The sequence below is a fragment of the Carettochelys insculpta genome, chromosome 7 (genome assembly GCF_033958435.1).
Source record: "Carettochelys insculpta isolate YL-2023 chromosome 7, ASM3395843v1, whole genome shotgun sequence".
In the NCBI taxonomy this organism is placed as follows: Eukaryota; Metazoa; Chordata; order Testudines; family Carettochelyidae; genus Carettochelys; species Carettochelys insculpta.
Window position 1 is genome coordinate 24262923 of NC_134143.1, and position 144179 is coordinate 24407101.

Sequence of the window (144179 nt, forward strand, 5' to 3'; positions counted from 1 at the left end):
TCCTATGGTGATGGTAGCTGGGGGGGTGGTGAAAGGTGGGGAGGAGGGTCCCAGGGATATGAGGTCATTGCTCCACAGGGAGCTATGGTGACTCGTGGTGACAGGGAGGTATGAAGTAGTGGGATCCTTAACCACATTCTCCACACCCCACTGCCTTGTGGGTCTCCTGGGAAGGAGAAAGGCTAAGGGAGTAAACCCTGACAGAAAATCCGGAGTGGAGTCCGAAGGTGGTTCGGTGTCAACTTCTGGCACTGTCCCGGCAACTCCTGCAGCTGAGCTGGTACCAGACGTGGAGGTGATCCTCTCCTTTGGACTATATCAGTAAAGCCAAGAGGGGGACACTGGTGTCTGGGCAGCCCAGAGTCTCCACAATAAGTGGCCAGGCTCACGCCTGGAGAGGTACTTCAGCATCGCTGAACAGCGTTGCGTCAACACTGGAGGCAACAGATACCGGTTATAAACTCTTGCTCGATTGGCATAGAGAACGAGTGCCAGGGGTTGCCTTCAACGGTGGGAGAGATCTTCGCATCTCACTGGACAGTCACCGCCCGCCTCCAGCTGGGCAGCCCCCAGCCAATAGGGTACTGTCCCGCCACAGTTCACCTGCCTCGCTGGGTGCGTGAGGCTTAAGGTTCCTGAACCTGACAAGTGACTGAAATTTGGGCACCAGGCAAACCAACAAGAAAATCAACAAGAAATGAGAAACATCAACAATTCAAGCTTGCTTGCTGGAATGTGCGGACCATGCTGACCGGCTTGACTGAAGATCTTCAGGCCATCAGTGACACCCAAAAGACCGCTGTCATCAACGAGGAACTGAAGAGGCTCTGAGCTGATATCGCTGCACTGAAAGAGACGCAGCTCGCAGATTCGAGATCTCTAAAGGAAAAGGACTACACCTTTTTCTGGCAGGGTAAAGCCCAAGAAGAACCCAGAGAGCATGGTGTTGGCTTTGCTGTCAGAAACACCCTTCTACAAATGGTGGAATTAGTCATGGGCGGATCAGAAAGACTTCTTCGGATCACGCTTCAAACTTGCGCCAGTCCTGTCCACCTGATCAGCGCTTATGCTCCAACCCTGTACGCCACACCAGAAGTAAAAGACAAGTTCTATAATGTGCTTAGTGCTGCTGTAGTGCAAATACCTGCTCGTGAACAACTGTACATCTTGGGTGACTTCAATGCAAGAGTTGGAGCTGATTGGGCCTCATGGCCTTCCTGCTTAGGACACTTTGGTGTGGGAAAAATGAATGACAATGGACAGTGTCTCCTTGAACTGTGCACATACCACAATCTGTGCATCACAAACACATTCTTCCAAATGAAGCCACAGCACAGAGTGTCGTGGAGACACCCACGCTCGAAGCACTGGCATCAACTAGACGTGGTCATCACTAGGCGTAATAACCTCAAAAACGTCCTTCTGACATGCAGCTATCACAGTGCTGACTGTGATACAGATCATTCGCTAGTTTGCTCCAAGCTCAAGCTGAGACCCAAGAAGCTGTACCGCTGTAAACCTGCTGGAGGACCCCGCATTGACGCCAGAAAGACGGCAAACTCGGAGAAAGCTGAAAAGTTCAGAGAGACCCTCCAGGAAAATCTGCACAGCAGCCCTGGGGGCGCCGATGTGACATCCAAATGGCAACATCTGAGGGATACAGTTTACAACATGGCCTTGTCGGTGTTTGGAAGAAGAGCTAGAAACACGAACGACTGACTCGAAGCTAACTCTGATGAGATGATTCCAGTCATTGAAAAGAAGCGCGCTGCACTCCTGGAGTACAAACGCTCACCGAGCCAGAGTACCCAGCAAGCACTTAGAGCGGCCAGAAGAACAGTACAGCAGACAGCCAGGCACTGTGCCAACAACCACTGGCTCCAGCTATGCAGCAGCATCCAGACCTGTGCTGACTTTGGTAATCTCAGAGGAATGTACGAGGGTATGAAGAAGGCATTAGGACCCACCCAGAACAAGATGGCACCTCTGAAATCCAAATCTGGTGAAGTCATCGCTGACAAAACCAAACGGATGGAGCGCAGGGTTGAGCACTACTCTGAGCTGTACTCACGCGAGAACGTTGTGGTTGATGCAGCCCTCGATGCGGTCGAGCTCCTACCAGTAATGGATGAACTGAATCAAGAACCGACTGTGGATGAACTGAAGAGAGCCATCGACAGCATTACAGCAGGAAAGGCCCCTGGCCAGGATGGTATACCACCAGAGGTAATCAAGTGTGCTGCAGACACACTCCTGGAACCCCTACATGAGCTACTGTGCCTGTGCTGGAAAGAGGGTGAGGTTCCACAGGATATGCACGACGCTAACATTGTATAAGAACAAAGGAGACAGAAGCGACTGCAACAACTACCGTGGAATCTCCCTCCTAAGCATCACTGGTAAACTGTTCACTCGCGTCATCCTTGGCAGACTCCAGAAGATTGCTGAGAGGGTGTACCCCGAATCGCAGTGCGGATTCCGCACAGAGAGGTCTACCGTTGACGTGGTCTTCTCTCTAAGGCAGCTGCAGGAGAAGTGCAGGGAGCAGAGGAAGCCATTCTACATAGCCTTCATCGACTTGACCAAGGCCTTTGACTCGGTCAGCAGGGATGGTCTGTTCAAACTGCTCCACAACTGCTCCTCCACGGTTACTCAAGATGATCCAGTCGTTCCACGAAGACATGAGAGAAACCATCCAATATGACGGCGCATTATCGGATGCTTTCAGAATCAGGAGCAGCGTCAAACAAGGTTGCGTGCTTGCTCCAACATTGTTCGGGATCTTCTTCACACTCCTCCTGAAGCATGCCTTTGGATCTTCAACAGAGGGCATCTCGCTGCACACAAGATCTGATGGGAACCTGTTTAACCTTGCAAGGCTGAAAGCTAAGTCTAAGGTGCGGGAAGTCCTCATCAGAGACATGCTGTTCGCAGACGATGCTGATGTAGTGTCTCACACAGGAGACCAGCTTCAAAAACTGCTGGATCAGTTCTCCAAAGCGTGCAAGGACTTTGGGCTTACCATCAGCCTAAAGAAGATGAACGTACTCGGTCAGGATGTTGCTGAATCCCCATCAATCAGCATTGACAACTATACGTTAGAGGTCGTCCATGAGTTCGTGTACCTCGGGTCCACCATCACTGACACCCTGTCTTTGGACACTGAGCTAAATAGGAGGATCGGAAAAGCGGCCACAACTCTGTGCAGACTCAGCAAGACAGTGTGGAATAACAAGAAGCTGTACACTCGCACCAAAATGCAAGTCTACAGAGCCTGCATCCTCAGCACCCTCCTTTATGGCAGTGAGACTTGGACCCTGTATGCCTGCCAGGAAAAGAGGCTGAATGCCTTCCACTTGCGCTGCCTCAGGTGCATCCTTGGAATATCATGGAAGGACAAAGTGACCAACACCGCCGTCCTCGAGCAAGCTGGAATCCCAACCATGCACACCCTCCTCAGGCAGCGTCGGCTCCGCTGGCTTGGCCACATCCACAGGATGAATGATGGAAGGATTCCAAAAGACATCATGTATGGTGAGCTAGCCTCTGGAAAAAGACCTCCCGGACGCCCCCAGTTGCGCTACAAAGATGTCTGCAAGAGAGACCTCAGAGAGGTAGACATCGAGCTGGACAACTGGGAAGAACTAGCAGATGACCACAGCAGATGGAGGCAGGGGTTACACAAGGGCCTTCAGAAGGGTGAGATGAGGATCAGACAGCTAGCAGAGGAGAAGCGAGCGCACAGAAAGCACACTAAGGACTTGCCCGCCACCCACCACATCTGCAAGAGATGCAGCAAGGACTGTCACTCTCGTGTGGGTCTTCATAGTCACAGTAGACACTGTAAATGAAGCCCTCAATTGAAACTATAAAGGGCGCGATCCATAGTCTAGGCAGACTGAAGGATGCCTACTACTACTACTACTGGCTGGGGTGCCCCTGCTTGTGGCATACTGGGGACCAGTGCTGCTCTGGTCCTGCTGGAGCATCCCTGCCTGCACCGCCACTGCGGGTGGAGGGTACACTAGCAAGGCCAGAGCAACCCCCATCCGCAGCAGCTTTGTCCAAAGTGACTACGGGTGTGCTGCAGGGAGGGTCAATCCAGCTGGGCCAGAGCAGTCCCCATCCTCGGAGGTTGCATGCACATTGTGAGCAGGGTATTCCAGCTGGACCAGAGCAGCCCTGGTTCCAGTGCACTCCACAGTAATTTGTAATTTCTGTGTTTGACTCCTGTATTTAATTTGGTCACTTTAGCTTTGTAAACGAAGGCTGCAACTATATTTAAATTCCAGATAGTATGTGTGTGTACATAGTATATAATACACACACGAATATGCGTGGGTGCATAACTGGTTGGATAACTGTTCACAGAGAGTAGTTATTAAGGGCTCAGAGTATGCTTATCAAGTTTGCAGATGCCACCAAGCTAGGAGGGGTTGAAAGTGTTTTGGAGTATCGGGTCAGAATTCAAAATGATCTGGACAAACTGAAAAATGGCATGAAATAAACGGGATGAAGTTTAAAAAGGACAAATGCAAAGTACTCTACTTTGAGGAACAAGCAGTTTCTCACATGAAAGGAGAAGTGACACACTAGGATGGAGTACTGCAGAAAGGGATCTAGGGGTCTAGAGTGGACCACGAGCTAAATGAGTCAATAGCATGACAGTGATGCAAACAAAAACCACAACAAAACACCAGATCTGATTCTGAGATGCATCAACAGGTGTGTTGTGAGCAAGACATGAGAGGTCATTCTTCTGCTCAACTCTGTGCTGATTAAGCCTCGGAGTACTGTGTTCAGTTCTGGGCATCACATTGTAGAAAAGATACGAAGAAACTGGAAAGTCCAGAGAAGAGTAACTCATTAAAAGTCTAGAAAATGACCTATGAGAGAAGATTAGAAGAATTGGTTTGCTTAGTTTGGAAAGAGAAGGCTGAGAGAGGACATGGTAGCAGCTTTCAAGTACTTAAAAGGGTATTACAAGGAGGAGGGGGAAAATATTCTCCTTAGCCTCTGCTGATAGCATAATAAGCTATGGGCTTAAATTGCAGCAAGGGAGATTTAGGCTGGACACTAGGAAACATTTCTTAAGCGTGAGGGTGATTTTAGTACTGCAATATATTGCTTAGGGTGGTTGTGGAATCTCCATCATTGGAGATATTTAAGATATGTATATCTACATGTTTCAAAAAGAACAGGTTAGATAACTAACAGGGACGATAGAGCTGGTGCTTGGTCCTGCCTTTAGGGCAAGGGATTAGACTTGATGACCTCTTGAGGTCCCTTTCAGTTCTAATATTTTATGATTCTATTATATACACATGCACAATTTTATATATGTGTACACCTGTGTGGATGGGTGGGTGTTTGAAAAATAACGGTTCTCTATGATAACTCACATGGTTAGCCAGAGTAGGAGGGCTACTTTCTACTTCTGGATATTTGAGTACAATCAACCCTTGTACTTTTACTGAAGTGGTTTTCCAGGCTATGTTGACTCTTACTTACATTCTTTTCCAAAGTAGCAGTACTTTTATTGAAGTAACATTTTTGGGTACTTTTTCCACCGACAGAATAGAAGAGGGGAGGAAGAAAGCAATTCCCTGTTTTTTCAGAAGTCTAGATTAGTGTTAGTTTTAACACTTTCACTGGAGATGCAAATTATTTAGGTTCTTTGTTATCTGTTGATGCTAGTCAAGATCCAATTCTCATTCCAAGTATAACTGAATTTTCATAATCCCATTAATGAAATACCATATGAATCTGATTAATTTTGTGTAGACTTCACTTAAGTGCTTATCGTTACTGTGATTGTTGTTTCTAAACATGCCTCTAAAATGTTCTTTAGAAAGAAAATAAGTATATTAGGAATACTGAGCTGGAGAACATGAGGATTTTACATTCTTTTTAAATCTTTTCCTTCCCCTCTAGCAATCTTGTGCTGTCAGACAACTATCTTCATTCTGCTCAAAATGGAACAGCTGAAGCTCTTCTGCCTCTACAGCTGACCATTGCCTCAAGAACACGCTTTTATTTGAAGTAGGCAGACCCAAGAGAAAAGGAGCAGGGGGATTTACGAGTGGCACATTGCTTGCAAGTGTCATTAACATGACCTCCTCTCCTGTCTGCCCTGATCCAAACTCTGATCCAGGTACTACCCAATTATGAAATTAGTTTTGTTTTTCCCCAAATGAGTAGTTTTTCTTTCAACTTCTTGCAATACTGCTTAGAATAGCAGTCTAATAGGAATTTGAAGAGTGACACACTTGTGGTTTTCATCTTGCCATGTATTTTAAAATGAACTATTATCTAAATGAATATCCTCCCCTCCCTCCAAGCCAGCCTCCCCTTTAAATGAATACCCTCCTCTCCCCCAGAGCTAGGCACCCTCAGCCTTCCACTTCTAATTCGACGACGACTCACCACTGGGGCTGCCATGTGCTCCTCCCACGAAGCAGTGGGGTGTATGTGCAGAGTGGGCAGATGGCACTCCACATGTACAGCTCTCAGCAAGAGCCACATTTAAAGGCTCCAAGAGCTTCAATGTGGCTCAAGAACTATATTCGCTGCAATGCAGTGGCGAACAAATTGGACGCTACGGGCTTAAACCTAAAAGCATTCGGCATTGTTGTTTCTTTCATGTACCCCAGCAATATTATTCACAAATAATTGGGCTCAATACAGGAGAAACTCGGTGGCATTCTATCACGTGTGACAGGAGTTCAGATGATCTACTGGTTACTTCCAGCTTTCATATCAAGAAAACAACAAAATAACCCAAGCAGAATCAGGGCATCAGAGATCCAAAGAAGTTATTTTAAAAGCCCAGCGTGCACACAAAGAATTTGTGTGTGTGTGGTTGGTAGGTAAAGTTGCCAGCTGATTATAGTTAGAGCTGCTTGGGAAATTTCAGTGGGCAATGCAGTTTTCACATAATCCCACAGAAACTTCACCATTTATAACAAAAGATTTTCCATTAGGAAAATCTAAATGAAATCTTTCATTTAGGGGTAGCTCAACTTGAATCAGAATGTTTTTTTGAACTGCCCAAAAGCCCTGTGATTTGAATCAGTTTTACAAAACAAACTGCATTTCCCTCTGCTTACATCTACACTACAATGATCATGAAATAAGGTTTTTGGGAAGATCTCTAACGAAAAAACTTCATTCAAAAGAGCGCGTCCACACACAAAAAGTGGATAGAAAAAAAAATCAATCCACTTTCGACAGAGAGCATTTACACAGCCTCCGCTCTTTCAAAAGAGCAGGACAGGGATCAAAAAGTCCAGTGCCATGAGGTCTGGTGTTTTGAAGAAACGGCCCCTAGGCATCTACACATTTTTTATTTGGGGGAGGCAGGGAGAATCTTTTGAAAAAAGGTGCTCCTCCTCCTCTGGGAGAGAAAGAGGGCTGCTGGAAAAAGTGCAGCACTCTTTCAATTTCAGATCGAAAGACCTCATTTTGCGTGCAGACACTGCAGGTTATTTTGGAAAATGCCTTTTTTTTTTTTTTTTTTTTTTTTTTTGAAAGACCTTGCTAGTGTAGACACAGCCTATCAGTACACTGTGTTATGGGAGTTGCATTTCAGGGCTGTATTCTCTCCCTTTGGCAAAGCTCCATGGAGGACTACATTTGCATGGTGCATATGGGGGATTCCATCCAGCTTCTTGGGAGGGCTGGCACATAAAGGAAAATAAGGACATCAGGCTTCTTAACTACGTTGTCCCCTAAGGCAATGCACCACTATTGGAAATTAATGTTGACATGATCAAAACGAAAAATTTTGGGTCCAATGAAACATCTCAACTTCAAGAATATCAAAATGTTTTGTTCTAACTTTATTTTTCAGGTTTGTTAATTTAAAAATATTAGTTTTTTATCCTGATTTGGAACAAACAAAAAGGCTGGTTTCCCATGGATTTGAAATGCTGAGCTTTTCTTCAGCTTTAAAGATTACACCTGACAATCCTACGTATCATTCTAAAGACATTTCTGTAACAGTACATTATTTTAAAATTGGTACTTGCCGTTTGCTTTTGTGTCCTGAACAAGAGACAGTTATTTATAAAAATTAGAGTCTCTGTGATAGGTTAATATAACAATAAAGGACAATATTTACAGCTGGAATGTGTATACAGGAGCAATGTGTATTTACACCAAACCATCCACAAATATCAGAGAAATGCAAGGCACAAGAACAAAGGCTGAATACTGTCAGACACAGGAAAAAATGTGGGTAATTTGCTCTCTAGGTCCCAGTTCAGGAACCCATTTAAGCATGTGCTGAAGTTCCACTGGAATTTTATGTATTTAGGTACTTCCCTGAACCGGAACAGAGTACTATTATTTTTAACATTATGGTCTTCGAGAAGCAAATTATAAACCCCTCCCCCGAGATAGCTTTCATCTGAAGTTTGAAATTTTCTTAATCTTTTGCAATCTCACTTTGAGCCAATCACTAGCACTCATGAGTTTGTTAATCTGTTTTTCTACTTTTTTGGGGAATTTATTTTCTTTGCAAGGCATTGCACACCTCTTTGCCACTTTATTTTTTATTGATATTTGCATTTCATCCATTGAAACTGGTGAGACGTTTAACCAACTGAACTAGATTTCTGGTCTCTCTGGCTATGTCTACACTGGTGAGATTTTTTGAAAAAAGTGTTTCTTTCGAAAAAATCTGCAGGGTGTCTACACACAACGTATTCCTTCAATACTAAATCAGAAGAGCACAACACTTTTTCCAGAAGCCCTCTTCCTCTCCCAGATGAGGAAAAGCATCAAAAGAGCAGTCCTCATTTTTTTTTTGATCCACGTTTTGTGTGTGTGAATGCGCTCTTTCAAAAGAAGATTTTTTGGAAGAGATCTTCATGAAGAACATCTTTTGAAGGACAGCGGTAGTGTAGACGTAGCCTCTGTTACCTCTCATTATCTCCTATAAAACTGTTTAGCCTAATGAGAAAGTGAAGAAACAAATGTATTATTAGGACACAAAAAAGTAGTCCCAAGTTTCAATTTATTAGGTACCCACTTTAAAAAGGCTTCTCAATGTCATGTATGCACAAATAAATGAATATGAACTGTATACAGAGAGACTTGTTGGCTTACACAACTTTGGTTAATCAGCATCAAGGACAATCTTGTCGATCATATCTTTTAATATTAAAAGTTAATTACATTGGACAATCCTTTATGCATTACCTGCCATCTCCCCTCTCACGAGTTGTCACCTCATCCAATCTATCCCATTCTTCTTCTCATCTACATTAATATCAGATTCTATCAGAGGGTTATTACAATTAAAATTTGAATGTTCCTTTTTTTTTTTCATATTGCTTTATTTTGAAAATCAGAGGAAAAAAATTCCAAATGTTTTAACTAGAAAAGGATGACTTGTTTCAGAGAGACACAAATCCATTAGTAACACAAAGCACTAGAAGAATAGTGGAGATTAAGCATCACTATAGCTTCCTTTCTTCCACACTAACTTTTCATATTGAAAACTTACAGTGGAATAAAGTAAAAAGGCAAAATGAATTTTGAGAGAACTGGATACTTGGAATTATTATTTTTATTTGTATTCACTAGCACAACACAAATGAGAATTTTTTACATACAGGTGTTTAACTCAATTTTACAAGCAAATTCCAATATACAGTATTTTATCTGAATTGGGTTTAACAAAATAAAGCAAAGAAAACAACAATGTAGACATTACGGAGTTTTTTTTTGTAACTAATATTGAATTTAAGACTTTAAATACCAACACTGGAGTTAACATTGTTATTATAGTGGTGCTTTAAATAGGCAGTGAGCAGCTTTACCACAATGGTGACTGAAGTACTCTTAAATTTCCTTGATGGCATGGTTGTAGATTATAAAAACTCATGCCTGCCAACATGATCATCTCTTAAAATCCTTAGAGCCAGCCATTAAGATGAGATGAAAAAGGATAACTGTAGAAGCCCAATTCATTAGTAGATTTCCACTGAATGGTATGAGAATGTTCATATTAAGAGTATTATATGCTGTGCAAAATAGGAAGCTTTCCCTCTCCCAGACATGCGATAAACCAATATATGGATGTCTTATGGTAGTGACATGAAAATAACAAAATAAACCATTCAAACGGTATTCATGTCTTCTAGCTTCTTTACAATAAATCAGCAGCTAAGACCAAAATTAACTGTTCTTTTTTTTTTTTTTTTTTTTTTTTTTTTTTATCTCTAATGCAGTCTAGTTGAACCTCCTTGCAGTCTGATTTTGAACTCTAGGATCATTTTGAAGTGAACTGTGTAAAAACATTTTCAGTGTATTTGGGGACTTTCAGTAGCTATGCTTAACAATTACTTGCACCAACCCCCGGGGTTGGTATTGCATATTTTTTTCCCATTAACAGATGCATAATATAGTCTAGGAACATTATCCTATAAGGGCTAAATATTAGTCCTATGAAAATTTTGCCATTGATTTCAAATGGGATAAATAAAGTACCAGCTTGGAGAGAGGTGAGGGGGTTCTTTTAAGTTGCATTGGTGTTAAATTTCCATAATTAAAAAATGTAATCAATGCACAATGAAAACCTGCTACAGTATATGTATGTTTTTACATGCTAGAGTATGCACTATTTCTGTTAAGTAATATAAAGATACCTTGGAAATAGGAACACTTGCACAGAAATTAGTTTCAAAACAAACACACAGAAAAGGAGACATTTAGATTATTTTAGGCACAGCTCCAAGCAATAAAGCTCATTTAAAGTGCAATTCAATTATTTCTCCTCCTTTTGTTTTCACTTGTTAGAATGTAATTTATTTTGTCTCTTCTGAATACACACATTCTGAGCAGTAGCTAAATACTTTTGTGAGTATTGCACAAAAGAAAATCCGAGACCTGAAATGAATGAAAATCAGTAATAACTAATTTCACAAATGTATTTTTTTTTTGCATATAACCCTCTATTTTGTTCATTCAGAATCACCTTTACCAGTACTGATAAAACATCTCCATCTTTAAATAAGCTTCCATTTCAGATGAAGAGTTCCATTTGGCACCATCATTTCCCCCTTTCACTGGATTAAGACCTCAGTTTCACTTCTCTTCCAGTTGCTCATCAACGAACAAACTTTACTTCATACTCTGGACTTTCTGTACATACATTGGAACAACCCTTGCTAAAGTCACGAGAGTAGCAGAAATATGTACTTGTGTTTAGATGAATGAATATTGACCATAGAGTTTCAGCTGAACACAACTACAATTTACACTGGCAAAATGGTGTCCTACATGTAACTGCTCTGCTACCCTTGCCTCCATTTCTTATTTACTAGTCTTAAGGTAATATAGGGTGTATGAGTGAGTGCGTATGTATGTCTGTGTATTTTCAGAGGAATATATCTTATTGAAGTTTCTATTAAAATACAAAGGACCAAAAATTATTTTTGCAAAAAACCTAAACAATTTTGTATTTCTCGAGAAACCTTTATGGACTCTTTGTACCTTAAAGTCAGTAAAAGTGCAGGATTTTTTACATCAAATAATTTTACCATCACTTTAAATGTAAATCAGACTAGTGAAAACTTTGGGAGGATAGGAGGAAGAAAGGGGAATAACAGAACCCATTCTGAAATCTCTCTCTGAAACCAACAGCATTTCTTTAATTGAAAGTCTCTCCTTAAACTGTATAAAATTAAAAATAAAATCACCTTCCCCTGAAGGAAAGTCAGCTTTCTGAACGTCCATAAAAATCTATACAGACCTGAAAATGAACCAAGAACCCGATTATTTCGTCAGCACTTTTCAAATTCTAGAGAAATGAGTCAACTGTCAGTTAATTATATGAACATATACAAAGTCAGTTTTATTTACTCCCCCCATATATAATGCCTGTTCTGCTTCAGGACAGCAAACAAGATAGTTGGTGTCTTTCTACAAGGAAAAAAATTGATAATTATAACAGTAATCTTGTGCTTAGACTTATTTTGATCAATTTATGTAATAGCTACTACTACATTAATGGTAAGATTTTATTTTTATTTTTTTACAAATTAACAGAAAAACATGGTTCTGTTTCATTTCAAAATTCTACAACCAGGTGTGAAAAATAAATTAAATCAAGCAAACTTCTGGAATTCGTTCACCTCACTGATGAAATATGAGCACTTTGCTTACATTGTTCATGTGCCATCTCTTCAAAAGTTTGTCACTCATTTTTTCTCTGGGATAGCCACTCATCTTAAGTGCCAGAGTTTATTACTACCAGTTATAATATATTCCCAGGAAAACTGTACTGTAATACATCTTCTTTCAGCAAAAGCTTAGAACACTGTCTTGTTTCTACGTTTCACTGCACACTGGAGAGTAAGTTTTTGAAAATACTATTCCTGACAGTGTTTGAGTCTTGAGTCTCAGCATTACACATAAGCTCAAGAAAACAAGATACTGTGTTTTGTGGGCTACACGGGTAAATTTTTGGAACACTTTGCTGCATATGTATTTACTCAACCCATAGTGTCTGCCTTCTCAAATTTTGTGACCCCATTTCTGCCACCTGACAAATATTTGAAGACCATTTTTCATCAGAATGCCTTCCCAGAGAAAGCAAAAATATATTCCTTGCTTTATTTCCCCAGAATTCTTTACTAGAAAAAAAAAATCCCCCAAAAAAACAGCAAGTACCCTTTGCTGAAATAGTCAGAGCACCACCTCTGATTATTACATCATAGAACTGCTCAAAGCAAAACTGTGGGTATTAGAAAAAGGAGGTTAAATTTAAAAAAAAAAAAACTTTTATTATGTAAAATAATTGCAAACCCTATATATACGTTCAAGTTTTGTGCAAACATTTCAAGTCAGCTATTTCAGTGTCTTCTAACAATAAACAGGAAGTCAATAAATACAAAAATAGTATAATAAAGTTAAAAGTTCTCAATTAAAATGTATGTTGTAAAAGCCTCAGCATAGCTGTCATAGACACTTTATCCCAAGAGGCTCATTATGCACCATCTCAAAAGTAACCGCATTAGCAGGTTTTTGCACAAGTATCCTTCGCACTCGGTTTCAAAAATTTACCCAGTAATACCTATTAAACAACACAAAAGAATGGTTGGATGATATTTCTGTGCAAATAAGAGACATTTCACTCTGAGATCTGTTTACCACCTGTGAAGGATGAAGATAAGTTCCGAAGCAAACAGAGCAACAATCGGATCCTATAGGGAAATAAGTCTACATTAAAATAACATTAATTACATGTCACTGAAGTCATGAGATTATTTTGAAAAGTATGACTATGTTGCATAGGCCTCTGGAATATAGAGTCAAGTTATGGCCAGGAAAAGATATGTTAATAGAGAATAACTCTATTTTCCACTGTTATAAACCGAACTGTTAATGAGAACAGAAAGATTAGATTGAATGGTGATTTTGATGTCCAACAGTTCACATTAATAAGGACAAGAAATGATTTCTGCAAGCAGCCTGTCATCCTCAAGTGCATGGTGAAACACCTTGGAAAAGTGTCTAGTAGTCATCAGGCTTCAGCATTTTTTTAAGTTATTAAGAGAGACAGAAGGGTAATGTAATAAAATTGCCAATGCAGGCCACAGGTATATTTAAGTATAAACCATTATGATAAGAGAAGATGCAGTTTGACTGGATCAACTTCCAGATTGCAATAGGCAAATCTGAATAACAGATTCTACTCTTAATACTCTGAGGATTTTGATAAAGCCATAACTAAAGCTGTCAGTATATGTTTAAGCAGCTGATGTAAGATTCATTCCAATGAGACACATAGACGGATGCCATGTTTTTAATGTGTCTTTGGTTTAGGGAGGCGGCAATGTCGATTAGAGGGCAAACTATCCCCAGAATGCAAACCAATGTAATCATTTTGCACATTTTCCTTTTTATGTGCCAGTGGCCTTGGGATGTTAGTCTTGGAATGGCAGACCAGAGGTTCTGCTGACACAAGTAAAGATTTTGGGATGCTTATTTGCTTAGATTTAAAGAAGGACACAGTTGGTGGGCGAAGTTTAGAAATTCTCTGACTTGGTTTACTCTTAAGATTTCTCTGACTGGGTGGTGGTTGTAACTGTGTTACACTACTTGATGGTGGTAGGTCAGGCTCCTTGGAAGCAGTGGAGCAGGTTGGAGATGGTGCAGTAATGGCTACTGTAGGAGGCACTAAAGCATTCTGGCTTGGGGGTTCTGAAGCTCTTAAAGTCTTTGGCTGAGAACCCTGTTTTGTGGATGAAGGCTGACTTTTCACAGCTAACTTAGCCTGCACATCTCTAGCATCCGCTCGAGCAGGTGTCTGAAAAGGAGAGAGAAGAGACTGTAGTGTACTATCTTCATTATGAGCCAGTTCTTCTGGTTCTTTTCCTCTCTTTTTAATCTTCAAATTTTCCTCAAAAGGTGCATTCTTATTTACAACCTTTAAATGGTTTCTCAGTGAAATGTTCACTTCATTCAGGCTATTTATGAGAGAGCCATTTGCAGCATTTTGATTGTGACAATCATTGTTTTCATGCAAGCCCTGTATAGGGTGCTCACTGTGGGCCTCGGTAAGTGGTGTTTTTATTAATTTTCCCTGGGTGAGGTCTTTGGAACTGGGAAGGCTGCTGGAAGGCTGTAGTACTTGAGGCTGTTAAAAAGAAAATATATTAACGTTAGATAAGGGAAGCCTATATAGTTAACATTTTAACTCCACATATGCCAATCAGGTACTTGACGCTTACATATGCAGTTTGTATGTTAAGAAGCTGACCGTCACAACAGGTGGATCTATGCGACATATACACAAGTGGGACTGGTAAATTGTGTACAAAAGAATTATGCCAGCACTAAAATATAAATCTCAAAACTAAAATGAAACACAAGAGAAACATATTGATTTAAAATAAAGAATGAAAAAGATTGTCAACTAACAATTTCATGTTTTGTTCTTTAATTGTATTGAAATGTAGTAAATGTAAGAAAGCCATGTCTGAACACTGGTATATTGAGATTCAAGTGCCTTTAATAATAGCTAAAGCTGTCATTTGTTAGATTGCATCTATCTTTTATCTTCTACCTGCTGCAGATTCCAATTAGCTATCCCAAGCCTTTCATCAATTTTAATGATTTTTTTAAGAGCTAGTTAAGGACTTCACTGGAGAAGTTTGTGTTTGAAGTGTGTTCTAAAGACATCACTTCTAAAGATTTAATTTTCTTGGTGAGCTAAGGACTTGATATAAAAACTTGTCCTAATTAGGTTATTGACTAGATTTATATAGCTGTTTTATCCTAGAAGTTATTCAAATGAATGGATGTAGATACATCATGTAATATCTTCTTGTTGCATATATTATATTCATCATCAGATAAACTGTAAAGTCTTTGTTAAACCACGCTTATCTGAAAGGAGTTTCTAGTATTAGAAAGAAAAAAGTTGTCAGTACCTCTTCTGGGTCACCTCCCTACTTTTCTTTTGCTCTTCCCTGTAAAAGGACTTCAAAGGTTAATATGACATTCTGCTTTTTAAACGGAACTCTTCTGTACGGAAATGAACAAAAACTTTGTCAACCTTGATTTTGTGCCCTGATTTGAAAAGAATTGCTCAGGATTCTATAATTCACAACCTTTTTTCCCCCCCACGAGAAAATCTACCATACTGCACTTCCATTATTAAAGTTCAACATTTGAATAATTTTCTATTTTTCCTTTTTAAAAGATGACTACTACCATTAAGTCTCATTTTGGAGCTGCCTAAATAGAGAAGCATGAAATTAAATTCTTCCAAGACATGTTGTTTATTTTTATCTGATTCTGCGCAAATAACATTGTGTAAGTTTCATTCACCATTACAATAAATCAATAAAGCAGGAGAAACATTTCTTAGTAGGCTCCTTTGATTTATGTTTTTCAGCATATTACACTGATACAGAGGATTATTTGAGTGAGCATGCCTTTATTTTTAATACCTTGCTCAACCAAGTAAACTAAGCTCAAAGAGCACTTTAGATTGTTACACAGATTAACAAGCACCTCAGCTTTCATCAGCTTTCTTACATAAGAACATAAGAATAGCCATACTGGGTCAGACCAAAGGTTCATCCAGCCCAATATCCCGTCTGCCGACAGTGGCCAATGCCAGGTGCCCCAGAGAAGGAGAACAGAAGACAATGATCAAGTGATTTATCTCCTGCCATCCACCTCCTGCCCTTGTACTGAAGGCTAGGGCACCATACTTTACCCCTAGCTAATAGCCATTTATGGACCTAACCTGCAAAAATTTATCAAGCTCTTTTTTCAACCCTAATAGAGTCCTGGCCTTCACAGCCTCCTCCGGCAAGGAGTTCCACAGGTTGACTGTGCGCTGTGTGAAGAAAAATTTCCTTTTATTAGTTTTGAACCTACTACCCATCAATTTCATTTGGTGTCCCCTAGTTCTTGTATTATGGGAAAAGGTAAATAATTTTTCTATGTTCACTTTCTCCACACCATTCATGATTTTATATACCTCTATCATATCGCCCCTCAATCGCCTCTTTTCCAGACTGAAAAGTCCCAGTTTTTCTAGCCTCTCCCCATATGGGACCCGTTCCAAACCCCTAATCATCTTAGTCGCCCTTTCCTGAACCTTTTCTAATGCCAATATATCTTTTTTGAGGTGAGGAGACCACATCTGCACACAGTACTCAAGATGTGGGCGTACCATAGTTTTATATAAGGGAAGTATGATATCTTTTGTCTTATTATCTATCCCTTTTTTAATAATTCCTAACATCCTATTTGCTTTACTAACTGCCGCTGCACACTGCGTGGATGTCTTCAGAGAACTATCCACTATAACTCCAAGATCCCTTTCCTGATCTGTCGTAGCTAAATTTGACCCCATCATGTTGTACATGTAATTTGGGTTATTTAGGTTATTTTTTTTCCAATTTTACATACATCAGCTAGCCTCATTCATCAGCAGGTATTGAGTACCTCCACTATAAGTCCTCAATAAAGAGTGAATTGAAGGAGATAAAATAGATCAGGATAATTTATTAATCTAATTTTGACTTACTGGAGGTTTCTCCTTTGGGTTCACCAACTCCATATTGGCAAGCTAGAGGCTGGGCCAGTGACATCAATGATTGAAAAAGAGAAGTGCAGATGCACTGAACACAGTGGAGACTGGTGCTTTCATAAAGAAGTGTGTGATAAATTGGAGGGAGATGAAGAGTATCAATTTCACAGTAAATTATTGTTTCTTTCAGTGATTATCACCACCAATCTTCAAAGGAGTATGATAAACTTGCGCATTTTCTTTCCTACCAAGCAATTATACCACAGCTACAAAGAATGTAGTAGTATAATGCCATTGGGGCAGGGGGCTGGGCTTGATGGCCTCTCGAGGTCCCTTCCATTCCTAGTGTTCTATGATTCTATGATATATCCCAAAGCTTAAAGAATAAATCCTGGCAAATTTGTCACAATATCTTAATGGAATGGACAGGGATAGTCTCTGTACCTGTTATTACCAAGAAGACTTGCATAGCAAAGAGGGGATAATGTTAGCCCAAGCAATTCACAATTTGGAGAACCCACTTATAAACTAAAACAACTGTTGAGAAAGCTCTTAAGCACAGAAACAAGTAAGTCAGACTAGAACTATTCACAATGCACGTGTGCTGAATAAAGAACCAAAATACTTCAAAGTTAAGATTTTATAATCTAATTTAGAGAAAAATATTTTTAAGAGGCAAAGTAGATGTCTCCCATGAAAAGAGCTGTTTAATTTTCCCTCCATTTTTTGTAATAAAAGAAAAAAAACAAATAGGTTATATAAGAACACTAAATTGCACACAAACTATGTGCCAGTTCACCCCCAGGCTGGGTCTGCACTTGCCCCCAACTTCAAAAGGGGACATATTAATCAGGGTGACAGGAGATTACTAATGAAGTGCTGTGGTGAACATGCAGCACTTCATTAGGCTAATTCTCCCCCACGGCATCTTCGAATTGTCAAACTTCGAAGTGCCGGAATGTGTGTAGCTGCAGGCACTTCGAAGTGCCTGTGCTACTTTGGAGTGCCTTTACTCCCCAAAAGTTTGACGCTTTTAAGTTGCCGCGGGGGACAATTAGCCTAATGAAGTGCTGCATATTAACATGTCCCCTTCAAAGCTGAGGGCAAGCGTAGACAAGCCCCCAGAGTAACAGTCAAATGCCACTCAAAGAAGTGTAAAGTCTATGAAATGTAAGTGCCAGGGACAACCTCCACCACCCACTTAAACTTCATATTCTTATAATATGTGTGTAAGTATATCTGAAATACTACTTATAAACTGACCTTTTATTAATGCTGTATCTGGGCTGCCATTTTAAAAACAGCAAAAAAAATAAAATACTGCTTAAACTGAAAGATGGAGTGGTAAGCAACTGCAGTCAGTATTACAGAAATTGCATGGAAGATGTTACCAAATGTATAAAGACGTACATACATAAAACATCTTTCATAATCAAAAGATGCGAACACTAGAGCCCGAAGTGGAAAGCAGCATTAGAGCTTAAACTATGAATGTTATGATATAGCTTTAGCACAGATGGGTTCAACATCTTCCAGTAAATTTCCCAATATTAAAAATGTGGCCATCTATTTAAAATGAATCACAAAGAGCCTAACACTGATGTCATAAATATGACTTCAGTGATTACTCTGGGTTTATACTACTGGAAGATTAGAATAAGACTCAAATCAGCAATAAAGATTTCATTACAGAAGGAGAGGTTACTTACTTGTAATTGGAGATGAGAGACATGTGGTCCCTAAATGTATATCACTGAGTGTTATGTGGCTGTACCATCTTGAAGAACTTCTAGTTACAGACCATTAAACTCCCATTCTTCTTTGGGTGATGGTGCCTATTATATTCCAAAGTATAACAGAGAACCACTGTGCCAAATGAGGTTCCTGTTGCAGAATTGTGCATTAGTGTATAATGGGGAAAAAGGTATATACTGAACTCTATGTGGCTGCCTTACATATGCCCACAATGAGCATATTGTGTTGAAGTAGCTGATGCTCTTCGCTGATCTCATAAATATGACTTCAGTGGTTACTCAGGGTGTATACTACTTGAAGATCTTATAGAATAGCTATGCTCTTGTGCAATAGCATGTATCCCATCTTGGGACAGTCCTGATAGTTAATAGAAGTGTAATGCATCATGAAACCCACTTCGATATTTTCAGGTGGAAATAGTCTCCTATGGCTCCGAATAGTCTAGGAGATTTCCAAAGTGACCTCATTCTCTGTAAGTACAAGGCAAAGGCCCTACATATTCCAAGGAAGTGACACCGCTCTTCCATATCTGAGGTAAGTGGTTTGAGAAAGAAGGTTGGCAAATGGATGGGTTGGTTGTGGTAGAAGCAGGAAACCACTTTTGGTAGAAAATAGCTTCTGGCTTGTTAACCCTCCATGCAGGTTAGGAAAGCAACCTTCATGGACAGCTGAGAAAGGGAGCAGGAAGCTAGGGGTTCAAAGGGAGAGGTCATTAATTATGTAAGGACTAGGCTGAGGTCTGTCAGTGGAGCGATATGCTGGATGGACAGGCCTTTACTTTCCAGAATGAGGAAGTCAAAGGTCAGTTAAAACTGAATGACCCTGCACTAGGAGGTTGGAAAACACTAATCATCACTTCATTCTCCCTCCTGGAATTAGGTGACTCCCAATGCCTTCAGATAGAGGAAATAGTACAAGAGCACAGGAATGCTAATGGCCTGGATGGCAAGATCTTTCTGCTGAGCAGGAAGTGATATGTGCCCACCTAGTTCAGCAGGATCTTCTAGTGGAGTCCTTCCTGTTATTGGAAAGGCCCTCTCAGATTGCCCAAGAAAACTCTTGCACTTAGACATGATGTGAGCTTTTCTCAAGCAGTACAGACAGCACTGATGCTTGTGGTTGAGTGAAAATGAGGATGTACAGGAAATGCAGACCCTAATTTCTCAAATTTTCAGCATAGTCTACTATCCAGATACTTGTGTGGGGTGATGGGGACGCTGGAAAATGACAAAGCAGTTTCCTGCCAAAGTTGTTAGTTTTACAAATATTACTATGAACTGAAAACTACTACAAAAATCAGTAAATTCTGAATAAAAACTTTTTTTCTGGAAAGTTTGGAAAGCAGCAGCTCTGACTCTGACCTTATGGTGGTGAAAAGCAGCTGAAGACACTGTTGATCCACCATGCCCTTTAGCAATTTACATAAACACACAAGACAATGCAGGGGTACATGAATGGACCAACAGACTCTACTACTCCAGGTGCATGTGCATAACCCTCAGAGTAATACAACAGGAACTATCACTCAAAAAAAAATGATGACCTCACTGAGAATTTTCAGGCAGAGAAAACAGATTAATACAAGTGTGAAATACATAACCAGAACCACAAATAGTAATGCTTAACTTTACTGCACAGATTAATTTATCTAGTTATTAAACGTGATTATCAGTTCTTCTAGGCGGTACTGGCAGTGTAATGATCATTTAGGCCAGAGGAAAGGAAAGAGGATAGACCTTGGCAGTGGGAAGAGGAAGTGGTTCTGTGTTGCTACTTCCTCTCACCCACAGCTAAGGGCATGGTGGTGCAGCAAAATGCTGGTCTGTAGGCTTTTCCATGGCTGCTCTCATAGTGGCAGGAGTTGATGCCTGGGAACAATGGGGGGGCACAGAGCCACATGGGCCCCTGGGAGCAGGGCACTAGGGAAAAACCCCATTGCCACCATGCTCAGGCACTACAACCAGTGTTCCTTGTAAGATGCAGGCATATGCAGCTGATCAGAGTTTTAAATGCTGTCCAGTTGATTAGCTATGCACCCACAGCTAGGTCGTGTGTTTCTGTTGCTGGTACACATTCATACATGCCTCAGTGCACAAACTGATTCCACACATGGATGGAAAAGGATTAGAGGTACATTGCTGACAGTGCCCTCCACATCCCAGAAAAGTCTGTAATCCAACATACCCTGTTTCCAGAGTGGCTGGACTAAAGCAGTGCAGGTGTACCTGACAGAATTGTAACTGGATATCACCTATTTACATGCAAGGATGTTGACATTCCAGCTAGTGTGTAAGAGAACAGTAATTTATATAAAAGCAAAAAGAAGGACTATTTGGAAAGGAGGCAAGTAATGTTCATAACATGTTTTTCAGTGCAAACTTGTATTTTCTAACTTTTGCATTTTGTTCCTTTATAGCATGCTCATTTCCACGCTATTTATGTGAAATTAATAATACATGGTGACCTATAATTAGCTAGAGAAGTCTAATATTAGTGTCCTTATGAAAAAAAAAAAATCTGATGTCCTATCCAGTAGCAATAACAGTGCTTTACTGCAATGAATGCATTGTGAATTTTGTCATTGCTCTGTATGATTGCAAATACTGGAGTCTATTTCAGGTAGTGATTTATCATGACCAAGTACAGAGAACTATACTAATAGTCTTTACATATCGTTGATGTACAGAATGACCAAGTGGATATATATTTAATTGTTAAGTTACGTTTAGGTTCCAATGAATGTACTAGAATTACGGTGTAACTAAAGAAAGTCCTCTTAAAACTGCCACTAAATACGTAATAGGATTTGTGTACACTTTCCACTTATAAAAATGAAAGCAAAAGACTTAATTCTTTAACAGCACATTTATCTAGAATTTTGTACCTATCAGGGATTTGTTATGTTCAATTACAAGTGATTAAATGCAATCCCCGCCACAGTGCCAGAATCATATCACAAATTACTCAACTCTTCCAGAAGAATCTATCTGGATAGTGTCGCAGCCAGAAAAATATTTAATTGACGAGAAGGATTTCCATTAAATCACTTGTATTAACTGAGTCACTATGATAGTTTCTGGCCTTGAGACAATTTGCAAATAAGCTTAAGTGTCATTTATGAATACAAAATATTTAAGACAATGTGCGCATGAAAAAGACAGTAATAAAGTAACATTACTTTAAGCTTCATTATATGCTAACAACCTTGTTATGTTTAAAGACATAGCTGTATCTCTGATCTCAGTTCTAGACAGAATGCTTTTATGGAACAAATAAGGCAGCATTTTCCTTAATATTTTGAAGTGGGAAAAATGGTGTAATAAATAACTTGGACTACATGCGTGGCTTTGACATGCATGCATCATGCTGGGAGCAAAAAATATTAGAGATGTGCGAGGAGGAGATGGGAAGAAATCTGAAGTTGTACCGTACCACGCTTTATCACAGAAGTAATGGACTAACTTCTCAACTCCTTGCCAATGGCATAATGGGAAAGCAGAGACAAGAAAAAAAGACAAGGACAATGATGTCAGAAGACCAAGACGCAACAACGAGCAATTGCCATGACCGACTTGTAAGTTCTTTCCCTTTATTTGCATGTCGCCTTTTACTGTAAGCCCAGCAACCATAAAAGATGATAATGTGCATTAAGAGACAGTTTTACATATACATAAGACACTTCCCAAAAAAGGTCTGTAATCCTTGAACTTTAGGGTTACCTCTTAGAGTGATCAAGTACTACCAACAATATTTAACATAAATTGTTATACTGACTGTGCATGCTCTTGACTTTTTTCATACACATGCACACCCAGAGATCAAATACATCTAGTAATACTGCAGACCCATATGATAAACTGTATTTATAATGTAATTTTAATGTTGTTACATTCACCACCTATTAATCTACCGTTTCTGGGACTCCCTAGTAACTTTCAACTCCTTTGTCCAGCAGATTCAGAATCTGTATTTGGTTTTGGTTTTTAAAATAAAATTGCCTCAATGTTGCTGTCCAAATGTGGAATTTCCTTAGTTCCTACCATCTCGGGCCAATTGGGAAACATATTCTCTTGGGAGTGCAAGTATCTAATATTTCACAATCTTTCTTCTGAGTTTCATACCATTGGAAAGTGATCATTTCCAGTTTCCCAGTAGGCCAACTTTTGTTTCTACTCTGGGAAAGAGCCACAATATGAGATCTTAGAATCAGGATATTTTTATGGCTGAAAAACTGTTAGAATCTTTTCATTTTTAATTTGCTATACTGTGTAGCATAGTATTCAAGACCACAAAGGAGCCTCAATTTACAGACTTATATAAAAGATGATCCCATTTCTTTAAATCTTACCAGAAAAAAATACATTAGAAATCTGTCAGATGCGTAGCACACGTAGAGCACTAAACAGTAAGGAATGACAATAATTGATAAGAACTCTTTTGGGATAGTTTCTGTATAATCCGTTGTTTTGTCAGCTGTGAGCAATGACGACACCCCAACACAAAAACAACAAAATGTTACCATATCAGAACATGCACTTTGTATATCTGGACAGATGTGAGAGTGCATATATAGAGAGTCTCAATTACATTTTTGTAAATATTTGACAAACTGCTATCTGCCACATTTTAAATGCTTCCAGATTTTTTGCTTTTCATGTTTAACACTTCTTTTAAAGACACCCACACCACTGCATCTTTCCATAAAATTAACCTTTAAAAAAGTTAACTTCACAAAATGGAAATCAACGTATAAACATCACACACACAAATGCACTGTAGTGCAACTGCTTCACGGAATATTTTCAACATTTAGATCTTTCCCTCACCATGTCTACCGGAGAGAACCCAGTTTTTCTGAAGCCTTTTTTTTTTTCCCCCACTTGTGTAGGTCTCTGAACTGCAAAGCATTCTAAATGGCCAATGAGGATTAATATTTTTACCTGGCAAAGAAATTTAATGTTTTTTGTGGAACATCTCATGAAATTAGATTTGTGTTCATTTTTAAAAAGTATTGTCACAGAGTCAGGCCAGAGAACTAAAGGAGAATAGTGGAAGGAAAATACATTAGTCCTAAATTAAATAGGTCCATATTTTCAGGGTAAACTCACAGAGGCTAATCTAGCATTTGCAGGAATTTGCCAGAATCAATCCGTGGGATCAAGCCAATTAAAACACCTGGAGCCAGTTAGGAGGTTTTGAGAGTTAAGTGAGTCAGACTAATCAGTACACTTGGGGACAATTAAGACTGGTTAAAAAGGGCTTCTCTTGTGTTAGCTCAGTGCACGCAAGGAGATGAAGAGAGAAGTTGCTGTGGAGAATCTGGGAGGAACAAGCCCAAGCAGGTACCACAGAGAAGAACCTGCAGGTAAGGAAGGGACTGGAGAAGGGGAGGGGAAAGCGGCCCAGGGAATCGAAGTGGTCATGCAACTGTTATTGGAAACATTGACAGGCAGCTGTTTTCACAAGGTCCTGGTATGGAACCTGGAGAAGGTGGGCTGGGAGTCTACCCACCATCCTCCCCCCATTTAAACACAGGAAAAGGACTGGGTTTGATAAATGGGTTTATTCTGCCCTGTAGCACTTGACTTGGAGGATCCACAGAGACTCTGGAATTTGGTTTCCCCGCTTTTCCCTATGTTAGCCAATGATGAGAGTAGCTCACCAAATATCAAACTGGTGCCCTAGGGAAATTCAAAACATGTACCCAACAATATGTTCACTAACACTGTGCAATATTAAGGAAGGTACATTTGGCAAATTTAGCACTGACGTCTGTTAGCACTAACCATATGGTTGGATGGTAAACATAATTGGATTGTAAGATTTTTGTAGCAGTTTTATTTGTTCTGCAAAGTAGCAACACACTGGAACTGTATAAATAAATAAATAATTGTATGCATCTGCATTCAGACTGCTGACATTAACAGAGGTTGTATAGTAAATTTCTGATAGTTTGTAAAATTTTGTAACATCCACAGCTGGCAGTAGGTTGCAGATGATACCTCTTAATTGGCGTCCAGAACAAACAGCTACAAAAAAGAAATTGACAAGGACTATGGGAATCAAGTATCTCTAAAGAGACATATGGCTGATTTAAACCAAGCATACATCATGTCAGGGCTAATCAGTGGGGTGAGATGCAGGCAGGCGACACTTGTTAATTTTTTGGCATTTGATATTCCTCAAAATAATATAGTCCACAAATTTGGAACTGGACTGCAGGCTAAAGGAATTGCTTCAAGAAATATTCAAACTTGGACTTTCTGTGGTGTTTCCTAATATTACAATTGCACTGCTTATCTGCCTGAGTCTGGACCCATCAGTGGCTTCAGTGAACACAAAGTGGGTAAAGAACTATCACCATTCAGCTATGGGAAGAACATTAGAATGGACTCCCCATGCTTAATATCAGCTGTGACACTGCACAAAAGCTAGATTTTTCCTTAATAATTGAAGTATTTGTTAAATTAAAAAAGTCAGATTATGTCTCACTCTTGTCATGCCTCATTTTGTTTTCATCTGTCATTTTTTTTTTTCTTTTTATTATGGCCAGGGACTTCAAAAGCTAAAAATGGCCTTAGCCTCTCCGGACCTTTGAAAGGGCCTGCATCATGCTCCTCCACAATTAATGCAGTACAACAGTTATGTTAACTGCAGTCAAGGCTCCCTCCATCTGCTGATGTACATCTACATGTTGCAAACCTACCTTCGCCTACTTTTGAAAGTATACCCTGACAGGCTATTTTCTGAAAATAATTGTGCTACAAATTCTGATTAGCTAGGGCTACCAATCTTATTCCTGGTAATGTTGTCTCCTGGAGGCCATACTTTAAAAAAAGATGCCACTGAGCGCTGGTTTGGCATGTGTGCTACTAAGACTGCTTATACTTTAAGATACACAAAGAAACATGATTATTTCACATTGCCACACTTCGAGCTCCAGTATGTACCTTCCTAATAAAACCTAACAGTAAAATTTGCAGCAAAGAAGCCAGGAACATCCAAATAATTACAAAAAATAAGTTTATCCTTCTGTAGGATACGCCTGTTTCACTTCCTCCTAACAGTCTTATAACTTCATATGTTTTTGCAGAAGGCAAACAGCAGCATAATCACATGTAATGATAGAGCACGTAAACTAAAAATACAAGCACGTACAAAATTGATTCATTTAGGGGCACTTCAAACAGCATTACTTGTTTTTAAACCTGTGAATATGTTAAAGGCGAAAAGATATAGGCCTCGAATGCTCAGACAACAGTTTAACCTTTATTAATGCTGAATCGTTTAAGCAATTTTCACAAAAAAAAGCCAAGATAGTATTTTACATTTCTTTAAAATGTATTAAATATCATGAGATTTTCCTCGTGAGCTTTTGCTAGCAATTATTTCAGTACAAGTTCAATTTAATAGTTTTCCAGGACGTAGCTTATCCTTACGTTGCACAGAATTTTAAACCTTCATTTGCTTCAATAACTAAATTCATTTTTGCTTACTTCTGATCAAAGCTAACTTGTGTATAGCTAAGCATCCGTAAAAATCACTGTACAGTACTGTATTTTGCAAATTACAGTAAATGTGGATGAATACTATGTAATCCTTATTAACTGGTTATATTTCTTTTGCCACATGCAGAAGTTCGTTCAAACTACTGAAGCTCGAAATAAGACTTACCATTCTTCTATCATCTATACATACATACCTATCTCATAGAACTGGAAGGGCCCTCGAGATGTCATCAAGTCCAGTCCCCTGCCCTCTTAGCAAGACCAAGCACCATCCCTGACAGATTTTTTTTAAAACCTAATTGTCCCAGACCCCTCCATGGTGTTCTCAAGGATTGAGCTCGCAACTCTGGATTTACAAGGCCAATGCTCAAACCACTGAGCTAAGCATTCAATTTAAAATCAGCAGTTTTGTCTTTGGTAATTCAGATCCAAGGCAACAGAACAATTTTAGTTTGTATATTAGCTCAAATCAGGATGGCTGACAGACTTCATTTGGCCCTGGGGGGTGGGTATTAAATCCATAGCCCCACTCCCCCCCCCCCTGCCCCGGCAGCCCTCAGTGCTGCTTGTGGCTTTGGTCCCCACTGCTGCTGCCACAGTAGCAGCCCATATTCCTGTGCCCTTTTCAAATCACCCGGCATCTGACTCCCCCTCACCATTGTTGGCCTTGGCTCAAGCAGCAGCTAGCACATAAGCAATATTAATAAATCATGCATGCTTTGAAACAGCCACTCAGAGTGCATCATCAGATAGCTTTTCACAACAAACATTTTAGTGTGAGAAATACTCATTTTTCAAAACAGCCACCTGGAAAAGTCATAAAAAGCCGTCCCTCTCAGGTTGCAGTGAGAACACCACTATTTTTCTCAGCAAAATAGTAATAAGGTACATGTTGCACATATATAGACACCTGTGTATGGGCACATGCAGAGTTTGAGTAAAAGACCACACAGCAATAGCACAGTGTAATAGGGCCACAGAAAAGGAAGGAAAATACAGGAAACAAGATATGTTAGACAAGATTGAAAAGAAGGGCTTATTTAGGGTGGTCTCAAGAACTAACACGGTAAATCAGCTTTGAATAGCTGCTATACTGCTTTAACTTGTAGCTGCTAGTGACTGCAGAAAGCACTTGGGTTAGGCCACAGACTATGGGATATGCCGGAAAACTTCTGCCTGAGAACAGTGCGTGCAAAGAGAAAGTTTCTACTGGAACACAGTGAGGGAAATGAGTGAGAGGTACAGACTCACTCTGTCTGCGGAGCGGTGGAACAGTCCGAGGGATGCCCTGGAATGAGCCCTGCCAGGGAGAGAAGGAGGGAGCAGAATACCCACCCTGTACAGAAAGAGAGGGGGAAAAGGTATAATAAAAAAGAGAACAGGGGAAAAAGACACCAAAAAGACACTCAAGTCCTTTTTCCAATAAATAAATAAATGTCATTTACAACACATTCTTGTTAATTTTAAACCCCCAAATTACTAAAACCATTAGCAAAGCTGGGCAAATTATGATTCCCACATTAGACTAGGCAGATACCTTACTTTTCCTTTATATGACAAATATATCAGAGATCCCCTAGTTTAGAAAGTATCTATTGAGAGAGAGAGCACACACATTTTTGGTAAAACAAGTTTTTTTTTTGTTTTTGTTATTAGAAAATGAATTTAAAGGAAAAAACGTGACTTTTGTTTTGTTTTGTTTTTGTGGTGAAAATAGCCCCAACTCAGATAAGGAAAGAACAGGGTCGTTCCCCCCCGCCCCCAAACATAACATTTAGACAAAAGCATCTCAATGTGAGTGAGAATAAGCCTACTTAATCATTTTATTTTATTGGAAAGACATACGAGCTTTAGGTTGCATAAAAAGGTACTAATGGAGAAAAGGTATTCTGACAAGCTTTAGTCTACATCCTTCATACCTGGATAAAAACTGTTACTGACTGCAAAAGGGTATGGGTGTGAAGTCTGCAAGTGTCAAAATTACATATAAAGTTATCTCTAAAAGATCTCTGAAATGCAAGTTTGCCCTACCATACCCCTAAATGGTTATTTATTTGGTATACATCAATGACAGCTGCATTTCCATATAAGGTCTTTGGGGACCAAGATGATAGTTGAGGATGGTCTCCTATGGCAGTATTTTTTATTTTTTTAAATGCAGCCCAGCATTTTCTCCAGAACCTTACCTTTAAAAGAAATCCATCCAGACTGGAATTTCTCTCTCAAGTCATGAAATAATCTAGGCTACCTCCTTCAATCCAGTGTCAGGGTACTCTTCTACCCACTAAGTCTAAAACTAACATCTTCTGCTTTCACGGATTGTCTAATATAGAGACACGAGTGTTAAGACTTCAGAGAGAAATGATGATTTTTACTAACAGACAATTAATCCAATATTATGGAACTGGACTGTACCAGAATGAGGAAAAGCAATTTCCACAATCTCTCTCAAGGCACAGATGATTCTCCCTACCCCATCACCAAATTCAAAAAGGAAAAAAAAAGTCTCCATTTTTTGAACTGCTGTGGTATCAGAATTCCCTTCCAAGATCACTTAGCAACATAGTTATTTCTATTAAAATACTGTTTATTTAGTCCAGTAATGGTCTAATAATGAATAAAATGATCAAAAGGTCAAGACGACACTGACTCATTAATTTCACCTAGTATCATTCAATTTTGTCATAAGAAAGTCACATAGTAGGTTGAAAAGTACTGTGACATTACCCCACACGTTTGATCAATATTTAGAATTTGATGAACAGCGCCACCTTTAGAGTTGCTGAGAATATTCAAAAACTGATGAGATAGAACTACCTAAGCTGATTCATCAGAAACACTTTTTAGCCTACCAGACCATAGCTAGACACGCTGATTATTGCAAACAATTATTGAGCTCTCCATCTGTGATGGTGAAGACTCACACAGGGTTTGGCCAAGAATTAGACTGTTATATAATGACAAATTCTGCTTCCTGGAGATGCAGCAATGCTATTAGCACAATTTAGACTGTATCCACTGATACTGGAAAAACAAAATTACCCCATAAACAAAACAGAAAAATTATTAAAATGTTAAAGGCTCATGGGGCAGCCAACAAAAGAATGGAACATTTTCTGCAATCAGTAGGAAAAAGGCCATCCAGAGAGACAGTTCAGAGCTCCCCCTGACTGCCTCTGATAGGTAGGCCCATGAAACAAAAATTTTACATAACTGATTCCCTGTTCACATTTACTATAATCTTAACACTGTTGACATTCCTGGCCTTATAAACATCTGACAAGATTTTCAGCTGCTGAGAAGTCACGAGTCTTCTTCAGACATTGCTAAAAATATAATGGAGTGATGCAAAATGTGCAATACCACACAAGCAGGAAAACCAATATTGAAGATAGAAGTAAGCACTGAGTTAACAGTTATGCTGAATTTCAAAATGGAAGTTCAGTGCAAAAGCAGCAGAGGACGTACCAATGGACTCATATTTAAGGCTACCTCAAAACACACCAAAGTGTCCACCAGGAAAAAAAAAATCCAGATGCCAACCCAACAAGTATTGCAGAGGAAGTCTGAGGCAATTTATTCAAAGACTTCAGGAGATGTAGAAATCTGAACCAGACTTGACTTGAGGGGAAGTTGGAACAGATAAAGGACAGGATACCTCAGCTAGCCTTTAAAGGGGAATTGCAGAGACTGTGTTTTGCTTTTCCTGTCAAGACTTTCCTTGCCCACAAGGATCAACAAGGAACTGTTGATCAAGTCAAACAACTGGTCATAAGCAGATTTTAAAATGACTTAAGGATTAGGCTTTAAAAATTCTGTATCTGTTTAATATTAGAGACATTAAGTCTTGAGTACAATGCAATGGTCAGAGAGTAATATATTTCAAGCAATGCATGAAAGCCATGCAATGGTTAGAGAATAATATTTTATTGAAGTATTGCTTGCAATTTTGAACTTTCATAAGATAAGTGTTTAAAACACTTTTTAAAAAGGTAAACTGTATAATTTTTATATTTGTTCATAGGGTGTGAATACCTGTTGCTACTTTTAATAGAAAGCTACCTTGCCCTGACTCTCAAGCATGCATGTTGATAATAAATCAGCCTTGCAAAATACTACTTTCCCCACTTCCCTAAGACATGTAAAACATTTTTCCATTGTTGTTGTAAAATAAATGGCAGGTAAGAAGATTGTAATACTTCCACTGGTAACCTGACATGACAGGCTTTTAAAGTTATGACATTATTCCAGGGCAGGGGAGTAGCCCATATATCATCAATGACTGGAGATTAAACTACACTAATGCGAATGGTCATTACCAGTTTTTAAAAACTGTGGCAGCTAAACTGTGTCATCAAATAAAAATCAAAACATACAAAAGACTACAAATATAAAACTTTCATAGAGGTTGCGAGACACAACAGCCAGTAATTTCACATTATTTAATCACATTTGCTGCAATTCTTAGGCATGTGGCAGCAATTTGAAAACAGAAAAAAAAATCTAGCTTCCAATATATTTGTATCTTCTGCACTGACATCAAGCCCTTAATATTAAACATAACGTCCTATGTTTTATTTTACTTTGTAATGAGCTTTAAAAGATAATGGCCAAAGGAAGTAGATAAAATACTCTCTATAGTGCTGCGTGAATAAGCAGCAGTGGTGAATAAGTGGAAGGCATTAATCTATGGATTATCAATATAATACAGATAGTAATTGTTCTCTTGAAACAATTATGGTCTAATGTGCCAATGGCAGCCTACATTGGTAATATAACAACAAATATCAGAATGCTATATACCATGAATGTAAAATGTGCAATCATCATGAAAGTGACCAAGCAGACATTGCTTTTTAAATATGGATGTCCTTAACTGTTTTAAAGGAAAAAAAATTCTAAGTCTCTCTGCCTTATGAATGAGTTAGAGGTTAAAAGAATAAAACTACCAAGCTTGAAATTGTTTGCGCATTTGTCCTAGAACATAGAAGAACTAAATCTGCTCTCGGAAAGTGTCTTTTAGTAGAGAGCTTAAGGCTGTGTCTACACTAGCAAGTTCTTTCAAAATATTTTTTTGAAAAAAGGGGGCTGTTCCGAAATTGCCCATGAAGCATCTACATATGAAAAGCATTCTTGTGAAAGTAAATTGAAAGAACGTGGTGCTCCTTTTGTAATCGCTCTTCCTTTCCTGTTTCATGAAGAATGCCCCCTTTTGAAAGAAAATGTACGTAGGCGCTCCGCAGGGCCCTTTTTCAAAAAGCAGTCTTCATTTTCGATTCCTGGCTGTGTGGATGCTCTCTTTCGAAAGAGCAGATCACTCCTTTGATCTGCTTTTTTGTGTGTGGATGCATGCTTTCGAAAGGTCTTTCGGAGGAGATCATCCGGAAGACCTTCTTTTGAAAGGTCTCTGTAGTTTAGACCTAGCCTAAGTGAATAAGCCTGGCACAAATGATGATTCCTAACACTCTTGGCAAACAGATATGCTATACTTAAATGGCCCTGTTTTTTTAAAAAGTCGAAGCAAGGCACATGGCCATTTACCACAATCAAATAAATAAAATTGCAGGGAGGGGAGAATAGGTAGGGTGGAGTGCACTAAACCATGAGCTATCTTTAATGAACCCTAACAAATTTTTAAAAAAGAATTGCTCATTTAGAATTCTGTTATATTTTGTAACAAGAAGCTACAGCATCACCACTGTTAACATAGTTTATTCTGATACCAACACTTTGAGATCCTCTACACTAAATACATATTGGTTATTTCCTAAACTGGTGTCAAGAGGAATTATACTCTTGTGACAGGATTTTCAAATTTCACTGTTCTTCAAAATATGGTCCATTGGGGTGAGGGAGAACAGACTTAGTAAATGTTAATATTTCCCAATTAATACCAGGTTTAGTGGTACAGAATCTGATTGCAATGAAGCAAACATTCATTTAAGGTTATTTCACATGGAATATGAAAGTTAAAGCAAAAATTATTAAAAATTACACTGTTTTGTGGTGACAAAATATATTGTATTAAAGTCTCTAAAGCCATTTCTTTTTATTTTACTCCTCTCTCATGGAAATATTGCCTCTCCTTCTATTGCAAGTGATATTTTATGCAATTTGGTTCCAGCTTCATTGTGATTTCATGCCAACATTTCTAGATTTATAATTCTTCCAAGCCATGCAAGATAGTACACAAACATATTAACGTTAGCAGAGGGGCTATAAAATTGTCATCACTAAAATCAAGCTAAAAAAAGTTGTGCATGTACATCTTGGATTGTAGCTTGATAAGGTCACTGTTTAGCAAATCATTCCAAATGCAATAAAACAACAAGTTTTCAAATGGGGAGGGAGGTTGTATTTGGGTAACAATATAAGGGGAGAAAAATGGATTGAGAACATTTATTTTGAACTGACATCCGAAATGAGAGGTCAATAAAACAAATGAAATTTCAACAAAATAGTGTCTGAGTGCTCACTGTGACCACATCTGTTTGTGCAATTTACCTGTCTCCTAGTTGGGTCCAAGGAGAAACACAGAAGGTAAAGAATCTTTCATTGGTAAGACCATTAGACTTAAGATTCCCCAAAACTCTACATTTAAAACAATCTTTGTTTGACATTAGAAGTTGAATGACAAAAAACAGGACATCTCATAAGTAAAATTAGAAAATACACATGGATGCTACATAAAGGACCATAGGCTGATTTTCATAATGACCAAACAGTGCCAAATTTCCCAAGGCTACCATGAAAAATCAAAGCTATACAGCATACTTTAACAGTATGTAACGAGGCCCTTGTCAACCAGAGGAGATCCAGTTATTTAGATTTGGATTTCAGCAGGACATCAAACAACATGTGGACAAATTTAGCACAAAAGTTATTTGGTAAGGCTGTTGATTCATCACTTTTAACTTGTGTTTAACTCAAAAATTGCAAACAAAAAATAATTACAATTAATCACCCTATTGACCAATAGAATACTAATTGAAATGTATTAAATATTTATGGAGGTTTTTGCTTTTTTATGACACAGAAGAGAAAGTATACAGCATTCACTATATGGTATTACAAATATTTGAACTATAAATAAAAACATTTTTAATTCATCATGTACAAATATTGCAGTACAACCTCTAGTGTGAAAGCATAATTTACAAATGTAGGGTTTTTTGTTACCTAACTGCACTCAAAAACAAAAAGCCAAAGTTTAGTGCTTACAAGTCTTCTCAGTCCTACTTCTTGTGTAGCCAAACAAGTTAGCTTAAATTTAGGGGAGACAATGCTGCTTGCTTCTTATTTGCATTATCATCTGAAAGGGAAAACTGCTGTTCATCTGGCACTTGTGTAGCTGGCATTGCAAGTTAATTACAGGCTAGATATGCTAAACATTTGTATGACCCTTAATGCTTCAGCCACCACTCCCGCAGACATGCTTCCACCAGGCCTGCTGACAGCAATTCCAGGACCGGGAGCAGAACAGTCATTGCGTCCCTAGAAAGGGATGACTGAGGTTTATGAAATCTATTGATAAATTAAAACCCAACATAAGTTGTGCTGCTGCTTGAAGAAGTTAAATTTTTTTCCTATCACAGCACCAGTGTTACACAAATTGTGAGCCTAAACAAAAGATATAGGGTTTGTTATTTTATATTGTGCAATATAATTAAATACATACATTATGGAATGATATGGACGCACTCCAACAGAGTATAATGAAAAAGATTAGGAGGGCTGGGACACATGAACTGTGGGCAGAGTCTGGTCTTTAGTCTGCAGAAGAAAAGAGTGATGGTAAATTTGATAGCAGCCTTCAACTACCCACATGGTGCTCCAAAGACGATGGAGCTAGGCAATTCTCAGTGGTGGCAGATGACAGAACAAGGAACAATGATCTCACGTTGCAGTGGGGGCTGGACGTTAGAAAAATAGTTTCATTAAGAGGTTTGTAAAGCAGTAGAATGGGTTACCCACAGAGATGATGGAATCTTCATCCTTTGAGGTTTCTAAGCCCGGGTTTGACAAAGCCCTGGTTAGGATGATTTATTTGGAGCTAGTCCAGCTTTGAGCATGGGGCTGGACTAGATGACTGCCTGAGATCTCTCCCAACCCTATGATTCTATGAAATAATATATAAAATATGTAAAGCAGCACACAATACAAAGAAAGAAAAACACAGTATGTGAGGTATCAGAGAGGTAGCCATGTGTGTCTGTAGCTTCGAGAACAACAAGAAGTCTTGTGGCACCTTATAGACTAACAGATATTCTAGCGGGCAAAGACCCGCTTCATCAGATGCATGAGTGTGGGGTGGTGTCAGAGGGGTATTTACACAGGAATCATGTTTAGGTGTTTAATCTGAAGACAAGGAAAAACAAATGCAAGTTGTAATTGAATCTGAACGTTAAAGTTAAATTAGTCAATAAAACAAGTATTAAAGAACATTTTCACAAACCATATCTAAAATGAAACTCCAGATATTTTGCAGCAAAATCAATTACATTGTCAAAGTTCAATGACTTGGCAAGATCTTGCTCAATAGGTGATGTTTAAACACGTTTGTTTATTTTTGTTAAAAGATCTTTCAGCTTCAGAAACAGTACCAGGTATTGCGCAGAATATCCACAGAGCTACAGTGACTTTAGGAAAATGACATTCCAACTAAAGCTCATGAATTTTAGTTAACAACTCTAGTGGTTTGAGAAGTATACTTCCAAAGTTTGCTTTATAAATTGCTTTCATGTGTTTCACCTCATCGATGTTGTCTGTGGATACAACATTGTCATATTCTCTGCAAAAAGCAGAATACGAATTGTCAAATTGAGTATCTGTGAAGTCCAAATATAATCACTGAAACCCAAAATAATTGATATCTCAGGCCATGTCCCCCGATCACACGGTCAACAAGCTTCTGAAAAATGAACATTCACATTTGAGCATTCAAAATTTCTCTTTTCATTCTCTTCTCTCAGTTGGACTGCCAATGTTTCATCATAAAACCGCTTTCTCTTTTTTGTGAGTTTCTCAGGGATTTTAGTTTCAGTTGGCAGATCGGTTGACATGGCTTCAGCTGCACATCCAGCTTCTGTTAGCAGAGTTTTCCACTTACCATGTAACTAAGCTCCTCAATCAGGTTGTCAATGTTCTGAACTTCCAAATCTAGAGTCACCTCTCTTGATTGAAGAATCTTCTTGGTTGATGTCACACAACCAATATTTTGAGCCATACCGTTGCCATCAAAGTACATTTAAATGACATTATGTAGTGCTGAATTCCATTTAGCTCTGTTTTGCACTCAGTAAGTGCATGGATTTATTAGTGACAAATGTTTTCCAATTGATTTAACACAGCCCATGTGGGCTGACCAGCTAGTTTGAGACAGATTACACAGGGAACATACTATATTTGTATGCAATATCTCCCACCAGTTAGGGTTGTGTGAAAAGAAATTTTTTGCACAATCTCAAAAACTGTGATTGCATTGTCACAGCACTCTACTGTATTTGAGCCTCACAAGTTTAAGCTATGAGCTCCACATTTAGAAAATCTGGCAAGCGAGTTAAATTTCAGTATTCATGGCTTGAGCACCACTATATTTGCCATACATACTGAAACCATTGTCATGCCCCGACTCGTGAAGTCTTCCAATGGGATAATGTGTTTTTACAGTACAGTTATAATGAGGTTAGCAATATCTTGCCCAGTTTTTGTTGAAGTCAAAGTCTAGAAATCATTATTTTATAGAAAAACTTGTACTGCTGTGTAAAATATACCACAGGATGACTGTAGTTTACTCTGTGTGGGAAACCACCATCAAAACGCCAAGTATTTAGATTGTCATCTTTCTGATGCTGTTACTTGAACTATTTTTATGCTGCATATCTGGATAAATTCATTCTGACTATCAGCAGAAAGATAGTGAGCTTGAAGTTATTTTCTACTGTGTTGAGATTGCTTCACTTTACTTACATGATCCTAAATAACTGGATTATATTTCGCAAGCAATTCAACAATTCCAAGAAAATTACCATCACAGTGTAACACACACACTTAGGGGTGTGATTCACTGCCCATGTAATGGCACCTAGACCACTTATACAAAGAAAGAAAGAATGAGTCTCCTCTACAGCCTTAGCTGAGAGCCAGCTGGCTTTCAGCTCAAACTATGCAGGCTCATGCACTAAGCTCCAGGTTCAAATCCGCCTGTCAGTGGCTACGATAACAGTCTCCACTTGTGTTTGACGTTCCCTTGAAAACAAACGCTCTCTCACCCAAGAATAAAGTAACTGATAGAATTTGGTCAAGCAAATCCCTCCAGTACTTCACCTTAGTGTCCATTTCTTTGTCTGATTGTGACCGTATCAGTTCTTTGAGCAAGTTTTCTCTCTGAATCTCACCATTGTGGACAACATTGCGTGTGGTGATCACTGACTTCATGAGCACGCAAATTATTACGCAGTTTGTGCCATGACAGTTCCTTTTTCCAGCTGTTATCACTTCCCAGAACTGACTTGCAAGAAATGGTGTCTGAACTGAATAATCTACAAGAGACACAAAAGAGCAATTCTGCACTTTTGCTCCACACAAGCCAATCCCTGTCAGAGACCTCTCGTTTTTTGGTTGATTTTAACATAGAATTTGGAAACTTTCTTTTCACATCACTGGAAAGTTTGTTTTCATGTTTAGGTGGCCCTTTTGGAACAACCTTTTTGTTCAGAGTTGTAGACAGCACACTAGTTGGTAACAGTCCAACAACAAATCCAGATCTTTCATTCTCTTGAAATGGAATAGTACTTTGCGGTGCTTGTTCTCTTGGTCTTTTTTTTTTTTTTTTGTAGCAACTGGTTCCCTCCTGTGCAACACCAGTAATTTGGACTGCTCTTTTTAACAGTCATCACAGGCTTGCTCTGAGCTTATTAGACTCATTATTAGCTGTTGTAGCCATTAAGGGTTGTACCTGATCTTCTTTAGGCCTAACCCCACAATCAATGTACACTTATCCTACTTACCTGTTTCAAGTGTGGCTTTTTCACATTTGTCTTCATTTCTGAGCTCCAGACTCATGTCTATTCTCCATAATATGACTGCCAGTCACACCAGCAGGGTGAAACAGCAAAACTATTACTGTCCAAAGGGGTTAACCAACAGTAGGGTGGACCATACTGCCCTATGGCAAATGCAGGACACCAGCCTCCAGAGAAGAAGGGCTGTTGTCCCATGTCAGGGCTCTTTAGCAATGAGGGCTACTGCTCCATGGTGGGGCACTGGAGATGGGCTCTCTGTAGCATTCCAATGAAAGGAAGTGAGGATGGGGGCTCCACAAGTTCCTGGGGTGGGTGGGAAGGGGTTCTGCAGCCTCCTGGCTGGGAGGGTAGGGGGATGGAATGCGACAGCTGCAGATCCCTGGCAGCAGGGGCTGCCACAGAATGCCAGCTTCCCCAAGGCACGGGATGTCAGGAAATGAGGCAGCCATCCTGTGGCAGAGATCGCTGGCAGAGGGGACTGACACCATGCAATGGGGCAGCTACTCCACGAATCAGCTCCCTTGTACCAGGAGCTGCTGCCCCAAGGTGCAGGGCATCAGGGAACGGGGCAGTTGCCTGCAGTGGAGTCTGCTGCCCGGAGACACTGGGTGCCAAGGAGGAGGAGCCCGGCAAAATATGCGACAATTTGCCCATTTTCTTAATAAAGTCAGGGCACCTGTGAGACAGCTTCAATACAGGACTGACTGGTAGTGTGTTGCCTTTTTTTTAGTGCGGGGGGAACAGCTGCCAGGAGATTTGTGGTCTTCTGGGCTTGGCTGAGCTACTCTGCTGACCCCTCTGCCTGGGAAGTGCTATTCTCTGCCTGGGAAGTGCAACTGCATTTCTGCATCTCTCCCAACAGATGATGCTGTGGCTTGGCACCAAACAGCAGAGGGTGGGGTGGGCTAAGTGCTGGAAATCCCATGAGAACAGCAAGGGGTGAGTTGCTGGGAGGGGGACCTGCTGCTTCTGCCTGTGAGAACACAACTCCTACCAGAGATGGAACCAGAGGCCACACACAGGTGCTGCTGGCGCAGAGTGGCTTCTCCAGTCGCCACATGGACAGCACAAGGAACTGAAGGAGGGATGGCACAGCAGCAGCAGGATGCTGCATACACAAGCCACTGACATAGCCTCCATTTAAACTGCTAGTTAGATTTTACAGTGGCAGGGAGCTCCAGGACTCCTCACCGCCCTGCCAAGCAGCAGGATTCAAAAGGAACCACCATGGGGGCTCTCATCCTGCTGCTTGCCGCTCTTAAGCACAGAACTGAACTCTGACCCTTCTTTGCCCCCACGCTGCTCTGAGGACCCATGCAGGGATTCAAACCAGCACATACCTCCTGCCTCTCCCAGCATCTGCTGCACTGCTGCCTCTCTGAAGTGGCAGTCCAAGGCCCACTAACACCTCCAGACTCTGTATAATTTCTCCCTTCTTCCCCACTTCCCCCCACAGTCAGGCCTGGCTTCCATAGTGATGCTTGTTAAAAATATGCATTCATTACATTTATGACTGATCTACTTGGGGGAAAGCTATATGTCTCCCGCTATATGATTCTGCCATACATTTCACATTACAGCAGTCTTGTCTGATGACCCAGCAAATGTTCATTTTATGAGCACTTTTACAGCAGGTTTGATGCAACATTTGGAAGATTCCAGTGTGAGATTTCTCTAAACAGCTATAATGTTTTAGCATCCAAGTACATTCCAAAACCTGAGAAGGATTGAAGTGTGGGGCATGCTTTCCAAAGTCTTAAGGGAGCAACACTCCAAACTGGATGCTAAAGAACCTGAAACACCAATAAAGAAAATCAACATTCTGCTGCTGACCTCCAAGTCAGATGAGGCAAATGAACATGCGTCACTGGCTCTGCTTGCAATGCCTGCTACAATAGTGCCATTTAATTGTCTGTGCTTACTTTCAGGTGACATTGTAAACAAATGGGCACCAATACCTCCTGCAAAAGTACACAGACCTGTCCATCTCAACAACTGGCTAAACAAGAAATAAAATGGATAGGGTCCAGAAAAATCATAGAATCATAGAAGAGAATTCAGGAGGTCATCTAGTCTAAACACTCTGCTCAAAGCAGGGCCAGCTAAACCATTCCAGCCAGTGCTTTGACAAGCCTCTAGCATTTAGGCTCTAGAGTTTTACGCTGATTTATGTTTTGAATGCAGTTATTTGGTATACAAATTCCTAAATTTGTAAGTTCAACTTCCATGATACAGAGATTGTACTACAGTACCTGTATTAGGTGTACTGAAAAATACTTTTATTCATTACAGTGCAAGTGTTTATAATAAAAAATAAAGTGAGAACTGTACATTTTATTTTCTGTGTTGCACTTGAAATCGATATATTTAAAAATGAAGAAAACATCCAAATTATTTAAATAAATGGTATCCTATTATTTAGCAGCACAAAGATGAGATTAATTGATTTTTTTTTTTAAATTCTGTGGTTAATCCTGATTATTTTTTTAAATCACCTGATGGCCATATAAAGAGGGCTGGATCCCAACCTAAACACAGACTAGATGTTTTCAAAAAACAAAAACATCTCAAAGGTACAGAATATGACAAATCCTGTAAGCAGATCAAGGACATTGATGCTCCAAGCAGAGAAGTCGTCAGACGGAAATTATGGGTAGGGTAAGGTTACAACCTCTTTTCTACTCTGAGTACTGAAAGCAAGGAAGTGGAGGGATGGTGGATGGAGCCCCAGACACGGCTTTGCTAGTGGCTTAGCTTGTACAGTGTTATTGTTTCTGTCCTAGTAGTAGAGACGTAAATTAGCATTTCTCTGAACTGGACTTTTTTTTGTAATTTTACATCACTATACGCCAACAACTTTTACAAATGTAAATGTGATTTATGTATAAGCTGTATACACCGGTGTCAGAATGAACACTGAGTTAACGATTATTAAGCAGCACTATCTAGAGTAGTGATGGACAAAATTTCTGGCAGCCGCTGACATTTTCTGGCAGCTCACAATGCTAGCTGGTCACAAAGTGCTGATAGTTCCCATTTCTGAGGGTTAAGAAGGCAGAAATACAACATTAAATACACTTATAAAATTCCTGGTAAAACTGCCCAAAAATATAGAATGGAGTTGGAAATGCTAGAGAAGATGATGCACGAAACTTCACATGCGAGGGAAAATTGTTTATGAGATGTGTTCTCTAGTACCATAGACTCCACCCTTTAAATATGTGAAAGCCCATAATAAACTCTCTAGTAAACAAATGAGAAAGGGGACAACATCACTTACACTCATGTATTAAGTTCAGGACAATACATTCGCCACTTTTTCTCAGAACAAGTGAGCAGAGAGACTTGGAAATTTACCAAAAAGCAACTTGACTAAATGAGAATACCTTGTACTATAAACATTCATTTTTGTAAGAAGTGTTTTAATGTCCGATCAGAGATACAGCCTTGGCTCAATAGAATGAATTTGAGATTTAAAAAGGGACAGATTTTCCATTATTGTCTCATTATATGTATTAGTACGTGCATGCTCTACAATAAGACAAGTAAGGAGAGGAAAAAAAAACCACCATGAACTCTTAAAAGAATGCTAAGCACATGCTACAGAATTACAAAGAATTTTGCAATAATCTGTTTTACACATCATGGAAAATCTTTATAGCAGATGAGAGTCACATGTTGTAGTGATATAAAATAAGAATGACAGAGTATGAAACACATATAATCTTACTTGAGAGAGAGAATGGTAAGTTTTACTCACGGAACTTCTCCTGCATGAGGTTTGTGTGAATTTGTCAGCATAAGTGCACATCATCCCCTTAGGTTTTTGGCCATCTTTGTGACAGTGACACCTACTGGCCTTAGCCCCCCATCAAAGAAAAGAAAACAATGAATTTATTACACCATTTTTAATGAAACCCAAAGCAAATGTTATTTTGGTAATAAGACTCAAGTTTAATGTTCAATCATTATGTGACATATGGCCTTGTGATATAATACTTTTAGCTCAGGAAACTTCATATAATCTCCTACACGACTGATTCTTTTTCCAAATTTAGGACTTATGTTCAACTTTCATGTAGGAAAGTTGGTCATGTTCACTTAAATTCCTAAAAGCCTGTCTATATAAGGGAGTTAGTCCTGAGAAAGCTAAGGTGTGAATTTAAAGCACATTAACTATTCCATATTACCTCTCCATGTAGAGAGCCTTACAGTACACTGAACATGTCTTTGTGTGGTATAGCTTGATACAAGCTTCTATGTGCTCAGCCAGTACTGTATTAAGCTAAACTGTACAAAGACACTTTTAATGCTCAGTAAAACTGTTCACATGGTGTGCTAGTAGGGAATAGTTAATGTACTTAAAATTCATGCCTTACCTTACTCTGCACTGACGTCACACAAAGATAAGCCCTACATTATGAGATTCAGTGTAGCTTCAAACAACTAGATAATTCACAAAATCTATTTTTCTTCAGAATACATTTCAATTCTGTATATCAAAGGGGGGTCAAATTGCAGGTCTACCAAGGACAGTAAAACCTGCAGATACAGTGCAAAAAATACAAATATGATAAACTTTTAATTTCCCTTTCAGAGAAGGAAGAAAAGTGAATTCATGCCACATATGTAGGCCAGACCATTTCAGCATGTGTGCATGCACTCAAACAGATATGGAAATAGTGTCCACATGATAAACTGCAGAGCCATTTGATAAATCAGCGCACTTTGACTACTCCTTTTTCCCCCAACCCACCAACCTACCTCCTTGTGACTTAGTGTAATGTTACAAACCTATTACATGTCTTTAAATAGCCATGATTTCCTGCCTCCCTCCAATTAACTTGATATACACTTGAGAAATGGGAGCTTGAGGCCATCAGAAAGAAAAGCTTTTCTATGCATCTCTGTGATGTTTCATGATATAAACACTCAAAATTGTAAGCGCTATATATTTAGAAAGTATTTGTTTGGGTTCTATAACGTAACACATTTTTCTCCCTGTGGGGCCTGATAATTTGTATTTACTGTCGTTAAGAAGCCTGACTGTGCATGTGGAAGGATAAGACAAACAGTCCCAATATAATTTTAAGAGCATCTTATTCTTCTAAAGAAGTTCCGCTGTTATATATATTGAACATACAGAATATATGAAAGCAAATTCTGATAAAATTTAGGAATAACTTGGAAAAAGTCAGGCTTTAAATGTTTAACAGTATGAAATACATGCTGGTGTGGTACACAAGCATATACATGCACTATTAAATTCATCTCAACAGGGAATTGTATTTATATAATACTTAATATGAAGGATGTTCTCCGTAAAAAAAACCTCAAAAATTTTTGTTCCCCCTATTAAATTCTATTAATCTTTTTCATAAGCGTAGAGTAGTGCCAGCCTATGGTTTTTTAAACAGATGAAGAAGGAATAGTAAAAAATCTTCCACAGGTTGACAAGATGAATGTTTATACATTAAATAAATTCATTATCTCCACCCATGATCAAAAAAAAATGCAGCCAGATTATAAAACTTTCTGCTGCGCAATCCGTATGGAAGAGGATTTATGTTGAAAACTATGAAACTTTAAATAAATATCCAGGGTCAACCCTAACATATCCATGATCAGAACAATCCCTGTTACTGAAAATTATTTTTTTACTTATAAAAACAAAAGCTGAAAGGGATTAATACAAAAATCTCCTTCACTATACTCAGTCAAGATTAATGTTTTGATTGGAAGAGCATGGAGGATTTGAAGAGTGGACAAAGCGTCATTCACTTCCTACTCATAGTACAGAAGTCTCTCCAAAAAAACACTCTGAACAAGCTAAGATTCCATGCCTTCTTGAAAATCTTCCCACTCATTACTAACGTATAGATGCACTGGTCAAAAATCTAAAGTGAACCACACTCATTATTGGATCAAATAGCAGATTATTTGTCCAATTATTAAAGCAGATAGCATCCAAACATGGTGGCCCTAAACCCCAACAATCAGGATTGTGTAGAACAAAATAATTAGCTGCAACATGTCAATTTGTGCCTGCACAGCCAGGCAAGGCAAAAGCTAAGATTAGCTGAGGACAGCAGAAAAAAACCAGTATGTAAGTGTGTATTTATTTCCTACTTAGGAGCTATTAACTGCTTTGCTGTCTTAAAATTAAATATTAGTGGCTGTCTTAATATGCACATCTATGTGGAGAAAACAAAATTTTTCATTTGACTGTTACACCTGTTCACAATTTAAAAAAACCACAAACAACACTTACAGGTATATTCACTCTTTATAAGGTCAACCATGCACATGACAAGAACTCTGGTTATTTAGGAAAGGCACTTTTCAATTCCAATATTAGTTGAAAAATTATTTAACTATTACTTTATTTAACCTGTATGTTATTAATCAGGGTGATCATCCATTACCATCCTGTTGCTCCTCAATCTCGTCCCAAAGCCATAAAAAACCCACTAACTTTGTGATTCTGAAAGTATAAATGTCAATGTCAAAAAAAAAATCTAGCCTACTTAAGTCTTCAGGAGAATTATTATACGTTTATTCTGCAATGCATACATGTCTGTTGTCAAAATGCTTTAATTAGTAAATGTATAGTTATACTTACAAGCTGGTGCTCTAATCGTTTGATTGTTTCATCTTTTTTCTTTATATCTTCTTTAAGCTGCCTGATTTCATTTAGCAGATCTTCAGTCTGACATGTGGAGTAACAGAAAAACAGGCCACATGAAGTTTTCTGTGGGGTCAGGGGAGGGTAGACAGACAGACACAATTTGTCCAGAACATACATAAATAAACTGCTGCCAAAGGCCCAGCAGGAAAATATGTATTAATTATCACGAATTCATCCTAACAAACAAGTTAGGCTCTGCTTTTATCACATTGCTCATATGTTAACATGGGCCATATGTACCTAAGAGGACCATACAGCTCCAAACAACGTGAAAACTTGGCTAAACTGAAAGTCCTTAGTCCAAGGCACAGGTCTGAGCAAGCATACTGTCTACTGTTAACGTTTTAATTTGTGCTACTTTCAGTAAAAGCATTTTGAGCTCCTTTTTACAATGGCTTTATGATCTTTCAAAATTACATACGCAATTGAGAAAACACCTATGACTGAGAATTACTGAATATTTATAATCCTGTTTAACAATAAATAGCAATGCTAATTTTTGTTAATTGCAATTTGAAAATTGTCACATGAAAGTAGACTAATAGAATAGAAAAAGGAGAATAAAGCACATTTTATAAAAAAAACCCCAGCAAACCAGGGTAACTATTTCTTGCACTATATAGAAAGCCCAGTTGAAATTTCACTGTGATCACATGGGAGAGGTAAGACTTAGAGAAAAAAAGAGTAAAATTTTCAAGGATTTTCAACCTTGACATCTACAAAGTTATTTTGAGATTTCTTTACATCTTTCTCTTTTTATAGTATTTTAAAGTATTTATCAGTAACTTAATCAAGCTGTTCGGCTACACAATGCATTGTGGGGGTATGCATTGTGTTAGTAACAACATTTGCATATGATTTAAGTTTAATAAAGACTGCTACTATCTGTTACGTTGGACGAAACAGTGAGACTCAAAGATATCTTATGCTATGCAAACAACCCAAAGCTACACATTAAAGAAGATTATTTGAAAGCCACAAGAACTGAATGCCAATTAAACCTGGTTTGCTTCTGACAGCAGAAGGCAATACTTTCTTTTCCCAGGAATTATTCATGATTCAAGACTACATTTCTGAAAGATCAGACGTGGTACAAAAAGCATAACTAGTCCAAATGATGAAGCCAGTATAAACAGAATAAATACAACTGCAGTGCACAGAGTCCCTGAAACATAAATATTGTAGGTCCCAGTATTGCTAAGATCTTGCATAGGAGTGTCCTTGAACTCATGCTGATTCATACTGACGTACATGGAACTCCACAAAGGAGCAAGAGTCCATCTGTGCAGATCCATCTACGGTTTCTAAAATGCAGGTTCTTATTTCTTTTCAGTAGCTAGCCAAGTCTAAGAAACAGTCCTTCAATTTTGTTTCTTATTTCTGGTCCTTTAAAAAACACACCTATACTATCAATTTATTACAGTTGCAGCCTGTAATTAATAGTGGATCTTGTATTGATTTTAACTGTAACACACTCAAATACTACAGTGTAGGACAACAGTACAAAAAGTTATTTTTTTAATAAAGCAGCACACAAAATAAATACCAGTTAAAATGGAAAAAGGAAAAACAAATCTATTTTGGGCCATTCAATTTTGTCAGTATCACCTTAAATGTCTATTGCAATCACCTCTCATTCTTGTGTTTTCCAAGATTTTCCTGCAAGTGACTGGGAGACCCCACTACAGGTTCTAGAGTTTTGCAAATTGGTGGATAAGCAAACAAAACAGGCTGTAAACTTAACAAAATTAATTGATAAATTCTTTAACCATACTTCAAAAGAAGAGATCATTCAATTTTACAGACAATGAATGTTTAGCAATGAGACTACAATTTAGCACTCATTAAAACACTTGTAGCGAACTGGAGAGATGGCCATATTTGGGGAAGATCATCTGATAGTGTAAACTGTCATATTTTCTAAGGACTGGCCCTGTACTGTGAAGATTAAGGGACATAAAATGACATTATTGTAACATCATGAAATATGAAAAGGCACACCTTTTTCACTAATTAACTTGTGTGTCAATTTGCGCTCTGTTTTAAAGATTCAAAGAAGCAATTTTACTTGAAAAAATTTAGGTTGTATAAAAACAGGTCAGTAGCTTTTGGTGTTTGTTTTGAAGTGTGGGAGCCAAAGTATAATAAAAAACACTACAAGAGAAATTGTTTACAAAAAGTGTACATTATTTTCATGTGCAAGACTATAATTTGTTCAATTGTGGCTTTGAAATTAAAAAAACTAAAGGGATAATTAATTACAAAGTCAAAGTATGTATTACTTCACTGAGCTGATAGGACCCATAATAAATATAAGAACTGCTTCTTATCTCAACTTTAAATTGGCTTATTTGATCTGGAAGTGCTAACTTCATAATTTATGTGAGATACTGATAAAAAAAATTTCAAAGTTACACTACTATTCTCCAATACAATCAATGTCAATTTACCTGATATATAGGCTCAACGTCCTGTGTTTCTGGGCTTGATGGTATTGAGAGTGGGATGTCCTGAAGAGAGACATTCTCATCATTCTGCTGGAGAACAGGAAAGGAATGAAGGTCTAGCTTGTCTGCTAAATTGCTAGTTCCTAAAGCCAGTTTCAGACACAAAAGCATTAAAAAAAAAAGTCTTGCTATCATACTAAAAATGCTGGTATTAACATTTTCAGTGCCACTTAGGAAGTCTGCAATGGAGATAAGAATCAAGAGCTTTGTTTAAATCAGCCTGCTGGAAAAAACTGATAGTTAAGAGATAAAAGACTGTCTCCTCTTAACTGCTGTGTCTTTGAAGAACAACATGTTTCCATCAAAATAAAAAGCAGTCAAGTAGCACTTTAAAGACTAGCAAAATAGTTTATTAGGTGAGCTTTCGTGGGACAGACCCACTTCTTCAGACCATAGCCATACCAGAACAGACTCAATATTGACTCTGTTCTGGTCTGGCTATGGTCTGAAGAAGTGGGTCTGTCCCACGAAAGCTCACCTAATAAACTATTTTGCTAGTCTTTAAAGTGCTACTTGACTGCTTTTTGTTTTGATAGTATCTAGACTAGCACGGCTTACTCTCTGTTACTATTCAACATGTTTCCATAATCAACTTGTACCACTCTAAGTGCAATATGTTTATTTGTACAATACTATAAGTTCGGTGGCCGCAGCACCAGAAACAACAACTCAAAAGGTCCCCGTAAAATCTATGAAGTCAGTTTTCAGCTATTTGCAATCACAATGGCTATTACTTAGAGCAGTACTTGAATTTATTCATGACATTTTAATTTCAGCTTTAAAGTGGAATAGGAATTAGTGAGTCTACAACCCACATAGAAATTAATTTCATTCCAAAGAAATCTGCATTTTTGTTAAAATGTCACATTACAGAACAGCTGATTTTATTGTCTTAGAGTGGCCTTAATGAATGTTATATTTTTAAATGCTGTACATCTAAATATAATACATAACATCCCCTTGTTTCAGAAATTTTTATTTTCTTTAAACAACTTACAATACGCTAAATGAATTAATGCACTTTTATAGTATATTTTAAGTAAATATAAATGCACATATATAATTTCAAAGATTTAAGTGCTTATTCTCATTTGCAGGCATGTATCTAATTGTCACATTTACAACATTAGGGTTGCAACAAGTATTTAAATAGGGAGGGATAGCTTGGTGGTTTGAGCATTGGTCTGCTAAACTCAGGGTTGTGAGCTCAGTACTTGAGGGGGCCATTTAGGGGTCTTGCGGGGGTGGGAGGGATGGTGCTTGGTTTTGCCAACAGGGCAGGGGACTGGACTTCATGACCTGAGGTACCTTCCAGTTCTATGAGATGTGTATCTCTTTTTTTTTTTTCTTTTTAATACTTTGTAATTCTGACGTGAAGTCTAAGATACCATAAGAATGCCATTTGACTAAAATTGTGCGAGCCACATCCCTGAAGTGGCACTAACATCCAATAAGTAAGATCTGGCATCACATTTCTTTGATGGACTACATTTAGAGAAAGAAGGCAGGGGATGTAATATCTTTTATTGAACCAACTTCTGTTGGTCAGAAACACAATCTTTCCTCATTTTATACTGCAGTTCAATGTACTTCACACATGTCACAGCATACCCTAGGCTGGTTCATGTAGTTTTTTATTTTTTTTTATATATATATACATATATATATATATATGTATGTATGTATGTGTACACACACACACACACACACATATAAATAAAGTATTTACTTTTTCATATGGCTTTATACTGGTAAGCACAGTTAGTAAGAGAACAAATATAAAACATTTATCTCCTTCTTTTCAAAAATAAAATGCAATTTCTAAAAGACCAGGAGAGTTAAAAGACATTCTCCTCATAACAAGCCATCACAAAATAACGGCTCTCAGAGGGTATGTACCAATGATTATCTCCACTGGGTAAATTAATTGTTACACCTCGGGGCTTCTCTGCAAGTACCTGATTATACTAATTAAAATACTGAATTGAGATTTGCAGAGATTCAAACTGTTGGTCTGTTTCCTACTGGAGTGAGGCCAAGCTTTTGAAACTTTTGGCAAAAGAAAGGCAAACATAGGACTCATGTAAAATCTAACTAACTATCATTGTTTGTATTAGTAATTTATATACAGTTTCACTTGGACCCTTCACCTATTTTTTCCTCTTTGCAGCTGAAAAAAACAGAGGAAAGCTATGCATTAAAGCTCCAATTCGCAAATCAATGAGACAGCTCATATACTTAAAGCAGCGCACATTTTAAGTAACTTGCTGAATCAGATCTTCAGACTGCTAGAGAATAATGATGCTATTTGGTATTACCAGTCAGAATCAGGAATTCTTTGGAAAGGATACCATAAACCTAATTAAGTACATTACTATTCCTGCAGCCTTTACAATTTTCCAATTCCTCCAAACACAGTGTACTCCACTTGAAAAAAAAACAAAAACTGGTGACTTCAATTTGGCTATGTCAACATTACAGTGATCTGTCGACAGAAGTCTCCTTTGGAAGAGATCTTCCAACAAAATTTCTGTTGACAGATCATGGCCACACATGAAAGTGGATCACTCTGTCAATCTCTGCTCTGTCTACAGGCCCGTCTTGACAGAATGGCCAACCAGAAGCACAGTAGACAGGGCTGCCCAATGACCCAGAAGCCCTGTCCATTGACAGAGGGCCCCTTGGAGCGTCTACACAGCTTTTTTAAAATCGACAGATTCTGTCGAGAAAGGCATTCTGCTTCGTGGGGGAGAAGCAGAAGTCTGTTGATAAAAGTGCCGTGTCTGTCGATTTACTGTCGACAGAACACATTTTTAATGTGGATGCTCCACAAGTTTTGTCAACAAAACCAGGGTTTTGGTGACAAAACTCTCTAATGTAGGCATAGCTTCTAAGTTTAAATTTTAATTTTTACTAAAATTTCACCTCACCAGTTAATAGAAATACTAGTGGTTGAGTTCATGTTGATGTCACTGCAAAGGTAGTAATTAACCAAATGAAGTGCATCTCAAATATCAATTTCCTCTTCTTTATGGTGGCATATTTAGTTACTTGTACAAACAGAGCTCTCCTTAGAGCCATTAAAAATACAGAAACAAATTCATTCCTATGCTATCTAAAATACTCTGCTTATAAGAATCCACAGATCATAAGAATCAAACCATCCAGTATGAATGTGATTCTTATAAAAGGAGAGAATTTTATGTTTAAATAAACAAGAATGGAGCCAATTAAAATCAGGCTAAAAATGTCCTCGATTGGTGTGAGCTTTGTCCAAGATGACACTGTGAAAATGAACTAAGGCAAATTATATATACACACCAACTAGATCGGGGTGGCCAACCTGTGGCTCTCAAGCCACATGAAGCTCTTTCTTCAATGAAATGCAGCTCCTACTCAGAGCCGTGTGCCTGAATTGCTCACTGCCAACTTTCTGAATGCGCCCCAGCACCTACAGGGAGAAGTGTGTGGCTGCGGTGGCAGCTCCAGTGAGACCCAGGCATTGAGTTAAAGCAGGAGAGGGGCTGGGGCTGCCTGGCTCTAGGGAAGAGGAGGGTGCATTGGGCTAGAGCAGGAGGGTCTTTCATAGCCAATCAGCGGATGCCATTTTGTGTACTATACCTATATAGATAAATAGATAAAAACAAATACATAATACGTGGCTCTTTGCACCCTACCCATAGCTAGTCTCTAACAGGCTCCTCAGCAAGGGAGGATTCCACCACTCCGGAAGGGCAGGCCCATAGCTGGAAGGGGTGGGGCTGTGGCTAGTCTCCTGTAGGCAGCCCTCCGTGCATACACAACACTCCAGCAGCAATTTAAAGGGCCCTGGACCCTACTGAATCTTGGGGTCCTGGGGCACTTGTCCCCATTACCTCCCCTTGTTGGTGGGTCAGCCTATAATCAGAGATAAAGGAGAATAATTCTTCTCCATCCTCCTTGTCACAACGTTTTGGGTACTTGAAAGCAGTTATGTTCCCTCTTAGGCTTCTCTTTTGCAGACTAAATAAAATCTAGTTTTTTCAATATTCCCTCAATAGTTCATGTTTTCTCGACCTTTAATTTTTGTGTTCTTCTCTGGACTCTCTCTAATATCTCCATATCCTTCCTGAAATGTGGTAGCAAAAAATAGACATAATACTCGAGGGTCTAGTTTATTCTTAATAAGCGCCAAGTAGAGCAGAACAGTTATTTCTCCTGTCTTCTTAGAACACTCCTGCTAACACATCACAGATGTTTGGTTTTTCGGCAATGGTGTTACACTGCTGACTGATATTTAGCTTCTGGTCCACTATGACCTCTAGGTCCCCTTCCACAATACTCCTCCTCAGGCAGTCATTTCCCATTTTGTATATCTGCACCTGGTTGTTTTTTTCCTTAAGCGTGTACTTCACATTTGTCCTTACTGAATTTTATCGTATTTACCTCAGACTATTTGTCTAGTTTGCCCAGATCATTTTGAACTATAATCCTATCCTCCAAACATATTTCAGAATCAAGACTTTTTTAAACAATTGTTTTGGTCTTTTGGCTCCTTTGTTACAAACGGTGTCTGTATTGGAATACGTCACATGTATTTAACCAGTGAAAGGTAAAAAACTTCTGCCCCTGTTGTGTTGCCTATTTTCTCATCACTGTCGTGTGTAAAACATCAATACAGACATTATCGCCCCCGTGAGTCAGGGACACCATGATTTTGGCAAGAAGGGACTCTGAGAAAAATCCCCTCGGACACATGAAGCTTTAAATTGTCACAGCTTGCCAGTTAGCAGCATTCCAACGGTCACTTTTTGACCAGCAGCTCCCCCGGCAATTTGAAAAAGGTTCCATGAGCTTATCCATAATCATGAGGAAAGGTGTCTAAATTTACACAGAACGCTCTGATTGGGTGAGCCTGGAGAAGTAGCAGAACCTTCCACCAGGGGCTGGACCTAGTTGAGAACTGTACCAAAATGGTAATAGACTCATGCATAATGCATGAGCCTGCTCTATAAAAGCAGGGCACGCAGCCCATTCTGCGGTCCTTTACGGGAAGGCATGGTTCTGTAGAACATCTGCCAGTCCCCAGCCTAGCCCTTTGGGGTGAAGAGAGAAGAACCGAAGACTGCCACCTGCTCTGAGACACAAGATTTCCCACCACCTGCGCTCCAGCGGCAGCAGTGGCAGCAGCAATAACAGCAAGCGGTGTCCCTGTGGGGAAGCAGGTCGGCTGTCAAACTGGCCTGCACCAGTGCAGATACTGCGCGGCCGGCTTAGCGGAACCCAGGGCCCGCCACCACAGCAACCAGCGGCTGCCTCACCGGACTCGACACACCCACCGGACCAGACGTATCCTCACCAGCAGGCCTGCGCTGTTGCGCAGAGCCGCAGCTAAACCACCACAGTCCAATCAGTGGCCAAGGGACCTCTAGTAAGTGAGAAGGGCTGATCCCCCTACTGTGCACCTGCCTGGCAGGGCAGGTGTAGCACCCGGAGGCCTAACCTCGGGCTGGGCCTTCCTGGCTTCTGACTGGATTTTAATCTAAAAAACACACATCATAATTATTTATAATCTTAATTGTTATTGTTATAACTTGTTATCTTCGACAAAGTTGTTAGTATTAGTTAATTAGTTATATTTTTATTATAAAAGGACTGTTTATTAATTCATCTTATTAGTAGTGTTAGTTATTAATTTTCAGTTGGGGGGGGGAATTGTTAGCACTGTGTTAAGTAACCTAGAGTAACATATTACAAAGGTGAGGGCGTGGCCTCTCTTTTCCCTGTCTTTCTCTTGCCTGGTTAGATAGAGGGGCATATCCCCCTTTGGCCTTTTTATATACCTTTTTGGATCGGAGTAGCGACCTGGTTGCGGCAGGGTGGGGGGAGTAGTGTCCTCTCATCCTCCCATTAATATAATTTACATAAATACAAATTTATATTTATATTTTATAATTCCTTTAAACTTACCTTTATACCTATCTGAGGTCACAATTCACCCGAGTATTGTCATGAATATCCGCTTCTGTGTAAGTATACATTGTTGTTAATACGAGAACTTAACACAATATTCCTTTCCCTCTCCTAGGGGTTAATAAAATCATTGTCTCTGTCTTTCAAAAGTTCCATTGCCCGCCTCGTTGCTCCTCCTAGCCCTTGCCTGCCCAAGGGGGTTCAGTGAGGGCCCGTGACAACCAAGTGCGCACCCCAACATAAGTCATGGAGGTAGGTTCTGGGACCTAAAAGGTGCTGCGGGGTTGTTCAATTGTGCCCTCTCACCACCTGGTGGAGGCCCAGCTCAGCTGACAACTTGCAGCGGCGTTGGAAAGTCTCCCCAACAATCACAAGCCCCCAGGATTCTATACAAACAAAGTTTGTATCCAAAACCTAACACTAAACAGCACATCTGAATTCTCTCTTCCAAGAATCAAAAGAGAAGTATAATAGCTAGCGACATTTTGTGGTAACAATCAGTACGAAGCACCACATCTTTATTTTGAATGGAGTAGACTTCTTTGCCCAAACTCTGGATTTTAAGATTGCTGGCTTAGTGTAACAATTAAAAAAAAAAAAGGAATACTTCTGAATAAAAGCAAGGTTTCATTGTGCTGGCTTTTTTAAAGAGCAATTTTAGATCTCCTTTATCTATTCTATATTTGAGAAACTTTCTATATCCCTCTGTGTGTTTTTCTGTTTGTTCAGAACTCCTTCTAAAAGGTAAGAGCTAGGACCACCAAATTCAGTATACAGCTTCCTCTTATCTTCCCTTAAATGAACATAAAACTATAGCTGTGTCAGGAAAATGAGATGTGCCTGGAATGGGACTGCCATACAGAAAAGATATGGAATCATCAGGCATGTAGAAGTAGCTGGCTGATGGCATGCTCCTCTCCCTAGGTATGGGACTGCTGGAGCCCCAAGCCTCCCACATCTCAAGGAGTCCCAGGGGCTGATGCCCACCCCTCCCCCCTGATTTGTACTTGGACATTGCTTGCTGTTGCCCTTAGTCACGAAGTGAGGGGAAGCGCACATTTTTCTGCATTCCTCACTCTGGTTGAGAAGCACAGGGGGCAGATGAACTGGAGCTGCCCCAGACCGGAGACACGTACCCCTCCCCAGCTGTGCCTAAAGGAGCTGCAGTGGCCATGCTGATGCACATCTAACCAGGCCCCAAGCTGCTGGGGTAAGATAGGGCTGGGGAGTCCTCTCTCTCCAGGGCAGCCTGCACACTGAACCCTTAATTCCCAAGCCCACTCCAGAGCAATGATTTAAATGAAGCATGTACATTTTAATTTTATTTTCCAAAAAACAAAAATTGAAGTGAAGACCTGAGCAACAGTGGGTAAATCTAGTACATCATAAGTAGTGAGAAATACGGTCCATTTTGCAGCTTTAGTGTTCTAATGTTTGCTTATTTTAAGTCTTCCCAGTATAAATATAAATTAGTTTATCTTGAACCTTCCAACATTTAGCCCAACTATAAAATACCACCTCCAGAGAGCAGAAAACAGCAGTTCTTTTGATGTGCAATCAGCAATTAAGTTGTTATGCTCTGCAACTACTGAAGTAGCCATTAATTAACAGAGGAGGGAATTACCAAAAAAATTTGGACTCACTGATATGAAAAATGAATGTGGTATGTAAGTTTCAATTACTGATTTCCATAGTGCTATTTTCTAACAAAATATGAAGTACTCTATGACTTTAAAACCTAACATCAAATATAGCTCTCCTTGCTCAACTTACTAGTCAATTTGAACTCTACAATTTTATCTAGAAAGCCAGATTCTGAGGAGCTGTGAAGCCAGTGGCCGTGATATTCCCTGCTTATCCTGGACCCAGAATATTAGGGTTAATCTCAGTTTTCTTTTAAAAATAGTCTCTAGTTATTTGTCTTGTGAATAAAATCTTGAAAATAAGACAACCATACAAGTTGAAAGTTTGCCTCATTTTTCATTACCACCATTATGCTATCTACTTCAAGGTCCACGAAGCACTTAACTATCCTTTCCTTAATTTGAGAGATACCCATACAAATTGAGAGCTGTGAGGATAACATTGCTCAGGTTTGCTGTTAAAGATATAAGGTTGCTGTAAACTCCTTTTCAGCAAGCTACCTGCAGCCATACTTATTCTAGAACTGATAAATTAACACAGTGTCTGGCTACAGATAAGAGCAGTTTGATAACAAGATATGCTATAATACCATTTTAATTTCACACACACAGCACAAGGAATTTAGCCATTTTAATCCTAGCTCTGTAGCTTTAATCCAATCCAAAATTTTCTTAACTTTCCTCCACCCATAAAATGGGGATAGTTACTTACCTTGACTCGCTGTTATAATTATTTGCTACATGTTTCCCCAATTAGTTAATGTTCTGCAGTCCTGCCAGTAAGTTAAATGTACACAAAGTACTACAAAATCCTTGAGTGGCTAGGAATTTATAGCTCCTAGTCCTTTCATTTAAACAATTCTCCCTTGTAAAAACTCCAAACGTTAGCACTTCTGCAGCTATGTATATCTGAAGATTTCCCAACACTCTCACATTCTTGATTATCTTAAAATGTGAAACAGCTGCAACACAGCCACCTAAAAATCCTCAAGCCTAGCCCAGTCCTGCACATAACAATGTAGATGACATACAGGCCTCATCTATGTTGGAAAAGAAAATAAAGGCCTGTTCTAAAACACTTAAGCTGAAGCTAGCCTCCTTTATTTATTTATTTAAAGTGGTGGGTGGAGAGTCTCTTCCCCGAGCTTACAGGAGAAACAATAGCAAATACTACACCCCAATCCTGAAATAAAATTAATCTTTAGACAATATAAACATGTCAGTTGGGGGGGGGAAAAAAAAAGGCAAACAAGACTCCAAGAAAGAACAAATCTTTGCCAGCTCTGAGCACCATCACAGAGGAGCTTAGGGTATCTGTTGAACAGGAAAAAAGAAAAACAAAAAAACAAGAAACCGCCCACCCCCCACCCCCGACCACCACCCCACCCCAGGATTTCTGCATCAAAACAAAAGCCTTTCCTCCTATTTCTTCCATGCAGGGCATGGATGTCCCACAGGAAATGCCTGATCTCCCATATGGATCCTCACCAACTCCCATTCTATTTTTCAGTATAAGTCCTGCAAGGACAAGTTTCTGTTTCATACTGCTATTGCTTAGAATTTTCAAGGCTCTTATGTGGTGAAGAAGAATCAATATGCAACGAAAATAAACTTCCAGAGAGAAACAGTTCTGTTAATTTTGGTCTTCCCAGATGTTTGAATCTGACATTAACTACAGTAAAACATTCTAGTCTAGAAATTCAGATTGACACAAACTTTAAACCTTTGTGCATTTTATCGCTGACTTGCAAATCAACAATATGCTCCTACTTTGCAGACTTCCCAAATTCCCAGTTTAATAATGTATCTAAAAGATTTTTTTCTCTGAAGAAGTTTTTGAAGATACACAAATAATGATTATTCTGTCATTTCAAACTTAACAACCACCTAACTTTTCTTCTGCTCTGATCTATTATCCCGCTTTAAAACTGCCATTCAACCCTTGTTAGTGCCTAGACCGTGAGAAAATGAAGCATGAAGGCATTTACTAAAAAAGTGTTATAAACTTAAGCTCAAAAAAGTCAATGGAAAAATGGAAAGCAGTAAGGACTCCAATTTAAAATGAGTATATTGTGGTTTCACTAATGGATAACAAGCATATTTCTGTTGGTAGAGCTGAATTTAGACAATAAAAGGTGCCCAGATACACCCCCACATGTGGGTCCTTCTATGAGCAAATCCCAAGACAGAGCCAGTAGGAGGCACTTCAGCAGGAAGGAGAGGCCCCTGTGACAATAAGGCATATCTTTTTCTTCCTTTGGGACTACAGGTATATAGTTTTTTTCCCCTCCCCATGCTTTCATTTCAGAAGTAATAATTGATTTAAAAATCCTCGTCCTAGTACTTAAATTTGTTTCACAAAAGAAGTGCATAGTTAGTGTGTTAAGTTTTCTTTGTGTCAAAACTTCAGCAAAATTCTCTGTCAATTTAGTAACAGCCAAATTTAAAGTGAACAAAACTTAACAGGTTAATTAACTATTTTCTGCTGCTTGTCTTCCACTGATTTTAAATTTAATGGTTTTTGGTTTTAGTGTTTCTTTTTCCAGAATTCTGCAGGGGACCAGCTAATCTAATACAGAATACATATTACTTCCTTACCAATGCTTCCTTAATCAGGTTTAGGTTTAAATAACATAGAACAAAAGTTTCAAGTACCTTATACTTTCAAAGAAAGTTTAATACTTCTTAGTGTTATAGTATCTAAAGGTGAGCAGAAAGCAGGTGACAGTTAGCTATAAAAGGCGAAGAAGGTCAGGTTGCCAGAAATAAAAAACTGGTTCCATGATCCACAAGGGTTTTGCAGCTGCTATGGCATAACTTTTTGTCAGGGTACTTCAGTGAAGCGTGCACCCAATTTTTTGGAACATGGATCTCTGCCAACAAATCTGAGGCCATAAATTTACTTCACAACTGCCAAAGAACAATTAGGCTATGTCTATGCTACAGATCTTACAGCCATTCTATGCCAGCCAGAGAGATCCCTGGTCAACAAAATTAAACCACTCCCAGTGAGCTGCTATTGCTATATCAGCAGCAAAGCATCTCCCACAACTCAGTACTGTCCACACCTGTGCTTCTGTTGGTACAACTTATGTTGGACAGGGACAATTTTTTTCATACTCCTGAGAAAAGTGCTAGTGTAGACCTAGCCTTAGACTACTTTTTTCCTACCTACTACGGCCAAATCTGAAGCATCACTTTCAGAAGTTTGTGCATACCACTAACAATCTCTTGAAAATCCAGATCTCATTAAAGCTGTTCTCAAAGTTTTTGAGAGTCAAGGAAGGCAACATTTGAGACAGCATATCACATTTGCTTAACTCCTTCACAAATGTGTGTGTATATATTTTAATTGTATATTTGCAAGAACCAAATGATTAGTTTCTGGTACAACAGCATTTGTAGTAGATTTAAAAAAATTAGCGGACCCTGTCCTACAAGCCCAGCTTTAGAGTGATAATTAAATGTGATCAGCTGTAGTGATGCAGAAGCACACTGGAGGTTACTCCTCTTACAACAAAGTAGACTTCCCACGAATAACACGAAATAACGTTCAAAAGAGGGGTGTCACCTAGACGTGGAGTCAATTACACTATTGTTGAACTGCTATGCAATATGCAATCTTAGCCAGGGAGGGACAACTAAGCAAATAATCTCCTGTAAATTGAGTCATAGCAAAAATAAAAAGCTACAGCTTTGCTCACCATTCATGCAGCTTAAGCCACAGAGAACAGAAAGTTCTGAATTTTCTTTTGTATGGCTTTGAAAACCCTAGAGTTGACAGAGATGTAATTCAAAACTGTATGTCCTTGAACAAGCGTTTCACCACTCACAGGCTATGTCTAGATTACAGCAATTTGTCGACAGAAGTTTCTGTTGGAAGATATCTCCTGACAAGACTTCTGTCCACAGATCGTGGCCAAACTGCCAAGCGGATTGCAAGAGCAATCCACTCTGACAGAGAGCGACCAGACTGCCCGGCCGCTTTATCAGCAAAACAGCCAACCAGAAGCACAGCAGACAGGGCTGCCCAGTGTCCCAGAAGCCCTGTCTGTCAGCAGAAGGCCCCCCAGAAAGTCCAGACCAGCTTTCTGTCAACAGATCTCTTGGGAATCTGGATGTTCCCAAGTTTTGTCAACAAAACCCTCTGGTGTAGGCATAGTCACAAGGTGTAATGAGGATGCTGTATGTAAAGGGGCAACGCTTTCCATAAAAAGCAATGTGACTTAGGACCTAAGTCACAGTAAAAGACAATGGGCACTTTAGGGAAAAAATGAGAGGACTTTGCCACTTCTTATAGCTATAGAACCAGAGAGCTTATAGTGAATTATGTCTAAAACAGAGAGAAAATTTCAAATATTAAAACTAAATCAGAAAGTTGAGACACCATTTAGGCTAACAGTGATGTTTTCCCATATTTCCCCATAAAGAATTTCTGGCAGGTCTGCCAACATTTTCACAACTTCTCTGTTCCTAAAACTTTGCCAAATGGTTAATGAGAGCTGAAGGAGAGGAAACAGGCATGGGAGTCAGAGTAACCATTCAAAAGGGGGCTGTTTGAGTTGGTAGTCAATGTGTAAATCAAAGGGTTCTAGTGTGACAAATGCTGCAATCCTTTGTCTACATAGTTGTTTTAACAAATTAATTCAGTGGTACATGAGGGTTAGAGAGTTAGTTCAAGCTGAAAAGGGAAATACAAGAAGAATTTTGTCCCTAAAATGAGAAATAAAATTTCTAGGTCTAAAACTAGGTCAGAGAGGACAGCAGCCCTCTAAAATTTTCAGACAAAGACAACTACAGCTATAACTAGAGTTTAACATCTAGATTTCTATTCCTAATTTAAAAATGGCTTTGGTGTTAAAGTACAACAAGTGACTAACTAGGCGTGAATTTGCATACCATATGTTCTGTAGCATCTCAGCAGAAGGTCATATTGTTATGGATCAGATGAATAGCCTTAATTCCAAACTTCTGATCTGCTCTTAGGATTCAACCTGCCCCTTTTACACCAAGGGTAAATTGAGCTCACAGAGATATGTTTTAATAGGGCTAAGTGTAATTGTATCTATCTAGAAAAAAAGAATGGAGGTCATACTTGCAGGATGGACTATCCTGGGAAGCAGTGACCTAAAAAGATTTTGGAGTCATAGTTAGAGCCCTGAAAATCTGCAAATATAAACTTTATATCTGCCAAGGTGGACACAGAGATCCGTGGCTCATTTCTGCAGATGTGTATGTAAATTGTGTACGCGTGCAGGGCTCTAGGCTTGGTGACCAAACAACTGAATATAAACTCCCAGTATGACACTGTAGCCAAAAAGCTCATGTAGTCCTGAGATGCATAAATAGGGGAATCGCAAGCAGAAGCGGAGACGTTGTTTTACCACTATGGCTACATCTACACTATCAGATAAATTTGATTTTTTTTAAATTTGAATTCATAAGAACAAGGTTAAGTGTCCACATACCTTGAAATTTCACCCATCAGTTTTCCATGGTGAGTTTCCGTATCCCCATTGCCCTATAAGTTCAATAGGGTGAGCAGTGCATTGTGGGTCCCTATCCCACTGTGTCTCAGCCCTGGTTGCTTGGGGGTGTTTCATGTTAGAATCCCAGAATGCAAAGCACTGTCCCAGAATTCAGAGCACCCAGTAACAGAATTCAGCCCCCCGCCAAACCTGCCTGTGTTCCCTGTGCTGCACTCCCTCTGCAGACGTTTCTATAGTGGTAGGCAGCTGTGCCATCAGCCCTGTTTACCCCGCCCTGTTCCATCAGCTGCGCATCTGGACCTTTTTATATGCAGGCCTGGGTGCTGCAGAATTCAAATTCTAATACTTTATTGATTCGCCCACCCTAAGGACCATCACCTGATGATCAATACTCCATCAGATCCTTTGTGTTGAATTCATTCATCTTCTCTACATTTGTTGGTGTTCATTAAGCTTCCAGATTATCTCTCCTTTACTCACACCTAATCATCTCCTTTTTCACCTATCACCTTGAAGTCGATGAACTGTCAGGTCTCTCTCTGCCTAGTCTCATCTGTTATGTGCCTCTCAGACTTTGCCTTGGATATACGGCTGGTTTTGACACCTTGTCCAACCTCTCCACAATAGAACATTCATTTCTCTGACTATTCCCTCTTTCTTGACTCCCATTTATTTCTTCATTACTGATCGACATCCTGCCTGTCTCCTAGGAGTGCAATGTTGGTAAAATTGATAATGCCTCTTCTATTGTAGATTGTGACCTGCACTTATCTGACCACACTGACTCACTTGTATGCTCTTACGTCCATCCAAAATTAAAAGTGATATCGCCAAAGTCACCATCATTAATAAAGATGTTTAAGTACAAATAAACATTTAACTACATATATGCATAACAGGCACACATGGAAACTTCTGCTTCCTTTTTTATGCAACCAGTAATCAATCCAATAGTCATTGTGCTTTTCCAATTCAGTGATGCTAAGAGCAGAGGTGGGAGCTTGTAATGTGGTAGTGGATAACTATTACTGAATTCCAGATAAAACTGTAGTCTGTAAAATTTGCCATTTTAATAAAACTTATCTTCTGAGGATGACATCCAAACTTCCCATCTACCTTTCATGAGGAATGTAGTAAGTTAACTAAAGGTCTCTCCTGAATTAGTGACAGGTAAATATAGATCAACTTCTTTTCTACTAAGTTTGGCACATTTGGATTTTAAAAATTTTAGAAGTTGAAGTACCCAATTTCTTTGGAGTTTAACAATGATTGATAAATGCAGCTAAGGTAAAAATCTTCAGAGGAAACTTGTTCCCCTCTAAAGTCTTTTTCCTGTCTAGTTTTCAGGAGAGTATCTTTGAAAATGAATATGCATGCTTTTGTAGAACCCTAGTTTATGAATTTTACCATTTATTTGGTGAGCTTTGTAGACAATGTGAAAGAAGCCTCTTGAGAAATGTTAAGCAACTCATCTTTTTCATACACTGAAGAACAGATCATATTTTAGCATTGCACGTGAACTGATAATTAACCAGTGGTTGATCATCATATTCCAGTGACGTACGGATAAGGTGAAAAGCAAACAAACTAGTTTTTAATATTACCCTGGGCAAGAAGCTGAACTCCTTGATGTGTATTTGCCGAGGCACTTAAAGGGAAAGATTTCACTTTTTGCTGCCTCTTTGGACTTCACCATTATGCTAAGACGGGTTGGCAACCTGCGGATCTTTAAGGAGACAATTGCAGCTCCAAGCACTGCCACTGCTGACTCCTCTTGCAGCTCCAGAGGCTGCTGCTGCTTAAAACAACTAAATTCAGTTGCCTGCCATAAGACTAACTGAATTTAGTTTTGTTTGTTTAAGTGGCGGCAGCAGTCAGCTATGGAAGGAAGCCCAGGAAGTGAAAGCTGTGGCAGGGCAAGGAGCTGCCCCACGTGAGGGAAGGCTAAACTGGCAGGAAAGCCAGGGTAGGGGGCAGCCAAGCCTGCCCCTGCCCGAGCTGCACAGCCCACCAAGAAGGTGGCAGGGAGCAGTGGGAGGAGCTGCACACGCTGAGGCAGATTAATCCTGGAGTGGGGAGGAGGGTTGGGGATAAGAGGGGTTTAGCCTGGGGATGGGGGTAACAACTTTCTAACTCGTACAAATCCTCATGTGTGTACTGTGCTTAAAAGACGGGTGACAACAAATATGGCTTGACTTTATTAAGGATTGTCTCATGTTCACATTCATTGTGGCTCTTGAAGGATTGATTTTGTAACTGAATTTGAAAAAAATGGCTCTTTTTCCTATTTTGGTGGCAGACCCCTGCACTAGGAGATCCATCTTTCTTACACTGATCCCCCTGTTCTTTTGAATTCACAAAAATGAGATTGCTTATTTTCCAATTTTCTTTCAACAACAACAAAAAAACCCACAGGAGATTTATGTCTGTTTTTGTGGAAACAAATAGACTAGGCTTCTAACTGGGACTCTTTCACAGTACTTGGCAGGCATAAGTCACTATTTAAGTATAAATTAAATGAGAACAATATCTTAAATATTGCTGTAACTCATTAGATAATAAAAGAGAAATCTTAGCATATTAAAACAAAAACTTTCACTTTTGCTCTCTTTATAATAGACACTAACCTGGTGCAGTAATCGTTTCAGTTTCAGTAACTGAGTTTTTACAGCTGTGCAATCTTGAACCATATGCCGAAGAGTCATTTCATCAAGCATCACTGTTTTCTCTGGCAAGCCCACCAACTGTCTAGGACTCTGGTAGATATTTGGTGCTCCATAACTTTCAAAGTGACCAACAGGAAGCTCTAAGTGGCTGGAGCCCCTGAAAGAAATATCGTAGATGAAATCATGAGCAGTCTTAATCTAGAGCTCTGTTAGGGAGCACTTTAGGGAGGGGCGCATGTGTGCATCAGCCATTTTTAAAATTGAAGAAAAGTCATAAGTTACAGCCAGTGTTCTCTGTAAGCTTAGTGGTTGGGTGGTGGCCCAGCAGAGATTCAGGTGCCGCCCAGCTGATTACCAGAGCGCCCACAACCACCCACCCTGGGCAGCGTGTTTTCATTGGCACAAAATTTATTGCACATATGGATGGAAAAAGTCAGAGGGAACACTGTCTACATCTATTTAGATTGCCTAGTGGAGTAAATTGTTGACTCCACTCAATGTGATGCTAACATAAAATTGTGTGTGTTATTACACAGCTACTAGAAGCATCCCACACACGAATTCAGTTCCCAGTAATCCAGGATCAGATCGTACTTGCATCATCACACAAGCAATATATATACAAACTGGCCTGAAAAAATTCCACACTCTTTACATCTTAATAGAAACAATTTCCCATGTCACATGCCAGCTAATGGAACAATGAAACCAGCAAAGCATTTTCCCTTGAGCTCCTATGGTGAAACTCACTGCACATTTCTATTGCTTATATGCAGAGAAACCAGTGCCAACCCAGGGTAAAATATCTGCATCCAAATTAAATTCCCAAAGATTTGAATTTAAAGGAGGAAACATTAGACCCACATCAGTAGACAAAACATTGACACTCCACTTCTCAGAAAATACTATAATCTCTACTTCACCAAAAGAAACCACACGTTAATTTCTAGCTCCCTCAGAAGAGGCTCAACAGTGTCCTTACTTGCTCAGATCATTTTTGCCATGTGGAAAGTGGTCTCCATGGCCAAAGTGATAGTGGTCTTGTACACTCCAGTGCTGCGGTGTCCTTTTCCAGAATCCATCCTGGTGCTGCCGCATACTTCTGTCTTGTCTATCATAACGATTCATATTTTCACACTCCACTAAATGAATGTTTAAAAAAAGTTATGTACATAAGACATTCTGAAGGCATTCACTACACATAAAAGTAAATGTTAAATCAGATATTACTAATTGCACAAGCACAATCTGAATATGAATCCTTCAATCTGGTCAAAAACATCAAGTTAGGCTGGACATATGAGATCACCTGTAATGGTCTCACTTTTTATCTCCACACTCCTTACTACAATAACTTCAAAAGTGACATTGTTTAACTAAAAATAAAATTTGTTCAAAATTTGCAGCAGAGTTTACAAAATGGACAATTTAAAATTTAAAATGCTCCCAGGAGACCAAAATGGGTGCGGGGGGGAGTGGGACATTTTCTAAACTTTTTACTATCAGTATCATTCCCCTTGTAAAATTTAAGAACAATATCCAAAATATAAGACAGTGCTTTCAGAACAGGCCAACAGCTGACCATAATGAAGAACATTTTTTTCATTTAAAAAAAAAAATTCCCAAACTGGCTGAAGCCTCCTCCTCCCCCTCCTTAAGCTTCAACAAGAATCCCTATAATTTTTAAAAATCTTTTAAAAACATTAAACATATTCAGATCTAAACAGCTTTTGTCCTAAGTTTGAGAAGCCTGTATTTGGCAACAGCTTGTAAACCACTAGAAACAAAGCCAAAACTCAACCACAATCCTAACAGTCAAACACAGCAAAAAAGTTAAAGGTACGAACTGATTGATTTGCTGCTGATTTGTCACTTACCCAGAGAGTTTTTCCTCACATTGTCAGCCTGTCTCTAGAAAAGGAACTTTACACAACGGAACATTGTGTTATTCTGCTGCCTACTCAAATAGCTGTACGTACGAGTGATAAACAGGCCTTCCTTCCTGCTTCATTCCCAGCCTGCATTTTGTTGGGAAGCAAGCCCAGTTTTACCCTGTGATTTAAAACTACCATCCTCGCTCTCTGTGTACATACTTGTTGAACTAGAACCGTTTCTATATATAGCATCTAAAAGCACCATCTCAGACTTCAGAATGGAACAAAGTTTCAGTGTACCTATGAAGTATTATAAGGACATTGGCGTCTGTTATATCACACATAATCACAAACTGACTGCAGGTCACATAGTAATCCTAAATTGAGAGTTATAATTTATCATACCTATGCTCAATTTTATCAGCTACTTTCATCATCAAGATAATCAACACAGCAGAGTAACACTTTTAAAAAGTGAACAGTTACATAAAACAAAATATAGCACACAATTACTTTAAAAGGCTGCTTCCTTTAGCTTCTTGTATACGAATACATTACGAAGTATAAATAAATATACTTATAAATAGCCTCATTGTGATTCAGCTTCGCAAACCAAATTGAGACTCCTCCTAGGGTTGCCAGCTTCCTGCCTGCACAAAAATGAACATCGTTGCCACACACAAATCTTCTTCCCAGATCCCACCCGTTCTCTGAGGTCCTGGCCCCATTCATTCCATCCCCATGCTCTGTCACTCGCTTTCCCACACCCTCACTCACTTGCACGGGGCTGGGGCAGGGAGCTGGGATGCAGGAAGGAGTAAGGGTTCTGCCTGCAGGGGGGAGGGGGCAGGCTTTGGTTGATGCCACAAATGAGGGATTCAGGATGCTGGAGGAGGGTAGAGGCTGGGGCAGGGAGTCTGTGCAGGAAGGGGCGAGGACTCCAGCTGTAGGGTTGGGCTCTAGGATGGGGCTGGGGATGAGGGGTTTGGTAGGCAGGAGGGGGCTGGGCAGGAGTTGGGGATATAGCTTGTTGGCTCTAGGAGTGAGTTGGGGTGCAGGAGAGAGCTCAGGGGCGAGGTACAGAGCTGGGGAGCAGGAAAGAATGCAAATTCAGGAGGGAGTTTGGATACAGGAGGGGTTTACGATCTGGGAGATGGTAGGTGCAGAAGGGGGCTGAGGCACATGCTCCAGGCAGGCAGCACTTAGCAGCAGCCTAAGGTGGCTCCCAGAAGCAGCCAGCATGTCCATTTTCTAGGTACAGAGATGATCACAGGGCTCTGCACTCTGACTGCCCCTGCAGCTCCCATTGTTCAGGGTTCCCAGACAATAGGAGCTGCAAAGCAGGCACTTGGAGCTGGAGCAGTGCCTGGAGCCTCTGTGATCCTCTCTGCACCTAGACGCTGGACATGCTGGCTGCTTCCGTGAGCCACACAGAGCTGGGTAAGGAACTTACCTTACTCTTGCTGCGCTGCCAACCAGACTTTTAGCAGCTCAGTCAACAGTGATGACAGGAGCTGCCACTGTCGTTTTTAAAGTAGGCATTCCAGTAAAAAAACCCAGAGGTTTCACAAACCTAACTGCATAAAATAGTTTGGGCAGGAGGGAGAAAGGGTTTGAATTTTATCAAGACAGCAGTTCCTGTTTATTTTTTTTTTAAACTAATCGAAAAAGAGAAAAATATGACGGGATAAGGGTTTCTTGAAAGGGGTTTCCTTATACATCAAAGGTTGAGGAAAGGAGAGCTGTCAGCATTCTGACCTCAGATTAGGGTGACAAAGAAGGAACTAGAGTGTGAATCAGTTGATGGTGCGTGCCAATCAACTACTCGCAGCAACACCAAATAGCAGCCATGGATGTGCTGCCTCCTGGTGCACTGCTGCTGCAAATCTTTGACTACAAGTGTGGGGTGTGGAAGCATCTACCACGGAGCACCCACAGGGATGCTCCTCCAAGAAGAATGATCGGCTCAGATGGACTCTACCATGGCATTCGAGACCCCCCCAGTCGGTGATACGCTTTGGGAGGAACCAAGCTCCAAAAAGCAAAAGTTCCATAGCTTGATAGATGCTTTGCAGTCTGAACTGACTCTTCCCAGTCTGTTCACATAAAAGCTCAGCAGTTATTGGTAAGCACATGGACAGTCTTGCCTAAAGGTGAGGATGAAGGTGCTAGAACACCCAGAAAACTGCATGTAATCCTAGGCTATTCATGTGCAATCTGTCCTCATGCACAGTCCACAAGTTCCAAGCTCAAAAGGCTGCTAAGAGGCTCCTGACACCCCACAGCTCAAGCACCTGTTACCAAAAGAGGGAGGAGAAGAAGAAAAGGGATTCCACTGTACAAGTTGTTTGACCAGATTAAAGACAACAGCATCCTGTCTGATATCTGCACTGAGATTTATGTAGCTGATGAATCTGAGAGCAATACAGCGATAAATAAACTTGTTTGTAAGAGGTGCAACCTACTATGAGGAATGATACATGTTCACACTATTGTGTACCTTAAAAATCTGAGAGCTCCTCCCAAAGGGTCTGAGGGTGACCCTTGGGGGACACAGAGGTCTGGTATAGCATGAAATGTGGCAAGTGGCAAGAAAACTTCCAGCCAAGAATGAATCAGCTCCATCTGCATGAGCCAGCACAGGGAAGCAGCAAACAAAACGATCTGCTCTATCATTGATTAGCGATGGACCTAGCACTGGAAAAACACACTTTTCTCCCTCATGACAAAAATTCAGTGGCTTTTTTAAAGCAATTCTAGCATGAAAATATAGGGCTGCAAGTTGAAATTCCTAAGGGCAATAATTCTCATCGACAATCATCTTTCATTTTAGTGGCCTTGAAAACGGATTTGATGATTTTGAGGCTATGAAAATGGCTTTTTGTACTTCCACATTATTTTTTTAAAAGGTGATCTGCCAACCACAAACATTTGTGGTTAACTTGGCTGTGCAGTGAAAGACATATCCCCAGCAAACACTGATATGTACATTCAAAAAATTGCTCACCTCCAACATTACTTTGTCAGCTGCAACAAGGTATGAACTCGATGCAGAAGCTTCTCCTTCTGGGACTTAAGGAGTGCAAAGGCAGAGCTCTGAAGAACATTTATTTTAAAAACAGGACACTGTCGTCGTGTCTAACCAACATTTCTATTTAGTTATTTAAAAAGCTATGTTTAGTGGCACTGGCCATCCCAGTTGAAGCCGAATTGTGAGATAGGACTGAGAATGCAGGATACATACCTGAGATGCCCTGGCATTACAGAGTTAAACCCCTCTGCAATTAAAAGGGCTGGTGTTGGTAAATTCCAGCATCCCAAAGACTCTCCAATAAGATTTCAGGGTGCATGTTACATTGCCTTCTCTAGTTCATTGTAAAAACCCAATCAAGACAAACTGTACCATAGAATGTACTAAGCTGATTAAGTTCAAGATGACTCCAATGAGATCTTTTAAAGCTTTGTTTACGTAAAACAATTACAGGTAGCAAATCGGCCATTAAAAGCAGTGCTGGGTGGAAGAACACATTATCTTACTTAGCCCCTGCTTCTGCAAATCTCTCTCTCTTACCCTTGTCAGCAGGAAGCTGCACAGACAATATCAAGTTTAAATGTGTATGTGTGGGTGATGGTCCAGGGTTCTTTCCACTGTGTCAGGTCATCTGGGTACCATCTAAATTTAACAGATTGCATAGGCCATGTTGTTCAGGCAAGAGCTTAATATATAATGACCCTGAATATCACATTTTAATTTTTGGTTTGTTTTTTCACTAGCATCAGAAATTTAGGAATTTTCTCCAGCCATAAGGAATTAGAATGGAGATTGAATTATGTGCAGTGGAGCAGCTACATCTCCTGACCCAATGAAGATTAGGAAATTAAGTGAAATCCATTCCTGAAAACTAGAAATAAACCCAGCTTCTGTGCAGAAAGGGATTAGAATTGAACTATACCCACCCACCCACACCACCCCTGACAGCATAGGGACTACCACTTTAAGGGAAGTTTGCCTTCAACTACCATTAGGAACAATAGAAAATGGCATCTTAATTTAGGGGCATGGAGGGGCTGCGCCAGGGTTCTGTGGAGCCGAACGGGGTTGAGCCAGAGCCTGGGGAGTGAATTAACTGCAACTGGAAATTGCGCATTTCCAGGGTTTACTGTAAAAATCAGGGGTCAGTCGCATAACAGCAGGGTTGCGTAGTCTGGGTTCGCATACTCTGAGACCTTTCTGTATTAGGTTAGGCTGTTAGATATGGGGTGCACAAAGTGGGGGATGTAAAATTTTGTAAGTGAGGCCAGCATGATTGACTGCTAGATTGCAGACTCATCTATTTTGTTAACAACTTTGAAATGTATTACTCTTTTTATGTATGTGTATTCACATTTATATACTTGTAACACACCCAGGTTGCTGGCAGGAGGGAATAAGCCTGCAACCTTAGGGTACAAAGCCCTGTCTTCAACCAAATGAGCTAAAAGCCAGCTGCCTCTCCGCCCAGGCTGTAGAGCAGAGACTTCCCTCTCCCCTGTCAGTGGTCTCAGTGCCTGTGGAGTTACACACAGATTAATAAAGTTTTACATTCTATATGTTTTCTTACATGTGCTGAAGGGATTTTTTCTCCCCTCCATATGAACATAACCACAATTTCCAGTGGTTTGGATCACATTAGACAGGTAGAGGGGGGCCCTGCTAATTGAAGAGACTAAAAGTGGGGCCTGCCGTAAAAACTTTGCTCAACCCTACGTTAGATCACACTCAACCAAGACTTAACTACTTCACTAACCATTGTCACAAGGTGCATCCTCAGGCAGGTCCACATCAAGCATAAGATCATCATCTTCAAGATCACACGAATCAAGGTTATTCAAGATATCCTACAAGAAAAAGATGAGAAAGAAAACTGTGAAAAACTTACCCTGACCCAAAAGTTTCCCCATGCTGTGCTATAGCAACCAATACTGGAGTTTAAATGCAGAACTGAATTACAGATTACTGTGACATTTAATGTGGTTATCACTTTCCTTAGTTTAAACTATCATATTTACTCGTGATTGCTCAGGTCTTTAGCTCAGTAAAGGTTGCCGTGGGTTCTTCAAATAAAAGGAAAATGTACATGCTTTATTTAAATGATGGATTCTTTTCTCTAAAGCCATGTCTACACGTGCACGCTACTTCGAAGTAGCGGCACTAACTTCGAAATAGCACCCGTCACAGCTACACGTGTTGGGCGCTATTTCAATGTTAACATCGACGTTAGGCGGCGAGACGTCAAAGCCGCTAACCCCATGAGGGGATGGGAATAGCGCCCTACTTCGAAGTCGAACGTCGAAGTAGGGACCATGTAGACGATCCGTGTGCCGCAACATCGAAATAGCGGGGTCCACCATGGTGGCCATCAGCTGAAGGGTTGAGAGACGCTCTCTCTCCAGCCCCTGCGGGGCTCTATGGTCACCATCTGCAGCAGCCCTTAGCCCAGGGCTTCCGGCTGCTGCTGCGGCAGCTGGGGATCCATGCTGCATGCACAGGGTCTGCAATCAGTTGTCGGCTCTGCGGATCTTGTGTTGTTTAGTGCAGCTGTGTCTGGGAGGGGCCCTTTAAGGGAGAGGCTGGCTGTTGAGTCCGCCCTGTGACCCTGTCTGCAGCTGTGCCTGGCACCCTTATTTCGATGTGTGCTACTTTGGCGTGTAGACGTTCCCTCGCAGCGCCTATTTCGATGTGGTGCTGCGCAACGTCAATGTTGAATGTCGACGTTGCCAGCCCTGGAGGACGTGTAGACGTTATTCATCGAAATAGCTTATTTCGATGTCGCTACATCGAAATAAGCTACTTCGATGTAGGCTTCACGTGTAGACGTAGTTTAAGAGTGTTATTTTTATGAAGTTATTTTTATTTTGGATTTCTTAAAACTGGTTTGTTAAAATCTGTCTATTTTTTAGTAAAAAATTTAAATGGGAATTCCATCAAGTGTATTTTTAATTCAGAGCTATAAACTCTCATTTCCTATGTTTTAACAAAAAAAGGCTTATGGTCAATTTGGTTTCCAGTAACATTTTCTTCCAGTTTTTAAAACTTCAGTACTGATTTGGCTGTGCCCAAACAGAGCACTACTCCAAATTTCTTCACTTTATCTCTTTCCAGTAAGGTTTATTGGAACACAATCCCATTTCAGTTTCATCCTATTTTTCTGTTTTATTTGGGTTCCGTCTCTTTCAACATTTGCTCAGTCATGTCAGTTTTGATGACAGTACTTGATCTGGGATAGCCTTTTTTTTGTTTGGTTTCATGAGAAGCAATCCCATTTCAGGAATAGCCTATTGTCCTGGCACAACCAAACCCTTACGGCACTTAGTTATGTTAAGAAGCTGTACACCGAATTTGGTGGTCAGAGTGCTTACCACTTAGAGGAGTTCTCGATCAAACAAACTCTCTAAAACACATAGCAGATCTAACAAAACACAAAAGCAGTCATGGGACAGACCCGCTTCTTTAGATCATAGCCATACCAGAATAGACTCAATATAAATTATTTTGTTAGTCTTTAAAGTGCTACTTGACTGCTTTTTTTGTTGTGATAGAATACACACTAACACGGCTATCTCTCTGTCACTATAGGAGATCTAAAAAGGTAAACACTTATTTTACTGATACTGTTATTGGGTTTCATTACTTTACAGAACATGATACTTGGGAATGGCATTGTAAAAATCTTCCGATTTTGACTTCTCCATTGCCAACCTCAACATTACACATGAATTTGCTAGGCTTTTAATCTATGTTTTTCTACATGAGGCATAGCGTCTTTAAACCCCAATAGCCTGGTGTGGCAATTTAAATCTCTGTGTTCTGTCTTGTTGCTCAAGGCCCCTTCTAAATTGTAGCAAAATAAATTACTTTTTAAAAAGTACACAAAGCAGAAATTAATAAATTTATTGTTGTTAAACCAGTTTTAATCTGGAATACCAATAAGCAACACCTACACTCCTTTAATATGTTACCTGTCAATTACCAGAGGCTGAATGTCCCGATATTTTACTGAGAATTTAAGGCTTCCAAAAGGGGAGTTTTGACCAACAAAATCTAAAAAGAACATTTATTGGCACGCATACAGTTGTCTCCCATCTGTCATTGATATACATTCAGGCACCATCAAATTTCTGATGACAAAACTAGAGTTAGCAAATACAAAGAGTACCACACAACAAAACTACACATCAGCTCAGATCACAACATTGAGGGCTGAAGAAAACATACTATATTAAATAAATGAACAAAGTCAAAACAGACATCTTGTCTTATTAAAGGGCAATTTCATTTAAAAATCAGGAAGTATAGCTGTAGCGCAAAAGGTGGGGAGTCTCTGTTATGAAAAGAGGTGGACCTCAAGAGGCTATTTTAAAAAATGGGACAAACTATTTTAATAAAGATTTTCCAACACTAATTCTCCATTACTATGTTTCTTAGTCTCTAAGACCTCCATTTTTTAAGTATAGATTCCAGATTCTGCTGTTCAGATCATCTCCGAGTTATTTTCCTTACTATTTTTTTTCTTGGAATCTTGGCACAAAACTGCAACAGCACTCACTGTCAATACAGTGCATATGAGCACCTTCAAGTGGTTCTAAAAAATCAGTATTTATGAGGCAGATGTTATTTAGTGATGAATACATATTTTATGCAGCACCTTCATCAATGCACTCCATCACTTATGTGGGGAACATTTTCAGGAAGGTTTGTTAGTTACTGCTTCTCTATGGGAAATCAACATAAATCTACTTACACTTCAGCAACTAATACATCTTTGACATTCTGGAATAACGACCTACAATACATTTCTTAACATGCTGCATTTTAATGTTTGGGAGTAGGCTATGAAACCTGCATGACACCCATCCATCTGGTGTTACTATGTATCTGAACTTTTAATTAGCTTTCAGTAGGGTTTTAATATCATAAGTCACACCTACTTAGAGATGTTTATCAGAACTGCAGCAGGTTGTGCAAAAAGCCTTACTGTGGTATTTTAATGCCAGACTTCAACTCTGTCTAAAAAATTCTATCATTTCAACAGCTGTCTATGATGACTTTCATTATTTTTCTCTTATTCTCTTGACAATCAGTTCAGTGTTCACACACAAAGGCCTACTAACACTGACTTGAGACAACTATATAGGTTTCCACAACACAGACATTTAATTTAGTTAAATATTGATTTTCAAACTGTATGCAACATACTAGTCTCGTTAGCATACATTTTTACTGTTTTCTTTAAAGCACCAAGTACACCGGATAAAAAAAATAAGCCCTTTTTAAATAATGTAATTTACATGGCAGTCATGAGTTGCAGCATGCCCCAAATTTAGTCAGTTTAGCAACATATCCAGTGCCTACATTTATAGCAAATCTTGGCCAGAGACTTCTCCTGGTAGGACCAGAAGCAGCCAAAGCAGAAACTGCTGCATTGGTGAGGATGGGAAAGAGTAAAATGGGGCCCAGCCAAGATCACCTCTTTAGCACTCTTTAGACATAGATTTGTGCAAGAGAGACCTACTCCTCATCCTGGGGGGCAATAACACCTAGGTTGTGCTGCTGTCTCCTACCTCCCAAGGCAGTCTGTAGAATGGAGCCAGCCAGCAACACCTCCAATAGGAGAAGCAGCCACCAAACCATACCTTTGAACCCTGGGCTTTGTAGTTGCGTTCTAACTTTCCCTACCTTATACTCTTGGCCTCTACCCTGCCCTTGCCTTCACAGAGGCTCTTCATTTCCCTTCAACATCTCTTATCCACTCTTTCCAACCCTCCTCCCACAAACAGTCTCCCTATTCTTTCCCTTTAGTTGATCCCCTCAAATAAACTCACCCCCCAAAAAATAAAAATTGTGCCGCATGTTTGTTGCCATGCGCATTGTTCACTCTACCCCTTTCTGTATCTGTAATCTGTTTACGCAATATTTTTCTTCTGTGTGTGTGTGTGTGTGTGTGTAGTCCCCCCTCCCCCATCTGCCTGCACACATCTGTGCTTATATCACATATTTCAACTGCAAGATCTTTGGGACAGGGGCTGTTCCATGACTGTATAGTGCTTAACACAATATAGACCTGGCCCATAACTGATGTGCCAAGGCTCTACATTTAACACCAATAAATACACAAGCAGTCAAAAGAGTGAACTAGTTTCTACAAATAGAGAGCAAGTGCAAAAGGATTATAAAATGCCTTGAAGATTTGTTCTGAAAAGCAACCAACTGAAGAGCAATCCATTTCCCTCTTCCCTTACTTGAAAACAGGGATAAAAAACAATGAATTCTCTCATTCGGCACACTCAGTAATCTGGCATGCTTTTGGTCATGGGTGTGGCCAAGCTTCCTGTGGTCCCATAAAGTTTTTTGTTTTTTGTTTTTTTTACAGCTACCAGTCCTGGCTCTCAGTGTTCTGTACTGTTATTTAGATGTAAGTCATCCCTAAACGTCTCCTGTGAGCCCAGTAAGCAGTGTAAGTTTTACCAATGTGCTAGAAAATATTGATCTCCCATTGTCTGACAAATTCTCTTGTCCAGCACAGGTGAGATCCTGAGGGTGCCAGATGAGAGAGTTTCAACGAGTACTTGCTTGCACTGGGTGCCAGATTGATTTAAGCACTGGTTTTCAAAGCAACCAAGTACAGAAACTTGAGGAAATCAGAGCTTTTATTTTAACTTGAAACTATAGGAATAGGATATTTAATACCAGGCACATTCCTGCTCTTGCAGTATAGCAGAGATGGAGAATCTAGGGCCCACAAGGCTAGGGTTCTGCACATGCAGCAGGGAACTAGTGATAAACCCCCTGCATGGCTGGCTCTGCTTGGCCAGGAGAGCAAGCAGCTCTGCAAGCTGCCATTCTCCTTTCCCTCAGGCTGGGAGAACAGCAATGCACAGAGGCTAGTGCAGAAGCGTGCAGTGGCTGGAAGAGCAGGGCAGAGCCAGCAGTACTATCTCCACCCAATCTTGCATCCTCTCCCAGTTACACCCCACAACCCCACCTCCAGCCCCTCCCACTCTGCTTCCCACCCACACCCCACACCCACACCCCCATCAGGGCCGACAGCCACCACAGGCCCCAGGGAATAAGGGGGAACGGGACCTGTCTCCCCATCAGAGAAAGGGTGTGACCAAGAGCAGTAAGCCCTTAGTGCTGCCCAGACCGCAACACTGGGCCTCGCTCCCTTCCTCCCTCCCAGCCACACAGAGAAGTGCAGTAGCACTGCCATGGCATTTCAATGGGCCCAGCGTTCCAGCCATTGCTGCTGTGAAAGTAGCTGTAGTGGTGGCAGGAGCTCTGGGCCCCTTCCACATGCCCAGCCCAAAGGCAACTGCTCCCTTTCTCCCACTTCCATCGTCGGACCCGTACTTCTCCCTCCCAGACCCCCTCTGCCCCCATTGCTGCCCACTCCTGCACACTCTCTCACTCACAGACGCCACATCTCCACCTCCAGGCCCTCTTACATCTTACCTTGCAGCCAGACCACAATCTACTCCCACAACCTCCTCCTGCACCCAGCCTCCTGCCCAGACCCTGCACCTCCACCCCTAGTTCACTCCCTGGTAACCCCTCCCACACACTGAACTCCTCAATATTAACCCCACCTCACAGCCTAGTGGGCCCCACAAAATATACTAGCCCCAGGCACCCAGAAAAGCTAATCCAGCCCTGGGAAGAAGCCTGGAGCTTCCCACTGGAGTGCAAAGGGAACCCAAGCTCCCTGATTTGTATCAGTGAAGTGAGTATTTTTTTTCCCCTGCTTCTCTAGTGGGAACCATGTCAGTGAGGTTTTATTGGTTGGGCTGCTTCTCACTTCGTGTGATTCCTGCTGATTTTTCTATAGGTCAGTGTACCTCCCAACCCAAACAAGATTTCCCAAATCTGCTGCATGATTTTCAAACAACATCTGTGCTTTGTGCAGGTGGCTCAGAGAGGTAGAACTATAAAAAGAGCAACAGGGATCCAGCAGTGTTGGAATAAGAATTGTAATAAAATCCAGATAGTGGTACAGGTTAAACCTCTCATCCAGCACGCTTGGAACCTCCTCAGTGCTGGACAAGAGAATTTTCTGGACCACTGGGGCGGGGGGAAGGCAGTGTCAATATTGTCTAGCACCTTACCCTTACTTTCACTGCTTATTAGGCTCATGGAATCTGTTTAGGGGTAAATTACAGCTAAATTGCAGCACATAAGACTGAGGGCCAGGGCTGGTGGATGTAAAAAACCTTTATGGGACCATGGGAAACTTGGCCACATGCATGACAAATGTCATCTGGCTAACTAAAATCATGCCAGATTATGGATGCTTCCAGACAAGAGCGTTCTGAATTAGAAACATTCAACCAGTATTTTCCTTATTATGTTGAGGTTCTTATTAATAGCTTAACTAGAAGAAAGGGAAAGGGAAAACCAAAGAAGAAAATGAGAAGCAAATGGAGGGAAAAAACCAACAAAGAAAAGGTTGATAAAGACGTGATTGGACTAAATTGGTTAAAAAGACCTCCCTTCTTCCATTTTTGCCTATTCATCTGAAGATTGGGAGAGGTGTCTGGCTTATAAATCAATGGGTTAATGTGAGCAAGTATATTTGGTACCTAAAAAATAATAAAAGCTCCCTTTGGCTCCGAAGCAGCCATACAAATAGAAAAATGAACATACACAGGGAAAGAACAAAACTTTCTATATAGCTAGTTCTGCTAAATGATGAGAATAAAATTAAAATTAAAGAGAACTTTAATGTTATGCTGAAGTTCCAATGTATTATCTGAAACAATAATATGTAAATATTTTCAGGTGAGAGAGATTTCGAAATTGGTGTTAATACAGTTTAAAACCACTAACCCACTGAAGCTAAGCCATTTAATGGGGATATGGAGGACTTTCATTTACTGAATACTCCTCACTGCCCAACATGATGTGGTGATAAGTATAAATGTTGTTAACAAGCAAGATTATTTAAATTAATTGCTTTGAAAGTTGTTTGCTTAAAGACATAGCATAGTAGTAATCACAGATGTACTCCACTGAATTACAGTAACTTATTCTATTTAGTATTTTTATCTCAAAGTGCAAACAAATTAAGATGTCGGGGTAAGAAATTAGATATATGTGACTCTGCATTCAGCTGTTCTGACAACGACATACTGTTTGTGATGACAAAGTTCCTATAAAATTTGAGAAGCTTTAGTTCTTGTATCAGATCCTCCATCTTGAGACTGAACAATCTGGAGTGTAACATTCTAATGTGATCTCATGTTTAGAATCAAGCCTAGAGATAAGTATTTGGGAATCAAAGGCTTCTTTTTCAACAGTCTCAAAATCCCTACAGGTTACACCTCCCTCTTCTGGCACCCTTGGGAGCTGATTCATCCCAAATGAGGGCATTTGTCAGACTCAGGGAGGTCCCCAGCCTTGCCCCACCCCACCTCGAGCCTTACCAGCCCCCTTACCCATGGGCAATCCCTGGCTCCAGCCTCTGGCTGAGCTGCCGGCTCCAGGGACGCAAGTCCTTGGTCTCCCCTGCACAGGGCCACCAGCCCACTTCTCACTGGGCTCCCACCAGACAGGGCTCCCTGTGTCTGGCTCTCTTCCTTGCCACCTCCCAGCCAGGAGTCTCTGATCCAGTAAAATCCATGGTCCTGCTGGACGACAGATGTTGCCAGATGAGAGAATTCTGGTTTTTAGAGGTGCAACCTGTATTAAATTCAAGAACAACCGTCATTAATGGCTCGTCTGGTCTTCTAGACTCATTCTCATACAGAGATTAGTAAAGCATAGTTTAGACATGGTATTAACACATAGTAAGAACAGATGGGTATTTTTGTTGCTGAGACTATTCATGGAAATAGAGTTCAGTAAAAACAGTACTGAAGAAAGATAAGCTTTTATAAACACCCTTGCATAAACTATTCATTAGCGCATTTTCAAAAGTGTGTTCAATGCACATCAAAATAACACTGCCATGAGTTTTACAGCTTGCTCACAGTAGAGCAATTCCAAAACAGAAATCTCTAATTCAACAGTGCTCATTTTGTCCAAGCAGGACAGGACTGTTGTTATTGTTGTGTGCTTATGTGACAATGGATTTTGGTCGAGCACAGCGGAGAGTTAGTTAAGACGTTGTCTTGAAGATAGAGAGATAATATATAGAAAAGGACAGGGGCAGCACAGAAAGAAACAGTGGAGCATACTGGTAGGAAAATGCACACACAGCATCCTGTATCCCCCCACAGTTATGTCATAGAAAAACTGTCATGGCTTCTGGGCATAAGAGACACCCTGTTGGGAATATTTTGAAGATATTTTTTCCCCGGTCATAAAATGAAAGTGTGTGAAATGTTACCAGTGCAACAAGATGATGCAGGGCCCAGTTGCAAGAATTAAACATTGTAAGGAAAACTGGTTAGTATCTTAAATAATGAACATCATTCTCCAAGACTCTCTCTCTGTCTTTTAGCATAAGTGTGATTTGACAAGTAAATTCCCAAGCTGCTTCCTGTGTTGGATGTTGCTACAAAAAAAAAAAAGTTAGCTTCGCTAAGCCATCTGGTTTGTTTAATTAGATAATTAAGTTTAGAATCTATCACCCAACAGACTATAATGATGATACCTATTCCCTTCTTTACTTCAGCATAACTCAGCTTTTCCAAGGGAACCCCATTCTATGCTTGTTTTCTCAAAACACAGACGTGCCAGTGAGTTCAATGGGGCTTTCCCCAAAAATAAAGTGCATTCTAAGCACAGTCAGTCTTAGCTTTTTTGGTAACATGATTTAAATCATCTTACTTTTAATCAATCAACCCTGAACCCATCAGAAAAAACAGTCTCTTAAAATCTATTATTCTAGAAAATATTTTTAAAAGGCATAGTGTTCTTTGCTGGGTGTATGTTATGTAAAAAGAAAATTATTACACTGTTACTTCTGTAACACGTATCAGTGATGCTTAGTATTTTTAATATTTTTTTAATAACAAAAAACTTAGAAACAGCATTTGGGGAAAACAAAACAGAAAAATTATGCTGCAAACCTGCTGAGTAAACCTTCACTGCTTTTCAGGTTATAGTTGCCTTTGCTAACGTGTAAATTCACTCTTTCAGCAACAGAAAGTGGTTTTACTGCCATCTAGCCTCAATTCAGGAGTTTACAAAATAGCTACATAAAAAAACTGACCGTCACCATAGGGAAGACAAATAAAACTTTAAACACTTCTTTGTGAAGAGCACAAATCTCACTGTTAACCTACTGACACTTTTAGTAGTATAAGGTAAACCTTAATTAGAACTACAACCCTCTGCAGAACAGGATCCAGGTATAAAACTGGGGCTCCCAGATGACACAGTAACACATCTGTTATGTCCAAATAATTCTGTGGGAAAAAAAATTCTGATCTCCTCTAAAGGAAACGTGAGGTTTTTATTCCAAAGAAAACTAAGCACTGTTTGCATTTTAGATACAAACGATGCAGTATTTCAAGTTAACAAGCAGTAAATAAGCAATTTTCTATTAACCAGAGAAAGCAGCAGACAAGCAGCTGCACAAGAATCAATCTGGAGGGAAGACCGGACAGAAACCTCCTCCCACACACACCCTTGAAACTATGACAGACAATGCTTTTGTGCCTTCCCCTCCTCCCCCCACCTTAATACCCATGCAGACACCACAGCAAGGCAAGCATGGCACTATTCAGATTCAAACAGTTGTGGCAAGCAATGTAAACACATCGTGCATTATGGTGCATTATGTCCAGAGCCTATCCAGGAGACATTACAGCAAAGACGACTGTGAGCAGGCCATCAATAGATATGTCCATAAAAACACTGAGTGGAGCAACTGACAGGTGCTGGCAGCAGTCGATCCTGCTGCTGCAGTAGAACGCCGATTCTGGTTCCATGGGACAAGCACAAACTGGTGGAACCACATAGCTATGGGATGATGAACAATGGCTGCAAAACTTTCACCTGCGTAAGGCTCCTTTCATGAACTTCTGCGAGTTGCTCCCCCCCACCACCCTGAGTGCAGCAACTTAGAATGAGACCACCTCTGACAGTTGAAAAGAGTGTGGCAATAACCTTGTGGAAATTTGCAATGCCTGACAGCTACCAGTCAGTGAGGAATTCATTCAGATTGGGCAAATCTACAGTGTGGGCTGCTGTGATCCAGGTAGCCTTCCTCCTAAGGAGAATAGTGACTCAGAAATGCGCAGGACATAGTGAATAGTGCAGCTATCTTCTTTCTTAGACTGGAAAATCACCACTGGAGACTTTCAAAAGCCCATAGTTATCCTTGGAGACCCAGTATAACTCTTGCTTCCTTGGCTCATGAAACCTTACACAGGCTTGGACAGCAATAAGGAGCAGTTCAGCTACAGGCTGCGCAAGCACAGAGTGGCAGTAAAATGTGCTTTTGGATGCCTGAAGGGGAGGTTTTGCTGTTTATTGGCTTGGTTAGAAATCAGCAAAAGCAACAGTCCCATTTTTGTGGCAGCCTCCCTTGTGCTCCATGGTACCTGTGAAAGTAAGGGGGAAAATTTTCTGGTGGGGTGTAGGGGTTGAGGCATATTGCCTACCTGCTTATTATGAGCAGCCAGACGTGAGGGTAAAAAGGAGAGCACATTGAGGGCACTGTAAATCACAGAGGCTTTGAAAACCAGTTTTGTGAATGGCCATAGAGTGATGACAGTTATGTATTTTGCTCTTTACAAGGTGCCTCCTGCATTAAGTACACTGGTCTCTAAAACACCCCCTACCCTATACAACACAAGCAATAAAGACCCTGTTAAGCAATTATGCATTTTTATTTAGTAAGCATAGGGAGCAGAGACAAAAAAGAGTTTGAGAGTTGAGACCAGAGGCAGGTGTGTGTGTAGCAAGGGAAAGTGGCCTATTACAATCCCTCTATTCAGCAACAACTGATGTCGGCATGACAGGCTCCTGTTCCATGAGACACCCCTGAGCGTGGAGTACAAGACCTCTCCCCACTCCCCATCCTAAGGTACCCAGGAGAGGAGGCTGTGGAACCTGGAGAGGACAAGTGGTTCAGCATGGGGTGCAGCAGGCCTCTGTGCTCCAAATGCTTCTCCTGCGTCTCCAACAGGGACTTCATTAACTGTTTGCTGCTCCGCAAGCCTCGAGATTCTCCTCCTGGCTCTTGGCTGCATGCTCCCTGCGTGCTCTCCTCACACGTCATTCACATTTCCTGAAGCATCGTTCTCCTCCACACACTTAATTGTGCTCTGTCAACTTGGCACATTGTATTAGGTCATTAAACAAATCCTGATTATGGTTTTTCACCTTTGGATGTGCGAAAGCTGAAGGCTGGAGGGGACAGGGAATGGACAACAGCAAGCTCTCTGTTGCATCCACTGTAAGAAAAAAAGTAAAAGGCAGACTTTATAGAAGATACATCGTAGAATGAAGATGCCAATTTCTTCCCATGAAAGAATATCTGCCTCACACAATAGGCATATGTCATGTAAAAGGCCAAACTTTAAGTGCCTACTAGAAATCAGATATCACATTCAGATCTTAAGGGAGCAGCTGGACTTAGAAATGGTAAGGAACAGGTTGCGGCTTGTGCTCTTTGGCTTCTGCTTTCAAAGCATGTATGACAGCGGCTGCAAATTGCACCTCCCATGGCTACGCATGTCTGTGCTTGCAAAGGGGGGCTGCAGTCATGGGGATGGGGGATTTGGTTGTTGAAGTGGCTTTGCTTGCAGAATCAGCAAACTATGTTTTATTGGGGGATTTAAAAAAAACCAGAAGTACTGGCTTTTTAGCAACTGTTACATAGCTTCCCTTGCTTCACCCAAGTTGCCATGCATGATATCAGTCTTCTCTGATCTCACAGATTGATAGGGAGAAGATGCTGAGTGAATGTGGTCAGAAACCTGGGCTGTACTCTGCAATGTTTTGTGCTGCAATGATCACTTACTGCTGGCTTGGTGTGGAAAGGTGTCCTATGGTAGAGGTCAGAATACAGCAAGCCTCCCCAGAAAACTTGTGAGAGGGATGAAAGATTACCTCTGTGAGAGCTTCATGGATCTGGACAGGGATGATTCCCACTCTGTCTCCAGACATGTTAAAAAAGTGTTCCAGGGAGCCCCAGCTGTGTAGGCAGAGGGGCCACCACAGGTCACACCCAATCATCTTAACCCACACGTAGCATGATTAAGAAGGTTAACTCACCAGAAGTGCCCTCCCAACCATCAGGGTCTGGCAGCAAAACACCCTGACAGGAAAGCATTGGCTCCAAAGGTAAAAGTCCTGGCTGTCTGGGAGATTGAATGCTTCACTTGCCTGCTGCGCGCTCTCGTTCTCCTCCACCTCAACAACGTCCTCCTCAATTTGCACATGACTGCCTAAAGAGTTGCTTGGGAAGTATTCACAGACATCTCATGCAGCTGCTCACAGACACAGCTCTGACCCAGATAGTCCATTTGGCTCCTTTGTCTTCTGGTACATCTGCCTCAAGTCCTTTATTTTCATGTAGCTCTGCTGGGTGTCCCTGGCATATCCTTTTTCCAGCATGCCTTGTGTGAATTTGGCATAGATATCAGTGTTTCTTCTGCTGCTTCAGAGTTCTGCTTGCACACATGCCTCTCCCCACACAGCAATCAGGTCTAGCATCTCCTGCACGTTCCATGCTGGAGCTCATTTGTGTACCTGGGCATTCATCAGGTGTGCTACTATGCTTGCCACATTGGCCACACAGAAAATTAAAATCAAAATTTCCTGGGGCTTTTCCTGTGCACCTGGACTGCAGCAGAACTGAAAGTGCTGGGGAATACCTCCCAGAGTCCAAGAATGGCAACTCTCACAATGCTGCAGCTGTACTACCTCAAAGTCAACCAAGCAAGATTGAATTTACCATTACTTCTCTTGTCAGTCCTTGAAGTTGCTGGAATGGTCTTGGTGGTGTAGACTCGTTTAGGAAAAAGAAAAAATAAAATAATCAACCTAATGTGCCTAAATTAGACCTAAATTCATAGGCTAGGTCTACAATACAGATATCTTCCGAAAGAACTTTTTTTAAAAGAGCGCATCCACACACAAAAAAGCGGATCAAAAGAGTGATCTGCTCTTTCGGAAGAAAGCGTCCACACAGAATGGGCCAGGGATCTCAAAAATCAGACACCATGTGCATTGCTTTTTCAAGAAAAACCACACATTTTCTTTCAAAAGAAGCTTCTGAAAGAGGACACTTTTCCTGAAATAGAAAAGGTAGAATGAATTTGAAAGGAGCACTGCATTCTTTCGATTTACTTTCAAAAGAATGCTTTTTGTGTGTAGTATCAGTGAGGGAGCTGTGTTAGTCTGTATCTTCAAAAACAACAAGAAGTCCTATGGCACCTTATAGACTAAAAGATATTTTGGAGCATAAGTTTTTGTGCACAAAGACCCACTTCATCAGATGCATGAGTGGGGGAGGCAGGTTCAGAAGAGGATTTAAAGAGCGGGTCTCAGTAAAGGGGAGGGCCAGAGCTGACAAGGTCTATTCAGTCAGGGTGGAAATGGCCCATTATCAGTAGCATACATCAAGAGAGGAGAAAACAGAATAACTGGACATAAATCAGACATCAGGAACAGTAACATACAAAAACCTGTAGGAGAACACTTCAATCTCCCTAGACACTCAGTAACAGATTTAAAAGTAGAAGTCCTACAACAAAAGACTTTCAAAAATAAAATGGAGAGAGAAATCTTTGAACTGCAATTCATTTGCAAATTTGACTCCATCAACCAAGGATTAAACAGAGACTGGGAGTGGTTGGCCCCTGACAAAAGCAGTTTCTCTGCTCTTGATGTTCACACCTCCACATTAGCAACTGACAATGGGCCACATCCCCACTGACTGCTCTGACTTGTTTTCTCCTCTCTTGATGTGTACTACTGATAATGGGCCATTTCCACCCTGACTGAATAGACCTTGTCAGCTCTGGCCCTTCCCTCTACTAAGACCCTCCCCCAACCCTTTAAATCCTCCTCTGGAATCCCTCCCTCCCCCCTGGCTACCACTCACGCACCTGATGAAGTGGGTCTTTGCCCACTAAAGCTCATGCTTCAAAATATCTGTTAGTCTATAAGGTGCCACAGGACTTCTTGTTCTTGTGTGTAAACGCTCTGCAGGATCTTTCAAAAGAGCCCCTTTATTTTGAAACATCTTTTGAAAGTACTTGCTAGTGTACACGCAGCCATAGTGGAGACGAGGCCTAAGTGAAGCAGTTTGCCACATTGCATTACATTTATTAACCACTTGGAGTTAACACTAAATCCTCTACTGCTTCTAGATAGTGATAGCTTCTGCTGCTTTCTCCTAAAATGCAGTTGGCAGGAGGCCGTAATCTCTTCTTCTGGAAATGAACTTTGCCAGACTTTGAAAGCCACTTCATAGATGAAATCACTGAAAATAAAATGTGGTTATTACAGGGCTCACTTACAATATAATCATATAGCTGGAAGTTGAGAATGGAACTGAAATGTGCCCATAAACCCAGCAAAACACTTGCAGCAGACCAGTTACAAAGGCACTGGTTAGGTCCTATTCATGGTACAAATTTTTCTGTGATATAATCGAATCTAAAATAATATTAACACATCAATTTATACTCTCTTTCCTCAATACAGACTGCCTAGTATTTACACAAACTCTCTGGCAGGTTTAACCTGCTCAATGCACTTTTTCTAAATAAAACCAAGTACCAGGAACTAGATTCCTTCTGAACTGATTTTTTTAGTGACACTTAACTCCAGCTTTGCTCTAGAGAAGTTGCTACCACCACAGAAGACTTTCACTACCTAGTTTTAAGGGATGGGGACTTCCAGATTTAAAATATATCCAGTCTCTATGTTTACCTGAGGGATAAAATGAAGATTGAAGTTATCTTTATATACTGTCACTGAATTTGAAACACAAAGGATGCCCAAAAGAAAACTTTACTTCCTTGTGATAGTTATGTACAATGAAGGCAATGAACCAAAAATGTGACAATATTCTAAAAGTTTTATAGGTTGGCCACATTCCTGGTCATTGGGGAGTCGGGGGGGAGGGGAGGAGCTTACTATACTGAAGTCAATGGAAGTTTTGCCACTTACTTTGGTAGGGCTAGCATTCCGTTTGGAGTGTTCATCAAAACATTATCAAATTAAAATCCATTCAATTTTTAGAGCTGAAGATACAGAGGAAAACAAAATAGAGTCTAAATCTTTATCAGTCATCAAGAATACACAAATTCATGTGTTACAAAAAAGATCTATAAAACACTCCAGCAAAAACAGTGCACACATGTTTTTACAGTGTTTGGTAAGTATTACACATTACTCTTATTTTGTGAACTTGACAAAACATGTACAGCTGAAAGAAACAGTCAGTCTCAAGTTTACTTTTTAAACTGACTTATTTACATTCAGTTATCTGATAGAACACCTTAATTCTAAATCCTGATATGTAAAATATATTTGAAAAAAGGATTAAAAAGGTTTTCTTGGTTCCCACTGAATATGTGAAAGGGGCTTTTGCACAGGCCAGAGAGCAACAACCAAATATACTAAGTGCCTGCCTCTCCACCCTTTTCTCTGTGCACGCTCCTTCCTGTTCACTCCACTTTCAACTTATCAGATACCTCTACGATTACATACCCTATATAGCCCCTGAAGGTCAGGTATCACCTGTAAAATATTAAAATCAGAATGTTGTGTATAAAATTAAATATTGTTAAAATTAATTGTTCTACTATAACAGTACAAAGAATTTTTTCACTTTTTCTTTATCCTTTTAGCTTAGATGCACTGATTTAGAAGTTCATTCTACAAACCTCACTTATCACCTTTGAAATAAAAGGAAATACTAATTGCAGTTTGTGCTGGCTTGAGACCTAACTTGACCATGCCACTTCCTCTAACCTTTTCCCCTACTTTGCTAACACAAGAAGTTACTAATGGAAGGAAGACTGACATTTATTAAGCGGAGTTGCCATGCTCATTTTTTTACATCAATTTGAACAGTAAGGATTTACACCCTCAGTTCTAACTCAAGCTATTGCATGAGATGCATAAGTTTGTCAAAGTTAAAAAGGTTATATGCCCAAATAAACTTGCTCACAGAATGTCATCCTCCGCAGAACAAATACAAGAGTCTTGCACCTGGTCACGTAACCATATAGGCTCTTAATGCAATATCTGAGTTGAGGGACATGCAGGATTTGTGTGCTGTGTATGTTGTCTTGAAACATATAAATACCACCTCATCTAATTAGCCTTAGAGATGGGGTGTTAGTGGACGAGAGCTAAGGAAGTGCTGTTCCAGGTCAGCCATGAAAATATTGGCATATTGAGGGGCCATGTGGGTACCCATAGCTGTGCTGCTGATTTGAAGGTATATATCGTCGCCAAATCTAAAATAGTTGTGTGTGAGGATAAAGTTACAGAGCTCAGCCATCAGATGTGCTGTAGCATCATCAGGGATACTGTTCCGGACAGCATTTATTCCATCTTTGTGTGGGATGTTGGTATAGAGAGCCTCTACATCCATGGTGGTTAGGATACTGTTTTCTGGTAGGTCATCAACGTATTGCAGTTTTCTCAGGAAGTCAGTGGTGTCTCGGATGTAGCTGGGAGTGCTGGTGGCATAGGGTCTGAGGAGAGAGTCCACATAACCAGGCAGTCCTTCAGTGAGAGTGCCAGTGCCCGAGATGATGGGGCGTCCAAGGCTTCCAGGTTTGTGGATCTTGGGTAGTAGGTAGAATAGCCCCGGACGGGGCTCTAGAGGTATGTTGGTATAAATCTGTTCTTGTGCTTGTGTAGGGAGTGTCCTGAAGAGATGGTGTAGTTTCTTAGTGTAGTCCTCAGTGGGATCTGAGGAAAGTAGCCTGTAAAATTTGGTATTGGAGAGTTGTCTGGAAGCCTCCTTCTGGTAGTCAGACCTGTTCATGACGACAGTAGCTCCTCCTTTATCTGCCTCTTTGATTATAATGTCAGGGTTGTTTCTGAGGCTGTGGATGGCATTGCGTTCCGCATGACTGAGGTTGTGAGGCAAACAATGCTGTCTCTCCACAATTTCTGCCTGTGCGCGTCGGCGAAAGCATTCTATATATAAGTCCAGACTGTTCTTTCTGCCCTCAGGAGGAGTCCATGTGGAGTTATTCTTCTTGCGCTGCTGGGAGGGTGTCTGTGTAATGGTGTGCCGGTCAGTGTTGTGTTGAAAGTATTCTTTGAGTCTGAGACGGCGAAAGTAGGCTTCCAGATCACCGCAGAACTGTATTATGTTTGTGCGGGTGGTGGGGCAAAAAGAGAGTCCCCGAGAAAGAGCAGACTCTTCTGCTGAGCTGAGTGTGTAGCTGACAGATTGACGATATTGCTGGCTGAGTTAGTGGTACCACTGCTGTGGCTCTGTGTGGCAGGCAGGAGTTTAGACAGTGCTATGACCAAAATGGCTAATGCAATCTTTAGACATACAGTGTATCTCAAATAGGAAGGTTATATTACTCTGTTTGGCACAGACACAACTGCTACCAGAATTGTGTCCACATCTCCTTGTTGACATGAGTAAATCTGATATGGTTCAGAGATGAGCCACAAACACATCTTACAGGGCAAGCCTCAAGAAGCTCAAACTACTTAGCTAATGTATAGAAGGTTGTATGAAACTTGTGGACAGTTTCTAAGCACATACGTGAAAGGCGTGGGCTCTTCAATAATCAGGAAAGGGTAATAACAAGATCCAGTTCCTGAAAGTTGAAGGTAGACAAATTCAGTCTAGAAATAAGGCACTTCTATTTAAAAACCCACACCTATGATTGTTATCTATCACTGGATAAAGCTTACACAGGGCTATGATCGATTCTGTCACTAGCAAATTTTAAATCAAGGATGTTTTTGTTTTTTTTCTTTGTTCTAAAAAACTTCTGGTTCAAACATAGCTATTGGACTTGAACAAGGAATCACTGCAGGGAAGTTCAGTGGTGTGTGTTATGAATCCAGCCAGAGTCAATTTTCACCATGGTCCCTTCTTGCCTTAAGATCTGTGAATCTCAACAATTAATCCTTTCAGAACTGAGAGGAAAGCTGTACAAATCAGACAACCTGCCATTAGGACACACATCTTATAGGTTTCTATAAAATCTATAAAATTCAGGTTTGAATATAGTATAGAAGGGCTATCAACCCTGTGCTGAAAGCATCCATCAATAGTCTTTGTTGATAACATTGGAGTGAAGGGCTCTTGATGCATACTATGAGGATCTTTGCATAATTTAATGACAGGGCTATCATGATTTCATAGATGGGCAGTGCCCAAGGGCAGACAAGAAATCTGTGGTGGAGTAGGTATTGAACCGGAATCTTTTATCACAGGCTAGTACCCCAACCATAAATTAGTAATAATGAGTTGACGTTACTGCAGAGAAGCTAGTAGATCAGTTTCTCACACCAGTGGTGAGTGCTCAGCCACTGTCCCCATGATGACTGACCAAAAGACCTCTCAGGGTCTATTTGTTGGCCTGCAATTTGTTGCTGAAACAGATGATGCTATAAAGTGATATGTCATGTGCCAGCAATGCCCCTCTGCTATGTGTATTGGACAAACTGGATACTCACCTCATCAAATCACAAATCAGACATTAGGAATCTGAATACACATAAACCTGCCAGCATTTCAGTCTCGCAGATCATAGCATTCAAAACTGGAAAAAAAAAATCTACATTCTAAAACAAAGACTAACGCCAGACTTCAAAGGTAGATATCTGAAGTAGAGTGCATTCTCAAATTTGGTACTTTTCATCTTGGACTCAAAGATATCAATTACCTTATGCATTACAAGGACAGTTTCCCCACCTTTGATATTTGTAGTGATCCCAGGCAGCCCACTTAACAGTCACTTGCAGAAACTATTTTTCCTTCCTCCCCACACCCCCGTTCTTCTGTCCTATCTAGTCGAGTCGTCAGTTTTTATTTCATTTTTTTCTATATTTCTGTTAAATTCTCTTCATCTCAATCAGTTATCAGACTTTTCCAGATCTGAAGAAGTGGGTCTGTACCATGAAAGTACATCACCTAACAAATTATTAGTCGTTAAAGTGCTACATGGCTGTTTTTTTGTTTTGTAACATAATAAAGATTAACCAATTTTCAGTTCTCATAGGGCAGGCAACCCCTTTTAAAAACAATTGCCACGGCTCATACCACCTTTCATTTATTCATTAAAAATGATCACCTGATTGCCATTCTTCCACAGAATTACTGTGTATACATTAGCCTGTATATGAACAAATACCTGAAACCTAATCCAAAGCAAATATCCCTGCAAGAATACTAACCTATAAAAATGAAGTTTCTGCATGCGCACACACGGAGTACTGCAGTCATCAGCAGGGAAACACTGGTACAGACTGAAGAGCCTACCTCCTCAGCAAATCAAAAGGGAAATCTACCCTGCTCCCAAAGAACCCAATTCACTGGATGTTATTCAGTGCTGACAAACTCTACGCATCCCCAGCAACCACACCTTTCTCGATACCCAGCTACTATCACAGCATGCAGAAATGAAGCTGTGATTCCCAAATCCTTTGCTAGGTAACAGAGACTGGAAAAGGATAGATGCAGAGGCCGAGAGCGCAAAATGCCCAGTGCTCTGTGTGGGTTTGGGAAGTGGTTGCATGTGCATGTGCATGTCTTGCTCACCTGTTCACCAATTAGTAAAATAGCAGCATAACTTCCTGATCAGTCCCTCATGGCCAGAGCTCACTTCGCAGCAGCTTTCCTCTGCTTTCTTGCTTGAGGGCCCCTTAAAACAAAGGTGATTGAGCATCTAAGTCCTACCGCCCTCCACTTTGCTGACCCCTGTTCTAGGCATTAAACAAGAAGCCCTGTCCTAGTGAAAAGCTAGAACTGCTGTGTCCAAAACAGACATCCTACAGTCAAGAAAAACTGCTGACATTGAGATGAAGTATGGGTTCAAAGGAATGTAATAGATTGGTAAGCTGGAAGAACTCATTGGCCCTGTTCCCAAGGACAAGCCTTACTTCAGGCTGAAGGAACTGAGCTCAAATACGACATTTCTATGCTCCAAGGCAAACAGGAAATAATGCACATGTCATTTTAAGGAAAATAAGATCATTGTTCTTTTAGCATCATATTCAAGAAGGCTGTGGTACAGACATGACCTCTCTGGTCCGGCACCCTCTGGAGCTACAGTCCTGAACAAGAGAGATTGCTGGATCAAGGGATGCCAGCTCCAGCACCTCTACCCAATCACCTGCCCTCCAGCTCTGCTGCCAGCCCCACTAGGCTACCAGATGCCTGGCTCCGTCTCCCTGATAGATACCTCTACACCATTCCCTGCTGCTGCTGGCCCCCAGGTCAGACCACCACCCCACCCTAGCTTCAACTCCACCCATAACCACCAGATGTCCTCTCACTGCCACTGTCCTTCCCTCCCTGCACTCGGCTCCCAGCCACCATGGCTGTCTGGACCACAGATGTTGCTGGAGCAGAGTGACCCAGTTTACAGAGGTTCAAGCTGTATTCTAACCAAGCTCAGTCCATAATTTCAGGAGTAAGTAGATACTAAATATTTAACTAATAATTACTTTTTAAATGCAAATTAGCTATGAAAACACTTCCACTTATTTACATTTGGGGGGCATCTGACAGTGTTCAAAAACCAGGCATTCAGAAAAACAGAGGTGCCATTGACACAGGATTATCAGATAAAGGGAGTTCAGATAATTGGAATGAAAGCTTCTTATTGTAGGTCCTTTGTCACTAGGCGGGTTCAGAGTTTCTAGACATTTTATATCTTTTGTAAAATATATTCTTAAGTAATGAGAAAATATAAGAATTCTGTGAAAGTTACACTTTCTGTGATACATTCAGCTAGCAATCTCAAAGAACTGTAAGAATATATACATACTACGCTGTTCATTTCTGAAGATTCATAACTTCCACATGGATGGACGCTCCCAATGGGCTCCAGCCCTTCTTCGTCCCACATGTATGTTCCATCAGAACTATCAGATGGAGAAAGTTCAAAAGAGGAGCCAGCTCTGTAGTCCATGTCCGGAGAAACCAAGTTGTTCCCAATAGTATGCTTTGTGCTTTCATTCTTGTTATCTACTGCTTAAATAAAAAGAAAGACAATCAACAACACAAGTAATTTAGATTGGGGATTAACTCTTACATTGTGTCACATTAGCATGTAAAAGGATCTGACCGCGAGTGGTAAGACTGGATATTAAAACAGTCTCTAAAGCCACCAATGCTAAACCTAGGGAAACAAAACCCAATACTACTTTTCTTCACCTGGTCTCAGGATGTTAGAAACTCAGTATACCCACAAGTACCTTCTAGCAACCCACATTTTCTTTTCCTGTTCCTGCCCTGTAATAATTCTAACAGAGTGAAAAGTATTTCTTAAAAAGAACCAGTGACTAAAAAAATTGTGAATTACCCAAATGTTGGACCCAGACAGACCAAGTTTCAAACAGCAGAATAGTAATCCCCAACCCCTAAGGAAAAAGAAACTTTTCCCAGAAAATGCTCAGGGAAAGAAGATAGGATATTAAAGAATTCAATAATTGTTCCAAATAATTTATCTTTATGTAAAAGAATTTAAAAAATAGTCAAAGGTTGTTTTCCAAATTTGAGAGCAATCTTCCTCTATAAAAGCCCAAAACACCCCCCCACACATACATGCACTTTAGACAGTATATTAAGCTAAGTAGCATAGCCATTATATCGGAGGGGTAGCCATGTTAATCTGGATCTGTAACAGCAACAAAGGGTCCTGTGGCACCTTATAGACTAACAGAAGAGTTTTGAGCATGAGCTTTCGTGAGCACAGACTCACTTCATCAGATGCAGCATCTGATGAAGTGAGTCTGTGTTCACGAAAGCTCATGTTCAAAACTTTTCTGTTAGTCTATAAGGTGTCACAGGACCCTTCCTTGCTATAGCCATTATACACCCTTAGTAATAATGCAATGATGGAAATGACTTTATAAGCCCATGTTTACAGGCAATTAATGTGGCAGAGTTAACTTTTTTCCCCTCAACTTCCTTCTTTTTCGCACTATTTACAGGAAACCCACACTCTGGCAGGTTCACACATCAGCAAAGTACACAAAATAGCTTGCATACAGCTTTGCAAAGACCAACCGTCCAAAGAGACCCATGGAGGAGCACAAAGAGAAAGGAGTAACCCCCGGCAAGAATTTGATGAAAAGGAGAGAAGCATAATTCCCTCTAACCCCAAAAGAGAAAGGAATGTCAGGAAGTTGGAAATGGGAAAAGACACAAGCGTGAACAGAACTTTACGAGGGAGTTCAGGATTTTTTGTAGTGCAAATAGCCCTAAGTAGTGCTTGATGTTCCTCACATGGCCATCTGTGGACTACCTGAAGGAACATCTCTATTTCCCTCCAAGTAGTAGTCAGACTCTCACCAGGCATGGAAAAGGATACTTGAATTGTGTCGCTTTCCCTCCCGGCTCCTCTGAGCAGGGCATTCACCCACCCCAACCTCAAAAGATTAGAAAAACTAAAATTGCTGTGAATTTATTCCTGAAAAAACTAGTGCTTCTGGTTTTAAAAAAAACTTTGTTTTAAAAATCACGTACTAGTCTCATTTCCTTTGCTTCTGTGCCTAAAGAAGCTTGTGTAAATCTATTTGGGTGAAAGGGACATGCCAACTCCATGGTGCTGATCATTTCTCCTGGCAGCACCTTGTAGATGCCATTACCTGGGACACCTTCTACTTCTGTAGGTGCTAGATACATCTTAATACTATGTGAAAAGGGGTTGGAAGATCTCTTTTAGATACTGGTGACTTATGTAATCATGTACAGTGTGATGGAGTTGTTTACCATTGGAGTAATAACTTGAAATTATTAAGTTTTGTAAACTCCTAAACATATACATTTATATCACGTTACCTTGAGGACTTTAGTGTTCTGATTCCCATGGCAAATAACTCTGCCATAAATGTATAAGCACGTATAGTACATTTAACTGTTAAAAGTGCGCCAAAGTTGTTTAGAATATTATATTAGACACCTGTTTAGAGCCCACAGTTCTAGGAAAGGGGGCAAATCAGGACAAAACAGCACAGGATTCTCAGTTTCATGCTGGGTAAACTCACTTCTCATGCACTCAGACCCAGACTGTGATGCAATATAAGCTCTGGAGAAAGATCTCCTTGTCTATTGCAAAAGCTCAAAAAAGCAAAAGAAATGAAGTAATAACATGGAAAAATAATGGATAAAAAAGAGCTATGCAAATGGCACAGATTTTTAAACTACGTTTAGCTTCAGTAAGAAGTACAAGATTTGTCCATAAGAAATTTTCACTGAGCTCCAGGGAATACCTAATGAATCATTATTTCACTGAATTTCTACCTTGTATTTCAGCATTATGAGACAATTAGACATTTACTAACACTACATTGAAATACAGGCCAAAGATAAGCACACATTTCACTATTGAAAACCATCAATTGACACTTAAGGTTATTAAATTAAAAAAAAAATGAATTGCCATTGTCAGTTTTTCCCTTTTAAAAGCACCTATAAAAGGATATGCTTTTTGCTCCTGAAGCCAACTCAATTTAATACATTATGGCGATGTCTACACTAGCACACCCCTTTCAAAAGAGGGATGCTCATGAGAAACTTCAGGATATGCTAATAGCATAAAGATGGCCACAGCACTTTGAAAGTGCTGTTTTCAATTGCATGCAGCTTGTCTGCATGGGGTCCTTTTTGAAAGGACCTCACACACTTCAAAAAAAACCTTATTCCGATAACCAAATGTAACCAATTAGGAATAAGGGGATTTTGAAGTGTATGGGATCCTTTAGAAAAGGACCCCATGTAGACGAGCCACACGCGATCAAAAGCGGCACTTTTGAAGTGCCACGACCATCATTATGCTAATGAGGTGCTGCATATTCATTGCAACACCTCATTAGCATATCCCAAAGTGTCTCATTAGCATCCCCCTTTTGATAGGGGGTACTAGTGTAAACACAGCCTATACGAGTAGTATCCCATATTTGCAAAGAAATCAAGAAAATCCAATATCCAAGACCAGGGATAATTTATATGGTATTCAGTATAAATAATTTGAGAATACAGAAAAAAGTTTTACTTCACCATGATTTAGAAAAATTAAGAATACTTGCAAAACAATTATTTCTCAACAGGAGTTAAAAAATAATGCAACAGATTATTTACCAGAAACATCTATATCCAGCCATTCATTGGTGTTACAATGAGGTCTTTCACTTTCTTTGAGATAAGTTATGGGATCTACTGGTGTTGTACCTCCATGCACTAATTCTTTAATAAGGACTTCTTGCTTCACTTGGATTGCTCTGTTTGCATCTTCTAGATCTATAAAGTCATCGCTAAAATCTTCACTCAAGTCATTCTTTTCAGAAGATGACAAGGAGGATATGGATATTTCATCAACATCATCATTCGTGCATATGACTTTAGAGCCATGGTTTCCCAGATCATCAAGAAGGGCTTCACCACATTCTGTTCTTTGACTGTCATTTTCTATGCCTTTTTTCTGAATGGATGCATTGACGTTTCCTGTGATCTCAGAAAGCTTCACTGTGCACATGTCAGTAGCTGAACTTTTGTTGTCATGCTCAATGATCTTTCCAGTAAACTGCTGTCTTGTAGGTTTCAGTAAAGAAGGACGACCCATCCTGTATCCCAAAGAGGGTGGTGCCCCAGATCCATTTGAGAGTGGTGGCTTCTTCGAACCAGATATATCTGTGTATGGTCTGGTAAAGCCATACCTTAAAGGTTCATTTCCACTAGGTATATCCAACTGTCGTGCATTTCTTGACAACAGAATGGACCTCTGAGATGCTCTAATAGCCAGGTGTTGCTTTTGATAAGGCCTTGTAAGGTCTACAGCTTTATTAAAGGAATGTGATCTGGTTAAGGATGCAGTAGGGAGGAAAGAATTCTGAATGGAATGTGAAAAACTTTGTGATCTAACCATTTTTTCACAGGACAAAGATTTAACATCATCTCTGGATTGTGTCAAACTCTCTCCTGAACTAGTCCTGGTGGTGCTTGAGTTAGTTCTACACCTCTGCAAATCTAGAGATGACCTATTTCCATAAAATCCATTTAAGTGTGATTTTGGAGCACTGACGCCAGCATATGAAGTCCTGCCAAATAATTTACCTTTGGTGAATTTCGCTGAACTAGACAGTCCAAGCGAAGACTTTTGGTTTAATTCTTCTGCAGAGGATACAAACATGTTGACTTGCTCTGCTCTTTTCGATGCTGTTGAAGAGGCAGTGTTCAAACCCACCCTGAGCACATCTTTACCAAATCCCCCTAGTGATGGGCAATACTTCCCAGAATTAACTACTTTTCCACTGGAATTTTGAGCCGAGTTAGACACTCTGCCATTTTGATCATCAAGTTGGTATTTATTTGATTTTTGCAAATTAAAAGCAAAGGAAGACATACAGACACTGCCATTGTGCTTACTGCAATTTTTGCCACTACTGCTATGAGGATTCCCTGACAAGGTAACAGCTGTCCTCTTTGACACTGGCTGTAAGGTGCTCCCTAAAGATTTTGTTCCATATTTCGGTAACTTGGAAATGAAGGGTGTCCTGATATGATTTTTTTCTTCCATGAGCTATTGCGTGCATTGGTCCTTGAAAGTTTCTTGAATCTGTGGAAATCAAAAAGGAGAGAATATTATATCTCTAGAGAACACAGTACACCTAAAAATTTAAATGATAAATGTAACATATGTGTAATTTTACCAGAAAAATAGCATTTACCTACTCATATTTCATGAATTCTTAGAGATGTTCTAAGAACCATTAGTCTATTGTGCAACAGACAGGAAACAAAATGTTTCAATTACAACTGGAGAAACAGTTTGCTAATGGTATCCCTCTAACTAAAAGAGTGGGATCATTTGCAGTATTGCTGACATCAAGTGTTGACAGTCAGCGTCAAGCCACAAAAAAAAAAAAAAAAAAGGGGGTATATTCACCTACTCGGAAGTTCAATTTGTCCTCTGGTTTCTAAGCCCTCAAGATACACTTTTTAAATTTTTTTGAAGCTTTGTCAGAATTAAAACAAGCTAAAACAATTATTTTAAAAAACTAAAGCTGAATTCCTCACATAATTACTTGATTTCAGCATCTGGAACTTTATGAAAAAACTCAAAATATCGCAAGACTCATGAATAAGCCACATGACCTGTCACAAGACTGCAATACCCACCTGAGGAAGTGAGAAAACAAATCAACAGAGCCAGACATGTGCCACGAAGCCTCCTACTACAGGACAAGCCCAAGAGAGAAACCAACAGAACACCACTAGCCATCACCTAGGCTGTGTCTACACGTGCCCCAAACTTCGAAATGGCCATGCAAATGGCCATTTCGAAGTTTACTAATGAAGCGCTGAAATGCATATTCAGCGCTTCATTAGGATGCGGGCGGCAGCGGCGCTTCGAAATTGACGAGCCTTGCCACCGCGCGGCGCGTCCAGACGGGGCTCCTTTTCGAAAGGACGCCACCTTCTTCGAAGTCCCCTTATTCCCATGAGCTCATGGGAATAAGGGGACTTCGAAGTAGGCGGGGCCCTTTCGAAAAGGAGCCCCGTCTGGACGTGCCGCGCGGCGGCAAGGCTCGTCAATTTCGAAGCGCCGCTGCCGCCCGCATGCTAATGAAGCGCTGAATATGCATTTCAGCGCTTCATTAGTAAACTTCGAAATGGCCATTTGCATGGCCATTTCGAAGTTTGGGGCACGTGTAGACACAGCCCTACAGTCCTCAGCTAAAACCTCTACAGCGCTTCATCAGGGATCTACAACCCATCCTGGACAATGATCCCACACTTTCACAGGCCTTGGGAGGCAGACCTATCATTGCTCACAGACAACCTACCAACCTAAAACAAATCCTAACAAGCAACTATACACCGCACCACAGTCACTCTATCTCAGGGGCCCATCCATGCAACAAACCTCGTTGCCAGCTCTGCCCACATATACACACCAGCAACATCATTACAGGACCTAACCAGATCAGCCACACCATCGTGGGCTCATTCAGCTGCACATCTACCAATGTAATTTATGCCATCATGTGCCAGCAATGCCCCTCTGCCATATACATCGGACAAACTGGACAGTCTCTACGTAAAAGAATAAATGCACACAAATCAGACATCAGAAATGGCAATATACAAAAACCCATAGGAGAGCACTTCAATCTCCCAGGACACACAGTAGCAGATTTAAAAGTAGCTATCCTGCAGCAAAGAAATTTCAAGAACAGACTCGAAAGAGAAATTGCTGAGCTACAATTCATTTGCAAATTCAATACCCTCAGCTCAGGATTAAACAAAGACTGTGAATGGCTGGCTAAATACAAAAGCAGCTTCCCCTCTCTTGGAGTTCACACCTCCAGATCTACTGATGACAATACAACTCAGCCTGCCTGCCTGAGCTAACCTCGTTATCCCCAGCCTTGCTCTGGCCTGTTTATACCTGGCCTTGCAGATTTCCAGGACCAGCATCTGAAGAAGTGAGTTAACTCACGAAAGCTCATGCTCTAAACTTTTCTGTTAGTCTATAAGGTGCCACAGGACCCTTCGTTGCTGATGACCTGTCACACTGGCTTGTGAAAACTGCTGCATAATTCTGATAGGAATCAATTTCTAAATCTGCCTCCTTCCTCACTCACCAGTATCAGTTTCCCAGAAGACTCCAGACTGCACGGAAAACAGCTCTGCTGTGCAGCTGGATGTTAAATACCCTGATTTTTCCTGCTTGTCTCTGGACTTTTATATTCACACAAACACAAGCCCTTACTACACTACCAGTTACAAAGCCATCACTGCCTGGCTTGGTGAAGGAGAGGCATCAAGTTCTCAGTTCTTGTACCACATATGTGGCTGTCCTCTCAATAATGCCGTACAAGATATAGGACCTATGTGTAGGCATCCACTCAAAAAGATGAAACAGAGGTCCCGATGGCTAAGTAACAAGAACTTCAAGCACATCATTCAGTATTTCAGACCTTTGAGCAGCATGAGCAGCCACCTAAATTTGCAGGTCTTGTAACATCATGAATGATGGCAACCCTGTACACACTTGGCTAATGGGTAGCAGTGATCAGTGTTCCCAGTAAGCTGAGTACTTGGTCATCCATCCAAGAGAGAGTTAGGTGAGGCCCAGCTAATTAGCAGAGCCACATGGGCAGCATGTGTTCCTATTGCAAAAGTTATTTTCAGAAAGTTCAGCTTGTCAAGAATCAGTCATTGCAACATGTTCATGTGGGTTACATTTAAGGAAAAATGTCTTTATACTGAAAAACACGCTTTATGGACTGGAGTAGAAGTCAGTCACCAAGAGATGAATGTACCATCGAGACACATTAAGTTTCTATTCCATAGTCAGCTGGTAAGTTGATGCAAGATTCTGTTATCTACCCTTGCATCCCAGAACAGCCAATAAAGAACCATGAGAAACAAGCAAGCAAGCAATACCTCAAATATAGAAAAGAAACTCTACAACGCAGCAGAGGTTTATCCTGACAGTGAACAGACACAAAAGACTGTTTTTGGTAAAGAAAGGCAATCTAAGGAAAACTCCTGATGGAAGGACATGCTTTCATAAATATTTGTAGCCTAGTTATTGATAAACCAGCCAGGTTCTGAACAGACTGAACTTGAAGGCAGGTGGGGCAGGGAGAGAAATCTGCTTTATCAGATAAAGTTAACTATTGATAAAAAGACGATACAAGTTTCATGCTTTATGATTTAGTTTGTAATCACATATTTCCACCACTCTGCTGTTTCCAGTTAAACCTTTATTCTTTCATATAATGAAAAAAAAAAGGGTTTTTTAAGGCCCCACAAGTGATAATCTCCAGGAGCAGGGGTTAACAGGGTGACTCAGTCCTGAGAATTGGTACAGGCTTAAAGTTTGACAAGATGTACATGTAGAGAATAGGAACAGTACAACAATTAAAAGCTTAAAGGACAAATGAAAATCACCAGAATGGCATCTGTAGAGGGCACCCATCACCTTCATCTTGTCTTTAAAGATCAGGTAAGTAGACAAGGCTAGCATTACAAATTGTCCAAATTGCCAAGAAAGAAAGATTGAACAACTTGAAACCAATACATAATAAATATGGAATACTGCCACTCAGAGTAGGCGTCTTACTCTTTCTGCAATCTCACTTATAGAAATGCAGGACAAATGGTCAAAGTAATCCCCAGCCATGTCATTTACTATAGTTTTCAGTTACTGTGTCCCAAATAATAAAATGTAGGTCACAATAAAAGTAAATCCATTCCTTATTTTAATATACTCAAGCTTTAAGAGTCTTATTGTACATACTATGCACTCATTAACAATCAGGAAAAAGGCTACTGAGCTTATTATTGAGAGTGATATTTTAAGTGAACCAGGATTTTTCTTCATAAACTAAAGGCTTCCTGGCTCAGCAGCTATACTTAAGCTTAATAAGTAATTCAGTAATCATTCTAAAGATGCTGCCAAAGTATATGGATTTTTTTTCCCTCTAAATTCAGGGATAAAAATCTGGAGGTAATGTCAGCAGTATACAAGGACCAAAATTCTGGACTGACCAGTAACAGAGATAGCTGTGTTAGTCTATAAACTATCAAAACAAAAAAGCAGTCCAGTAGCACTTTAAAAGACCAACAAAATAATTTGTTAGGTGGTGAGCTTTCATGGGGCAGACTCACTTCTTCAGACCATAGCCATACCAGAACAGACTCAATATTTAAGGCACAGAGAACCAAAAATAGTTACCAAGGTTGACAAATCAGAAAAATGTAATCAAAGTGGGCAAATCAGAAGAGCAGAGGGGCATCAAGAGCAACTTACGCCTCAACCACTCCATGCGAGAGATACATTTCCTGGACACTACAGTACAAATCAAGGATGGCCTAATCAGGACCACACTCTACCAGAAACCCACTGACCACTACACTTACCTACATGCTTCTAGCTTCCATTCTACACACACAGTAAGATCCATTGTTTACAGTCAAGCCCTTAACTACAATCGCATTTGCTGTGGTCCTACTGACAGAGACCAAAAATTAAAAGATCTCTGCCAAATATTCACAAACCTGAATTACCCACCAGGAGAAGTTTAAAAAAAAAACACAACAAATTGACAGAGGCAGACTAATACCCAGAAACCAGCTACTTCAAGATAGGCCCATAAAAACCAACAACAGAACACCACTGGTCATTACCTACAGCCCTCAACTCAAACCACTGGAACATATCATTAAATACCTACAACCCATCCTTAATCAGGATACCACACTCCAGAAGGCCCTAGGTGACAGACCTGTTCTCTACTACAGACAGACAACCTCCCAACCTTTTGAGGATTCTCACCAGCAACCACAGACTATATCACAATAATATCAATCCTGGAACTTTTCCTTGCAACAAGCCCTGTTGCCAGCTTTGTACACATACCTATTCTGGAGATACTATCCCTGGACCTAACCAGGTTATTCACAGAATCACGGGCACATTCTCATGTTCCTCTGCTAACACCATATGCCACCATGTGCCAACAATGTCCACATACTTTATACATAGGACAAATGGTAAAACACACTTCAACAAAGAATGAATGCACACAAAACAGACATCAAAAAGCTTTTAACTCACAAGCCTGTCAGTCAGCACTTTAATGAAGTTGTAACAGCAACGAAGGGTCCTGTGGCACCTTATAGACTAACAGAAAAGTTTTGAGCATGAGCTTTCGTGAGCACAGACTCACTTCATCAGATGCTGGTCTTGGAAATCTGCAGGGGCAAGTATAAATAAGCCAGAGCAAGGGTGGAGATAACAATGTTAGCTCAGTCAGCAAGGGTGAGGCTTACTACCAGCAGTTGATCTGGAGGTGTGAACACCAAGGGAGGGGAAGCTGCTTTTGTATTTAGCCAACCATTCACAGTCTTTAAGCCAGAGCTGAGGGCGTCGAATTTGCAGATGAATTGTAGCTCAGAAATTTCTCTTTGGAGTCTGGTCCTGAAATTTCTTTGCTGTAGGATAGCTACTTTTAAGTCTGCTACTGTGTAGCCTGGGAGATTGAAGTGCTCTCCTATGGGTTTTTGTATATTGCCATTTCTGATATCTGATTTGTGTGTGTTTATTCTTTTACGTAGAGACTGTCTAGTTTGTCCGATGTATATAGCAGAGGGGCATTGCTGGCACATGATGGCATAAATTATATTGGTAGATGTGCAGCTGAATGAACCCACGATGGTGTGGCTGATCTGGTTAGGTCCTGTAATGGTGTTGCTGGTGTAGATATGTGGGCAGAGCTGGCAACGAGGTTTGTTGCATGGATGGGTCCCTGAGTTAGAGTGACTGTGGTGCGGTGTATAGTGTATCCTGGACAATGATCTCCCACTTTCACAGGCCACCATGTGCTAGCAATGCCCCTCTGCTATATACATCGGACAAACTGGACAGTCTCTACGTAAAAGAATAAACACACACAAATCAGATATCTGAAATGGCAATATACAAAAACCCGTAGGAGAGCACTTCAATCTCCCAGGCCACACAGTAGCAGACTTAAAAGTAGCTATCCTACAGCAAAGAAATTTCAGGACCAGACTCCAAAGAGAAATTTCTGAGCTACAATTCATCTGCAAATTCGACGCCCTCAGCTCAGGCTTAAACAAAGACTGTGAATGGCTGGCTAAATACAAAAGCAGCTTCCCCTCCCTTGGTGTTCACACCTCCAGATCAACTGCTGGTAGTAAGCCTCACCCTTGCTGACTGAGCTAACCTTGTTATCCCCACCCTTGCTCTGGCTTATTTATACCTGGCCCTGCAGATTTCCAAGACCAGCATCTGATGAAGTGAGTCTGTGCTCACGAAAGCTCATGCTCAAAACTTTTCTGTTAGTCTATAAGGTGCCACAGGACCCTTCGTTGCTGGTTATTATATGGACTCTTTTACATACTTTGTTTGATCTGACTCTTGACTCCCCACCCTCCCACCCCCACAGCCCCTCTGCTCTTCTAATTTGCCCACCTTGATTACATTTTTCTGATTTGTCAGCCTTGGTAACTATTTTTGGTTCTCTGCGCCTTAAATATTGAGTCTGTTCTGGCATGGCTACGGTCTGAAGAAGTGGGTCTAACCCACGAAAGCTCACCACCCAATAAATTATTTTGCTAGTCTTTGAAGTGCTACTGGACTGCTTTTTTGTTTTGATAAGACTGACCAGGAAGTTTTGATCTTCATAATAAACAGGTTATGGAAACATGATCTCAGGTTCATCTGTGGAACAAATGAGAAGGGAGGGGGCAAGAACAGCATTCTTTATTTTGATCCTTCCCTCTCCCCTCATTCAGGGCTGATGAGCTGCCTTATGTTGTCAGAGCCAGATTGCCTTTTATGCACTCATTAAAAATTGATAGCCATAAATAATTGAACTCCATAATTCTAAACAATTTACATATCACAGTGCACCCAACAAGCCCCTTTTCCATTACAGGATTAAAAATGTCGCATTCAAAAAGTGAATAGGATTGATGTTTTCAGCATAATTCTGTATACAGCAATATATTTCACAGCTAAGAGGAACCTGTAAAGCCTGTACAAAACGCTTCTAGAGTTCACCATGCAGCACTAAACACGTGGATGGTAATGTAACACTGAACTATGTGAACTTTGTACATTGATCTTTGATTCTCCTCTGCCAGGAATGACATCGCTTACCCTCATTGAAGATAAACTTTTCTTGAAGATTAAGTCTGCTTAAAATATTATGGCAACCCCCATTTCCCATGCATGCTGGATAACAAAGCTTGTACTATATATTTATACTCTTCCCAAATCATTTGCCCAAGTTTCCACTTCTTGTTAGCTTCCTTTTTGTGTTTAATCATCAAAATGTCACAGTTCAGCCATGCTCATCAACGAGCATATTTGCTTTTCCAGCTTCAAAGTCCAAGTTATACATGCAATGAGGGCAATTAGAAACATGTTAATTGAAACATGGGTACACCCAACAAGGCTCTAATGAGATTGACCATGGATTTCAACATGTTTTAACACCCACAGTCATCTTTCAAATTAGAACTGCTTTTAAATCATATTGTAAAATGTGAAATTCTGGTCTTAGTGAGCATATTAATTAATGACCTAAGGGTGGTACTGGATGCATGAATCCACATGATAATGATTTAATTAAACTTCAAATTACAGCTATGTCGCTATAATTTGAGCAGGTGAGCAAGCTAATGATTATAGTAGGCAAGCATCACCCTTTTTAGGGAAGAATTCTGAAAGAGAATCAGCTATATTTAAAAAGACAAAATTAGGCCATTTCTAAACAGGAAGCCTGTTCCAAATGAGAATTCTAGTATCAGTCAACAATCAGGCTTCATGAACACTCAATAAGCTTACTAAACTTTATTCTGAGTGCTGTAGCATACAGATATGTGACTACTACCACAAATTATGCGATACAAGGCAATGAAGTTTCATCAATGAATGCATCAGGTACAGGTTGAACTTCTCTAGTCAGAATACCCTCAGAATCTGACGGGTGCAGAACGAGAGAATTGGCTGGACTATGAGAGGTTGATATTATCTAACAACATTACCAACACTTCTACTACTGGACTCTTAGAAGACATTTGGGGTTAATTAGAGCTAAACAACAGCACAGAACACTGAGAGCCAGGACTGGTGGCTGTAAACAAACTTTATGGGACCACACCCATAATAAGTGATCCTCTAGCTAACTAAAATCATTCTGGATTACAGATGTTGCCAGATTAGAAACATTCAACCTGCATATAGAGAGAAATAGCTTTTGGCAAGACAATCCACTGAAAAATAGGTGTCAAGCCTGAAATTAGGAAGTTTAAGGTTCAAAGAAATTCCTTCAACGTGCAAGAAACAATGCTAACTTCTGTGATCTAAGCTGATCATTCAGAATGACAAAAGAGTCAGCCATGGGAGGATCTGTGGAGCTCCTTCACAATGCAAAACCTACATATGCACACTTTATTAAAGGCTGGCTATTTACAAGTAAGCTTTGCTCCATATTTATGCAAGTTAAGAGAAATCTTGGACAACCATAGGCAACCTTACTTTACCAAAATCGCACCCCAAGAATTAAGTCCTCACGAGCAGATAGGACTAAGAGTCATCCCAAGAGGCCATAGGTTTATGACATCTGAAGTATCCTCAGGGTGGTCATGCCTGAATGAACTGCTGCCAAAGACTGCACTTCCAAATTAATTTCATGTCACAGAGACAATAGGCCTAGTATGAGTGCCAAAACAGGTCTTCATTTTTTATTTGGAACACAGAAGAACTGTTAGAACATAAATACTACTATGACCAGTCAGTCTTCCATCTCTTTTCATAAAATGTTCAAATTCACCATTTTGGGAGGCTGTGGCAATGCTGAGTTACTCTACACAGGCAGCTGAGAACTCTCAGAGTCCTAATACTGGTTGCACGCAATGGGAAAATAAAAAGTTAATAACTTCCCACTGGACCAGTAGATAAAATGTCTTAGGAAGAAAAGACAGGGAACAGAGCAAAATCTGACAAATTAAATTAAGAACCAAATGTGCTTGAGTTATCTTACAAAATAATATAAACAAATATCAGATTGTCATCACGGCAATAAATTAAAAGGAAAACTGAAGAAGATAGAGGAAATTTTTGCAGGAAGGCATAGCCCAACAAAAAAATAAAAAAATCTGAGGATAGTAACTCAGATTCCTAGCTTGGTCCGGATCTTTCAGATTACTACCAAATGTAGCCCTACTTTGGCTACTGAATTATTAAAAAAAATAACAGCTCAGTGGTATGAATGTTGATTTACTAGAGACTCAGAATACCAATGACACTGAAAGTACCCAGAGGCATGTAATTTATATCCAATATCTGGACCTATTTTCCAAATTAAGCTTAAGCAACATATGCCCAATCTAAGCATAAGAATAAGAGCCAAATACTGACGTACAATAAATTAAGAATTAACTATTAGTCACTAACTATCTTCTATTCTGAGAGGACAAATACATTGGAAGTCAGAGCTACAAACCCACCAGTCAACCACAGCCCTCATTTTGCAATTGCAGTAGCAAAGATCAAAGACAAACCCCAACCACACCCACATGCAAATATAGTACAAGACTGTGCTAAGTTATTAAAAATAAGGAAAACTGCATGTTTCTGTGATAACACTGACTATAAAAAATGAATCAGATGCCAGATATCTGCAGGGCAAAGATCTGACAGTAGTGTTGGCACGGGAAACGTTATTATATTCTGATTTTATAGAGACATTGTTTTGTAAATGAATGCTTATTGATGTTTTTATAAGGTTTAATATTGAATTTAGCATTGTTACTGAATCCTCCTTAATTTTCAGTATTGTTTTGTTAATGAGATCCTGTTTATGTTTTATACGACCGAATAACTTTACCTTCCTGTAATTTACTTTTTGTTAATAATTTATTGGTACTTGACCTCCTGCTCAATAGGGAATTACCAGAGCGGAATGGCATAAGACCAGTAAGAATTCAGTTTGAGCTGGAGAAATGGATAAAGGGAGTATAAGAAACTTTTCCCTGGTTTGTTGGGAGTGGGGATGAACAAAGGAGGAGAGAGGTATAAGTATTGCTCACTGCTTGTTGCAAGGTGTGCAGGCTTTAAGGAGAAATTCCCCTGCACCTTACTTGGCATGCCAAATAAAGATTCTTTTTCCATTCTCGGTGTGTTATTGGGCCAGCGTTGCATACCGGGCACAAACTGCCACTGTGCCACCTTAAGGAGGCGGCAACAGTTTTGGCGTCCCTGGGTGGGCCCTCTAAATTAAAGCCTTGCCCGGCTCGCCTCTTGGCGGGGGTGGCGGGAGACGGCGTCGGACTTCCAGTGCGCACACCGGTAACTTTACCGGGGGAACTCGGCGTCCAGGTTCCGCAGCCCCTGCCAGGGACGACACAACGGTGCAACGCAGCAACGCGGAAGAGAGAGAGGAAACAGAGGGTGGAGCAGCAAAAGCCGGACCTCTGAAACTGAAACAGAGAATGGAGCGGCAAAAGCCGGACCTCTGAAACTAGAGGGTGGAGCAGCGAGAGCTGGACCTCTGGACAGGTAAGACCCAGTCCCTTTTTGTGAAAGGGACTTCCGGGACGCCGGACAGATATTAAAGTCTGGGGCAAAGGTTATGGGTCAGGGTCAGAGTACCCATAGGAATGGTCAGGGTCGGAATATCCCTAAGAACAACACCCCTTTGGCTTGTGTTTTAAAACACTGGAAAATTATAGTGGGGGACCCTCTGACCAAATCTAAATTAAGAAAACTGTGCACAGCAGAGTGGCCACAGTATAACCTAGAAGGGCAAGAGCGGTGGCCACCAGAGGGATCCCTAAATTATAACACCATATTGCAGCTGCTTTTGTTTTTACAACATACCGGTAAATGGGAAGAACATATGTATGGCCAATATTTTAAATATCTTAGAAATAGACAAGACCTGCAGGAAATGTGTGGATTATCATGTGCAGTACAACCAGCTGTAAATAAGCCTAATGTAAACTGTCACCAGAACCCCCCTTCGGCTTCTGCACCCACACCCCCTCCATACAGGGAAAGGGTTTCCCATGATTTGGGAATAGCCCCCTCAGTTAAACTGTATCTATTAGTGACTGAAACAGTGGTTGACTGACTGGGAGCTGCGGATCAGCAGGCTACTACTATGCAGGTGTAAACCCATGTGCCCTTTAATCCGATCGATTTGGCAACTTTTAAACCCCAAGCCGGGGAGTTTTCCACGGATCCTAGCCGCTTTATTTCAATTTTCAAAGGGTGTTTAGCCAGTCACAAGCCTGATTGGAATAATTGTCAGGTCCTAATGAGAACCCTGTTGTCTAAAGTGGAGCGTAACCAGGTTGTAACAAAAGCCAGGAAGAAAGCAAGAAAAAGGCATGAACTTGGCAGGAGCAAAAAAAAGCAATTTGTCAAATCCCTAAGCCCAGCAATAGGAAACAACTGCGTGCCTTTTTGGGAACAGCAGGATTTTGCAGATTATGGATACCTGATTTTGGGGTACTGGTTAAGCCTCTGTACGAGTGTGTTAAAGAAAGTAACAGAGACTTGTTCTGTTTTTAAAAAAAAAAAAAAAAAAAAGAGGCTCAACATGCATTTAAAGCTTTAAAATTGTGTGTAATGGAAGCTCCAGCCCTAGGTCTATCAAATATTACTAAACCATTTCACTCGATTTATGTGCATGAAAGGAAGGGAGTGGCCCTGGGAATATTAACTCAAAAGGTGGGAAGTTGGAAGCAACCTGTGGCTTACTTCTCTAAACAAATAGATACTGTTGCTAGAGGTTGGCCAGCGTGCCTGCAGGCGGTGGCGGCTGCAGCCATCGTCTTAGAGGAGGCAGAAAAACTCACTTTGGGAGGGGAAGTTAAGGTCAACACCCCACACGCTGTCCAAGCCCTGCTGGAGGCAAAAGGAGGGCTTTGGCTCACGCAAGCCCGACTCACAAAGTACCAAGCGTCGTTGCTAGAGAATGCAGAAGTTAAGTTGGTAACCAGTCCAACTTTGAACCCAGCCACCCTGTTACCTGAAAAGGGGACAGAGAAAATTGAGCATGACTGTTTAAAGACTATTAACACTCAATATTCAAGCCGCCCTGACCTTAAGGACCAACCACTTTTAAATGCGGACTTAGAGTGGTTCACAGATGGCAGTTCCCAGGTGATAAACGGAAAAAGGAGAGCTGGATATGCGATAGTCAGCCTGCATGAAACTATTAAGGCCCGTCCTTTACCAGTGGGTACATCAGCTCAGCTAGCAGAATTTATAGCCCTCATTCGAGCCCTGGAAATGGCTAAGGATCTGCGAGTTACAATTTAAACAGACTCTAAGTATGTATTTGGGGTAGCACACGCCCATGCTGGAATTTGGAAAAAAAGGGGAATGCTCACAGCTCAAGGGGAGCCTGTCAAATATGGAGAACAAATCCAGGCTTTCCTCCAGGCTATACAGGAACCAAAGGAGGTAGCTATTGTCCATTGTCAAGCTCACCAAAGGGGGGATGGAGATGTAACTAAAGGTAATGCCCGGGCAGACCAAGAGGCCAAACGGGTAGCGAATACGGAAGATATTGCTCTTTTGCCTCTGATTCCCACTCTCCCAGATCTCCATAAGAAGCCAAAATATTCTGCCCAAGAACAGCAGTTAGCTGAGCAGTTACAGCTAAACCTGCGAGAAGGATGGTATGTAAGTAAAAAAGGACAAGTGTTGCTTCCTGGACCCTTGATAAGGCCGACGGTCATGAGTTTTCATCAAGGGACACATGAAGGTCAGGAGGCCCTGATCCAATTATTAGAAAAGTACTTTATAGAAGATGGAATGAGAAATAAAGCCAGACGGGTGGTTAGAGACTGTATGGTATGTCAGAAAAATAATCCCCGAGCAGGAAGACCTGTGGTACCCTCCCCACTACCATCAGCCCCGGGACCGGGACTCGTGTGGCAAATTAACTTTACTAAACTACCTCGTGCCAGTGGGTTTCGGTACCTACTGGCACTTGTGGATCGTTTTACAGGATGGATAGAGGCATTTCCATGTAAAAATTGTATGGCCAACACAGGCGCTAAAATCTTAAAGGAGATAGTCCCCCGGTTCGGAGTACCAGAATGGATTGAATCAGACCGAGAAACCCATTTCGCGGCCCAATGTGTGAAAAAAGTAGCAAATGGACTCAATATTCCATGGAAATACCACACTCCATATAGACCGCAGGCCAGCGGAGTGGTGAAAAGAGGAAATCAGACTTTAAAAAAACATTTGTCAAAATTGTGCCAGGAAGCTCAGCTTAAGTGGCCAGAGGCCCTCCCCTTAGCCCTCTTAAGGACCCGAATATTACCCAAAGGGAGGTTAGGATTAAGCCCATTCAAAATCTTGTTTGGGCAACCATGGCCAATGAATGGGGTGCCTGGCACAGGTATAGAATGGGGAATAGGGGAGGGGCTTTTAAGGAAATATTTGCTGTCGCTGTCATCTGTTATGTCTTCAATCCACAGGTTTGTTCGTGACAATCAGCCCATTCCGTTGGACCAACCCCTTCACGATATTCAGCCAGGAGACAGCGTGTTGCTTCGGACGTGAAAAGAGAAGCCCCTTCAAAAGAAGTGGAAAGGACCCCACCTCTTTTTATTAACTACTGCTGCTAAACTACAAGGGGTCAAACCGTGGGTCCATTTCACTCGAGTAAAGGTCGAACCTGCTAAGGAAAAGAAGTGAACTGTAAGCTGTGTTACCCCAGAAGCTGAACAGGACTTAGGACTGAAATTATTGTTTAAGTATTAAAAGATAAGAAAGTGGAAATGCTACCCATGAATCAGGTTTTGAGTAAGAAATATGAGAAAACTCAATATGGGACATCTTGAGTGTTCTCAAAGGGGGGAAATGTTGGCACGGGAAACGTTATTATATTCTGATCTCGTAGAGACATTGTTTTGTAAATGAATGCTTATTGATGTTCTCATAAGGTTCAATATTGAATTTAGCATTGTTAGTGAATCCTCCTTAATTTTCAGTATTGTTTTGTTAATGAGATCCTGTTCATGTTCTATACGACCGATTAACTCTACCTTCCTGTAATTTACTTTTTGTTAATAATCTATTGGTACTTGACCTCCTGCTCAATAGGGAATTACCAGAGCGGAATGGCATAAGACCAGTAAGAATTCAGTTTGAGCTGGAGAAATGGATAAAGGGAGTATAAGAAACTCTCCCCTGGTTTGTTGGGAGTGGGGATGAACAAAGGAGGAGAGAGGTATAAGTATTGCTCACTGCTTGTTGCAAGGTGTGCAGGCTTTAAGGAGAAATCCCCCTGCACCTTACTTGGCATGCCAAATAAAGATTCTTCTTCCACTCTCGGTGTGTTATTGGGCCAGCGTTGCATACCGGGCACAAACTGCCACTGTGCCACCTTAAGAAGGAGGCAACAGTAGAAAATGATCACATACTTAGTTTTACTGTGGCATCCAGCTCCTGATTGTTACACTGATTTGTATCAAAAATTTCTCCTAAAATGTTCAGCGTATTTAGTCTCTCCAATTAAGTAACAAGAGTTGCTTAACAGAAGGAATTCAAAACAAAAATAGCATTCACAAGAAGACTATTGCAAAAATACACACATGTAGCTCTATTTGTATATACATTACACGTTGAACCTCTCTAGTCTGGTACCCGCAGTAACCGACTAATGAAGAACAAGAGAATTTGCCGAACCATGAGGGGCCAATGTCGTCTAGCAGCATTACATACACTTCCCCTGCTTACTGGGCTCTTAGAAGACATTGGCCATGTCTACACTAGCCCCAAACTTCGAAATGGCCATGTAAATGGCCATTTCGAAGTTTACTAATGAAGCACTGACATACATATTCAGCACCTCATTAGCATGTGGGCGGCCGCGGCACTTGGAAATTGACGCGGCTCGCCACTGCGCGGCTCATCCTGACGGGGCTCCTTTTTGAAAGGACCTCGCCTACTTCGAAGTCCCCTTATTCCCATCTGCTCACAGGAATAAGGGGACTTCGAAGTAGGCGGGGTCCTTTCGAAAAGGAGCCCCGTCGGGACGAGCCACGTCAATTTCGAAGTGCCGCGGCCGCCCGCATGCTAATGAGGCGCTGAATATGTATTTCAGTGCTTCATTAGTAAACTTCGAAATGGCCATTTACATGGCCATTTCGAAGTTTGGGGCTAGTGTAGACACAGCCATTTAGTGATTAATTACAGCTAAACAACAACACAAACCACTGAAAGCCAGGATTCGTGGCTGTAAATGTACTTTATGGGACCACCAGAAATTTGGCCACACACATAAGTGATTGTCCAACTAACTAAAATTGAGCCCGATTACGGATGTTGCCAGATGACTGTGCTCCAGACGAGAGTGCTCCAGACTAAAGAGGTTGAACCTTTACATTTGAATCATATTTACAACTAGATTATTCCCTAACTATATAGAGATATTTGCACTCTGACTCTGGATTTCCCTCCTGCCACCCTCCTACCCACCGTCGACTCCAATTTCAACTATGCAAAATTGCAGGAAAAAAAACAAAAACAAAAAACAGAAGATGTGTTTCATGTTCAGCCTATTTTGGAATCTGCTGTATGGCTGCTAACAGAATTGCTGGGCCCCGGATAAAGTGGGAATGTATGGTGGCTTTGGGCCCCCTGAAGTGGCAGTAACTGTGAGGACAAGGGTGAGACAGGAGCTACCCCTCAGTGTTGCCTGGCCCTTGCTGCCCAATGCTCCAGTGACAGCCAGGATCCACGGGCCCTTTTAAATTGCTGGGCCCCAGGGCAGTTGCCCCTTTATTCCCCCATCCTATTGGTGGCCCTGAGCTAGCAGCAGTATATAATTTGAAAAAGGTTACTACGAAACATAGTTTGCTGATTTTTTAGACTTGTAAAATCAAATTGTTTCATGTCCAACATCTGTCTCACAATAGGAGGACAGTAGAACTCAACTAGTTTAACAGGAATTACTCTTCCAAATTTGGCTTTTAGATCTGACACCCAGTCAAGAGAGCAAACAGTAAACTGAGCTTTAAATGAATTACACCTTCCCATGAAGGAAGTTCTATGCAACATGTGACTGAACTGCTTTGATCCAGGTCTCTAGAACTGGAAGAGCCACAACTTTATGTCTGGGTGCACTAAACTATTTAGGTGATCTCTATGCAAGAATATTACCTTAGAATCACCCAGGTTGGAAGAGACCTCAGGAGGTCATCCAGTCCAGCCCCTGCTGAAGGCAGAACTAATCCCAACTAAATCATCCCAGCCAGGGCTTTGTCACGCCAGGACCTAAAGACCTCTGGAGAAGGAGAGTCCATCATTTAAGTAACCTATTCCGGAGCTTTACCACTAAATTAGTGAAATAGCTTTTTCCTAATATCCAACATAGACCTCTCCCATCACAACTTGAAACCCCCGCTCCTTGTTCTGCCATCTGTCACCACCGAGATCAGCCCCTCCATCTTCTTTAGAGCCTTCCTTCAGGTAGTGGAGGGCTGCTATCAAATCTCCTCACCCTCACTTCTCTCTTCTGTAGACTAAATAAGCCCAAAACCTTCAGTCTCACCTCATAAGTCAGATGTGCCAGTCCACTAAACATTTTTGTCACCCTCTCCTGAACTCTCTCTCTTGCCTCCACATCCTTTCTGTAACAGGGGCCCCAGAACTGGATGCAATCCTTGAGATGCAGCCTCACCATTTTGCAGTCTTCCATATAATAAACATTTAAGACATCTTAGCAGTAGGCCTCAACTGCAGTACTATGTCCAGTTCAGAGCGCCACATTTCAGGAAAGATGTGGACCAATTGTAGAAGGTCCAGAGAAGAGCAACAAAAATGATTAAAGGTCTAGAAAACATGATCTATGAAGGAAGATTTGCAGATGAAAAAAGGGGATATGATATGCAGCTTTCAAGTACCTAAAACACTGTTACAAGAAGGAAGGAGAAAAATTATTCTACTTAACCGCTGATAAGACTAGAAGCAATGGGCTTAAATTGCAGCAAGGGAGATTTAGGTTGGACATTAGGAAAAACTTCATAACTGTCAGGGTGGTTAAGCACTGGAACAAATTGCCTAGGGAAGCTGTGTCATGTCCATCATTGATGATATTTAAGAGCAAATGAGATAAACACTAGTCAGGTTTGGATCATGCTTGGTCCTGCAATGACTGCAGGAGACTAGACGACCTGTAGAGGTTCCTTCCAGTTCTAGTATTCTATGATTCTATATTAACAGTTTAGATGTTGAAAGCACATACCTTGTTGAGACTCTAACTTCACTTCTCTACAAAATTGCAATTTATAGAAAATCTAACGTTAATTTATAGACTAGCTAAGGAGGAAGAATCTTAGTTTAAAATTTGTGTCAGCAAGTAATCACTTTATGCTTTTGAAACAGAGACATAATGGAAAATTAACCAGTACCATAGCCTTGTGGCAATACATTAACACTCTCAGCACGAGTAATAAAGAAGATTAGAGCTGTTACTGACTATAAAATTGACCTAATGCCCTTAAAATCAATTTTAAGCTCTAGTGTAGACACCAACTCACAACATACCTGTTTTCACTACAAATATCATTAGGTCGATTTTAAGGGGTCCTAAGGTCCATTTTTCTACTCCATTTTTTTTCCATGTGGAGTAACACCAAATTCAAATGTACAAGGTCAACTTAATGCTAGTGTAGACGCGGCATTATTTAATTTGATTTTATTGGCCTTCAGAATTATCCCACAATACCCCCCCAAGGGTCCATTCTGACCATTGCTTTTCACCTCCACTGCTCTCCAGAGGGGCAGGAAGTAGGAAACAGGAAGCACGAATTAGCCCAGGTTCTTCAGCTGCCCCCTGCTCCTTGGGGCCGCTGAGTCAAAATGAAATTAATCAAAACAACACTATCAAAGAAGTTTTTCAACAATACCAAAAACAACTTTTCAATAACTCCAACTTAAAATTTCTCAGATTTTTATTTCTGCCTTTTACATTTCTCCGGGCTGGCCTGATACCTCATAATGGCACAAAAATGCATTTGTCAGTTTGATTTCAATGGAAGGACGGAGTAAGGGCAATGCACTTTGGGATGACGACAGACAATGACAACCACATGAGGAACATTTTCTCATAACACACTGGCACAGAACCCCAGAGCGCAATGGGGATGCAGGAACTGTGTGATAGGTACCCACAAAGCACTGCTGGCACAACTGAACCTAGCAAAGATAATAGGGACGCACTATGTTGACTTTCTAAACATGTGGACACCCACCATCAATTTTACAAACCTAGTGGTATAAATTCAACTTTATTTCCTAGTGTAGACATAGTCTTAGCACAGCCAGGAATCTACTACCTAGTAAAAACAGGAGAATATCAGAGCTATAAGATCATGAATTTAAAAAAGGCCAAAAACAAAGCAGAGCAATTAGAGACAGGGTAGCTGGGAGGACATTCTCTAAAAGGACTCCAGACTCTGGAACTTGTACTGATCCTTGGTCCACAATAAATTAAATCTGGAGATCATGTGGGCATGCTGCAAAAGACATTTGTATGACTGGGTTTGTTTGCAAAGGGGGTAAAGTATGCTGCCCAAAACGATGATGGGGTGGGAAGAGATTTTGTAAGATGGCTGGCACTCCCTTTTTTGACATTTTTATGCTGCATCTTTTTAATATTTAAATTGAAAAGAAATAAATTATGCATTTTAACCTAACTAGTGGTGCTTTCTGTATTTATCGGATCTCCTTAATCCCTTTTTGCAAGGAGTCACCCAATGTAAACTTAACATGGGCAGCTTTCTTGTGTTAAAAAAAATAAAAAAGTCCTGTTGATTACACTTCAGCATATTGACAGTATTAGACTAGACTACACAATAAATGTATCAACTGAATAAAATTAAGCTTATTTCCAGATTTATGAACTCTAGCTATTTTGTGCAAACAAGATTTATTTTTATTATTTAGAGAGAGTAATTTTTGCAAGATGCCTCTAGCTCTACAGAAGCTCTTCTTCTTCACTCTCAATGGCAAATTCCAAGTGTCCAAATAATTTTAAAAGGGCATAGTTGGATTTGAAAGAAATAGGCCCAGTTCTTCAAACACTTGCACGTATGTAATTTTATTATACTTAGTATGACTATTCATCAGCATAAAATCCTTGTGTTTCTGAGGAAAAAAACCCACAGTCATTACATTTACCATGTCTTTTTCAATCAAATCAAGGTTTAATAAACTCTAAAAATAAAAATGTTCAAAAGCAGTTTTTCCACTGGTATTTACAAAACTACAACCTACAATAATTACAGCCAGAACACTGGGAAGGTAATAAACAAAATTAAATTGACTAACCATTTTCATTACCCACCATAGCAAAGCAAAAGATAAACTGAAGGTTCTGTTTGTTTCAGTTCTTTACCTAAATATAGATATGCTTGGTGCCTAACTTTAGGAATTCACTTTCGCAATATCTAGTCATTGTTTAAAATATATCAAGTCTACCTTTGTGGAATCCACTTCATTATGTATGCTGTTAGTTTAAATTTTTAATTTATTTCAATTTTAAGAGCGTTCATTAATCATTTCATAAGCCAAATTCAAACTTTTTGGTTCCTGAACACTAATGCTGAACTTTGCAATGGCAAGTACTTGAAAAGAACGTTTCTATTGGAATTTACAATATGTCCATGGTTCATATTGAATACTGATTCCATAGAATGCCCCAGAATAAAAGCTAATATTTTGCACCTGAGTTAGTAGTAGCGACAGCATTTTTACCATTGTATTTACTAATAATAAATAATAATAAAGCATTTGGCCTAGACTCCAGGCTCACATGCAACATGAAAATACCTGGAAGGCGTTTCGGCACCAATCCAACAAGCTAGCCCATGCAAGTCAAAATCTATGCCTGCATGGAGATCAACTGGCATCAAAAGGAGCCTTCCCAAAAAAAAAACCACCACACATGGTTGAGGCCAATTCAAACAATAAGCTATACGCCAAACACACTCTTTTCAACCCCAACATATTTAAGCTGATGACCTAACCACTGAGGTCAGCTTTTGTTTTTAAAAAACAAAAAACAAAAAAGCCATTACAGAATAAATGAACTGCAACTGCAAAGTCTAAGTTTCACTCCCTTTTTCACAACAAGCAACCATACTACTTGCCTTCTTATAGGTTTGTTTTTTTACATGGTAGACAACAAGTAAAACATTATGGAAAGAAAAGAGAAAATGTCGTTCAGGTGAAATGTGGTAAATTTAAATTTTATATAGCTGACTTAGGCAAGCATTTATGTCAAGTACTGGCCCAGCTACCTGTCATGGTTTTTCAGTCTCCTCCTTCCTTATGTCTGTGCTAGACAACTGTGCTGCTACAGCATTGTTCTCATTCAGTTTTGCGATCTTTGGCCTGGTCTACACTATACAGATAGGTTGACATAAGGCAACTTAACACTGACTTAACTACATCAATGTCTGCACCAGAATGGCGCTCCTACAATGTAAGTCACCCAGTATATCAACCTAATCAATGCAGCTCTGCTAAGGGCATAGCATTTAGTTTGATGTATTTAAAGTGACGATGTGTGAGAGGCAGCTGCATCAGACAGGCAGCCGTGTTAGTCTGTGTCTTCAAGAACCACAAGAAGTCCTGTTGACCTTATAGACTAACGGATATTTTGGAGCATAAGCTTTCGTGGGTAAAGACCCACTTCATCAGATGTCCATGTAAACACTTCATTACTCTCATCCCTTGCTAGCAGCCCACAGCCCTGCCACTCCTTATGAGGAATTAATTGGAGGCTAGAAGAAGAGCTCAAGCCTACTGCCTGAACTTAAAGTTCTCCTTTCCCCACCACCTCCTCACTGGGAGGCAGCTGGGCTGCTCAGCCCCTCTCTCACTGGGAGGCTGAATCGATCTGAAGAAGTGGGTCTGTCCCACAAAAGCTCATCACCAAATAAATCATTTTGTTAGTCTTTAAAGTGCTACATTTCTGCTGCTTTGCTTTGTGAGAGGCTGAAACAAGATTCCAAGTGTGAGTCCCCCACCTCCACCCCCTGGCATTGACAGCCTGAGCTATGAGCCCAGCTCAGTTTCACAGCAGGCAACCTATCAGTAGTAAAAATGACATTCTTGTCAATGTCATGGCTGCTATTATTTCAAGCAGGAATCCCAAAGGAAATGTGAATAATTGCAGCTGTGAAACAAACAAGAGTGTCAATTTCACTACTGGCTGGTTCCCTGCAGTGAAACTGAGCCCCGGCCTATCTCAGCTGGGGCTGTCAGTGTCTAACAATGCTCTCCAGCGAGGGGAATATCAGCTTAGTGAAACTAACACTCACCTACAGGCTTTTCCTCTGCTACTCCCACTGGCCAGGAACCACAGCCAATGAGTGCAGCGGGGTCAGTATCTGCAAGCATAAGGTGTCCTGGAGCCACTTGTACCCACCCCACCCCACCCCACCCCCAGAGCTGTGACCGGTAAGCAACCCAGTCACCTGACTCCTCCAGAACTCTCCCCTCCCTCCTGGATACCACACTACCATCCCAAGCCCACTCCTGCAACCTAGCTCCCTACCAAACCCCACACCTCCATCCCAGTCCTGCACACCATTCCATTGTCACCCTACTTCCCAGACAAAGTGCACACCTCACCCTCTTCCTGCACCCTACATTCCACTCTGACTCTGGACCCCAGGCCACTCCTCCACCCCAACCACACCCTGCACTTACCAGAGTTCCCTATAAACTGGCTGCTTTTGAGAACACTCAGGAGAGATTCAAATGCCATTCACCCGATTAACAGAGCACCCACAGCTATGTTTTTATTTCCATTGGTGGTACACATTTGCACATGCCTCAGGGTGCATAAAATTTATTTTGCACAGGGATAAAAAAATCCACACAAGTGGAAAAGATCTGGGAGAAAACTGACCCCCCACCACACCCTGCTACTGCATCCTACCTCCCACTCAAACCCCACACCTCAACCCTGCTCCTATATCTCCCCAGCCCTTGCACTCTCACCCTACTGCCTATGCAGACCCTACACCCAGACTACCCTGAACCTTGGTGGTCCCCAGCAGGGCTGGAGTGCTAGGATAATCCTAGTGCCCTAGTTTGTATGAGTGATGTGTGGGTCTCTTCATTTTCCTGATCATCACTTGGAGGTGGGGGTTCCATATCTGAGAAGAATTTTTTTGTTTTGTTTTGATTCTCTTCTCACTTGTGTATTACCCCTTAATGATTTTTCTGTGAGTCAGTGGCCCTGATCCAAAAGGTTCCCCTCCATGCTGCAGGGCAACCTAATTTTGTAGTTTAGGCAAGCCCTCATTTTGAAAACCTATCTTGAGCTGCTCTAAGTCAAGGTTAGGATTTGATGTTGACCAAGTTTAATAGCAAGTTCTAGTACATATGGTTCCTGTAATTTCATATTCAATCAATATGTAACACAGGTATGTTACCCTGATTAATGACAGGTGAACTTAATTCTTTCCAAAAACCATTTTTCTGCTACTAATACAAACAAACCCTAGAATAAAAGAAATTGAAAGACACAGTAAAGGATTATTTTCAGGCTGTTTACTTCAGGCATGTGCACTTCCCTTGCTGGACCCCAATGCTACCAAAAGATTCACAGGAAGACTCATTCTTTGAGCAGATTCTTTTCCCTCAACAGGGCCTTAAGCAGGGGGTTTTCCCTATTGTTTCTTAGGATGTTACTCAGCAACAGGGAAAAGTCATGTTTAAAAAAAGAGAAGAGGTGAGTGCAAGGAGGGCGTGTACCACCCAGGACATCTTTTAACTCAGGGCACCACCAAAAGGATGCTCCAGAGATGGCGACCCTGGGGTAGAACCCAACAGGACTGCACCTGTGGCTCGAGCAACACGGCACTGAACCCCGCTGCAAAGCCATCGGCTACTGCAAGTGACATGCGGTCAAGATGAAGGGGTAAGGCAGCGCCCTGTTACTAGCGTAGCGTGCAGGCAGAGCTCTCCCCAGCCGGCTCATGACACATCCCCTTGGCCTAGCAGCACAGTGATGCTGCAGCATCCTCTGCACAGCCAGCAAATTCCAGGCTAGCCCCCCACGAGAGGCGGGAGCCGCACCTACAGCCAGGCCCCGGGGTGGGAAAGAGACCACCCCGGCCGAGGGGAGGAAAGAGGAGGGGAGTCCCGCCGCAGCAGCCCCCGCGCCCGACTCACCGCAGGGATGGAGATGGGGGGGATCTATGCGGTCTCCTCCAGCGGGCCCGAGCGCGGCCGCCCTCTGCAGAGGATGAATGCCGGCAGCCGGCCGGCCGGCCCCTGGCAGCTAAGGGGTGGGGTGGAATGGGCAGAGCTCCCCAAGCCGCCGGCCAGCGTCCTTCGCGCTTGGCCCCTCCCCCGCCCCACAGCACACGCCCCGGAAGTCAGTCCAGGCGCTGACGCCGAGCCAGACAGCTGAGGATGAGGTAAGCGCCCGCTACGGCGCACGCGCAGTCCGGACCGGACGCAACATGCAGCGAGGCGCGCGCTGTCGTGGTTGTCAACGAACTTTTCGCCCGCCTCGCTGCTTAGGTGCGGGGCTAGAAGACCCGCGTCCCACGGGCTGAGAAGAGCGGTGTGGGGAGGGCGCGCGAGTGGGATCTCGCTCACAGCTGCCCCGGCACGTGGGGCTGGTACAGGCAGGGCCTGGCTGTGCTGACCCGCGTGGTGCGGCTGCTTGGAGCTGGGGCTTGGCCGGGTGCTCGCCCCGAAAGCCCTCTTGTCAGTTTCCGGGCCGTGCTCCGCCCGCAAAGCTGCTCCCATCGCTTCAGTGTTACCGCCCTTGAGCAGCCTGCCTCTTTCCCCAGCGCCGGCCTGGGCTCTGCGGGTGGTTGAGCCCCAAGCATTGCGGGCCCGGGGCTGCCTAGGATGACTGGTGGTTTGAATAGCGCCTCATTTTCACCTTTGCCTAAATGCCCGTGTTTATCTTGGTTCAGGCCTATGATTCAGCCCCAGTAATTCAGTGGGGGCGGGGGCTGGGCAAGGTGCCTTGCATTGGTGTTTCAGTCCTTGTGGCAGCCTGTCTTATCTGGGTTTTGGAGCACCTCTGGCTCTCATATTTAGTCTCCCATTTTACTGCATGTCAGTTTCCTCATGCTCTCTATGAGGATGAGGCTTCTGAGTGGTCTTTCTTCTAATGAATAAGCAGATTTGATACAATCTCTGCCTAGCAGTTGGGCATGGTGCATAGAATGTCAAAGCTGGTTGCAGATTCAGTCCAGCCCCTGGGACTGGTTCCAAGCAGCTGAGACTTCTTATCATGGGGATTCTGAAAGCCACTGAACCAAACTATAAACCCTATATATAAAAAACCACTTTGAGGCAGGCAGTGTGGCAGCACTCTTACTTTTAGCACTTACTCCTCCAAGTTCTGGAAACCCTGAAAATGCCAGTCATTCTGGCATGAGGCCAGCCTTGAATCTTTCAAAAATGCAAACCTACTTGAAGCATTTATATACCACTTATTGCCCTGGTTTAAGTGTCCCTCAAAGGTTAATGTATTTACCCCTGTAACATCTCAGAAGAAGCATGACTATTCCCATGGGGTATATTGAAAAACTTAAGGAAGAGGGTATCACTTTATAAAGTTACAAAGATAGTGAATCTAGGATATTAAGCTAAATTTCCTGACTCTCAACCCAATGCCCCACCCCACAAGGGCATTCTTTGTAGTGGGCTTCAAGCAGTAAAGGCATTAGAACTCCGCATACCTATCATATTACCTGATTAATCTAATCAGTATCAAACCAATGATTTTACTTAAAGGCAATAGTTTTGCATCTTATAATTCTTCCAACCCTGTAACTAAGTTTGTGTGTTGTCTCCCTGTGGGGTAATCCTAACTTCTTGACCCTTCCTTTGGAGAGAGTTTGAAACCAAAGAGGAAGAAATTAAGCTGAAGTCTGATAGTTGACCTTTCAGTTTTAGGCATGCATATGCACATACACTTCTCAGGGACACAGGAATCAAACCATTGCCTTAAAATTTATTAATGAAACAAAAGCTATAAGTGATAAAGCATACTTCGTTGTTAGGTTTACCAAGTAACTAAATAAAAAGTATGTTAAAGCACAGAGAATTACTTCCCTGGAATTCAATTTAAAAGTTACAGTGTAATGGGACAGGCATGGGGGTACATCAGCAGGCCTGAGAAGTCCCATACCAAACCCAAAATTAAAAACAAAAAAAAACCCTTGATGACATCTGACTACACATTTCCTTTCTACTTACACATTTGTATGCTGAGATTTCCTTGAGGTCTGGATATTTACTGACTTCCTCAAGCCATGCTTGGGATTAAGCACCTGTATCTCTGTCCTCTGGCCACTGAAAAGGATTCCTCAGTAAGTAACAGCTTTTCCCATTGTTGGCAAGCAGCCAGGTGAGCCAAAGAACTCACTCTGTCTAGGTTTAACCCTTTACAGGCATTCATAACATGCTCCTCCCCCTCCCCCCCCGCAACAAAAAATTACAGGTGATGATGGTGTCCACATAGACTGTAATTCCCTTCTTGAAGTTGAGGAGAAAACAGTTAATGACACACATGCACACTTTAACAGAGGAAGAGAGCAGTCAATGAAAGCAGAGGGAAATCACCCTATAGTTTGGACCCTCCTTCCAAAGGGTGTTATGTTATCCTCTCACACTGGGGATACCTCTCTAGGGGTGGGAACACCAGTTGTTAGGAAGAGGCAGGCGCTAGTAGTGGGTGATTCAATCATTAGAAACATAGATAGCTGGGGTTGTGGCAACCGTGAAAAACGTATGGTGACTTGCCTGCGTGGTGCAAAGGTTGTGGATCTCTCGAGGCATCTAGATAGACTTATGTCTAGTATTGGGAAGGAGCCAGTGATTGTGGTACATGTAGGTACCAATGGTGTAGGAAGGGGAAGGAGAGATGTGCTGGAGGCCAAATTTACGCTGCTAGGAACAAGACTGAAATCCAGGACCTCTACGGTAGCATTCTCAGAAATACTTCCTGTTCCACGCGTAGGGTCAGGTAGGCAGGCAGAACTTCAGAGTCTCAATGCGTGGATGAGACAATGGTGTAGGGAGGAAGGGTTTAGTTTTATTAGGAACTGTGGACACTTTTGGGATAGGGGGAGCATATACAGGAAGGATGGGCTCCACCTAAACCAAGGTGGATCCAGACTGCTGGCACTAAACATTAAAAAGGTCATAGTGCAGTTTTTAAACTAAGAGATGGGGGGAAGCCAATTGGTGCAGAGGAGCATGTGGATTGGACAAAGACTTCTCTGAGCTGAGAGTCCATTGATAAAGATTCTCTAGGTTTTAGTCAAAAAGAGAGGAGGGGAGATGATATAATATGCACCAGATCAGATAGGAAACACGCACATATAAAAGCATGTAATATATCAGGGAAGGGCAGACAAATAAACAGTGGCAATTTCCTAGAAGTCTTATTAATAAGATGGTGAACTAGACTACCTCATATTAAAGGAGGAGATTGACATAATAGGCATCACAGAAACATGGTGGAATGAGGACAATCAGTGGGTCACAATCATATCGGGATATAAAATATATCAAAGGACAGAATAGGTTGTGCAGGTGGTAGAGTGGCACTGTATTTGAAAGACAATGTAGAATAAAATAAAGTAAAAATCTTAAATGAATCAAAATGTTCTATAGAATCACGATGGATAGTAATTCCATCCTCTAATAAGAATATAGCAGTAGGGATATATTATCAACCACCTGACCAGGACAGCGATAGTGACTTTGAAATGTTAAGGGAGATTAGAGAGGCCATCAAAATAAAAAACTCAATTATTAAGGGGATTTCAGTTATCCCCATATTGACTGTGTGCCTGTCACTTCAACACAAGATGCAGAGACAAAGTTTCTTGATGCCTTAAATGCCTGCTTCTTGGAGCAGCTAGTACAGGACCCACCAGGGGAGAGGCAATTCTCAATTTAGTACTGAGTGGAGCACAGGATCTGGTCCACAAGGTAAATATTACAGGGCCGCTTGGGAATAGTGATCATAATATAATAACATTTAACATTCCTGTGGGGGAAGAACACTTCAGCAGTCCAACACTGGCATTTAATTTCAAAAAGGGGAAATACACAAAAATGAGGAGGTTAGTTAAACAGAAATTAAAAAGTGGAGTGACTAAAGTAAAATCGCTGCAAGTGCATGGCAATTTTTCAAGGACACCATAATAGAGGCCCATCTTAAATATATACCCCAAATTAAAGAACATAGTAAGAGACCTAAAAAAGAGCTGCAATGGCTTAACAGCCATGTAAAAGAAGCAATGAGAGATAAAAAAGGCATCTTTTAAAAAGTGGAAGTCCAATCCTAGTGAGGTAAATAAGAAGGAACATAAACACTGCCGAATTAAGTGTAAAAATGTAGTAAGAAAAGCTAAAAAAGATTTTGAGGAACAGCTAGCCAAAAATTCAAGAAGTAATAGCAAAATTTTTTAAGTACATAAGGAGCAGGAAGCCTGCTGAACAACGAGTGGGGCCCCTAGATGATCGAGATATGAAAGGAGCAATCAAGGATGATAAAGCCATTGCAGAGACACTAAATGATTTCTTTGCTTCAGTCTTCATGGCTGAGGATGTTAGGGAGATTCTCAAACCTGCACCGTCCTTTGGGGGTGATGAATCTGATGAACTGTCCTGGATTGAAGTGTAATGAGAGGAGGTTTTGGAACAAATAGAAAAACTTAACAGTAACAAATCACCGGGACGAGATGGCATTCACCCAAAGGTTCTGAAAGAACTCAAAGGTGAAATTGCAGAATTATTAAGCGTGAGAATCATAGAATTCTAGGACTGGAAGGGACCTCGAGAGGTCATCGAGTCCAGCCCCCTGCCCTCATGGCAGGACCAGGTACTGTCTAGACCATCCTTGATAGACATTTATCTAACCTGTTCTTAAATATCTCCAAAGATGAAGACTCCACAACCTCCCTTAGGCATTTTATTCCAGTGTTGACCACGCTGACAGTTAGGAACTTTTTCCTAATGTCCAACCTAAACCTCCCTTGATGCAGTTTGAGCCCATTGCTTTTTGTTCTATCCTCAGAGGCCAAGAAGAACAAGTTTTCTCCCTCCTCCTTATGACACCCTTATAGATACCTGAAAACCGCTATCATGTCCCCCCCTTAATCTTCTTTTTTCCAAACTAAACAAGTCCAATTCTTTCAGCCTTTCTTCATAGGTCATGTTCTCTAGCCCTTTGATCATTCTTGTTGCTCTTTTTTGGACTCCTTCCAATTTCTCCACATCTGTCTTGAAATATGGTGCCCAGAACTATACACAATACTCCAACTAAGGCCTAACCAGCGCAAAGTAGAGTGGAAGAATGACTTCTCGTGTCTTGTTCACAACACACTTGTTAATGCATCCCAGAATCATGTTTGCTTTTTTTGGAACAGCATCACACCGTTGACTCACATTTAACTTGTGGTCCACTATAACCCCTAGATCCCTTTCTGCCATACTCCTTCCTAGACAGTCGCTTCCCATTCTGTATGTGTGAAATTGATTGTTCCTTCCTAAGTGGAGCACTTTGCATTTGTCTTTATTAAACTTCATCCTGTTTACCTCAGACCATTTCTCCAAGTTCTGCAGCTTATTTTGCAATTTAACCCTATCCTCCAAAGCAGTTGCAACCCCTCCTAGCTTGGTATCATCTGCAAACTTAATAAGCATATTTTCTATGCCAATATGTAAATCGCTGATGAAAGTATTGAACAGAACCGGTCCCAATACATTTGTAACCCATCCTTTAAATCAGCTTCTGTACCCAAAGACTGGAAGACAGCTAACATAACGCCAATATTTAAAAAGGGCTCTAGAAGTGACCCTGGCAATTACAGACAGGTAAGTCTAACGTCAGTACCAGGCAAATTAGTCAAAACAATAGTAAAGAATGAAATTGTCAGACACGTAGAATAACATAATTTGTTGGGCAAAAGTCAACATGGTTTCTGTAAAGGGAAATCATGTCTTACTAATCTGTTAGAATTCTTTGACAGGGTTAACAAACACGCAGACAAGGGGGATCCAGTAGATACAGTATACTTAGATTTCCAGAAAGCCTTTGACAAAGTCCCTCACCAAAGCCTCTTGTGTAAATTAGGTTGTCATGGGATAAGAGGAAAGATGCTGTCATGGATTGAGAACTTGTTAAAAGACAGGAAACAAAGGGTAGGAATAAATGGTAAATTTTCTGAATGGAGAAGGGTAATGAGTGGTGTTCCCCCAGGGTCAGTCCTAGGACCAATCCTATTCAACTTATTCATAAATGATCTAAGGAAAGAGGTAAGCAGTGAGGTGGTAAAGTTTGTGGACAATACTAAACTGTTCAAAATAGTCAAGACAAAAGCAGACTGTGAAGAACTTCAAAAAGATCTCACCAAACTGAGTGATTAGGCAACAAAATACCAAATGAAATTTAATGTGGATAAGTGTAAAGTAATGCACATTGGAAAAAATAACCCCAAATATACATACAATATGATGGGGGCTAATTTAGCTACAACTAATATGGAAAGAGATCTTGGGGTTATCATTGATAGTTCTCTGAAAACATCCGTGCAGTGGCAGTCAAAAAAGCAAATAGGATGTTAGGAATGATTAAAAAGGGGATAGAAAATAAGACAAAGAATATTTTACTGCCCCTTTATAAAATTATGGCATGCTCACATCTTGAATACTGTGTACAGATGTGGTCTTCTCACCTCAAAAAAGATATTTTGGCATTAGAAAAGGTTCAGAAAAGGGCAACTAAAATGATTAGGGGGTTGGAGGTTTAGGTCCCATCTGAGGAGAGATTAAAGCAAAAAGAGGAGACTGAGTGGAGATATGATAGAGGTATATAAAATCATGAGCAGTGTGGAGACGGTGAATAAAGAAAAGTTATTTACTTGTTCCCATAATATAAAAACTAGAGGACACCAAATGAAATTAATGGGTAGCAGGTTTAAAACTAATAAAAGAAAGTTCTTTCTCACACAGTGCACAGTCAACCTGTGGAACTTCTTGCCAGAGGAGGCTGTGAAGGCTAGGACTGTAAGGCTACGTCTACACGTGAAGCCTACATCGAAATAGCTTATTTCGATGTAGCAACATCGAAATAGGCTATTTCGATGAATAACGTCTACACGTCCTCCAGGGCTGGCAATGTCGATGTTCAACTTCGACGTTGCGCGGCACCACATCGAAATAGGTGCTGCGAGGGAACGTCTACACGCCAAAGTAGCACACATCGAAATAAGGGTGCCAGGCACAGCTGCAGACAGGGTCACAGGGCGGACTCAACAGCAAGCCGCTCCCTTAAAGGGCCCCTCCCAGACACAGTTGCACTATACAACACAAGATACACAGAGGCTACAACTGGTTGCAGACCCTGTGCCTGCAGCATGGATCCCCAGCTGCCGCAGCAGCAGCCAAAAGCCCTGGGCTAAGGGCTGCTGCCCACGGTGACCATAGAGCCCCGCAGGGGCTGGAGAGAGAGCATCTCTCAACCCCCCAGCTGATGGCCGCCATGGAGGACCCGGCAATTTTGACGTTGCGGGACGCGGATCGTCTACACGGTCCCTACTTCGACGTTGAACGTCGAAGTAGGGCGCTATTCCGATCCCCTCATGAGGTTAGCGACTTCGACGTCTCGCCGCCTAACGTCGAAGTTAACTTCGAAATAGCGCCCGACGCGTGTAGCCGCGATGGGCGCTATTTCGAAGTTAGTGCCGCTACTTCGAAGTAGCGTGCACGTGTAGACACAGCTTCAGAGAGTTCAGAGAAGGGCTAGAAAAATTCATGGAGATTAGGTCCATAAAAGGCTAGTAGCCGGGGGCAGGAATGGTGTCCCTGGCCTCTGTTTGTTAGAGGCTGGCGATAGATGGCAGGAAACAAGTCACTTGATCATTGCCTTTGATCCACCCCCTCTGGGGCACCTGGCACTGGCCACTGTCTGCAGACAGGATGCTGGGCTAGATGGCTATTTGGTCTGTACCAGTAATGGCCATTCTTATGCTCTTATTCTCCCGCATTTGTGGAGTACAATGCCTCGTATGTAGGAAGAGTCCTAAATAGCTGAGTCTGGAAACCTCTTACAGAAGAGTGTACCAGCCATTTTTTTGGAAGCTCCTGAAATGTTTTGTTAGTCAAAGTCTTGAAGAGCCAAACTTTTTTGTTAGTCTGACTGTGTGAAGCTACTTCAGTGGAGAATGGTCAGTCTGCAGATGAAAGCATCTTCCCCACACATATGGTCATAGCAGTCCCTTGAAAAATCAAGGGGGGTTCCTCAAAGAACCCCTTGTGAAGCACTTGGAATAGGGAAAAGTGACCAGGAATAGTCTACATGGATTCACCAAGGGCAAGTCATGCCTGAGCAATCTGATTAGCTTCTGTGAGGTAACTGCCCCTGTGGATATGGGGAAGGCATATACCTTGACTTTGGCAAAACTTTTGATACCGTCTCACAATATTCTTGTCTGAAAGTTAAGGAAGTATGGATTGGAGAAATGGACTGTAAGGTGCATAGAAAGCTGGCTAAATGAGCAGACTGAATGGGTAGTGATCAACAGTTCTCCATCTGGTTGGCAGCTGGTTTCAAGTGGAGTGCCCCAAGGATTAGTTCTAGGGCTGGTATCGTTCAACATCTTTATTAATGACCCAGAAGAGGGAATAGATTGCACGCTCAGCAAATTTGCAGATGACACTAAGCTATGGGGACAGGTAGATAATGTTGGAAGATCCAGAGTAACCTAGACAAATTGGAGGATTGGGCCAAAAGAAAGCTGATGAGGTTCAAAAAGGACAAGTGCAGAGTCCTGCACTTGGGGCAGAAGAATCCCAAGCATTGTTGCAGGCAGAGGACCTCCTGGCTAAATAGCAGTGCAGCAGAAAAGGACCTCAGGATTACAGTGGGCCTCTTCTGCAGCTGATGTTTATGTTGAACACAACAGTAAGCTATCTTCAGTTTGTGGGAAAAAATAAGGTGGAAGCACTTCTTCCACCATTTGGATGGGGCATGGTACTGAGGGCTGTGCCACACGTCCGAGTGGCCACCATCCTAGGGTAGAGGGGAAAGGCTTGCACTTTGATTTTAAAGCAGGCTGTGCCAGGAGTTAAAACCTCATTAAAAGTCACTGCAGTGACTCATGAAACTTCCCATGCATTCTAGGTTGCCATCAGCCTCCACAGAGTAAGAAAAAGGGATGAGGAAAGAATGCTTGTCCTGACCAGGTACAATGCTGTAAAATATGCAGGAAAGCTCTGTGGTGCCATGATTCCAGATTATTTACTGGTTGCTTGGCATGGCAAGGTGTCTTATTGTGGAAGCAGGAATAAATCAGGTCTCCCAAAAATCTCATGGCGAGAATCCAAAAGTGGCTGCCTAAGACCTTCAGCGAGATGTCCAGACAAGATCAGTGCTCTATCACCAGAAATATTAAGAACCTGTTCTAAGGGAAATGAGTGTAGACCCACACCCCCACGATTGCACCATACTGTTGTCAGTAGGAAAAAAAAGCATATCACCAGAAGTGTTCTCTCCAGCATCCCGGTTTACCTCTGAAACCTCCTCCTGGGATGACGGGATGGACTCCAAAGTGAGATACACGCCCTGGCTTGCAGGATCAGCTTCTGCACTGGAGTCAACCCTGCTGTCATCCACATCTTCCTCATCCACCAGCTAAGATCCCGTGTCATCATCCTGCCAAGCAACACATACTGAGGAGTCCCTGCATTTTTTTAGGGAAAGAGTTTGGGTCTGTCCCCAGAATAACATGCAACTCATCATAATAGCAGCATTTCTGAGGCAATGATCCAGACTGACCATTAGCTTCTTTGCTCTTTTGGTAATTCTTCCTCAGCACTCTGATTTTAATGAAGCACTGCTGAGCATCCATGGTATACACTTGCTGAATCTTGCCTTGTGATATATTTGCATAAATATTGGCATTTCTTTTGCTGCTTTTGAGGTGCATGAGGATAGATTCTTCCCCATGCAACGATGAGGTCCTGGATCTGATGGCTCCATGTGGGTACTCTTTTGAGACCCTATGAACTCATGACTAGTAGGTGTGCTGCAGAGGTGTGCTCCTGATGTCTGCTCACCTTGCTGGCCACAGAGGAAAGGAAATGATTCAAAATTCCCAGGCTGATGACCGTTGCTTCCTGTCACCTACTTCCTGCTCACCTGGACAGCAATGGAGATGAAGCAATGACCAGAAAGGATAAATCAAGAGGCATTGTGGAATAGTTTCAGAGGCTAACAAAATCAACTTTGATAATCCTGCTGCCTGTAGTTGCATAAGTCAACACTGAAAAATCAATTTTTGGTGTTATTCCTGGTGAAATTGGCAGTACAAAAGATTTTTAAGAGCCCCTTTAAAATTGAGCACTGTGATGAAGACTGTGGGTTTATAAAATCAACTTAAGACCCTTAAATTCAATTTTATCCCCTAGGATAGACCAGGCCTTAATCACTTTGTGGTCTTTTGATGGAAACAGCCAATATTGCACTTGGATTTTACAGTCACAATCATGTAGAAATACTGACAAAAATACTGATGGGTGTTAACAGACCTTGGAGATCTTAGTCCAGTTTGCAGTGATCAAATGTACTCATCAAAAAACTGCTTGACCCACTAGGAATTACTAGACTAAGAATAGGAAATGTAAAGGCCTATTACAAGCTATCAGACTACAATGTTTGTCAGATACAAAACATCTTCCTACCTCAGATTTGATCCAAAATGTGACCCTGAATTAAATTTCAATAAGTCCTTTTACTCATCCTTGGACATACAGAGCCTATTCTTCCCCCTCCCCCTTAAAAACGTGTCATTATGTCTTGCAAATGTTGCAAATCCAAAAGACTAATACAGTTGGATCTGTATGTTAGCTGTTCTTTACTCACCATCAGATGAATGAAACAAGCCCTAAAAATTAATCCATATAGCAAACACAAAGTATCAAAACAGATAAGTCATGAGGCCTTTTGTGTTTGCTCTGCAATATAAACTTTAGGAGAGATATAAATACCAAACAAAAGAAATTTCACATCACAATGAGATCTTCTGCAGAAGCCATTTTATTTTGGTTAACATTGAATACTGTATTCTACTGATTTGCCTTTATAGGAAAGATATACATTAGATATCTTCTATCTACAAAAACATTTTTTGTCCTTGAAGGAAAAAAATGGGAAAAATAAATTAATACTAAATTGTGAAGAGCCAAAAGGTTTAGCCTTGATTTCTCTGTAGTTTCTATCTAAGGAAATTATTTAGATAGCCTCATATTTCTATGTTCTTTCTTCTTATTATTATTATTATTATTACTACTACTACTGTTATTGCCCTTGCCTTGAAGAAGGAATTGCAAGAACTCAAAGAATGGATTGTAAATCTGCCTGCAATGGCACAATTTCAGATTTTGGTAGGTGGAGCGACATGTGCATGCCGCAACAGTTGAAGGGAGGAGCAAAACGAGGGCAGGGAGGAGTGGTATGAGGGCAGCAGCTTCAGCAGTCTTACTGAGCATGCTCATTATAAGCCCAGTATCAAATCTAGGAGAGAACAACCCTGTGCACTCCTCCCCTTTTCCATCCCCCTTACCTCCCACCCCCACACACATTGAGCACCTCTTTCAGAAGCTTCTGGGAAATGCTGTTTTTGTAAGATAACTTATCAGTTAGCTGACAGGAGCACTGTATCTAATTCCTTTATGAAAGAAAGAAAACTAAATACATATTAGATTCATTCAACTCTAATACTAACATGTTCTGACATCTTGTGGCAGGTTATTTAAGGGACACTGGCTAGGCTTAAAATTTTCATGTATACTATTACTTTGTAACTAACTCTGCAGAGAGGAAGAGACATTGTCAGGACTCCTGGGCTCTATCTTAGCTCTGAAAGGGGAGTGGGGTTTAGTGGCTTACAAAAGGGGGCACATACACCTCAGTTCTTTATAAGAACATAGGAATGGCCATACTGGGTCACACCACTGGGCCACCTAACCAAGTATCCTTTCTTCCAACAGTGGCCAATGCCAGGTGCTTCAGAAGAAATGAACAGAAGAGGCAATTATCAAGTCAAATCATCCCCTATAGCCCAGGCAAACGGAAGCTAGTGGCATTACTGCCTATGCTGGATAGTAGCCTTTGATGGACCTGTTCCGCTTAAACTTACTTTGTTCTTATTTAAACTCTGTTATTGTTTGTGCATTTCCACCATCCCCTGAGGTAGACCACTAAGAAATAATTTGTTTTGTTTTAAACCTTCTGTCTATAAAGCTGACAGCTTGGACAGCCAACCAGGAGAGATTCAGGTACAGCCCAACTGATCAGCAGAGTACCCACAGCTGGCAACATGTTTCTACTGGTGTTGCATATCTCTATATGCCATGGTGAACATAACAATATTTATTCCGCCCCTAGATGGAAAAGATTATAGGGAACCCTGCACCCTAAACTTTTGTCATTTCTTTTCCAATTTGAAAAGTCCCAGTCTTTTTAATCTCTCCTCAGATGGAACTATTCCTTAATGCTTATCATTTCTGTTGCCTCCTCTGTACTTTTTCCCAAACCAATTTTTTTTCTTTTAAGATGGGACAACCAGATCTGCATTTAGTGTTCAAGATGTGGGCATAGCATAACTTTATTTAGAGGCAATATGATATCTCCTGTCTCATCTATTCCTTTCCTAATGGTTCCTAATATTATGTTAGCGTTTTAGATTGCCACTGCACATTGAGTAGATGTTTTCTATCCACAGTGATTTCCAGATCTCTTTCTTGAGCGGTCACAGCTAATTTAGACTTCATCATTTTATATGTATATTTAGGTTTATATTTTTCTGAGTTCATTACTTTGCATTTATACACATTACAATCATTCATAGTGTTGCCCAGTCACCCAGTTTTGAGAAATCCCTTTGTAACTCTTTGCAGTCAGCTTTGGACTTAAGCATTTTGAGTAATTTTGTATAATTGGCAAATTTTGTAACCTCACCATTTACCACTTTTTCACAATCATTTATGAATAAATTGAATAGCACTGGTCTCAGTGCAAACCCCTGGAGTTCACCACTATATTCTCACCCTTAATTTCCTATCTTCTAAATGGGATACCTGGAAATGTTTTCATGATCATCTAATTATCCTTCATTTACTTGAATGACAAGCCTTTTATTATCTTAATCAGCCTGCCTCAGCCTGTTTATAAACAAACGCCCTGCTCCAAAGGCAAAGCTGGGAGCAGCAAAGTGCATGGGTTTCATGTTCCAATAGGAGATCTCTCATTACCTGGCAAATAACCACACCTCCCTGTGGCACTTAACTTTTTTGCAAGGCCTCCCACCCAACTACTAAATACGAATCTTCTTAGCTTACAAAGGCTGAAAGTATCAGGTAGTATGTTTGCAAAGGGCAAATGCATTTGATTCAGTGGGAATTTTGGATGAGCACAAAACACAAGACCTATGTGGTTACAGAACTGCAATAAAGTTGAACAATCTTTGGTTTGTGTAACTGTAGGATATATGGTTCCATACTGAAAGACTGTCTCACATAATAAGGAAAAAATGAAGTGCCTTTGTCCTTTTATTTTACTCTTTGTTTTACTGGGGAATTTGCAATTAAATATTACTGTCTTTTTAAACAAACACAACTAAAAAAAGTAATGACTGCTGAAAATAGCAATTGCAGTCCCAGTTAGTACTCGGAAGATGGTAAGCATTTATTGCTCAATTTTTATCCTACTTTTTCTACAGCAAATTACAGCAGATCAGTATTTTATCTGGGAGAAATTCAGTAACAAGAGACCAAACTGAACTGGAGCACTCCTGAATTTTGAGGGTGTTCAAATCTGGAAAGCGTGTACTAGATTGTTGAATACTAGATATATCTGGCCAATTTCAGCATCTCTGGCTTAGAAGTGGAAATTGAGTCAAATCATCCTGCATTTCTGGTATTGTACCTAAAACTGCCCAGGCCCTCTAGTAGAGCTTCCCTCCCTTACTTATCATTTTAACTCCTCCTGGGGAGGTCCACATACCTCCCTTGCTAGGCTTCAGATGTAGGTGCATTTTCCAGTCAGTTCACCCAATCCCTTTGTGGGGGGTGGCCATCTGAGGGCAGCAGCATCCCTAAACCCATCTGGGGAAGTCTTCCGAGAGTAAAATCTGGCAAAAGGCAAAGGCTTCTACTCCTTTTCAATATATATTGATGTTCCCCATTCACAGAACCTGTCCCATCTAGCGGCCAGACCTCTCCATTCATAGCAGGTACCCTGTACAGGGCTCACAGCTTCCTCATTCCCTCCTCTTCCTTTTGGTAGCTGGAAAGTGTAGTTCTGCCCTGCTCCAGGACTGGGAGCTGGCCAAAGAACTACAGCTCCCAGGATACCTTTAGCTCTCTCATGCCATACTGGATTCTTGTTTCTCATTCTTTGGACCCTCTCCACCTTTCAGTGCTGTGAGAGGGAAGCAAATGAAATAGGCCCATCCAGAGCTTGGCCCAGTGGCACAGAGCGACTGATGCCATGGTAAATTCACTACTGCACATTACTAACACTTTCTTTATGTTTGCCACTACAGTCTGTGCTTAATGGCAATTTTAAAAGTGTGCACCTTTGGCTGTAAGTCTACGATGTGCTGATTCCCTTTTGTTCATTTAAATGTTTATTTAAAGATAATATGCTTACACATTCAAATTATGTTTTTCTGCAGACTTATATATTTAAGCACTAAAAGTAATAGTGTGTTCTCTTTGACAATCATCTCATCTCTAGGTGTTCCAGGTTCAGTAGGCATTTCTATATGAACGCTGCTGATACATTCATCCCTTATGTACATCATATCAAGTCACTCTTCCTGTTCATATTATGTACTAATTGCGAAAAATACATTATGACAGATTGAGCTCAAAGTCTCTGAAACACTTGTATAATTACCAAATGAGTTGGTTCTTTATACCCCCAAATGTAGCATGTTCTTATTCTCCTAAATTACCCTCCAAAGGCAGATCAGTTCATAAACTAAATGGATAACTGCAGTGAACAGCAGACATTGTAATAGCTGAGTAGTGTAGAAATGGAGTTCTGCCAATGAACACTATGTTAAAGCAAGCAGCATAAAATGAAAAAATAAGATTATGGCACTGAGACCCTTTGGTAGGAAATGGAGGGTCAGTAAAGGATACTGCAGTCACCTAAAAGGATTTTTTTTACACTAGGTTGAATTTAGGATATCAGACAAGGTTTTCTTCTGAGAAGTAGCCTGGAGTGCTTGGAATAGGGGGTTAAGCTTCAAAACAAACAGTTGATTGTCTTGAGTGCTGCAGCTTCTGTTCTTGGCCAAATATCAATTTAACAACAACCCCTCTTTATTGTTACAGTTGGATGTGACTACACCATTGGCCTCAGATCAGTTCCAGAATTTAGTCTGTTGGTAATCAATGTTGATTAGAAAAGTAACAAAGAGTCCTTTAGCACCTGTAGAGTCTAACAAATTTATTAGGGCATATGCTTTTGTAGGTGAAGCCCACTTCATCAGATAGAATGAAGAAGAAATAAAAAGACAGGTATATATGTAAGAAAAAGATGGCAAAAAAGTTACTATCAACTGTACATTAAGGTGATCAGTCAGGGTGACTGTGGCAATTCAGTTTTGCTGATAGGGAGATAATCACTTTGTCAAAGAATGAATGAACACAAATCAGACATTAGGAATCTGAATATACATCAACCTGTCAGTGAGCATTTCAGTCTAGCAGGTCATAGCATCCAAAACTTAAAAGTGTGATTCTAAAACAAAGAGACATCAACACTAGATTACAAAGGGAGACGTGAATTGGAGTTTATTCTGAAGTTTGATACTTTTCACCTCAGACACAACAAAGATATCAATCACCTTATGCATTGCAAGGACAGTTTCCCCACTTTTGATACTCGTAGTAATCCCAGGCAGCCCACTTAACAGATACTTAAAGAAACTATTTTTCTTCTCCCTTCCCCACTCCTTCTGTCCTATCTAGCTGATTCATTGGTTTTTATTTATTCTTCTTTATCTTTCTTTTGAAGGATAACTGAGATGAAGAGAATTTATCAGGATTTTTCAGATCTGAAGAACTGGCATCAGATTTAGATTTGGTTTAGAACAAGTAGAGGTACGAGACAAGGAGATCCAGTGTCATTGAGTATCTTCATCACACATCCAGAGAGAGTGATGGACAAGATCAAGGAAGAGGTAGAAGTGATATCTGTGCACAGGAAAAGGATTAACAAGTTGAGGTTCACAGATCATGTAGTTATCATTAAGGAAGATGAGGGGAAGCTAGCAAAAACTGTGCAGGTGCTAAACGAGGAAGGTAAGCGGTATGGACTGATTATGAACATCAATAAAACAAAAGCAATGGTACTTGGAGATAAGGAAATAGGAAGGAAGATCAGTGTAGATGGGATTGAACTAGAGAATGTAGAGAAATTCACATATCTGGGGAGCAACATAACGTATGATCTAGACTGTAAGAAGGAAATAGCAACTAGAATAGTGAATGCAAGAGCGACTTTGAAGGCAATGGATAAGATCTGGAAAAGCAAATCAATTAGCTTAGGAATGAAGCTGAGCGTCTTGAAATGTGTGTCCTCAGCAGCATGTTGTATGAATGTGAGAAACTGGTGATGACGAAATATTTGAAGAGAAGAATATTGGCATTCAAGAGGAGTTGTTATAGAAAGACCCTGAGAATAGGATGGATGCCGAAGGTCACCAACGAGGAATTATATAGGAAGGTAAAGCCAAAAGAGAACGTACTGCAGAAGGTTATACAATGGAAGTTACAGGTATTTGGGCATATTTGCAGAATGAACAATGAATGAAAAATCAAGACCCTGGTATTTGGCATAATGGATGGTTCGAACAGAAGAAGCAGACCCCACAGAGAAAGCTTAGATGATATAGTGGGTTGGTGCAGAGCTAGTCTACAGAAACTAAGCCACTCTGTACTGGACAGGGAAATCTGGAAGGAAAGACTGAGAGAGGCATCAGACACCAACTGGTGCTGAGCCAATGGTTGTTGAAGAAGTGGGTCTGTTCCACAAAAGCTCATCTCCTAATAAATTATGTTGTTAGTCTTTAAGATTTTACAGGAGTGTTTTTTTTTCATTTTATGTAGCTAAGAATTCAAATGAGGCAGCATAGTACTAAGTTCCAGTCCCAAGAGGGGGATAGGTATGCATACATCAAGGTGAACATTTCTGATACCCTTAAGAAACAATTGGTGATTGAATGGGCAAATATCAAAGTCCCATCAATCTTGTGGTAGAAAAGCAGAAATAGCCAAAAGTTGTACTTTGAGCTAAGGGATAATACAGATGTCTTGAGCCCTGGTATGCATTCAAATACCATAGGAAAGGCCATGGAAAACTCGTTTGTTTATTTTGACAACATACGTTGAATCTTTTCCAAGTATGCAAATAAGTATTATGCATGGTTGCCCTTCTGCTCTTTAATATATGTCCATCTCCTGTTCCAAGCATGTTAGTTCATCATGATGGAATCTTGTAGGTGCTGTGCTCTTGGATGAAGTCTGTCCGGGTCCAGGTCCAGGTGACAGACCTATCTTGCATTCTGTAACAAAAGGTTCAGCAGAAGCAGAAGAGTGCACGTTGTGCATATGACCATTCACAACACATACAAGTACCAAAATTGTCTGGGCTTTATGGAGACTACCAAGATGACTTGGCCTTGTCAGTTCATATTTTGTGTATAAACCTCAAAAGCAGGGAGATCGGGGAAAATGTGTATAGCAGAGGTTCATGCCATTTGAGGCAGATGGCACGTTCCAGGGATTGGAGTCCCAGCCATGACTTCAAACGAAATTACAAGTGTTTGCATTTCTGTGATGTCACATAAAGGTCAATGCCTGGGTAACCCAGTGTTTGAATGTGATCTGTAAGACTGTTTTTTTCAGTTTCTGTTTGTGTTTCTGAGAAAATTCTCTGCGCACCTACTGTAGCATACACCAATTTCTTAGCTTAATGGCATAGGGAGAATGATCTTGTCCCTCCTGCTAGTTTATATAAAATATTCAGGAAATGTCATCTGTCATCATCCACATAGTCTTGTTCCTGTTCAGAATTACAGAGTGGCTGATGCATAGGCCTTGAAGCCAAAAAGATCCAACATTTCCACTCCTTGTCATATGCGTGAATTAAATTGTCGTTCTCTACTGCGCTATGGCATCCAACAACTTAAGAGTTGTTGTGGAGTGAGAAAATGAACTCTATCCCTTTAGAGATGATATAATATTTTTATCTGTTTTCTTGCAAGTGGGCAGTATTGTTGCCAGGGTCTTCCATATGTTTTTGGTTGGTTCCATATGTGCTTCATCTGTCAGAAGCACTCTTTTTTTTTTCCAATGAAGTTTGTAAAATGTCCAGTAATTTATGTTGGGAGCCTGGGATCTCCTCTACAGGGATCTCTGAGGAATCTGTGATTCTCCTGAAAAGCCCCTGAAAAAGTTTGAAGTTGTCAGCAACTGTTGTTTGTGGAGGCAGAATAGCCTCACTGGGGAAAGAGGAGAAAGTTTTGACAAGTGGTGTTGTTTCCTGTTCCAGGGCCGCCTCCTTCCACTCAAAGATTTTTTCAGGGGGCTCTGATGGTGCAGCCTGTCCAGAGGCTTCATACTGCTGCTCTGATTGGCTGGATTTCATAGCCAGGACAAGGATGGCAGATCTGGTGATCAGTACAGGATTAGGGAGTTGAGCTGAGTCAGGTCTCAGATTCTGCCTTTCTGGGACAGGCCAGAAGACAAACTGAGCATCAGGCTTCTAGAAAAAGGATGCTCAGGTTAGCAGGAAATGAGGATCAGGCTCCAAGTTACAGAAAGCAATGGCCAGAAGGGATAAATCAAGAGGCATTGTGGGATAGTTTCAGAGGCTAACAAAATCAACTTTGATAATCAAAGGTTTACAGCCAATCACAGGCTGCAAGAAGCCAACATTTAGGTACATCCCACTGATTCCAGACTCTCAGCATCCTACCAGATGAGCTTGGTTTAAACCTCCAGTGGCAATGCAGAGGCATCCCCAGCCCAGAATCCCCGTGATCAGAGGTTCCAATCTTGCAGGTTTTTACAATATTACCTGAATGAGAGTAACAGACGACTGTCTGACACAATCTGCTACAAAAAAAAAAAAAAAAAAAAAACCTCCCAGGCATCCCTACGCTGCAATTCACACATGAATTTTTAAATAGAATCAAACCCTTCCCTGAAAACATTATAACTTCAACCCCCATGCATGTATCCTAGTGATTTTCTACGTTTCCTAAGATATACGAACAAGGAAACCCAAGCAAATCCCACATATCTGACCACAGTTCTCCAAGCTCCTAGAAACTCCAAAAATCCCTCATCATATGAAGAGTCAGCTTTCTCTGAGACACTAATAACTTCCTCCAGAAACTGTGTGACATTAACATATGCCTGCCACAGAACACCAGGGTGTCCCTTCCTTAGATACCAATACTTCTCCTTAAGATGTCTTCACTGTTTTCCTCAAATACCTGCAAGATAATGTAAAATGCTTCAAAATCCACCCTAACCATGTTACCAAACGTATCTATTTCATTCTGACCCACAACAACTTCACATGAAACCTTTTGCCCAAACCATGTGTATTATGATGGTGCCACAGTGTACCAGCCTCTTCATGGAACACCACAGAGAAGATTTTCTTTTAAAAAAAAAAAAAAAGCACCATGAAATCAATATTAGACCCAAGATACATTGATATTTTTATCCCCTGGACAGATAATCAAAACTCCTTCGTAAATGTCCACCACAATGTCAACCACCACATGTCTATCAGCCTTTCTCTTGAACATTCCCACACTGGATGCTATCATTAACGTCAACAATGGAACCCTACAAACGACTATATACACACACACAAGAAATCCAAGTCTCTCCACACCTATCTCCACTGATCAAGCAACCACTCCAGACACGCACCAAGTTATCTACAGCCAGTCAGTCAGATACCACAGAATTTGCTCTGAAAAGAATGTCAGGACACTTTTAAAACTACCTTCACCAAACAAGAACACTCCAGAGAACAGGAATAATGGAACAGACTGCCCAGATACCCATATTTCAATACAGAAGGTTATCAACGAAGTGACCACACGCCTCTCACTGTCACCTGTCACCCCACCAGGGAATCCATAAGGGTTATCATCAAAACAACCAGAACCCACACTTGACAGGACCGACATCATGAAAGAAGTCTTTCCCATCCCCCACTTCTGGTCTTCAGACAACCATTATAAGATGCAAGCTCTCTTCAGACCAGGGCTCAAAGCAGCATCATACCCTCCCAGAATAACAAATGCAAAACTTGCAGACATACCTCCACACATCCCTCACTATACACCTTTCAAGACCCATGGGTCCTACACATGCTTGTCACAAAATGTTGCATACCTTATCCTCTTCAGCAAAGGCATACATATTAGAATGAACTCTCATGAGAAAAGGCTTTAAAAAATTATCACCCAATATGTGCATTCTTTCCACAACCCAGTCACTCCATATCTGACTTCTCAATCCTCATTTGCAAAGGCAGCCTTTACAACAACTTCAAAAGATGGACATGGAAACTTAAAATTTACAAGTTTGCTAGACACCACAACCCATAGACCTAATGAAGATACTGGTTTTATGGATTGTTACAATAATTTTTAACACATCCTTCTTCCTAGTAACTCTTAATTGTTCACTTTATTTTAAGTGGTCTCATATAGCAGTTGTGAATGCCTTATGCTTAATAACCTGTCCCTCAACTGACGACTTTATTTTAAATTGTCTGCTACTACATGTGTAAACTCCTCATGCTTAACAATCTGCCTTAACATGTCTTCAGCTTAGACACACTGCTTATCTTCTCTAGACCTGAAGAAGTGGAATCTGAAGCTTGAAAGCTTGGCCCTTCTGTGTACAGACGATCTGGTAAAAGATATTCCCTCATCTCCCTTGTGCCTCTCATATGGAATATAAGACATTACTACAATATGACACCTGTATGTGTGTATTTAAGGCCGGAGAAAAGATGGCATTATATTCTGTTTGAAAAAATGTATCTGATCATACAATTCTAAGGCTACATCTACACGTGCATGCTACATCGAAATAGCTTATTTCAATGTAGCGACATCGAAATAAGCTATTTCGATGAATAACGTCTACACATCCTCCAGGGCTACCAACGTCGACGTTCAACGTCAACGTAGGGCAGCACCACATCGAAATAGGCTCTGCGAGGAAACGTCTACACACCAAAGTAGCACACATCAAAATAAGGGTGCCAGGCACAGCTGCAGACAGGGTCACAGGGCGGACTCAACAGCAAGCCGCTCCCTTAAAGGGCCCCTCCCAGACACAGTTGCACTAAACAACACAAGAGCCACAGAGCTGACAACTGGTTGCAGACCCTGTGCATGCAGCATGGATCCCCAGCTGCCACAGCAGCAGCCAGAAGCCCTGGGCTAAGGGCTGCTGCACACGATGACCACAGAGCCCCGCAGGGGCTGGAGAGAGAGCGTCTCTCAACCCCTCAGCTGATAGCTGCCATGGCGGACCCCGCTATTTCGATGTTGCGGGACGCGGATTGGCTACACGTGCCCTACTTCGACGTTCAGCTTCGAAGTAGGGCACTATTCCCATCCCCTCATGGGGTCAGCGACTTCGAAATCTCGCCGCCTAGCGTCGATTTCAACTTTGAAATAGCGCCCAACACGTGTAGCCGTGACAGGCGCTATTTCGAAGTTGGCGCCACTACTTCGAAGTAGCGTGCACGTGTAGACGCAGCCTAAGAGCACATTAACAGAAATAAAGGGTAAGAATGATGCAAGAAACCCTGCCTCCGCTTGTCCTTTATAACTCTTGTGTAAGAGCAAGAGTTAGCAGCAGCCTGTGCACACTTAGGACAGCACAGGATCTGCTGCATTGTTGCACCCTGTAATCATTGGAGCACTCACCAGCGAGGCACCTCCTGCTTGTTTATCAGGAATTAGTTTTTTCAGTCCTCAAGGCCCCTCTTGACTTGTGGGTGTTCTTCTCCACCCTTTCAGGCCCCGTGTCCGTCCTGGCCCATAGAGCCACTTCCCTCATAGTACTGCCCTATGGCAGTGTCTCCCACACTGTGGAGTCCTCCCCTCCCAGGGAACCCAAGGTTCCTGTACACACCTTGCCTCAGTGACCCACTGCCAGTCATCATCCAACCCTTGCTTCAGGAGCAAACTGCAGTCTGAAATGCTGAGTCATCAGTAGCAAGTGGGTGTGAACCTGCTGCTTTTTCTTACCTAGGCTGCCTCACTGTAGCCCCGGTACCCTCAGGCCTTGAAAACAAGGCCTCAGCTTGGGACCTTGCCTAACCAAAACTCCCCAGCTGTGCCTGTCCTTCCCCAGCGCTGCTGGGTCTCAGGTATCCGATCTACCTTCCCTGGCAGCCAAGTTCTTCCTGCTCCACAGCTGGAGCAAGAGTGCATCCCTGAGCTTACCAGCCCCTGCTTATAGCACCCCAGGCAGGCCCTGATTAGTCCTTTACCGTGGCTGAGTTTTACCATCATTTCACCCCATTGGGATGACAACCCCACTACACACCCCAATGTGATTCAAGTCAGCTGTAAGAAACATGGTACGGTGGAGACAGGACCATAGCTCCTCTCATTCCCTACACTAACCTTCAGACATGGCCGACCCTTTAGAAGAAAGACATGGTACACAGGGGTCAGCAAGAGAGGCAATTGAGCCAGTTTCCATCAGCGTGTAAGGCGGAAACTCAGCCCCACCCCTTGTGCCCCCCATGCAGCGAGAGCACAGAGATCCACAGGCGCCACTCTGCTCCCACAGGTACACACCGCAGCAAGCCCTGCCTATGAGCCAGCCAGTGGAGGAGCAGGGTAGGTGAGCCAGGCTGCAAGTGTGATGTGGCACAGAGCTGCCTGGAGCACAGGGCTGGGCCCTTCAGGCTGCAGGTAGGTGCAGAGCTGGTGGGAGCATGGCACTGAGCCCCTCAGGCCAGAAGTGGCATGGTGGTGGAGCTGCTCCCTCTGCTGCAAGTACGACACCCTCCTCCCACCATCTGCCCTCCTCTCTTTTGGGGAAGGGCACTGACCCCTCTACCCCCCACCTCTGCCATCTGCCCTGCCTCCCTTGAAGATGGGGACTGAGCCCTTCTGACCCCCCAGCTCTGTCACCTGCCCCTATTTCCTGCAGGGCAAAAGACTGAGCCCCTCTGCCCCCTCATGCCTTCCATCTGCCCCCACAGGACAGGGGGATTGAGCCTCTTGCCATCTGCCCCAGGGCAGGGATGTTTTAGTCCATCTACCCCCCACCACTCCCCACTGTCTGGGATGGGGGCTGAGCCCTCTTGCTCTCCATTTCTGACCTGTCTTGCTACCTTGCTAATAGCTGCCACCATCCTTCAGGCAGGCAGTTAATTTTAGTGAGGTGCTTGAAGGTCCTGCTTCCCCAGGGCTGCCAAGGTCCTCCCCCTCAGCTCACTTGCCCACAGCACATACCAGCCCCACTTCTGTACACCAGGGTTTTCCCACCTGCCACCAGCCACAGTTAAACGGGAAAGATCTGCATCTTAATTTATTAATGAGGCTGTTGAAAGTGGGACTATTAATTGCTTTAAAAAGCATCACCAGCACTTGGCCCATACATAGGGGTCCAAAGGTCAAATTTTGGCACTCCACCTGGCTGAGCCCTGTACAGTATGTACTGCGGCTGAGCCCTGTACAGTATGAGCTGGGAGAGACAGAATGCTCTGATGGGCTTCCTTAGGGATGGTATGGCTCTACCAGTCTCTAAAGAAGAATCATGACTATTTACTTCAATGTACCCCTTAATATTCTCTTGTTTGATTGATTTCCTAAGGGGTTCCTAGCTGAATCACTGTCCAGGTACTGGAAATTGTTTTCGCAATAATATATGAAATAATTTGCATAGTCTGGAACTATTTAATTGATGGCAAAGATAGGTTTTTTTGTTTGGTTGTTTTTTTTTTTAATAAGACTGTATCAAGAACATCTGAGGAAGTCTGTAGAGGATCTTGCATGAACAATGCTAATTGAAGTTTTCTCTATACAAGTTTGATTAAGAATGTACTGAGCAATCATGTCAAATTGATTCTTTGAAGCACATTTTGATAGTGCTGTTCAGGACATTCCAAGCAAAGGTAAGTTATCCCAGCTATGCACTCCTCTAAAATACATAATCAAATATATGTGTCTTAACAAGACTGCACAACTGCATTCATATAGCTTGCTCAGACTTCATCCATATTGAAGCTAATTGAGTCTGACTATCCACACACACTATTTATAGCATCCAGAGTCCAGGTCAGTTTCATTTCAGAAAACTGAATCATATTTGCATTATCTTCACACAGTGTCAGAGAAACAGGCTCAGTAAAAAGGAATGAGTTAGAATCTGGCGCAGTAAAACACAGTTTACGTCTGTCACTTGTGCATTATTCCTGTCTTAGCTCCCTTGTTCAGGGATGACACAATTATAGGTATAGCATTATTACAAAGACTTGGGAAGTGGGACAACCTGTCATCTTAGGATAATTCTAACATATTGGCTACGTCTGCACTAGCCCCAAACTTTGAAATGGCCACGCAAATGGCCATTTCCAAGTTTACTAATGAAGCACTGAAATGCATATTCAGCACCTCATTAGCATGCGGGCAGCCGCGGTGCTTCGAAATTGACGTGGCTCGCCGCCGCACGGCTCATCCCGACGGGGCTCCTTTTCAAAAGAACCCCGCCTACTTCGAAGTCCCCTTATTCCCATCTGCTCATGGGAATAAGGGGACTTCGAAGTAGGCAGGGTCCTTTCAAAAAGGAGCCCCGTCGGGACGAACCGCGCGGCGGTGAGCCACGTCAATTTCAAAGCGCCGTGGCCGCCCAAATGCTAATGAGGCGCTGAATATGCATTTCAGCGCTTCATTAGTAAACTTTGAAATGGCCATTATGGGAGTGTATGCTTCAATGCCTCATCCTGGCCACTGCTTCTCTCTGATCCAGACAATACCCTTTCTATTGTCCCCTAAGGAGGAAGAAGTACCTGAGACAACAGGGACACCTGCATAACCTAATGGCCTGAGCACAAGATTGGCAGCCACAGACACCTGAGTATAACACAACTACTGCATGAGGGATGAGGCACATACAGCAACATGGAGACTCCTTATCAATCCTTATCAATGCCCCCATATCAGCAAGACATTAGAATTGCTCACTGACCCTCATGCTTTTTATGATTTTTAGTCAATAAAATATCTTTTTCAAACTAAGGTTCTTGAATATAAAATCATCCACCATAGCTACCAACTCTTTGCAGGTACTAGAGTAGCAAAGAGCACCACAGGAGCTGGGTTTCTTACTCCTTAGCTCGTATTAGGGTTAGATGACACGGGCTATGTCTACACGAGGCCATTTCGATGGCAATGCAAATGGCCATTTCGAAGTTCACTAATGAAGTGCTGAAATACATATTCAGCACCTCATTAGCATGTGGGTGGCCGCGGCACTTTGAAATTGACACGGCTCGTCCAGACGGGGCTCCTTTTCGAAAGGACCCCGCCTACTTCAAAGTCCCCTTATTCCTATGAGCAGATGGGAATAAGGGGACTTCGAAGTAGGTGGGGGCCTTTCGAAAAGGAGCCCTGTCTGGACAAGCTGTGCGGCAGTGAGCCACGTCAATTTGGAGGTGCCGCGGCCAGCCGCATGCTAATGAGGTGCTGAATATGTTTTGGCTGGTGTAGAAACAGCCACAATGTTTAAAATGCCAGAAAATAACCAGAAACTTGTTTATGTTAGCACTTCCTCTTGTTGTCACCAGAATAGCTGAACTCGTCATTGGAAAGGAGCAAAATTTTACAGAAAAATTCTAGCATAAATACAGATGAAGATGAAGTTCCTATCCTGCGCTGAATGGAGAATTCAAGGTAAGCTTTCACCCCTAGCTTCACTGTTAATAGAATTGTCCCTTCAGGAAATTTCTGTCCTATCTCCTAAATTCCTTTTCATCAGAGAGACATTCCAACCCTCTAATGTGCTGTTTGGGGTTAAAAATAATTACTAACAATTTATCGATCTTTCTTTGGGGTTCTAGAACCAGATTAGGCTGGCTGTTAGCCGGTGGCCAGTTAATGTGCGGTGAGGTACCAACTATGCTCTTGTTACCATCCGAGTCTTTAACTGCTAGAGTGCAGGGCTCCGTCGCAGCGGGCAGTCTGGGCCAGAA

The 144179-nt window shown here is 41.1% G+C and overlaps 1 protein-coding gene and 1 long non-coding RNA gene across 10 annotated transcripts; one reads left to right on the forward strand and one right to left on the reverse strand.

Moving 5' to 3' along the window:
* Nucleotides 1-10192: 10192 nt before the first annotated feature.
* On the reverse strand, nucleotides 10193-118185 carry CCSER2 (coiled-coil serine rich protein 2). Of its 9 annotated transcripts, none has more exons than XM_075000137.1 (12): nucleotides 118040-118185; nucleotides 93412-94885; nucleotides 90095-90297; nucleotides 68956-69046; nucleotides 63277-63436; nucleotides 62256-62451; nucleotides 46488-46571; nucleotides 43972-44058; nucleotides 41110-41208; nucleotides 27577-27661; nucleotides 22250-22289; nucleotides 14441-14650 (listed from the first exon to the last, which is right to left on the reverse strand). In XM_075000137.1, the coding sequence occupies exons 2-12, from the start codon at nucleotides 94844-94846 to the stop codon at nucleotides 14587-14589; spliced, it is 2544 nt and encodes an 847-aa protein (XP_074856238.1). In that variant the 5' UTR covers nucleotides 94847-94885; nucleotides 118040-118185; the 3' UTR covers nucleotides 14441-14586. The 9 variants fall into 9 exon arrangements, with proteins under 9 accessions (XP_074856235.1, XP_074856233.1, XP_074856234.1 ...); XM_075000135.1 differs by having other exon boundaries at nucleotides 43972-44100; nucleotides 46488-46574; XM_075000138.1 differs by lacking the exon at nucleotides 22250-22289 and having other exon boundaries at nucleotides 14424-14650.
* On the forward strand, nucleotides 105044-109171 carry LOC142015825 (uncharacterized). Its single transcript, XR_012646229.1, has 2 exons — nucleotides 105044-105376; nucleotides 108319-109171. It is a non-coding gene; the product is annotated as an uncharacterized LOC142015825 (long non-coding RNA).
* Nucleotides 118186-144179: the final 25994 nt, after the last annotated feature.

Excerpts from the sequence above, each read along its gene's own strand:
- CCSER2 (XM_075000131.1), bottom strand. The coding sequence starts at position 94,846 with ATGGAAGAAAAAAATCATATCAGGACACCCTTCATTTCCAAGTTACCG. Across the intron at positions 62,452-63,276 it reads GGCAAAAATGATCTGAGCAA|GGGCTCCAGCCACTTAGAGC; the intron begins GTAAGGACACTG and ends TATTTCTTTCAG. Across the intron at positions 44,101-46,487 it reads ACGTTGAGCCTATATATCAG|AAAACTTCATGTGGCCTGTT; the intron begins GTAAATTGACAT and ends CTGACCCCACAG.